Source organism: Akebia trifoliata, chromosome 12, assembly GCF_017979445.1.
Source record: "Akebia trifoliata isolate Shusen 1 chromosome 12, ASM1797944v1, whole genome shotgun sequence".
In the NCBI taxonomy this organism is placed as follows: Eukaryota; Viridiplantae; Streptophyta; class Magnoliopsida; order Ranunculales; family Lardizabalaceae; genus Akebia; species Akebia trifoliata.
Window position 1 is genome coordinate 1,289,121 of NC_141386.1, and position 143,570 is coordinate 1,432,690.

General features: G+C 35.1%; 11 protein-coding genes, 2 non-coding genes and 2 pseudogenes across 20 annotated transcripts in view; 5 read left to right on the forward strand and 10 right to left on the reverse strand.

Moving 5' to 3' along the window:
- Positions 1–2,824: 2,824 nt before the first annotated feature.
- Positions 2,825–6,733, reverse strand: LOC147388494 (disease resistance protein RPS2-like). The gene has a single exon (XM_086419837.1). The coding sequence runs from the start codon at positions 6,599–6,601 to the stop codon at positions 2,825–2,827; it is 3,777 nt and encodes a 1,258-aa protein (XP_086275963.1). The 5' UTR covers positions 6,602–6,733.
- A 3,705-nt stretch (positions 6,734–10,438) lies between these two features.
- On the reverse strand, positions 10,439–12,222 carry LOC147388495 (protein ROOT INITIATION DEFECTIVE 3-like; annotated as a pseudogene).
- A 2,193-nt stretch (positions 12,223–14,415) lies between these two features.
- On the reverse strand, positions 14,416–16,197 carry LOC147388496 (glycylpeptide N-tetradecanoyltransferase 1 pseudogene; annotated as a pseudogene).
- Positions 16,198–24,412: 8,215 nt separating this feature from the next.
- Positions 24,413–30,349, forward strand: LOC147388497 (eukaryotic initiation factor 4A-15). 4 transcript variants are annotated; one of them, XR_015170452.1, is made up of 6 exons: positions 24,413–24,574; positions 26,862–26,931; positions 27,154–27,260; positions 27,761–28,191; positions 29,281–29,968; positions 30,127–30,349. XR_015170452.1 is itself a non-coding variant. In XM_086417692.1 (6 exons), the coding sequence occupies exons 2-5, from the start codon at positions 26,864–26,866 to the stop codon at positions 29,914–29,916; spliced, it is 1,242 nt and encodes a 413-aa protein (XP_086273818.1). In that variant the 5' UTR covers positions 24,413–24,574; positions 26,862–26,863; the 3' UTR covers positions 29,917–29,964; positions 30,127–30,349. The 4 variants fall into 4 exon arrangements, 3 of the variants coding, with proteins under 3 accessions (XP_086273818.1, XP_086273817.1, XP_086273819.1); XM_086417692.1 differs by having other exon boundaries at positions 29,281–29,964; XM_086417691.1 differs by having other exon boundaries at positions 29,281–30,349.
- Positions 30,350–35,349: 5,000 nt separating this feature from the next.
- Positions 35,350–40,305, forward strand: LOC147388498 (uncharacterized). Its single transcript, XM_086419380.1, has 2 exons — positions 35,350–35,807; positions 40,032–40,305. The coding sequence occupies exon 1, from the start codon at positions 35,450–35,452 to the stop codon at positions 35,792–35,794; it is 345 nt and encodes a 114-aa protein (XP_086275506.1). The 5' UTR covers positions 35,350–35,449; the 3' UTR covers positions 35,795–35,807; positions 40,032–40,305.
- A 1,815-nt stretch (positions 40,306–42,120) lies between these two features.
- On the forward strand, positions 42,121–46,419 carry LOC147388499 (Tetratricopeptide repeat (TPR)-like superfamily protein). 3 transcript variants are annotated; one of them, XR_015170687.1, is made up of 2 exons: positions 42,121–45,102; positions 45,772–46,419. XR_015170687.1 is itself a non-coding variant. In XM_086418729.1 (2 exons), the coding sequence occupies exons 1-2, from the start codon at positions 42,142–42,144 to the stop codon at positions 44,749–44,751; spliced, it is 2,499 nt and encodes an 832-aa protein (XP_086274855.1). In that variant the 5' UTR covers positions 42,121–42,141; the 3' UTR covers positions 44,752–45,412. The 3 variants fall into 3 exon arrangements, 1 of the variants encoding a protein (XP_086274855.1); XR_015170688.1 differs by having other exon boundaries at positions 42,121–45,051; XM_086418729.1 differs by lacking the exon at positions 45,772–46,419 and having other exon boundaries at positions 42,121–42,604; positions 42,716–45,412.
- A 5,986-nt stretch (positions 46,420–52,405) lies between these two features.
- On the reverse strand, positions 52,406–54,480 carry LOC147388500 (cytokinin riboside 5'-monophosphate phosphoribohydrolase LOG8-like). Its single transcript, XM_086418192.1, has 7 exons — positions 54,301–54,480; positions 53,977–54,074; positions 53,828–53,858; positions 53,230–53,329; positions 53,060–53,130; positions 52,826–52,969; positions 52,406–52,742 (listed from the first exon to the last, which is right to left on the reverse strand). Exons 1-7 carry the CDS (start codon positions 54,415–54,417, stop codon positions 52,674–52,676), a joined length of 630 nt encoding a protein of 209 aa, XP_086274318.1. The 5' UTR covers positions 54,418–54,480; the 3' UTR covers positions 52,406–52,673.
- A 1,879-nt stretch (positions 54,481–56,359) lies between these two features.
- On the forward strand, positions 56,360–56,521 carry LOC147388501 (U1 spliceosomal RNA). The gene has a single exon (XR_015171063.1). It is a non-coding gene; the product is annotated as a U1 spliceosomal RNA (small nuclear RNA).
- A 3,336-nt stretch (positions 56,522–59,857) lies between these two features.
- LOC147388502 (casein kinase 1-like protein 2) lies at positions 59,858–71,074 on the reverse strand. Its single transcript, XM_086417501.1, has 14 exons — positions 70,580–71,074; positions 70,384–70,424; positions 65,734–65,803; positions 65,482–65,630; positions 65,293–65,388; positions 65,131–65,201; positions 64,269–64,330; positions 64,011–64,074; positions 63,838–63,922; positions 63,584–63,710; positions 63,363–63,445; positions 63,211–63,274; positions 62,511–62,653; positions 59,858–60,503 (listed from the first exon to the last, which is right to left on the reverse strand). The coding sequence occupies exons 1-14, from the start codon at positions 70,653–70,655 to the stop codon at positions 60,210–60,212; spliced, it is 1,425 nt and encodes a 474-aa protein (XP_086273627.1). The 5' UTR covers positions 70,656–71,074; the 3' UTR covers positions 59,858–60,209.
- Positions 71,075–73,772: 2,698 nt separating this feature from the next.
- LOC147388503 (casein kinase 1-like protein 1) lies at positions 73,773–79,841 on the reverse strand. 2 transcript variants are annotated; one of them, XM_086418314.1, is made up of 11 exons: positions 79,442–79,838; positions 79,320–79,360; positions 76,366–76,435; positions 75,971–76,119; positions 75,781–75,876; positions 75,617–75,687; positions 74,863–74,924; positions 74,597–74,660; positions 74,422–74,506; positions 74,218–74,344; positions 73,773–74,106 (listed from the first exon to the last, which is right to left on the reverse strand). In XM_086418314.1, exons 1-11 carry the CDS (start codon positions 79,515–79,517, stop codon positions 74,006–74,008), a joined length of 942 nt encoding a protein of 313 aa, XP_086274440.1. In that variant the 5' UTR covers positions 79,518–79,838; the 3' UTR covers positions 73,773–74,005. The 2 variants fall into 2 exon arrangements, with proteins under 2 accessions (XP_086274440.1, XP_086274439.1); XM_086418313.1 differs by having other exon boundaries at positions 74,422–74,660; positions 79,442–79,841.
- Positions 79,842–83,468: 3,627 nt separating this feature from the next.
- On the reverse strand, positions 83,469–96,594 carry LOC147388504 (putative phospholipid-transporting ATPase 4). The gene is made up of 11 exons (XM_086418362.1): positions 96,396–96,594; positions 93,983–95,916; positions 93,780–93,890; positions 92,846–93,122; positions 86,999–87,087; positions 86,778–86,865; positions 86,423–86,632; positions 86,164–86,289; positions 85,299–85,397; positions 84,975–85,166; positions 83,469–84,347 (listed from the first exon to the last, which is right to left on the reverse strand). Exons 2-11 carry the CDS (start codon positions 95,755–95,757, stop codon positions 83,676–83,678), a joined length of 3,639 nt encoding a protein of 1,212 aa, XP_086274488.1. The 5' UTR covers positions 95,758–95,916; positions 96,396–96,594; the 3' UTR covers positions 83,469–83,675.
- A 5,916-nt stretch (positions 96,595–102,510) lies between these two features.
- Positions 102,511–102,617, reverse strand: LOC147388505 (small nucleolar RNA R71). The gene has a single exon (XR_015171067.1). It is a non-coding gene; the product is annotated as a small nucleolar RNA R71 (small nucleolar RNA).
- Positions 102,618–112,006: 9,389 nt separating this feature from the next.
- Positions 112,007–116,683, reverse strand: LOC147388506 (coatomer subunit zeta-1-like). Of its 2 annotated transcripts, XM_086419279.1 has the most exons (6): positions 116,527–116,683; positions 115,346–115,505; positions 113,788–113,935; positions 113,601–113,678; positions 112,376–112,460; positions 112,007–112,235 (listed from the first exon to the last, which is right to left on the reverse strand). In XM_086419279.1, the coding sequence occupies exons 1-6, from the start codon at positions 116,548–116,550 to the stop codon at positions 112,176–112,178; spliced, it is 555 nt and encodes a 184-aa protein (XP_086275405.1). In that variant the 5' UTR covers positions 116,551–116,683; the 3' UTR covers positions 112,007–112,175. The 2 variants fall into 2 exon arrangements, with proteins under 2 accessions (XP_086275405.1, XP_086275406.1); XM_086419280.1 differs by lacking the exon at positions 115,346–115,505 and having other exon boundaries at positions 116,527–116,653.
- Positions 116,684–120,102: 3,419 nt separating this feature from the next.
- LOC147388507 (uncharacterized) lies at positions 120,103–121,606 on the reverse strand. The gene is made up of 3 exons (XM_086419089.1): positions 121,268–121,606; positions 120,950–120,993; positions 120,103–120,616 (listed from the first exon to the last, which is right to left on the reverse strand). Exons 1-3 carry the CDS (start codon positions 121,392–121,394, stop codon positions 120,395–120,397), a joined length of 393 nt encoding a protein of 130 aa, XP_086275215.1. The 5' UTR covers positions 121,395–121,606; the 3' UTR covers positions 120,103–120,394.
- A 21,018-nt stretch (positions 121,607–142,624) lies between these two features.
- LOC147388508 (IQ domain-containing protein IQM1-like) overlaps positions 142,625–143,570 on the forward strand; it is a 5,516-nt gene continuing 4,570 nt past the window's right edge. The window contains exon 1 of the mRNA XM_086419489.1: positions 142,625–143,275. The gene's annotated coding sequence lies outside the window, so the exon portion shown is untranslated. The remainder of the gene's footprint in view (positions 143,276–143,570) is intronic.

Genomic DNA, 143,570 nt, shown 5'->3' on the forward strand with positions numbered 1-143,570 from the left:
CAGTTTAATGTGTAGAGAATTATCCTACAACAAAAAGTTTAAAATACTTTAGATCCACTGAGCCAATAAATTTTCAATATATCTACAAGAAAGCATGATCTCCACTAGAAAAAATTCCATGTGGGACACTCTTTCATCTCCACTGACCATGTTAACGTTTGACCCACACTTTAGTGGACCTAGGCACAATTTCAGTTTGATTGGTAACATACACTAATAAGATTTTAATAAGAAAAACCTTGAATTCTAAGGATAGAAATCATTATATTAAAAGGCTTGAATCATATCAACTAGATCATGTGAAAATGGAGACTCTTAGAAAAAAAATATATCAAAAGACGGATTTGAGAAATATATCATATTACAGGAAAGAGTAAATTTTAATGTCATTCTCTAAACATGGAGAACCTAAAAATCTCAACCAAATTTTAAAATAAAAAAGATGAATTCAAACCTGAATAGTATTATTGGTCAAATGGTTGCAACAACAACCTTGCATTTCTTTGAGGATGAAAGGACAAGGGTGACAACAACGACAAATGCAAACAGAAGGGAAAGTGCTAGTCCTGTTAATAAGCAATGGAAGAGAGGAAAGATATCAGTTTCAAGTACATATGTAAAAAATGTAGATTTCATTTTTATGAAATTTTAAGGTAAAAGGGGGGTTTCGTGCGGCGCAAGGGGGTCAAATCCACTTGCAAGCCTGTAAAATGATCGTACACCACACACACGTAGCTAGCAAACAAGTAACGAGGCAACACGAGATAAAGCCCGAAGGCAACTTTGTTGATATAATATTGATTACACGGTGTAACGCGGTATAAAAGCAAATAGATGCGTTACAAGCAATTGATGATCCTATGACACGCGGGACCTCCACGGAGCTGGGCTTCAAGGGCTTCAACAACGTGGGTGTAGGCCGGGGATTGGGACAGCACTGACACCCTTCCTACAAAGTGTATGCTAAGTCTTTACTAGATTTCCAGAAGGGAACATCAAAAGTAGAGGCCGGTCATACTCCCTTATTACGAAAATGCCACTAAGCTAACAAGTGTGCCCTGGCACGGGGCTGACACGTACCCTAAGCTAACAGATATGCCCTGGTACGGGGGCTGACATGGCTTCATAACGAGCCTTACATAGTGTTACATAGGGGCTCCCGGGTGACTCCGGGGCGAGCTACACCTAAACTCTAGGTGTCAGAGTACATGGCCGTTACAGTCTCCCCCACCTATTCTGCAGACGTCCTCGTCGCATTGTCCCTGACAAACTCTTCAATCTTCTGCTTGAATGGTTGTAGGTTCTCTGCTCTTTCCCAGGTGGCTTCACATTCTGGCAAGTTCTTCCAAGTGACAAAGTACTCCATGTGCTGCTGCTTGCTTGAACTGCTGCTGACTTGACGCTCGGCGAGAACTTGGTCGACAACACGTTCCGGCTGGATTGTTGAACGAGAAGGTGAACGTGTTGGAATGCTGCGTGCTGGATCTGCTGGATCTGCATGGAATGGCTTGAGACAGCTGGCATGGAAGACAGGGTGGATGTTGCGTAACCAGTGCGGTAACTTCAGCTTGTAGGAGACCTTGCCGACTCGAGAGAGGATGAGCATTGGACCTTCATAACGCTGTAGTAGACCCCTGTGTGCTCGCTGTACTCGGTTGAACCTTCTCAACTGATCTGTCTTGAGTAGAACTAAGTCACCAACTTTGAAACGATCTGGTCGACGATGTTCATCAGCCCATTTCTTCATATGCTTTGACGCTTTTTCAAGGTAAGATCTGGCAATTTCATTGTTGTCCTGCCAAAACTTAGCAAACTTGTACGCCCTTGGACACTGTCCCTGATATCCTGAAACAATAGTATGAGGAGTTAAAGGTTGTTGGCCAGTAATAAGTTCAAAAGGACTCTTGTTGGAGGAAGAGCTCTTCTGAAGGTTGAAACAGAATTGTGCGACATCGAGGAGATTCGCCCAATCCTTTTGGTTGGCAGTGACAAAATGCCTAAGGTATTCCTCCAACATGGCATTAAATCTTTCAGTCTGCCCATCTGTTTGTGGATGTCCACTGGTCGAAAAGTCAAGCTGAGACCCAAGTAATCTGAACAATTCGGTCCAGAATCTCCCGGTAAATCTTGAATCTCTGTCACTGACAATGTTCTTGGGCACACCCCAATACTTGATGACATGCTTGAGGAACAAGTACGCTGTTTCTTCTGCTGAGCAATATGTCGAGGTCGGTATAAATGTAGCATATTTGGAGAAACGGTCCACAACCACAAGGATGGACCCATACTCTGCAACCTTCGGCAAACCTGTGACAAAGTCCATAGAAACACTTTCCCAAGGCCTTTGGGGGACTGGAAGCGGTTCCAGCAGCCCGATAGGTTTGTCGCGCTCGATCTTGTCTTGCTGGCAAATGAGGCAGGTCCTCACATAGTCTAACACATCATCACGGATGTTCGGCCAGTAGTATCCTCGCTCCAAGAGAGCTAATGTGCGGCGCCAGCCCGGATGGCCAGCCCATGGAGTGTCGTGACACTCCCTCATCAGTTCTCGTCTTAGCCCGTCCGCACGTGGAACAAACATGCGGCTCTTTGTGGTATATAACAACCCATCCCGAAGCCAGAAACGGCGTGCTTTCCCCTTCTGCACCATATCCACTATGGCCTTCGCTTGGGGATCACTGTTCAAACCATTCTGAATTCTCTGCTGTAAAGTGCTGGTAACTTGAGAAACTTGTCGCTGAAGTTCAGACAGATGCATCTGACTTTGCTATTGGAGGAGTGTTGTTACAGGATGGGCATCCGCTTGCTTATGAAAGTCGGAAGCTCAGATGAACCTTTCTAGGCGTGCCCTGACACTTTGGTCTTCCCAGTCAAACCATTCAACACTATCTACTTCAATCACCCTAAGTTTGGCCACACTTTGGGGATCTAGAGGGAGACGGTTCAAATTTGGACATTCCTTTACCGTTAGATCTTCCAAGGAAGGACAATCAAAAAGTAAACCCCATTGGTAGAAACTCAAGAGGCTTGGTAGTTCAGTTAACTTTAGAGTCCTCAATTGAGGGAGCACCATCTTGTCCTCTTCGCCGCCTTCTTCACCCTCCTCACCTACAATTATCTTCTCCATCCCATTACAACCTTCCACTTGCAGTACTTGAAGTAGTAACAAGCCTCGAACTACTTCAATAGGGAAGAGGTGGTTTAGTGCGTGACAACCCGAGATTTCTAGTACCTTTAGATTTGGAAAGACTGGATGTGATTGAAACAAGATAGAAACAGTAGTACAAGTTTTTGACTGCCTTAATCCATTAGTTGAAGTTGCTGAAATCTCAAGGACATCCTCTGACACAGTTTCTTCTTCTTCTTCTTCTTCCTCTAATTGTATTATTTCCATCATTTGTTCGCACCAAGTAATTGTAAGATGCTGTAATCGCCCAAGTCTTTGTACCATGGTTTGTGAAAAGAGATATCTTAATTCATTACAACTTACCACATTCATTAATTCTAGCCGCTGGAAGCTCATGACAGGGATGATTCCCTTCCATATGGTTGTTACTTTTGGCAAATCAAGCAAAGATATCTCTTTTAATCTAGGGATCACAACATGTCCTTCCCCAAGCCTCTCTGAGTGAAATACCACCTTCAACTCATCACAGTTACGTACAGACAATTTTTCTAGATTTTCCACCCTTGCCAACAAATCACATTGTAAAGCATTGATTATTTTGTGGCACTCCCATAGAGATAAGAATTTTAGTTTCTTAAGGAATCCATTTGGAAGTGGTCCATCATAAATTGCCTCCAAACTATTCATATTGTAAATGTCTAATTCCTCCAATGCACTAAATGCAGCTTCTCGATGCTTTTTTGCCACACTCATAAGATATTCCATTTCAAGACATCCTTCTATGTAAAGAAATTTCAAGTTGTTAAATCCTTCTGCGTTAAGTTGGACAATATTCGTGAGACCCTTGCAATCATAAAGATGCAGCTCTTCCGTTCTTTTCAATAGCACCTCAACCCAATTTTTAAGTGGATTTGGAGTGTATTTAAGGCTCATAACCCTTGAGCATTTAGGCTTCCTTCCCTTTCCACCACCATCAATACAGAACTTTGACAAATTTTCCGGACGTAGGACAATTTGTTCAGACAACCATTTGGCATTGCTTACATTTAATTCCAGAATAGTCAAGCGTTCCAAGGATACCAACTCGGTTAGTCTAGCCTTATTTCCATCTCTGGTCTCCCATCCATCAAAAGTTCCCATCATGTACAATTCCTCTAAGCGAGACAAGCTTGAAAATACATTTGACGGGATAGTTTTAAGACAAGAGTTTTTTGACAAATCCAACAACTTTAGATTGCTCAATCCCCCTATCTCTTCCGGCAATCTCTCTATCTTATTATCACTTAGAGAGAGCATTTCGAGTTTCTTCAATTTTCCAACTAAAGATACATCACTTAATGAAGTATGATCCAGAAGAAGTATTCGAAGGTTCTCGAGGCACAAGAGTGATAGCGGTAGTGATGAAAGAGCAGTCCTTCTTAGATCTAAAGTCACAAGGGATGTCATACACTCAAAGAAACTATATGGCAATCTCTCAAAAGAATAATTTCGTGACCACGACAAACTCAAGAGCTGTGGACATTCAGGTTGAAAAGGGAACTCACCGATTTCATTTTTCATAAGTGACATTTGCAGGCATCTCTGAAAACTTGGATCTGGCCACCGTGTCAATCCCAAGCCGGCTTTTATGTAAAACTGAGCGCTCCCTTTAGAGGCAATTGATATGGCTGCATCCCGAACAACATCATGCATCATTACTCGCCCATCCTCATTTTCTTTTAACAACAAAGATGAAGCTACAAGTTGGTCGAGCCATATCTGCAATTGAGCCCTCATATTCTCCAAACTGTAGGCACTTTCAAGCATTACATCTCCAATCACATATGGCAACAATTCATTGGTGGTAAATTTTAACTCTTCAGGGAAAAAACAGCAAAATAAGAAGCATCTTTTGATTTCTCTGCTTCCTAAGTAATCATAGCTAAGCTTAATGCTGTTGATGACACTCCGCATACCAGGGAAGACAGACATTTTTAGTTGTTGAGCTGCAACCACCCACAGAACTTTTTCACTTTCATTTCGCAATGCTCTTCCCACTGTAACAATTGCTAAGGGCAAACCTTTACATTCATTAACAACCTTGATAGCCAAGTCTCGGAAGTCGGGAGCCTCCACAATGGTACCCGTCACCTGTCGAAATAGATTCCACGAATCTTGTTCCCATAGTACATTAACTTCAATAACTGGTTGTGCATTCATGTCATAACATACATCTCGACTTCTCGTTGTGAGCATAACTTTGCAACCCTGGGGATATTGACAATATTCATAAGGGATTCCCACATCAACTAAATCCAGCTTCTGCCATAGATCATCAAAGATTAAAAGGACCCGCTTCTCGTGATTCAATCTCACCCAAGACTGTATAGCTCCCTTGGATTCATCGTCTTCTTCAAGTTTCATCCCCAATTGCACCGCTATTTCAGCTCTAATCTTTCTCAAGTTCTCATTTTGGGACACGGTCACAATCAAAACCTTATCGAAAAGCCCATCTGTTTTGACTTGTTTTTCTATTTGTTTCATCAAGGTGGTTTTGCCTATCCCTGCCATCCCATATACACCAATTACTTTGATATTCTCATCCTTTAATGCTTCGATGATTCGCTTACGAACAGGTTCTCTAGATTCAAACTCCAGAAAATCTCCAGTACTGGGAATGTATTGAGAGGTAGGAGGAAGTGCAGGAAATGATATAGTACTAGAGTGATCTCTGATGAGTACCCCTTCATTAAGAATATTTTCTACGGTGCAAATCAAATTCTCTGCTTCTTTACCCAGACGATGACGATCAAAACATTTAAACAAAGAGTTATTGATGATCGCTTCGGCCTCATCAATCAATCGTATGGAATCATCTAGAATCCTCTCCCCCTTCTCTATCCAGTTTTCAACTGATTCTTTAATCGTCTCTCCTCTTCGTACAGCTACAGCCACCAAATCTTTTACTTCATTTCTCATTGTTACCAGTTCTTCTAATTTTTTTTTAAGATTTTCAACATTTCGAACAGGTTCTCTAGATTCAAACTCCAGAAAATCTCCAGTACTGGGAATGTATTGAGAGGTAGGAGGAAGTGCAGGAAATGATATAGTACTAGAGTGATCTCTGATGAGTACCCCTTCATTAAGAATATTTTCTACGATGCAAATCAAATTCTCTGCTTCTTTACCCAGACGATGACGATCAAAACATTTAAACAAAGAGTTATTGATGATCGCTTCGGCCTCATCAATCAATCGTATGGAATCATCTAGAATCCTCTCCCCCTTCTCTATCCAGTTTTCAACTGATTCTTTAATCGTCTCTCCTCTTCGTACGGCTACAGCCACCAAATCTTTTACTTCATTTCTCATTGTTACCAGTTCTTCTATTTTTTTTTTAAGATTTTCAACATTTGTCTTGTAATGAGCAATGTAACGGATCTGACGCTCAAGAGGATCAATTAAAAGAGTACCAAGTTTTCTCACCATCTCCATTGTTGCTTCCTCTTCTCTCCTGCAGATCCAAAGAAAGGAGATGAGAGAGAGAGAGAGAGAGAGAGAGAGCTCGTAACGAAAAAAATGAAAAAGAGTACTGAGGGTTGAGGCGTAGAGATTGTTTCAGCCACAGAGTTCTACAGAACACTTTAGGGTTTTTCTCTCATAATTTAGAAATATTTAAAGTCATTAGGCTATGTTTGGTTTGAGAGAAGTGGACAGAAGAGAAGAGAAGAGAAGAGAAATTCAATTTCTTTTCACCATATTTGAATTGACTGGACAGAACTTGGGATAATTTTGAAATTTTAAAATATCTTAAAAAAGATCTAAAGATAGAATTGGAATTATAAAATATTTTAAAAGAATTTCTCTCCATTTCTCTCATCTTCTCTCTATTTTGGAGATAAAGAAAACTCATTTTTTTTCCTCTCCTCTTCTCTTCAATTATTTTCCCTTCTCTCTCTACTTATCAATCCAAATAAGAAAAATGGAGAGAAACTCATTTATTTTCTCTTGTCGGCTCTTCATTTCTCTCAATCCAAACACAACCTTAATTTATGTTTTTCAACTTTTTGTCGAATCCCTATTAGCATTTCCTAAAAATTTATAGTCTTTTTGTCTTGTAATGAGCAATGTAACGGATCTGACGCTCAAGAAGATCAATTAAAAGAGTACCAATTTTTCTCACCATCTCCATTGTTGCTTCCTCTTCTCTCCTCCAGATCCAAAGAAAGGAGATGAGAGAGAGAGAGAGAGAGAATTCGTAACGAAAAAAATGAAAAAAAGTACTGAGGGTTGAGGCCTAGAGATTGTTTCAGCCACAGAGTTCTAGAGAACACTTTAGGGTTTTTCTCTCATAATTTAGAAATATTTAAAGTCATTAGGCTATGTCTGATTTGAGAGAAGTGGAGAGAAGAGAAACTCATTAAGATAAGGGAAGAGAAGAGAAGAGAAATTCAATTTCTTTTCACCATATTTGAATTGACAAGAGAGAACTTGGGATAATTTTGAAATTTTAAAATATCTTAAAAGAGATCTAAAGATAGAATTGGAATTATAAAATATTTTAAAAGAATTTCTCTCCATTTCTCTCATCTTCTCTCTATTTTTGGAGATAAAGAAAACTCATTTTTTTCCTCTCCTCTTCTCTTCAATTATTTTCCCTTCTCTCTCTACTTATCAATCCAAATAAGAAAAATGGAGAGAAACTCATTTATTTTCTCTTGTCGGCTCTTCATTTCTCTCAATCCAAACACAACCTTAATTTATGTTTTTCAACTTTTTGTCGAATCCCTATTAGCATTTCCTAAAAATTCATAGTCTTCGCCTCCGCAAGAGGGCACTCATAAATTTGGAGAGATCTTATTGGGACACCAATGACTTTTAGGTGTTACAAGAGGTTTGGATCTATATTACTTGATTCATGGGTTCGCTTAGTTTGAATTCTTATTTGCGGTTTGTGGTTCACCACTTGATAATGAACCCGATTTGTAGGGATAGACAAATTATGAGGGCATTTGAAGGTTGAAATAATAAGTATAGTTAAAAAACAGATTGAAGATTTGAAGCTGATACCATTTTAACAAATTGGGTAATCATGGTATGGATACCACAGTTCAAATAAAAAAAGGAAAATGTTGCAACCATCAACATGATCGTTGGGATGTTAGGGATTCTCAAGAAATATGTATCATAGGAAAATGTGTATTAATGCTTAGAAGATTGAAAATGATGTCTACGAAAACTACTTTTTTCCTCCAATCCTAATGCTTTGACTTTGGGTGGAAGTTATAAAAGCCCAAGAAAAAAAATTCATCAGCTCTTGGGATTTGAAGTTATAAGGAGATAAAACACTGAGGTTGATGGTGAGGGTAAAAAAATTGTGTTCAAGAGGTTGAAAATGAGGGGATTTTAGTGAGAAAATGAAAGATTTTCAGAGATGTTGTGATCAAGAAGTTTGAAAAAACAGGAATGTATCTCCAATATTTATCAAAATATGGAGGTGTAGGTCCTTAGTGACCAAGGCGTAGAGTGGGTACGGGTACGCACGAGCGTTTAATTTCAAATGCCCTCAAGTCGGGAGCACCTCCAAATGAGTCGATAAGTTGAGAATATATATACATGCCCACCTCCACCTTTAAAATACTATTGTCAAATTCAATTAAAGAAGTTTAACTTACAGAGTAACAAAAACATGATACTTGAATTTAAATTTTCAATTCATGGAAGGATCCAAAGAAATTTAGGATTTTCATACTAGAGAAATTGTTCTAACTAATTCAAATGTTTTAAATGTTTCGATCAAGTCATTATCATTCCCCCATACATTTACACTTTACCTATTTTCCTGTTGGATTTTCCAATTAGCAATATATGTCAGAAAATTTCGATAATTAATATTCGTTGAGATACTTACCGAACAAACCTATTTGTTGCAATTTTATTACAAAAACTCCTTTACTTTATACGTTTGTTACCTACACAAACGTTATTTTATGAATCCAATTATCATGACTAACTTGATAAGATTTCGAATCTTACTTAGGGTCGTTGGATCTATATAGATTATCAAATTAGCAATCCACCAACAAAGTCTTCTAGATTTCATGGAAAAACTCATATTCAAATGAAAACTTGAAAAACAAAAATCATTTTGAACTTCATCGTAGATGTTTAAAATGGATGGCTATCAAACTCTCAAATTTAAAACTAAACTTCAACAGTGAAAATTAACTTACCCTCTCTTTTTTTTTTTCTTTTTTAATTCTTTTTTTAAAGTTCTTAGAATTGTGTCCTACATAATCTTGTGCATCAAATCATGTTTTTGGCTGCCACAAATTGATGTGGTTAGAATCCACTCTAAGTTATGTTAACAAATTAACCACATAAATTTGAAATTTTGAATATGGATCCCATTCCAAGATTTGCTAAGTAAAAAATTTGATAAAACAAGGTTGGTGGGTAATAAATTTCATAAAACGAGTTTTTGTAATAAAAGTGCAACAGTTTGGTCTGCCGAGTAATCTCACATATTCTTTCCAAAATGTACGACAATGAAAAATCAAAGATATAGTATAGAATACCACTTCGGTTGCAAAAAGAGACAGTAGAATATGCCACAGGTTAGAAATGACAAAATTCTAAAAACTTTGCAACAACAATGACAACAAAAAATGTGTAAAAAAATTTAATCTTCACCATGAATTTTAGTTTTAAATTTGAGACTTCCGTAGCCATCTATTTTTCAACACCTTCAATCAAGGTCAAAAATGGATTTTTTTTAATATTTATTTATGAATTTTAGGGTTTAGGGTTTAGTTGTATAAACATGAAATGCAATGGAGGAAATGTATCCTTAGAATAATTATTCTCAAGATCTGTGATATTGGGATATTTATAAGTATCACGCTACCCCATCACAGATCCATAGGCAAATCATTTGCCTCGGGATGCACAAGAAAAGACTAATGGCTATGCGTATCCCAGGGTAAATGATCTACGGTTCTGTGATGGAGGCATTATAAAATCATCACACATTTATAAATAAATTTTGACTGTTGTTTCGTGTTTACGGATCAGGGTCATTCTTCAGTCATCGGAAAATCTTTTTTTCCATAAATTAATCTATATATGTGGATCTTTTGCCTCTAATGTTGATCGTGTGTGTGTTTTATGTGTGAATCGATTAAAATGATCTGAGTTTTAGGGTTTGAATAGAAATTTAGTGAATAATTTGAATTTGATGTTTTAGATTTAAGATAAGATTGAAAAGAAAGAAACCGTGAGAAATTGGGCCTATTTTAAGCATCCTAGGATTATGAGGATAAAGAGCTGTAATGAAGAAAACAATGTGTAAGTAGTAAAGACCCTACGATATACAGTTACATTATCACCATTCCAAAACAGAGTTCCAAAGCAGATTGGAACCTCTATATTTACATTATAATATCTAAACAAAAATTATAGAAACCTTTTTGTTACCCTTCTTCAGCTTTGCTTTTGGTGTTATTGTTATTATTAGTACTACTTCCTCTCTTGGCTTCCTTGAGAATGAGTCCCAAAAGCCTCTCATATGTCCCAATAGCTGCTTCAAGCCTATCAATAGCTCTCCTTCTATCCTTCACAACCACAGTCAACATCTCTTCCATCTCACTCACCTCCCTCACTTCCCTACTTATCTCTCTACCACAAAACCCCAAACTCTCAACTCCATATTCACCACCACCACCCATTCTGAACCTAAACCCATTTCCATCTCTGATGCCTTTTGCCACCACAATATCACTAATACTTCCCCTCCCATTGCCAATAACCCTCACCACACTACCACTCTCCACCTCCCAAACCCAAACACTCCATCTTCCGAAGCTGATACCAAATTCCATCCTTCATTCACCATCGCCAACGCTGTCACTGCCCCATTGTGCTCCGAAGTCCATGCCACAACTTCATCATCATCACTACTACCTATCAATTTCCTCTTATTAACCTTCAACACCCCAACATATACCCTACCATCTGACCCCCCAGCGTAGAAATTCGAATCGGTGGAGTCCACCACCAATGCCCAAATCACACATGGAAAACTCAAGGTACGCATGTGGGAACCATGTGCCAAGCTCCAAAACTTACAAGTACAATCCAATGAGGAAGAAATGATAGTAGAATTGCATCCACCAATTCCAATGACAATGGCGGTAACAGGAGCCCCATGTGTATATAACCCAAATTGAGTAGAGGAATCAGAAAATGACGAAGAATCAAGAAGACGTAGTATCGGGAACACACATATGGTTCCATCATCACCACACGAAATCAAAAGAGAACCATCATCATTGATCGCAAGGCACGATACAGGCTTATTACAATGTGCGGGAAAAGAACGAATGAAATCGCCCGATGGAAGCGATAAGGCATGAATGTAGCCCGATACGCCACCACAAAAGAGGTATAAACCATCTGATGTGGCAATTATAGGGGCAACAGGTTCAGGGAGAGTAAGATTGTGAGAGGGAATTGAGGACCACCAGTTGTAGAGATGGATAGATCCAGAAGAAGTGGTTGTATCTGAGGAGGAGATGTGAGAAGCAGCAATTAGAGCTTTTCCTATAAGGGTAAGGCCTTTCCGTGGTGATCGACTACCTGTGAATTGGGCTAATATGGAACCTGTAGAAGCGTTGTAGGCTGTGATATTGGGGATATCTGGAGAGCTCATGAGGAGGATTTCTGGGGTAGATTGAGTCATTTTTTTTCAGTAAAATTTGGAAGTTTGGAGTCTTTGTTGCAGGAATCTACGATACTTCCATCAATCCATCCAAGTATCCAACCTTTGATCCAAACATGTATCTATAAAAAATAAAAATAAAAATGAGAATTCGAAACTTACATGTTGGCCTTCAATCGATTTGAGATTCGAGTGGGTTTGGGAGATTTCCACCTATCGAATCCGAAACGGGAGTTTCCTGGAGCAGAGTAACACTCTCCAGCAAAAACGGACGGTTGAGATTTCAAGAAAAATATACAGATTTCCTAACGATCTGTACTGAGTGGCAAGGACTGTGGGGGGATACATCTTTCTTTGTAAATCGCTACCATCTCAACCGTTTGTTTGTGGGACAGGCAGTGCAGATTATGTGGAAGAATGGAGATCACGCTGGCTCGTGTAAGCGCAATTACGACACGTGGTGGACATGCATGTTCGGAAACGACAAGTGTTGATATTGGGTGGAAAGTTTTAAGAGAAAATTAGTCAAGGAAGTTGACGAGTGACGACTGACAGTGACAGAGTTTCTTTCTAAATAGCCCCTAATTCTTTGAAAATATCTTCATGGTCCAATTAAAAACCTTTTCCTTTATTATCACCCAATGAACCTAACGTCGCTCTCAGACTTTGTACCAACCATTAGTCATACTTAAATCCAAAGAAAGTTTAGCCATTGAAAATTATGAGATGGCCATTAATATAATTAAAGTAAATGATTAAAACTTGAAAGACGGACAATTTTAATTTAAAATCACTAACTAGAAAATAGAACACCTACTTAGATGACATTAGATTGTTCTCTCTCTCTCTCTCTCTCTCTCTCTCTCTCTCTTGTTTCAGATAATCAAATTAAATTCTTACAAGTAAGCAAATTTCTTTGATTACTAGTTATATCTTCTTGATGAAAATGAAAAAGAGAATGGTCACGACCAAAGACTTCAATGGAGCACTAACTAACATACACAAATAACCATATTTCTTCCATAATATATCTTCAGAAAAACATTTCTAAAATATTTTTGTACAAAAGATTTTGTTGTCATTGCTCAATGGGTATGATCACATGTACATCAGCCACAAAAACACCATCAGCATCCATGTACTTGTCGTATAAATGAAGGCTAGCGTTCAATGGCCAACAGTTTGGCAAACACATTTTTCAAAACATGGGTTAGAGGCCTTGGAATGGGCTGGTTTTTGGTGAGGATGATCTCCAGAGATCATCATCACCAAAAATCAGCCCAATCCAAAACTTCTAACCCAAAAAAAAATGATTTACAAAAATGGACGGTTCACGATTTTTCAACTTGTAAACTGGGGTTAGAAGTTTTGGAATGAGCTGATTTTTGGTGAGGATGATCTCCTCACCATAGAGATCATCCTCACCAAAAATCAGCCCATTCCAAGACCTCTAACCCATGTTTTGAAAAAGTGTTTGCCAAAATATTTGCCAAACTGTTGGCCATTGAACGGGACCCATAAATGAATTATACATTAGTTATTATAGGAGGAGGATCGATCATGATCAACAATTTACATGCCTCCAAGTTTTTGAGGGACAAGAGTGTTATGTTTCAAATGGATTCATAAACTCATTTTGTGAACTCCGACCTGCAGAACTCTACATCATCTTTTGCTTAGCAAGAAACAAGGGCACATTCACAGATGAACTTCGTGTCCAAGCCGAATAGGGAAGAACAGATAAACTTTTGATTAAGAATTACATAGTGAGTCCCATCTAAGAGAAACTTGTCAATAAAAAAACACTCTAAAATTCAGAAACACCTTAAACATCTCCAACCCAAGTCTTCAAATTTGAAGATTCCAAACCACTTTAAACTCCAACAAACCCCATCTTTAAATCACTACTCAATTCTCTAAAAAATGAAAGAAAAAAAATGGTATAGAGAAAATGTTCTTTGAAAGGAGAAAGCCAAAAACAACATTTATGACAAAGGGGAGATATAATAGGCAATCTTCATTTTGAAGGCAGGTTGGAGTTCAGTTTGGAAGCCTCCATCTTTATGTTTAGAGATGTGAAAAACGGTTAGAGTTGCTCTTAGCCAAACAGAACATGGAACCCACAATATTAATTACAATCTCATGCAGCGGTAACACATTCCCTTCCAAATGCCCCCCAACAAACAACAAAAAGAAAATAGACCACAGAATCCTTTCTTTACACCTTACGGATTCAATTTTCAATCACAGGTGAGAGATAGAGAGAGAGAGTTGAGAAGTGCCACAGCATAAGGAAAATAGTAAGAGAGCCTAAATTTCCTTCCAAGAGCTACAATGGATTAAAGGATGGTTTACCAACCATAAATCACGTTCTTTTCTTCTGTTTTCCCAGGATCATGAGTCTGTTGGCTAATAAACTATAGCAACCAACTCATCTACAGACCATTACATGACGTATTATAATCTGTCAATCCAAAGATATACTATGAAATATTCCGGAGGCAATGCAGGACATATTTGAAAAACAGTCAAATAGTCAAATTAATCCAAATCAAATCAAGAAGCTAATAGAAAAGTTCATGTAATCAGGTAAACCTAACAGAAAATTATAGATATAATCCACGAGTCACCATAACTAATAACTGAAAAAAGAAAAAGAAGAAACCAAATTCCAAAAAGATTTTCCATACAACAACTTCAATTCAGTTCTAACCACGTGTGCAATCCTAACATTCCACAATTGCCCAAACATCCAGTCTTCAAAACACACAGTCCAATAATGCAACCCATAACTAGCTCAACAAATAGTTCAAATGAGACCAAACTACAAGAGTACAAGTCCAAGTTCAAATGGTTTCAGGCCATTTCGTATCCGATAATTGTACAGGTAATAGTGAAGTTGTCCATCACCCGGCCCAAATTTCAGTTCCTTCAAGAAAGATGCATTATGCATGACATCTAACGCGTTGAAAACATCATAATCCATCTGTTTGGCTACAATGAGAACATCGTTCATCAATTGAACCAATGGGGTCCGAGTGGAGACATTGTAGTAGGAATAAGCTGCCTTCAAAATCGAGTAGCTCGGGTTATCAAGGACAGAAGATGGAAGAGTGTAGAAGCTGCAAAAGTCAGTAATCTCATGAGTCTCAGGGCTCTCAACCACGTAGCTGTCCACAACATTTGGAGTCGGAAGAAGCCAATGTTGCACATCATTCTCATCAAAATCGGGGGCGACGACAAATTGGCTCAAATAATTCCTCAATAACCGAGTAACTCCAGGAACGTCACGCAACTGCATCTTCCTAAAACCCGGGGTAACAGTGGATTCTGGTAACCTATAAAGTTTAATCGTTCGGCTCATCGTCATACGTGCACCAAGCCTAGAAAACTTGACATCGATAAGTTTCTTTGGGTTCAACGATCTATGCCAATACCGGCAAGTCGACATGGGTGTCGGAAGAACTATTCCAGCTGTGTAAGCTGCTTGCCATATATTCTCCAAGTGAACCCTCCTCGTAACCTCCTTAATCATGACGGGTGCGAGTCTTCTTGACCTAAGCTTCTTATGAACACATAAGAAATTAATTTCCGCCATGGAAACAACTTCATCACGAACCCTAATCTTAGCAGGTACACCAGTAATGAAAGCACACAGTACTTTCGTTTCTTTGGAACGAACGCCAATGTGCCAATTCTTGAAGTAACCAGGGGGGCGAAGTGCCCATCGAAGAAACTCTTTTGAGTAATTGAATCTGAACATATTTTCATCATCCTCAACGTAGTGATTAGTAAGGAGTTTGTACACCTCAGCACAGGTTTCATCTGAGTCCATGTCAATAGTGGACCATTCAAACGGATGAGGGAGATTGTAAGGTTCTTGTTTAACTTCAGATATAGGTGTAGGAGGTTCGATCGACCCCTCGGGCAAGCTCATGTCGCCGAGCTCGTTAAATTGCCCAACAGGTTGAGTTTCCCAAAATTGGTGTTTCTTACCAAGAGACGAGTCTTGAACCCTTCGAGTTAGGGTTTCAAGTGAGCCATTGATCTCAACAGGTGGGTTAGCATGATTGTTAGGGTTTTCTTCAGCCATATCTATCTATAATTAGAGAAGGAAAAAAAACAGAATTTATGAACCCTAATAATCTACCCGAATCTAGAAACCTGTTTGTTATAATCGGAACTAAATTATTGTTCAGAAGCAGAGTTTTTTTGGAAACCTAAACAAGCGTAGATCAATTAAAACCTAATTCAAATTCGAATCGAACCCTAACATATAATATAAGAATTGAAAAAACAAATAAAAACGATTAAAAACCCGGAGATTTGAAAGATCAAAATCACGATTGATCAGAAAATAACCAACTTACAGATTACTCGCAATAGCTTGGTACATTGAACCTTCGAAACCCAATAATTTCGTGGTAATCCGGAATTCTTTGGAGAAATTTTGGGTTGTTTGGTAGGGTTTTATTCGAAGTCTACGAAGAACTAGGGATTGCTTTTGGAAACTAGGGGTGCTATACTTCGTGGAGAAGAAATGGAAAAAAGAAATAATTTAATTTAATTTAAAAAAGATTCGTTATATAGTACATCAAGACTCACAAGAAAATTTATAATTAAGACACGTGTCAAAAGGAGAGCATATGTATTCGAAGGATCCTTCTGTAGTGAACTTTTTCAGTTTTGCTTGGTGGACCTCACATGGCGAATCATCTTAAAGTTTTATATCGTTAGAAAGTGACACGTGTCCAAGCGAATCTGGGTTTTTTCTTCCTGCTTTCGCAATCACTTTAGAAAGTGGCCGCCTTATGCAGTGCGTGTCATCCACGCGTGGAAACGGGGCCCACCATTTAAAAAAAAAATTCTCAACTAAATAGTAGTAATTGTGGAAACATTAAATTTAGGTAAAATTTGAATGTGACAGGGTATGACTCCAAATGAGAAGATATTCAATCCCTAGAGATTCCCAAAGAAAGCCGATCTTAGAAAATTAATAATAGGGTTGCAACCTAGGCGATTTGTTAAATCCGAACTCAACTCAACCTGACCATCAGGTTAGAATTTATTAATCTAAGCTCAATCCAAGATTGAGCTTCTAAAATCAGGTTGAGTTTGTGTTAGCCCAAATTAGGTCATTTTGGACGGGTTAGACTTATTGAGCACGTCTAATTTTATTTTGATCAATACATAAATTTTATTTTACATCTTAAAAAATAAATACAATAAAAAAAAAATACTAGTAAAATAAATTTGCATACAATCTCCAAATGTATTCATTTTTATATTAAAATTTTTTTTTTTAATTTTACAACTATATTTTAGGAAGAGATAATTAATATTTTTTTTAAATAAATAAAAATATTTATATGTAAATATATAGCATTGGGTTCGAGTCGAGTTGGGTTGCTTGGAGTCTTAACCCGAATTCAATTCGGTTGAGACTTCTTAGCTCAGACTCAACTCATTTTTCATATAATCCAACCCAGGCTCGCCCATCAACAAGTTGAGCCCAAGTTGAGTTCAGGTTATCCCTTCCAAGTTGTAGTCCTAATCAATTATCCCTATTTTTCTTCCAATCTCATATCTCTGTTCAATTATTTTATTTTAGGTAAGTCTTCTTTACTATTATAATGAGAGAACGCGAGTGGAAGTGGGACGCCAAATTTTGGATCCCACAAATGCCCCCACCTTTACATCTAAAATTAATATAACAAGTGTCATTTTAGTCAAGACTAAGAAAAATCGTAGTACAGGTCTACAATCATCTTGATCAGTTTTTAAAATTACAAAAATATTCTTTTTTTACAATGTAATATTCAAAGTTCCTTTAATCAATTATTTAAATTATAGATAAGCCATTTTGATATAGAGTCTAACAAGTCTTACTAATTTTATTTATTTATTTATTATTATTTTTTTTTAAGTTAGTAAGGATTTCACCCTTACTAAGGGCCATTGGGCTCACATTTTGGCATCCAAAAGCATGATCCGCTTCAAGGTTGTAGAGGACGAAATTTTATAAACTTTGAAAATATATTCCAAAAAATGTTATTTTTCACCATTGATTTCTAATTGTAAATTTGGGAGTTATATTGAAGTTCGGTAACAGTCCATTTTCAAAATCTTGGATCAAGCTCAAAAGAAAAAAAAATTTTAATTTTTTTTTTTTTTTTCTGAATTTTTCAATGAAACTTAAAGGGTTGTGTTGTAAGATTGCTGATGTGGTAATCCATTCAAGCAAAACTATCATTAGTAAGACTTAAAATGAAAGTGCTTTGCTTTGATATACGCCACGTTCTAGTGTTTTTAATGAGATCAATAATTCAATAATGAACCTAATTGAACTAAGGTCAAGGACTCATGGCATCAACATCCATAGGCTTTACCAACTAAACTAGATTTCATTTAAAGAGGTGTCTTTGGTGCCCAATGTTGTTGGACCATAGAGAAAGTCTTTAAATTATAGATTTTTTTTTTATCACTCTTTGTTATTTTGGGGACAGCCAAAATAGCAAACCAATCGGATGGTAGGAATCTAGTGATCATTAATTACATTATGAAAATTAGATGTAAATCTCAAGGCAACCTCATCTTGGGTCATTGGCCATGTGAAATTTGAAGAGGATGGACTTCAACTTGGGTAGCACAATTCGAGCCTAAGAAGCTGGGCTTGAGGTTGAGTCTGGCTTGGTGTGATGTTTTAACTCGAGTTGGGATGTATGATACAAATATATAAGATAAATATTATGTTTATGTGTAAGAAAGAACTAGTTTACATTTCGAATAACATGTATTTATACGATTTGATATTCGAAGAGATCTTTTTTGATATAGGGATGTACAAATTACCCATTACTCGAAATCTAACTTGGAATTGAACCGAACCTGAATCAGAATATTTCGGTTCAGTTATGGGTATTGCCTTTGAGAATCAACCTGAACCCGAACCAAGGAATCAAATCGTGAACCAAATAAATAATAATATGTATATTTTTATTAGATTTAGCACAAATACTAAGTTATCTCAAGTTATTTAAAAATATTATAATCAATTTCGGGTTACCTGAACCAAAACCAAACCCGAAGTTAAACCTGGAATTATCGATTCGGTCTTGGGTATTGCATATTGATGAAAATCTAAATCCAAAGTACATTGGTTTGGTTTCAATTCTAGTGATACCATAACCCAAACCCGAAAATTCAGTTCGGGTCTATTCGATTCTGCCCGAATGTACATGCCTACCTTTATAGTTGGGGATATATCTTATATTTATTATAAAGCAATAAATAACAATAACTAATTAAATAAATATCTAGGTTGAAGGTTCTAAATGAATCAGAAGGAATAAGCCGACCTCGATTGAGGTGTTGAGATAAGATATGAAAATAATTGAATAAAGAAAGATTTCTATATAAAATATAAATGGGGGAAGATATGTACTTGGTTGACTTCATCTAATAGGGATAAGGCTTTGATGAGAATGGAAATAGTGATCAAGACGAACTTTTCCACATTTTGGTTAATATTAGGGAAACCCCATGTTTTCAAATTTATGGTATCTCCCCTTGACCAAGGTTTTGTTGTAAAATTATTGAAATTCCCTTATTTTCACTTCTAGTTAAAATCCATCACTTTTTCGTCAAAAGTTATATCCTCTTCTAAGTTGTTAGTCAAAATATTTTACTTTTTTTTTTTTCCTTCAAAAATCATCATTTTCTTACTCTTCAACTTCTATTAAAAATAATTTTTAATCTATCCATCATCGTCTTCAATCCATCATTTTCAACCTCACCTTAACCAAAGAAATTCAAGATTATTAACCTATTCATCTTCGTTTTCAATCTATTGTTTCAACCTCACATTAACCTCTTGTAGAAAACTCTTGATTTTTTTACTCATAATCAATGATCATCTTCTATTCTTGAGGTTTGTAGGTTGAAGTAAGCAAATTATTTAGGTTGAAGATGAATGTAAAAGATTTTGTCAAAGATGATTCGTTTTGAAAAAATTCGTCCTTATACATCTCCAAATATCTTATCTTGATACATAGATTTGAAGGTGGAATAAGATTAGTCAAAGAGTTTTCTGATAGAGTTTGAATATGAGGATATTTTGAGGTTGAAGATAAGGGTATTTAGGTCATTTCATTTATATTCTTAGAGAAGACGTAGGTCAAGGGGCCATATCATCATTTTGAAAATACAAAGGTATATCTACTATTAACTAAAAGCGTATAGGTGCATGTTGCCAAATCAATCTAACATTTGGGATAAAGTCGTGTTGAAGTGACCTCAAGACTGGACCTCATATCTCACATCTTGACGTAAAAGTGGATAGGAACCATAGATGCTTTTTCACTTGTATCTCAAGGAAAGCATCTATTGTTCAGATACACTTTCAGTGAGGGTGTGTGATGTGATTTCAACAGCATTATTCTAAAATATAATTTAATAGTTCAAAAACAAGGACACGTCCCCAGCTTCTTTGATGTCATTGGAAAGTCCCCCATGATTAGGCAAGGAATTTCAAACAATTTTCTCATGTGCTGTTACAGATAATGATTGTCCATTATCTTTCTTCACAATAATGAAAAACAAAGTAATCATGAATTGCCCAAGTCTCTCGTGTTGGTTTTCCACTCAATATTGTAAATGTGATTCAAATATTTTCATTTTTTTTAAAACTCTAATACATTGTTTTCAACTTTTGTATTGGATAGATCTTTCGACTTTCGCCATTATATATATAGTTGTCGAATGGACACTTGAATAAAAAAAATAAGGACTACTTAGAAATGAATTCCTCCATATTGTAGGGGTGTCAATGGGTACCCATGTAATCGAAATCGAATTAGAATCGAAACTGAAAACCCTAATTATGGTTCCTCTTCTACTGGAACAAATTAGAGTCGAGTCTAAAATGGAACCAAACCGATAGGAATCAAAATCATTAGGTTCTATCTGATGGGTACCCGAAACCGATTCATTTTGTCTTTTTTTAGACTATAAATGATGTAACGTTTTATTTCATTTCAAAATTAATGCATGTTGTATAAAGTTCTTCAATTTTTCTTATAAATCTTGGGTTGGAACTTAAAATTAGCTTTTTTGTTATAAAACTTTAGTATTTTTAAAGAAGATAATTTTTTATTTTTGATAAAAAATCATTAACTTATATCTTTAGTATAACAAATTATAACTGGATTAATAATTTTGTAAATAATATGTTAACTTTTTGTAAGGAAACATATTTTATAATGATTTAAAGTACTTTTTTTTTTCATTCGATTCTTCAGAACTGGAATTGATGGGTACCAACATTTTTTGGCGATTCCATTTATTTTGAAATCGGGATGCAAAGAAATATAAAGATTATGATTCTAAGTGTCTAAGGAACCGAACCTGAACCCAGAGGCAGATTTAGAATAGGGGCTATGGGGGTACTTGCCCCCACCAGAGTTTTCAAATTCTATGGATTAATGTTCTTTTGCAACAGATTTTAACAGTGGATAAAGAAATTTGTCACTATCACCCTCACAAAAAAAAAAAAAAAATCCACTCTTAGTTGCCTCCACAACTATTTTTTTTTACTTTTAATTGTCCCCACAATTTTTTTTTTCTACTCTTGGTTGCCCCTATATGAGCAAAATCTTGATTCTGCCCTTGCCTGAACTGACCCATTAACACCCTTATTCCATAGGGTCTACTAAGTAATTTTCCTTGATATCAAACCATGCGTATGGTATTAAAAAAGCATTGGGCACAATGAAAGATTGACCCTTGAATTGATACTTATTCATTATACCATGTCCCACTTATTAAAGTTGTGAAATGCACTTATAGAGGTATATTCTTGTATGTACCTCAAAAACTTCACTGCTAAAGTCCCGATCAAGGATCTAATGATTAGAAAATTGATTTGGTTGCTAACCTTCTCATAAGCGTTCACGACTCACCCTAATTTCTTACGTAAAAAAGACATAAAATTGTGGGTGTGGATTCAATATGGTTGATTCAATATCTATGAGGTTTTAATCAACTTGCCCTCCTCAATTATCCAACATTATTTTTTAAGTGGATTGTCTTAATGGATAAAAGTTCGTACGAAAGATAGTTTAATTAATTGTAAATGGATTAAGTTGCCTTTTATTCTATATTTAAAGCCAATACAAGCAATGTTTTAAAACTTGGACCAGTCATTGACCCGTGTGATTGATTGGGTCTATCCAAAGTTGTTTGACCGATAGGTCAAACTGATCAGACCCAAAAATGAAATATTAAGTAAGTATTTTTGGTTTCTTCCAAAATCATTTAACTTCAATTTCAAAAACGTGATCCAATGCCACATGATATAAATTGAAATATTTATAGAATTTTTACACACACAAAATTTCATCATTATATTTGAATTGAAATTTGAGGGTTGTAGTGTTATTTTTCCAATATAACAGTCTATTTGGGCTTATTAATTAAAATCTTACTAAATTTGATTATTTTCCATTAGTTTATAGCAGAAGATCTTAAGTCAAAACACAAGGGACATGAGTTTCTAATTTTGAGTTGGATGCGATGATGTGGTTGTGAGTTGAGAGAAAGGTTGAGGCTCCACACACATTGTGAGTAGGGGTGTCAATGGACAGTCGAAAATTTGAATTCAATTCAAATTCGAAAAATTGGATATTATCTGAAAATTTCGGATATCGGATTCGAATTCGGATAGTTCTATATATTCGAACCCTTATCGAATATGAATTTGGATATTAACATTTCAAATCCAATAATATCCGATTTAAAATAATATATAATATATATTATTTTATTTGAATATATATATATATATATTATTTGATTTGATTTATTTATTAAATAAATAATATAATATATAATAAACTTGTTTTAATAATGAAAAATCAGTTAGATAAGGAAAAATTATGTTTTTTTTTTTAATATTCGAATTCTAATTCTAATTAGATATTATCCGATATCTGAAAGGATAATCGAATTTGAATTATGATAGAGTTTTAGAACATCCATTGGATTCAAATTTGAATTTGGATATCATATACAAATTTCAGATTTCGATTCAGACATTACTGTATTTGAACCGATAAACATCTGTTGACAACCCTAATTATGAGAGACGCCGCATTCTCTTGTGATTGTGTGTTCATGGTGGAGTGGCACACATTCTATTATGTGTGAGAGTTGGACTCCACCTAATGTAAACTCATTAAAATTCATTAAAATTGATTTATCATATTTGAGTTCTTCAAAAATAGATTTTGGGACTGCTCTTGGCTTTCTAATTCTATCAAACTAGATTGAGAAACTCATGCCCTAATTTCCATACTTATTAAACTTGTCAAATGAAATACTTAGATAAAGAAAAATAATTCTAATAAAAGGGTTTTGCTAACGTGTGTCCTAAGGGCATAAGTTAAAGTGCAATAAATACACTTTGAAAATTGGAATAAGATATTTTGGTAAGAAATAATTTTTTTAAAAGGTATTTTCGGTATAAATTATTTATTGGAATTTAACGTGTGTCCTTAACAAAATCCCCAATAAAATGAGTAAATTAAAAATTATAATTTTGTGCATTATATTAATCTGGCGGCTCTATAATCTTTGGGCCCGGATACACATATAGACAAGGGACTGTTGTTTGCATCTATTAACGATTAAGCCCTAAATTTTAAGAAAAAAAGAAATAGTGACATACCCTCAGTCTTCTCTTAAAAACTAATTAAAATGACCTAAATAGCCTTATTAGCCTCTTCTTCCTTGAACCTTACACCACCATTGAGTCATACCTGAGTAGCAACACCAAGTTTTGGCCTAAATTGAGCAAGGGCAGCCACTTCGTGATATTGTGTCAATTTTGAACTACAATTGACTTGTTTCATAACTTTCAATGAAACAATAATAGATCCAACGTGATTGACAAATAAGTCAACATTAATATTTGATCTAATTCTAACAAGAAAAGTCATTTAATTTTATCCTTAGAACCTATATTTTCAAGCCTTTCACCAGTTCAACCTTGTCTTCTACCTAATTTTTACTCTATTGTAGAAAGAATAATATTGAAACCACTTCAATATTGTACCTCACATTGTACATCTTGATGTGAAAGTGGATATGAGTGAAAAAGAATCTATGGTTCCTATCCACTTTCACGTCCATACGTACGTGCGATATGAGGTATAATCTTGAGTTCACTCAAGCACAATTCTTGTAGAAATTCATTGATTAATCTATTATCTTTTATCTTTCCTAAAAACCTATTTTTCTTTTGAGGTTTGAAGGATAAAGAAGATAGAATCTTTAAGGTTGAAGAGTATGGTAAAAGGTTTTTTTTTTAAAGTTGTAGATGATAAGTGTTATATTCTTTTTAGAAGATGAAAATGAGGGTATTTAAGTCATTTTAGATTGGTTTGTCACAGAAGAGACAGGTCAAAGGGTACCACTTCTAAATCGGAAAATAGTAATAATATAACATCGCAGGGGTAAATTCAGGGACTTCAACACAAAAAGTTAAAGAGATGAAGCCTCGAGATTCGAGATATATATCGAAAACCCTCCTTTTTCACTCTCTCTCTTTCTACTTCAATTCCTCAACTCCACGGCGGTGATCCGAGGAGTTAGGGAAGCCCTAACCCTAAAAAGCTCGAACGCTAACGATCTCTTCTGCCCGTCAATCTTCTTCTTCTCCATCGATTATCTTCAGTTTTGATCACTAGCAGGTTGTTTTGGTAATTTAGTTCTTGTTTTTTCTCGATTTTCTGCACTCGATCTTGGATAGAATTGCTATTTATTATCCAAATCTGGTTTTTATTTTTATTTGTTATTGCTGTGTTTTGGTGTAGATTTGCTAATTATGAAATTTATTTGTCATTGAATCGTGTTTCATAGCCTGTTTTTTATGGATATTGGTGGAAATTTTACTGTTTTTGATAGATCGATCTCTGTTGAATTTTTTATGGCCATGGATGCGATCTGGGGTTGATTAAGTGGTTTTAGTTTGAAATTTTGTTTCTTTCCTTGATTATGTTTGATTTTATGTCGACTTAGGGTTAGGTTTTGATGATCGATTTGTCTGAACGAATTCATGTATGATGTTACGGTTAGGATCTGTAAAAGCTTTCCATTATAGCTTGAAGGATCTCGTATGTTCTTATAAAAATATGGAGAAGAGATGCTTCTATTAGAAATATCTCTACTTTTATAAAATTACTTGAAATTATGGACTTTTTATGAATTTATTTTTGTCTACAAACTTCTGCGATGTGTGGAAGTAAGTAAATCGCCCCAATGATCTCAGTTGCAAGCTTTTAGCATAATTTTGAAATATATTATGCTAATATGAGTCTGAACTTAATGAAAGTTTCTAGCTTTTTTTCTAAATCTGATTGTTTCTATTTAATCACCATCAAGGCTCGATTTTGTTTTTCTTTTTAAATAGTGTTCTAATATGCTCTGTATTTGTTTGCCCGTGGTATGAGTTACCACCTGCTTCGCATGGGCTTTGTTGCATTTTATGTTTATTTTTTAGCATTTTTTTGTTGATCTTGGTTTTGCTTTTATTTTTTTCTCTTATTATGTATAGAATAAGGTCGTGAAGGTGGTTTGGGTCGAGTTATGCATGGTTAGGTCATGGCTTTGATATATTCTCTTTCTATTAAACAAGAAGTGCTTTGGAGCATCTCCAATCCAAGTCTTCAATTTCGTTCTTCGAATTGGCTTCTTCTTCAAATTCGAAGACTCTAAACCACTTTGAACTCCTACTAGCCCCATCTTTAAATCACTATTCATTCTCTAAAGCTCCATTCACTCACTGAAAGAAAAAAAAGGGAATATAATAGGTAGGGGACAAAAAAGTTACTTAAAACATGTTCCATGAAAAGAGAAGTCAAAAATGGCATTTTTGAAAAAGGGATGTAATAAGTATTTAAAGAAGGTGAACAATGATAGAGAGAGGTCCTTCAAAAAATTTCTCCCCTCTATATTGATGACATGAACAGTGATATAAACAAGGTATCTTCATTTGAAGACTTGTTGGAGTTGCTCTTATTTTTATTGGAAATAAAGAAGCCTTAGCAACTGGCATGGTAGTTGAAAGTTTCTATATGATACACTACAGTTTCACATGCTTTTATGCCTATTCCTTTTATTCTTTGTTGCCGTTGACAAGAGGCTATTTTTGTGTACTAAAGTTGTCATTTGTTTTCCTTTCCCTCTGGGCATGAGCGTTAGTTTCATCTTTGACAACTTAAAAATTAAGATTTTCGTGTTTTTGCCTCTCCATCTTTGCAGGTTCTTCAGTGTGATTTCCAAAATTCATGTTCCAGACATCTGTGTTGTCTTTTCCCATTAATTCTTGCTAAGAAATTATATTCAGTATATTTACTTTCTTGGTGCTCGATTCATGCTTGGTGGATATTTTTGGAGATTTCATTTGTTGAATTGGATAACTTCTCTCTCTTTTTTATTTTTCCGGAAAAAATAAAGATTAGATATTGACAAATAGTCAAAACACAAAGGGACTATGTAAAACATGTGGAATTGTTTTGAGATGAAGTTTTGTTGCTCATAAATTAATTAACTTGTCACCTTGGATCGACTCCTAGTACTCATCCAGTTAAGACTTTTTTTTTCTCTCAATTGGTTTGATATCAATGATGGAAGTTGTGCTCAGGATATTTTCTCAACTAGACTTGGAAGAACCTTTCATCAACTAATTTCCAACAGCAAGGCTGATAGATCTTCAAAGTTAAATTCATTAATCATCTCCCTCCTTTGATTCCGAAGCTGTCTCACTCAACATTTTCATTTTAAGATTTTGATAAATTGATTTTTGGCCTTTTATTTTATTGGTTTAATTGACACGATCCATATGAAGCTTGTGCTTTAGTCTGAGTGTTTCCCTGGTTCAGTTTTCTTTATCAATTATTCAGCTCATTTCTTTTTTTACTTAAAAGAAGCTTCCTTTGCCTTACCTCTGTTGATGAACTGTTGACATATTGTTTACAGTCATGGCGGGATTGGCACCAGATGGAGCACAATTCGATGCTCGACAGTTTGATACCAAAATGAATGAATTGTAAGTTTTGCATTTAATTTTTTTTTATCCTGAATTTTTTTGTTGATGCAATGACTGTGGTGTACGCATTCCTTTTACTTTCTTTACATGCTTCATAAGGTGAAAAAATAATTTTTTTTGAATATATCATGGTTACTTTACATGATGGGTTGCTGCTTTCACTCATACTGAAATATATGCTGTTTTTAGCGATGAATAATTTTTATGAATGGATCGAAACAGGCTTTCTGCAGACGGACAAGATTTCTTTACATCGTATGATGAGGTATTTGAAAGTTTTGATGCTATGGGTCTGCAGGAGAATCTTTTGAGGGGCATCTATGCTTACGGTAGATCTTAATGTTTCCTACGTTTTGCTATATTTTGGAGTTGGAATTTCCTGGCAGACTCATTGTAAAACTTGAAGCTTCATTGTTTTCCATACATTAGGTGTATAATCACATATGGGGACCTCAATTACTTAGTTGACGGGTCCTCACAGGTGATCTAGACCCAGAACTCAGCCTGATAAAATGGTCCCAAGGATCTGATAAATGGACTTCTTTTGTTAGATTTCTAGAATAAAAGATCCATTTATGTGATTGTTGGCTGCTCATCCGATTTTGCTAAAGATCCATTTATGAGATTGTTTGGCTCATCTGGTTTGGCTGATTTATTTTTTATAACGAAAATCCAATATGCTCCTGGTTGATAATAGATTGACGAGGAAGTTTGGAGTTTCATGTGGCATAGCTTCATGAATTTTTCTCATGTTTTATCCCATTTAAGCCTTTTATCCCTTATGTTTTATGATAGACTATTGAAATTTGTTCTTTAATTAATTTTGAAGGATTTGAGAAGCCCTCTGCAATTCAACAGAGAGGAATTGTTCCCTTCTGCAAGGGACTTGATGTGATTCAACAAGCACAGTCTGGAACTGGAAAGACGGCTACTTTCTGCTCTGGAATTCTCCAGCAGCTTGATTATGGTTTGGTTGAATGCCAGGCCTTGGTTCTTGCACCTACTCGAGAGCTTGCACAACAAATTGAGAAGGTTATGCGAGCACTTGGTGATTATTTGGGTGTGAAAGTTCATGCTTGTGTAGGTGGAACAAGTGTTCGTGAGGATCAACGCATTCTTTCAAGTGGTGTTCATGTTGTTGTTGGGACCCCTGGCCGTGTGTTCGACATGTTGCGGAGACAGTCACTTCGCCCAGATTACATTAAGATGTTTGTATTGGATGAGGCTGATGAAATGCTTTCAAGAGGCTTCAAGGATCAGGTCATTTCTTTACCTTTGCATCAATCCTTTCTTGTTTTTCTTGGTAATAATTTCTGCTTTTCTACGCCAATTATATCGATTTTTGTCATTTCCTGCCTTCCTCTCTTTTTCAGAACCTTATCAAAATTTGGCGGTACTTTATTTTGCTCACTTATGTCCATTTTGTTTTATTGCCACTCCTATATAATTCACAGAATTCAATGTCTAAAATTATAGTCAAGTTGATTTGGTAACTGGTAATAATCCTTCAACTTGCTTGGATCTAACTTACCTAATTCGCTATTAAGGAACCAAACCGCGAACAGGTTCTAACCAAACCAGTTCACGGTACTGTTCGCTCTTGGTTCGTGAAATGCAGCGAACCAGACGAACTCCATTATTTTATGCAACCCCCCCTTTCCGCATATTGATAGTATTTCAGATACTCCCTAAGATTTCAAACTCATAGCATACTCCTTTGACCTTCCTCTTTATTAATTGACTGATGGCAAATGACCAAATACCCTCATCTTCAACTTGGAAAATAAAAATGTCCTACTCCTACCATCTTCAAAATCTTTTTGACTCTACTCATCACTTCAACATTCAAATATCCTCATCTCTGTCTACACTCACAAACCGGGTTTGTTCTTGATTGGCAAACCATGAACCGTGAACCCGAATTTGAACTGAGTGAACCCACGAATCAGGTAACATAGACTTGGATCACCGTCTTGCTTGGGTGCCAAGCTGAGATCAAATTACTAATATCAGTAGATATGGCTCTGTCATACACACAAAGAAGCAACCCATAGATTGCTGTTGTCATGAGCAAGAAGAAAAGAATGTCTCTCTCCCTCCATAACAAGCTCCTCACTCACACTTGCTTTTGGTTCTTGGCGAAAAAGAGAGAAGAGGTTGAGTTTTCTCTTCATAGAGAAAGAAAGTCCCGATCTCTAAACTATTTAAGTTTATACTTCAGAAGTGTATCTGCCTCATTCCATATGTATATTTTATACTTGTCTATATTGAACATGGAGTTGTTTTCTGTTAGCTTTTAATGGAATTTTCGTAAAGATCTTGTCTAATGTTCAATTTTCATGCTATCAGATCTATGATATTTTCCAGCTCCTCCCTTCAAAAGTTCAGGTTGGTGTATTCTCCGCCACAATGCCACCTGAAGCTCTTGAGATCACAAGGAAGTTCATGAACAAGCCTGTGAGGATTCTAGTGAAGCGCGATGAGCTCACTCTTGAGGGTATCAAGCAGTTTTACGTCAACGTTGACAAGGAGGAATGGAAGCTCGAGACACTTTGTGATCTTTATGAGACCCTGGCTATCACCCAAAGTGTCATCTTTGTGAATACCCGACGCAAGGTCGATTGGCTGACTGACAAGATGCGGAGCCGTGATCACACAGTTTCTGCTACCCATGGAGACATGGATCAGAACACCAGAGACATTATCATGCGTGAATTTCGATCTGGGTCATCTCGTGTTCTCATCACTACTGATCTCTTGGCTCGTGGTATCGATGTCCAACAAGTATCCCTTGTCATAAATTATGATCTCCCTACACAGCCAGAGAACTACCTCCACCGTATTGGACGTAGTGGACGTTTCGGAAGGAAAGGTGTTGCCATCAATTTTGTGACGAACGACGATGAGAGGATGCTGTCTGACATCCAAAGGTTCTATAATGTGGTTGTCGAGGAGCTGCCTTCAAATGTTGCTGATCTACTTTGATGAGATTTTTTCTTGGTGTATCGGTCGGGCTCTCTCTCTCTCTATTTAGTAAGTGCGTGCTATTTACTTCCCTTCTTTTTTATTGTCTAGCATCCTTAATTTAGCTTCTTCGAACTTTTCTGTCAATCGATATGGGTCCTGTGCATTTGCAATGTGGAATCACACATTTTCGGTGTCTGAATGTATCTATTATTGCAAATTTTGTGGCAGGTAAGGGTTTTGTATCTTACGACTTTCATAACCAAGAAGGGCTAGGTTGGATTGTTTATCTTTTTCAAGTTTGGTTTTTAATTTTTAATGCAAGAGTGGATAATTATGTAAGAACTAAAACTTGATATATTATTATTTATGTTGGAGATTGGACTCCCTCCATAACTGGTCCTTGTGTAGTTTTGGTTTGTATCTTTATTGAGGATTTTTTCCTTAACTGATATATGTTTGTTTGCTTTCTGATTTGTTGAGGTTGAGTGACTTGTTTTGATTCTCTGCTATAGCTAGGACATTAGATGGTATTTGATATTTTACATAAGGAAAATGCTGAAGTGACATCGTTTGGGACATTGCTGACATGGACATGTCTACATTACCATAGATGTTTTTCATTGAGATACGAGCGAGAAGCATCTATGGTTCTGTGCACACCAATGCGCCAAACAATGTCAATTTCAATGTTACTCCTGTATGACGACTCTTTATATAAATAGCTTGATATTGCAGCATTTGATGATGTTCTGGTCCCCTAACAAAATAATGTCAGCCATAGTACTTTCTGCAGTTGATTTGCTATTAAGATAATTTAAATAAGCTTGATATTGCATTGAATAATTTTTGACAATTTTTTTTCTTCTATCTTTTTTTTATCTTCCAATGGAATGAATGTAACAAACTGCAGAGGATTGGATACAAATTTTGGCTGTTTGACTTGTTTTCAAGGTGCAAGAATGTGCACTTATAGAAATATTTGCAGATTTCCAAACGTTCAAAAATGTGCTAAGGTCCCGTTTTTGCAACCTAAGACCCATCCAAGGATCTACCAATTTTAATGGGGTTTCAAAATTGTGGTTTGACATAGTAGAAGATTAATGCAACATATTTTGAAAACCACTTTCCTTGGTAAGATTTGAACTCTTACCAAGTGTCGTTGAGATCAAATGGATTAGCAATGTGCTAATCGGATGAAAATAAAAAAGGAGAAAATTTTGGGCTTGATCTAATGTTTTTAACATGGATGGCTATAAATCTTCCATGGAGCTCTCAACTTTAAAAATAAAATTCAATAGGGAAAAATAATGTAGTTTTGAATTTATTTATTTTAGAAGTTGATAGAACTTTTTCCATTACAATCACATGGCATCGCATCATGCTTTAGGATTCTAAAAAGATGATCAGGCGGAGTTGAATCTTAATGGGACCCAACCCTAATATTAAGCTCAATCATTTATATAGTTGCAAGATACATCAACTTGTAAGATTCTTACCAACTAACTTGGCAAATTATTACAATCAAGCAAAACAAAAAATATTCCTACTTATTGTTCCACAGCGGACTATCTTGTAAGACACTCCATTAGTTTTTTGACGGCTCTTGCCATTTATATTATAAAACACAATTGGATAGTTAAAGTTTTATGTTTTTTGTGGTGGGGAAAAACGTGTTTTCAACTACAGTTTTATGGTAGGACAAATGTCCTATCTATCTACATCACATTTTTATTATTTTTCTTTTCTACTTCTTGTAACTTTATTATATATTCTCTTTTATTCAGTTTATTGTTCATTTTTTATATCTTGATTTTAATTTTTTTTAATAATTTCTTTTCATTTTTTTTTTTTTTTTTTTTTGGGCTTATCCCCTAAAGAGGATGTGTACTAATATATGTGCTATAGGCATGGGCAAATTCTAGTGTACGTATATTTCCAATCACATTCTACCACACCTTGAATCGCATTAACAATGTAGCTAGAGTCCTCAATCAAAAGAAGTAGACAATGTTCATGCAACTTTGCAAATCTAAGTGCTTCATGCACTCAAAACCATTTCCACTTCTCGACATTGTCTTAAGTTTACTAATCCTAAAATTAGAAACTAACTCTTTTTTTTTTTTAGGTGCAATCAAGAGGTCTTAGATTGCACCAAACCAATGAGCATTGGGCGCAGTGGTTTGGATATATTTTTAAAAATGGAGAGGTCTTGAGTTCAAATTCCTTCATTGACCACCCTCATGAATTTTTTCATCTTGTTCAATATGCGTGTATTCAGAGGATTTAAACGAGATATGATGCTTTAAGAGGGTCAATTGCTTCGAGAGCTCAATCATTAAAAAAAAAGGTGCAATAAAGAGATAAAATTAAGTTTTTTTCATCAGGAATTCATTTCCCTTGAATCAAATCATGCAAACCCAAATAGGCGTACATGTATGACATGGACCTGATTATTGTCCATCTCCTATAGTTCTCTTTTTTCATTTTTTTTTTCGGAGCAACCTTTTCTCTTTTTAGATATAAGAAGGGATTTGAGTCTAAGACCTTATAACATCCTCCCAAATTCTTACCGTTTATAGTTCTTTCAAAACAGTACTTTTGCTCATTAATTCATGATTCAGGAAAGTTAAATATGAAATAAGATTCATTTTGTCAACTTCAATAATTCAAGCTAAGTTTAATAAAGAGAGAAGTTATTATCAATTCTTATATAAATCAGTAAAATAATTGCACATAATTGACGTAACGTTAGTAAAAGTTGGTGGAACAATAGTAACTCTCTTAATAAATTGATGTTTATGTTTTGATCCACAAATTCGTCAACGGAGTTTCGAAGTATGATCATGGTGCACGTAATGTGGCTGTTTATCACTCTCACCTAATATTTGGTCAACCTTTCAACCTGATCTCAAGTATCATTCCCAGTCAAACTTAGCCACCATCAGTAGGTAAAAGTCAACAAATATCAGTGGTGGATGATTTTCTTTGGCTCATTCAAAATATGTGGGTCCCATTTATATAAAAAGAAAAAAAAAAAGTATAGGGTGCATCACCTTAGATCAGTTCTATCTCACAAATTTACTTTGTTACAGATCACGAAAATGATTCAACGGTTGTGATCTCCCCATCCCTATGGCCTATCAATGTGGACTGTTAGATCATTTGATCTCCCACATTGGAGGGCCAATCAAATGCTACATCTTGTTGGTCCAATTACCTAAAATTTATTCCATTTCTTCTAATGTGCCACGTGGCATACAAAAGAGACCAGAAGTCATGTTGCAACTCAACTCCCGGGGTGTACAGTATCTTAATTATAAACAAATAAAATAGAAGGGACCTCGATTTCGTGGTAATTTTCATTAATTTATTATTAGGATAATTTAAACATACTCCCCGAGTTTAGGTGAATATTTGAGACAGTCCTATAATTTCAAACCAAACATAACTCTCTTCCTTGACTGTGATCTTTGTTGAGAGACTAATAGAAAATGATCATAATAACTGTCAAAGTGATTTGACCATGATCAAGCCCTAAATCAACGTGGTTGGACCAGTTAAATTTGTTAAAAATATCGAAGAGTCTTGTAAGAGTGATTGTGTGGGACATTGCATTAAACACTGTGCTGCCGTGGAGATGGGTACAGCCCATAGATGCTTTTCACAAGTATCTCGAGGAATGCATCTATGGTTATGTAATCACCTTCACATTAGCACAGTGTCCCGGACAGTGACTTCATCATTTTTGAATAGCTGATGCACTCATATTTATTTATTACAAAATATCTTCATTTATTTTATTTTATAAAAAGATAACATTCACAAAAATTGATAATTTACTAATTGAATGGATTTTATTATAAAATTTTGATACTAAACCATCTAATTTTTAGGAGAAAAATCAGGAACCACCACATAAATGTAAATTTTTATATTGAAGGTCGGTGAGATAATTTTTTATAAAAATAAAATATTTTTTCCTAAATGTTGGAGTAACTATTAATGAGAGAAAGCCTGACGGGGTGGCTCAAAGGCAATTTCAGATCCAATAAACGGTGAGAATTTATTGGTTGTGAGTTCGATACCAGTAGGAGCAATATTTCCTTAGGGGCCACCTACGAGAGTGCACCCTCACTTATCTAGTCTGTGTGATGTGCGGGTGTTGCACTTATTCGGGGGAGGGACCCATATGTCTTGACTTCGACCCTGGTTTTTCTAACATGATTTTTAAACTCGGTATCTTGTCTCATCTCGTTTAGCTCCAAAACCAAGTCTTCTCAAATAAGTTTTACGATATTTTTGATACGTCTCGTGAGACAAATCAAAAAATTAAACATGACTTGTAAATCTCTGTCAAAAAATAACTTTGTGAGTTGGTCTCGTTCAACTTTGATACCGAATTAACTCGGGTGATACGTCTCGGTCTCGGACGAGTTTAAAAACCATGTTTTTCGATCCCCCTAGTTGTCCGTAAGTTCAGACACCCTCGTCATAAATAAATAAAAATAATTCATAAAAGACTTCGGGGCAAGGGATTTGTATTTAGTTAAAAAACATAGGGGTATCTCAAACATTCATCAAAACTAGAAGGGTACATATCTAAATTACCCAGAACTTATTAAACTATTATTATCAAATGGTTTACGTAGAGCTCGAGACGAAATTCACATTCAGCCAAGGTCACCGATGATGTGTCATCATGAACGTGAGACCAAAAAGATCACGCAAATCAAAGTCACCCACTTTGAATGTTGAACGGTTTCCAATTCAGAAGTAAAATAAAGAGAGCTACTGTTGCCACCTTAACTTTTCCTTATTACACCCCAATTATTAAAATTGAGAGACTCTATTGCAACACCAACTTTTAACTCCCCCAATTACATGTAAATATAAATCACCAAAGAATTGTCACACATCTTTAGCAAAAGATGAGGTGGCAATAGAATATCATTTTTTTAAACAAATTTTTTTAAATTAAAAATTAAAAGATACTCTTCAAACATTAGAAAATTTTGATTCAAGTTATTAATTCAACATTACAAAATATTATATCACGTTCAAACATAAGTTGGTTACCATTGCAGAATTAGATTAGATTCATATAAAATATTAAATCTAACTCATAAAAATCAAATCAAAAGATAGTTGGAGTCGTGATGAAAGCACGTGGTAAATCATATATGGTTGATGTGATAAAGGTACATAACCATAGATCTTATTCTTCAAAACATAATAAATAAAAAATAAAAAAAGATTTACGATTCTATACCCTTGCCACATCAACCGCATACAGATCATGTATGATTTATTGCGTGCATTCGTCGCTATTCTTTTATTTATTCTCAGCTATTGACATTTTTCAGTGGGTAAATCCATTTATTTATTAATTGGAGTGTAATAAGTAAAAGTTGGGGTACCAATAGCTCTCATAATAAATATGAAAAGCCAACCAAAAAAACTAGCCTGCTCTCTTTCTCCTCTTGTCTACTTTTTCTTCCAACTTTCATCATTCTTGATTCTTGGAGCAATCTTTCAAATTTTCTGTATTTCCATGGAAGATTTCAGATCTAAGCCATATGGGAATGGAAGAGACATGCAGATACAGAGCTACAATGGAGGCAGATCCACTTCATCTGGTTCCCATAATCTTAGATATACTTCTTCTTATAGTTACTCTGTTCCACAAACCCAGATTGGTAACAACGATGTGAAGTTCAAGAAATCTAAAAGTATTGGGTCTACTTCAAAGATTTTGAGCTTTATTGATCCTGAGTTGCAGAGGAAGAAGAGGGTTGCTAGTTACAAGGTTTATACTATTGAGGGGAAGCTTAAGGGATCCTTCAGGAAGAGCTTTAGGTGGATCAAGGACAGATATACTCAAGTTATTTATGGTTGATGGTGACTTCTTGGTATTTTTTTTTATAAATGTTTTTGTCCCTTAATTCCATCTGTTTGGGTCTATTTAAGTTCTGGATCAATGTATGTTAGAAATACTTGAATTTGATACAATTAAAATATACTGGATTTATGAGTATTTAGTGAATTTGTGACATGGGTTGTTTGTTAAGGACATTCTTTATTTTGTGGTTCTTTTGGTAGCTTTATTTCATGGGCTTTGTGGTTTTTTGTTTTTTGTTTTTTTGTGACCATTGAAGGTGATCACATAAAAAACTCTTTTTTTTCAGAAGGTTTCCTGTTATTGGGTGGATGGTTTTGTGGATCTGTTTGTGTCTATTTAAGTTCTATATCACTGTATGTTAGAAATACTTCAATTCAATATAATTAAAATAATTGATTTATGGGTGTTTATTGACTTTGTGATGTGGGTTGTTTGTTAATGGATTTCTTTACTTCAGGGGCTTTTTATTTTATTTTTATTTTTTATGTGGGGGGTAGTATCCTTGACACTATTGAAGCTGGTCTGATAAAATCTGTTCTTTCTGAAAGTTTCCTGATATTGGGATGGTTGGTTTAGTGGATTCTTTAAGTCTGTGAATTTGCTTATTTGAAAGTGTGTGAATTTGGGGTGTTTCTTATTTTGGGGTAGTTGAGAGCGTAGCAATGAGAAATATTTTTGTTTTTATAGTTTTATTGTCTCCTAGGCAGGGTTGATGCGATCAAGTTTGATTGAACAAAGGAGATTCCAAAGTTTGTTCTTATTAATTTTGAATGTTGAGCTTCCTCTTTGAGGATTTTAACTTGGACAGCCTCTATTTCACCGTCTTTTCATGTTAACTTGTTTTGGTTCATAAGTTCAATCACATGTTTTAGATTGTCTCGGAATATTTCTATATGTTTCAGAATGTTTTGGTGAATAATGTTTCGGTTTTTCTCTTGACTGAAACATTGCCTTGAAACGAGATTTTAAAACTTGTTTGTAGCTACACAAGCACAACCCAAAAGAGAATAATAGAAGAAGATAGTCTCCTTAGTCTTGTACATAAAAAACTAAGAAAACTCACACTGGGTTGCTTTACACACATATAAATGAAAAACTAAACCTAAAGAAAAAAAAAAACCCGAGCTTTATCCTAAAGCAACTAAACTAAACTCAATCTCTTGAAATAAACAAATGAACTAATAGAAATCCTAGTAATTAATTTCTTATTAAGAGATATAAGGTTCTCTCAACTTAGCACAGAGGCTGGTCCATACTTCTAATTTAACGTAAGAGAAAGCAATGAAATGTGGAAATTGTTTTCGTGACTCAATCCAATTGCAAATCCACACAATAGAAGAGCTTTCTTTTGAATTTTCTCAAGGGGCCAAGGAATGACTAGTTAGAATGCATGAGGTCACCACCTTGATGAAGAATGAAATGTGGAAATTGGTTTTGTTCCCTTAGGAGTGGTGCCAATGAATTATAAGTGGGTTACCACGAGGTGAAAAGATGACTGCTGTAGACTGTTTTAATGTGTGGATTTAGTCATGTAGGTGATGCAATTAGGCCAACACCTGGACATCATGCCAGGGCATAGTGCCAAAATGCCAGAAATGCATCAGTTACTTGCCATGGGACATTGCTTTATTACAAGCTAAGTGCCAAGTGCGCTATCAACGGGGCACTAACCCTCGCCACACAATGCACATGAGTGGGATTTGATTAGAGACAAAGGTTTAGAAGTCACGAGAAGGAAAACCTCTAACATGGTGCCTTCCTATAAAAAAACCAAGAAACAAGGGAGGCACCATAATCAACAAATTGACCAAGTTGCTAGAGTACAACCTGACACCCACAACTAGATTTGGTTATGGGTACTTCTTTCGATTTCATGCATGTCTATAAATGGACGGTTTTATAATTTGATGAGAACATCACCTATCCCCTCCCTTTCTCTCATGTTCCCATAATAGTCCCTTCCCTCTCCTCTCCCCCTTGCTCCATCACCTTCTCTTCCCCCTTGACACAATGATGACCCAACTACCACTAACTTGTTTTCAGTGGAAGTTGGAACCATTTTACTCTACTTAAACCTGACTCACCTCAACATGCCATCAAGTTGTTATTTTTGCTCATACACAATGCTATCTGATCATTCTGATTGGTATCTTAGCTCATTCAAACATTTGAATATATTGTGGAGCAGTTTTTAAAACATAGTAGAACATAGCTTGTCGAAAGGGAAATTTTTTTTTTTTTGAAAAGTATAATATATTGAGCAAAAGAAGGAGAACTACAAAGAGAGAGGCCGAGAGAGCCTCAAGAACAAACAACAAGCAAAAAACAGCAAATCAAAGAAAAACAAAAAACAAAAACAACATCACTGATTACATAAAGAGTCCCATTAAAACAAAATCGTCGAAGGTAGTCCCCGCGACTCTATATTCTGCTTCGACCAAATGTATAATAGACCCAAAATTTCCAAGAATCTTGCACGAGTGGTACTGCTCTTGTTGTTGAACACTCTGTTGTTTCTCTCGTTCCAGACTCCCCAAGCAATAGCCGAGGGAAGCATAGCCCATAGGATCCTTTTTCTGATGTGGAAAGCGTTATTGGCCATTCAACTAACACCGAAGAAAACTTACGAGGAGGACCCAGTTCATACCGAACATACCAAGGAAGATTGACCAAATATTATAAGAAAAAGAACAATGGACTAAAGTATGATCAACAGATTCTCCATCAAGTTGTTAGAACCATTTTACTCTACTTAAACCTGACTCACCTCAACATGCCATCAAGTTGTTATTTTTGCTCATACACAATGCTATCTGATCATTCTGATTGGTATCTTAGCTCATTCAAACATTTGAATATATTGTGGAGCAGTTTTTAAAACATAGTAGAACATAGCTTGTCGAAAGGGAAATTTCAGCGAACAGTTTCTTAAAAAGCCCGAGATACATATTCCTGGTTGTTGTTCCTTGTAAACATGCACTTTCGGATCTTGGAGATTACGCACACACAACAAAAAGATTTCTCTCACAACTTTCTCTAACATTATAACCAAACATAGGGATAATATAAACAGATAATAGCTAGACCATGATCAGATGGTTATGAGTTTGGTATTTAGAATTTATCTATTTCTAAATGTTGTTTTGTTTATACCGTTCTTACTGAGAACATAAACAATAAGTTATTTGGACTAGGATTCAACACAATTCATTTTACATTTAGAACTGAGGATTCTTGTGCCACTTTGGAGTCTGCACTATGATAGATTTTAATGAACATTTTGTGTTCCTGCTCAATACAAAAATTCTCCACATTTGAACTCTTGCAGTTAATGTGGGTTGTTTGCATCTGATCAGGGTCAGGCTTTTGAATACTCTACTGTTAAATTAGGAGGATTTATTCTGAATTTCATCAAAGAAGTAAAAATTTATATTCATGTTTCGTCAGTGCTTGCAACCCAAAGCCTCTTCGCATGGTTATGCTCTGACATGGGATGTTAAAAAAGATGTAACGCCCTTTTGAGCCTCAACATCTAAACCATATGCCTCTTAAGAGTTAATTCATTGCTTTACCTTTTCTCAAAACACTGCTATGATGTTATTATATACTAAGAAATATAGTCATAAATAATTTGGTATGGAAACATGGACTTCTAGATATATAGTAGCCATCCTTTATAGGTTGTTGCTATCATTTACGAAAACAGTCGAGCAAGATATTTGATTTACATTCTCCATGAATCTGGCTTTTGACATGATATGGAAGAAAAACTTGGATCTCATATAATGGGATGACATGTATAGGCCTGGTCCAAGACATACTCGAGTTTTCTTTGAGCTCTAAGCAGTTTTAGTGATGTTTTTTTAATGATTTTTAATAATTTATAGTTGGAAAAGATAGAAAACCCGCAAATTTGACGGGAAGCTCTAATCTCATGTTTAAATGGACACCCTTCTCTGTATCATTGCATTTTTAGGTTGAAAGTAATGCTTAAGTACCATTTCTCGTCATTTTAAAAGTCTTTCAAGTTACTTTTCATAAAAAAAAAAAGTCTTTCAAGTTCCATTGTAATTACTGTGGTTGGTGATCTTGTATTCTTTGTTGGATAGCATATTCCAACTACTTTGGCTGAATTTTTTTTTTGTGGAAAATCATTCTTGCAAGACACTTCTGTCTGAGATGAGTAGAACCGTTTATCATTCCAGAGGTACTGACGAGTCTTTTGTTCTTGTAGCTCAGCAAAATTGGTACCAAATTGTATCAGTCACACCAAAACCCCGCTTCGTATCATGCGTCCATCAACTTTGGATAATTTCTCTTTTTTGTTATTTTAGTCTTTTTGATGAATAGAATCGTTTATTGTTCTAGACGTACTGACAAGTCTTTTGTTCTTGCAACTTAGCAAGATTGGTTCAAAATTGTATAAATTTCAGTGTTGTATCATTTCCACACCAAAACCCAGCTTTGTATCATGTTCCACTAGCTTGGGATGATTTCTCTTTTTTGTTATTTTGATTTTTGTCAATCTCATTATGTTAGTTTTGCAAAATCTTTTCAATAGATGCTTTTCAGAGGTACTGAAAAGTCTTTTTTGCATGCAACTTGTAAAGTGGTTATCAAATTGTTTAAGTCTCAATGTTGCATGAGTTTCACAACAAAACCCACTATGAGGCTCCCTCTCATACATTTTCTTTCTCAAAATAATCTAATCCAATCCACAACGGGCACGAATGTTTTTTTTTTTTTTGAAAGGTAAAATATAATTGTTATCGGGCACGAATGTTTGAACGGAGGACTAATAAACTTGATGATTATTAAGAAAACAGATGCAATCGAATCAAAAGACAAACACAAAACAAGATTCAACCATATAAAAAAACACAAAGATTTTACTTGGTTCCCTCAAGATTGAGGTACGTCAACAAATCTCATCGATTTCATTATGAAGAGAAAACTTACAGTTACAGATTACAACTTTTCACCAAAAAATGATAAATATAAATACCCTAGTTGACCAGTGCTATCAGGCTCCACAAACCACAACAATGATTCGTAATGAAAATAAGTAAAGATGAAAATATACTATCGACGCTATACAATTCGATAAAAAAAAATCCCTAAATGATGAACTCTATAAGGAAGACGAGTTGAACTGATCGAACAAGTATTGTTTCTCTTAATATGATTACCAAATGTAGATTCTCTTTGAATTTCTTTATCTTTTTGTTAAAAAAAATATATATGTAATGGAATTTTAGTAATTTAAGCCTTGGGAGAGCATTTCAAATTGAATAAAATCAAAATTTCTCTATTAGTTCTTCCTCAGCCACAGATGTTAATTACAACTTGCATTTTTGGGGTTATCACTAATATCGCCCATTTTGTGGAGTTAAACTAAAATTTCCTAAATTATAATATTATTTATTTGTTTAAATATATGAAGTTGTTTTATATGGTCTATGTATAAAATTAAATTTAATCAGATCCACAATCGGATAACATTTGGATCCTATTACTAAGATCCGATAAAAAAAAAAACCCAATCTAACAAGGGTTTGATCCAATTCTCATTGGGGAAATTCTGAATCCGATTCATTCCTTATTGGATCTAGACCCAATCCATTAACAGCCCTACCATGGAGCGGTTCTGAATCTGATCGAGATCTAAACCACTGGCAGCCATACCATTGATACCACTAAATATAGTTAGTTGCAAAATTCTCCGAAGTTTTATAAAAAAAACCCGTAAAATTCTTTGAATAAGGGACTAGTCAATTAAATCAACAAATTGACGGATTAATTTACAATATATCAATTAATAATATAATAATATTTTTTATTTTCTTCAATATTCTAATATCAAGATCAAGATTGATACGTAATCCAATAATATGAATGATGATAAAATGACACACTAAAACGTATGTGGTTGATGTGGCAAATGCACAGAATCATAGATCTTTTTTTTTTTTCGAGATACACAAAGAAAAATTTACGATTTTGTGTACTTGCCAAGTCAACCATCTAAGTTTAACGTGTCATTTTATCATTAGTTAACATATAATTTATATTTTCCAAAATTTCCCGACATTTTACAAAACTTTCTCGAATTTATCCGAATTGAAGCCCTACCGGATTTAATCCAAACTTTGTTCTTTAGATCCAAAACCAAATATTAACCGGGTCCTAAAAGATCATCCAAAACCAGAATTGTCGGGTACTGGGTCACAGGTAATCGGGTAATTAGTATCCATGCTGATACCCTTACCCACATGTATATGGTCAATTGGTTATACGTTATGAGAGAACCACAGTCCACAGGTGTTCCCATCCTCTCCCTGTGTATGCTATCTTCCCAAAATCAAGAAAACCAAACACCTCTCTCTCTCTCTCTTTGTGCTCTAATGGAAGGAAATCTGTTCCCAAACAAACCAGTTTTCCCAGGCCCAACAGCAGTACCAGCAACACAAGCAACCCCTCTTTTGAAATTCAATCCAACATCACTTCCTCTACCTCCTCCTCCTCCTCCGTCACCCTCCACTTCTCCATCCTTCCCTATTGACTCTCTCCTCCAACATCTCTCTTCTTCTTCTTCTTCTTCTTCTACCAATAACACTTCAACACCTCAAAAACCAACCAAAATACTCAACCGTCCTCAAACCCGTTTCCCTTCTCTTTATTTATCTTCAAATTCTCTCCAACAAAACCAAAAACAGAAACCCATTTCAATTTTTATCTCCCAATTCGAAAAAAAACATGATTTGATCGAAGCAGATGATGGTTCGCTGGAATTTCTCTCCGTTAAGGGTAAGTCCATACTCAATTCCATTATCAAACTCCCTTTAAACAATTTAAACACTTTCTTTTATTCTTCAAAGTCTGAATTGCTCGAGGTTGATCTCATTGGCCTCTTAAAAGGGTTGGAAATTTCGGGTAATTGGAAAAAAGCTCTCATTTTGTTTGAATGGGTTCTATCGATCTCTAACAATGGAAAGAGTAAACTAGATGACCAGATGATTGAAGAAATGGTTCGGATTCTTGGAAGAGAATCCCAACATTCTATCGCGTCTAAACTGTTTGAGGAAATTCCCATTGAAGACTACTCCCTTGATGTCAGAGCCTACACTACTATACTCCATGCCTATGCTCGTTCCGGTAAGTACGAACGAGCGATCTTGCTGTTCGAGTTGATTAAGGAGAAGGGTCTCTCTCCAACTTTGGTAACTTACAATGTCATGCTCGATGTGTATGGGAAGATGGGTCGTTCCTGGAATAAGGTTTTAGGCCTTTTGGATGAGATGAGAAGCAGAGGACTTGAATTCGATGAGTTTACTTCTAGCACCGTTATATCCGCTTGTGGGAGAGAAGGGTTGTTGGAGGAGGCTTCAAAGTTCTTCAATGAATTGAAGTCCACTGGTTATGTCCCAGGAACCGTTACTTACAATGCTTTACTTCATGTGTATGGGAAAGTTGGGATGTATTCTGAGGCTTTGAGCATTTTGAAAGAAATGGAGGAGAACAACTGTCCTGCCGACTCTACTACGTACAACGAACTTGTTGCGGCATGTGTGAGGGCGGGATTCTATGATGAAGGGGCAGCTGTCATAGACACTATGACTAGTAGGGGTGTTATGCCAAATGCTGTAACATACACCACGATGATAGATGCATATGGCAAAGCTGGAAAGGAGGACAAGGGTTTGATTTTGTTCGATCAAATGAAGAAATCGGGTTGTGTTCCTAATGTGTGTACGTATAATGCCATCCTCGGGATGCTCGGGAAGAAATCAAGAGCTGAAGAGATGGTGGAGATACTATGTGATATGAAGTCAAGTGGGTGCATCCCGAATCGAGTTACGTGGAACACAATGCTTGCCGTGTGTGGTAAAAAGGGTACACAGAAGTATGTGAATCAGGTGTTAAGAGAGATGAAGAATTGCGGGTTTGAACCGGACCGAGATACATTCAATACATTGATTAGTGCGTATGGTCGGTGTGGCTCTGGAATCGACACGTCAAAGATGTACAATGAGATGATCGGTGCGGGGTTTAGTCCATCTGTTACTACTTACAATGCGATGTTGAATGCAGTGGCTCGGAGAGGTGATTGGAAAGCAGCAGAGTTGATCATTCTAGAAATGAAGAGCAAGGGCTTCAAGCCTAATGAGACCTCATACTCCTTGATGCTTCATTGTTATGCAAAAGGAGGACATGTCGAGGGGATAAAAGCAATCGAGGTAGAAATATACGACGGGCGAATCTTCCCAAGTTGGATGCTTTTGAGAACCCTTGTGCTCGCAAACTTCAAATGTAGAGCGTTGACGGGTATGGAGAGAGCTTTCAAGGAATTGCAAACAAAGGGTTACAAACTCGATATAGTTCTTTTCAATTCTATGCTTTCGATCTATGCCAAGAACAAGTTGTATGATCCAGCTCATGAGATGCTTCACTTGATCCATGAAAGTGGGTTACAACCGGATATTGTCACGTACAACAGCTTGATGGACATGTATGCAAGAGGTGGAGATTGTTGGAAAGCAGAAGAGATTCTGAAGGGACTTCATAGAAGTGGAGGAAAACCTGATTTAGTGTCTTACAACACTGTGATCAAAGGCTTTTGTAGACAAGGATTTATGCAGGAAGCAATGAAGACTATGTCGGAAATGACGATTAGGGGAATTCGGCCTTGCATTGTTACTTATAATACTTTTGTGGCGGGATATGCTGGAAAGGGTATGTTTGAGGATGTAAATGATGTGATCAGTTATATGATGCAGAATGATTGCAGACCCAATGAGCTAACCTATAATACTGTGGTCGATGGTTATTGTAAAGCAAGCAAATATAAAGAAGCCATGGATTTTATATTAAAAATTAAGGAGACAGATCCTTCCATTGATGACCAATTAGTGCAAAGGCTGGCTGCTCGGGTCCAGGAAAATGTGGATTATTAGCCTTTTACATGGATTTAATTTAATGTACAAATTCATTGGCCATTTTCTTCAGCTATGTCACCTGGCAACCTGACTGAATGAGGTCAAGAATCTGAACTGTAAATCAAAGGATAAGTTACAGATGCACTTTCTTAAAGGGCACCATGGTTTCTACATGGATGTATGTTTGTATAGGGTTGGGTTATATTGGGTGAGGGAAACAAGATCCTGGCACGTTCCATTGTGATTTCTGCCAAAGAATGTCCCAACATCAAAACACCATCCTGACACGTGCTTTTTTGAGATGCATGTGTAAAGATGGTATGGTCTTTTGTGTGTCAAAGATGGTGTCAACAGACCTTCATCATAGATGTATGCTCTAAAAAAAGCTTGGATTATAGCATTTGTTATGGATATATTTGCAGTGCTTTACATGTTGATGGCTATATCGCAAGTTGTGTTGAGTTCATCCAATATCAAAAGCTATTGTGTTTCTTTTGTCTTTTACATCATGGTTGCTTTGTCCTGGTGACCCCAACAGTGTGCACATCTCAGTTATCTGTTATACAACCAATCTTACTGGACTTTCTACACTTTTTACCTTTTTATTTAAAGGAGATCATGAATGCTATTGAATGGTAATAGAGTTTCATTAAGGAAATAACAGTGTTGTGTTTATACAGTTGTTTGAGAAAGGGTCCAAGACCTACCTAGTTTTTGTTTGGGGTGGAGGGTATTTTTGTTGAAGCTTTTTTTTTTGTACTTGGGGTTTTGTTGAAGCTTTTTAGAAGTCATCATTGATGTAGCTGGTGATAGTGGTGCATCTTTTGTTTTCTATGGGTTGTTTTCCATTATTTTTAGGCTTATTGTTGTCTTTGAAAGCTTTTCATCTTCAATTCCTGAAGTTGGTGGTTATCCTTATTCCTATAGGAGTTGTTAGCAAAGTTGATGTTATGTTATTTGAATTTGATACATTAGTTTTTGTTTAGTTACTGTGGTTTTTTAGCTGAGAATTACTAAAACATTCAAATGTGACTGTAGGATGGCATCTATAATATCCAAGATGGGGTTTTTTAAATCTTAGAGCAAGGCTTCTCCAAGATGTTCGTTCCCCATGTGTATTTCAAATTCAATCAATACATGCTCTCGCACCATTAGTTACGTTTATCAGGTACTTTGAGGACTTAATATCGCATAACCTTGTCATGTTGGTCTACTTTTATGTACTGCAATCCTTTTTGACTGAGTACTAATTTTTTTTATACAAGTGGGATCCTTCAAGGGAAATTGCAAGAGGGGAGGGGATGGGAAATAGCTGCTTCATCAGTTGTAGTTCTTTTTTGTTCAGTTTTTATGTTTGGGTGTTTTTAACTTCAAAGGTGGAACTTCAATATCTTTTCTATTAGAAGACGACGCCTTTGGGTGATCCTTCCTTTTGCCGTCGCTTGGGGTCTTTGGAAGGAGAGGAACAACAGGATTTTCCAGAGCAGGGAAAGTGTGTAACCAAGCACCAGTAAAATTGTGTAATCATCTTAGCTTTGCTTGTTTTGCTTTTCTCTTTTTCACTCTCTTGTATGGGGGTTATCTCAGCCTCCTTTCTTGTTTCTCTTTTTTAATGAAATTATTACACCTGGGCTTTCAATATTATAACCCAACAAAGATCAGTAAAGAGTAGAACCACTTCTCTCCTATTACGAGCTATGCTTTCAAAGTGAAAACTTGTGTGCTTCAATTGGTGGTTGATACTTCTGTCTCTTCCTCCAAAATGATTTTTAACCATTTATTTAGAGGGATTATCCAGTCGATTCCGACCCTTTCTTAGAAATCCAAAATGCTGGCTTCTCATCATCATTGTTTGTGTCATTCTGCTTCTTGAGTTTTCAACATGTCTATGTGACAACATGTTGAAAATTGTGTTTAATAAGTAGCAGTGCAGATCAACAAGAAGTATGAAAACATCGGCAAGCAAGATTACATAAACATCTGAATCAGTTTTGACTCCTCCCGAATATCAACATAGTTCAACAATCCTCTCTTCCCTTTCCAAAACAAGAGAAAACGCGGGGATAAATAGACTTTATCCTGCTTTTTGCATTTTAAATTCGCCCACCTTAGCGAGCCTTTCTTGTCGTCCTTCTTAAGTTTTGTTCCGTTCTGTCGGGGAATAATCAGTAAGAGTGGATCCCTGCCAAACGGGTGTTTGTGGGCATTTAGAAAGATTGAAGGGGCAACTATCTATTGAATGTCATGAATCTAGATCAAGTCAAAAACATCGACGACCATAAACAACTGAATTTTGATGCCATGGAGAATTGAATAACTTCTAGCATTTATTTTATTTTTTAAAGTCAAATTGTTTGATCAAACGGTGGGTGTTGATGTAGCTCTTCATGGATCTGTGCCACGTGGAAGTCAAAGACTTCACATGGACCCATAAAATTTTGAACCATCTTTTGATCCATACGTAATGGGTAGCAGAGACTCAGTCCAAGAAGGTTGAGCCTTCTATCCCCACTGAGTAAAAGGCTCAACAAGATAAATCAAGCCCAACTTACGCACAAGGGACTCGAACCCCGTGGACGTAGAGGAACTCAACCAAGGAACTCGAGCCCTCTACCCGCAATTAGCAGACGACTCAACCTGAATGCCTCTCAGCCATGTAATCAAAGAGATTAGTGCCCGGCCCAGGCCAAATTCTTAGTTCAACTCCAATTTGATTTAAGGCTGTGTTTGGTAACACCTCTAAAGGCTGAAGTCTGGAATGTTTTCTGTTTTTCGATTTCTGGTTGAGAACTTCTGGATTCATCCAGTGTCCCCCATCGTTGGTTCATAGCTTCTGAAATTTGGTTATGAAATCTAGAATCCAGACCAAAATAAACAAGATTAAGGCTCCATTTAGACTCAAAAAGTGTTACCAAACACACACTAAGTTAATAAAATGTAACTCCCAAGAGAGCCAAATCCGAGTTTTTGGCAAATGGGTAACATGACCCTGTCCTCGTTTCATCAATCAAGCTCAATAACTATATTATCACGTGGAATTTAAGAAAGTCGTGACAAATTCAATGGCAGATAATGAGTATAGGTACATGCCACATGGGATGTTAGTGGGTCAAGTAGTTATGATTTAGGGATTAATGGCTCTCATTTGTAATTGTCTACTAAGGAACCCTTTGAGTTTTAAAATGGGAGATGTGAACTCCCTATAAACTCAAATTTACTATTTTGCTCAGTAAGTCTATCTTCTAGCTTCATCGTCGGAGTCCCTTTGATAGACATCACGTCAATGTCCCAACTAAAATAACCTATCTATGAAACAATTGGAAAAATCATAATTCGTCAAAGAAGATTGGAAATTGGCCATCTCTTGACAAACAAAAAGAATTTTTTTTTTTTTTTTTTTTTTTTTTTTTGGGGGGGGGCGGGATTTTTATGGATAAATTGGACTTGAACACACCACCTCAAAGTTGCTTGGAAGTTGGCTTGCCATGGGTTCATAAGAAGACATTTATTATAATATGTATTTCGAGGAGTGTGGCCTTAAATACTAACCACGAGAGGTATTGGAGTGGGAAAGTAATTTTTTTTAGTCGTGCTAGAGTGACTTTAAAATTCACACTTTGTTTACGTGAAGGTGTGCATGGAACTATAGATGCTTTTCACTCGTATCTCAATGAAAAGCATCTATGGTTCTATACAAACATTCACATCAGCAAAGTGTGAATTGATGTGAATTTTAAAGTTACTCCATTATTTTCCAATTTCTTTCTTATCATAGTGAACAGCTCTCTTGTCTAAAGTGGATATTAGGCAGTATCAAACCACCATAAATCATTTTGTACTTTGTACATTAATTTCATTTTATCTTCAATTATTATCATGATTTGATCAAGGATTTCGTAAGCAAAAAACCCAAATTAAGTAAAAACTAGGAATATAAACGATTGAACAAGCCCGACAACCATTATCAAACCTCAGCCTAAAATTCATGGAGTATTTTCAATGCTGGTAGGATCCATTTAACATTAGAGGGAAATTGAACCCATAATGAAGAGAACTACAGCTCTCTCCACCTTTAATTGTCCATAAAATTTGAGACCAAAAAGGCCCACTGTACCTTGAACATGAACAATACTGACAGATCAGTTTTGTACTCTATATTTATTAGGACTCCTCACAAGAGACTCATCTCTTAAAACCACCATGTGATTGGCAGTTGGTACCTTCAGATAAGTCAAGTTCGACTTAACAAAGCAAAGAACATGTAACTGAAATATCCAAAAGTAATATATCAGTTATCAACTTATGATCCTGAGATTTTGGACCACATCAGGTGTCAAGTAGTACTATTTCAAACCCAAAAACCATTCAAAAACAAGCACAAATGGTTTGTTTACAAAAGTGTTCTTCTTAGCCTCTTGCCTTCGGCAAATCCAAAACCATCTAGTCTTGGATTCTTATAAAAACAAATTGCTCGACTTGTGCTGGAGTGACCTCAAGATTGTACTTCATATTGCACATCCTGACGTGAAAGTGTATAGGAACCATCAGGGGCGGAGCCAGGATTTTACTCATGTGGGGGCAACGTAAAAGTAGAAATTTTTTTGAGGGCAACAAAAATTGTAATTGTTTTGTGTGGGGGCAATATAACAATGAAAACTTTTTTGTGGGGGCAACTAAGTGTGTAAAACAAATTATGAGAGCAAGAGCAGCAGATTTTTTTATTTGCCATTATTATCTTTCACAATAGTTCATTACTCCACAAAAGGTTTGAAAATTCTTTTGGGGGCAAGTGCCCCCATTGCCCCCACACTAAATCCGCCCCTGGGAACCATAGATGCTTTTTTGCTCGTATCTCGATGAATAGCATTTATGGTTCCTATACACTTTCACGTCAGGATGTGCAATGTGAGGTATAATCTTGAGGTCACTTCAGCATTATTCAAATTATACAATTTATCGTCCAAGTAACAGTTTTGAATCAGTTGAGGCCTAGAGTCTCGAATGCCCATGAAATTGACTCTAGAATCTGATGTTATATTGGTCCAAATTATAAAAGCAATTCTAGAAAAGAAAGGGACTGAGTAGTTGCACATCACCTAGAAGCGAATGAACTCCAATCTTAAATAATAAAAAATTGCTTATTTTTTCCTAAATAAAAATTGATCCCATCCTACTAGTTACATTCTACAAATATATATATATATATCCATCATTAACAGGAGTTTCTGTAGATTTTTATTATACTTGTTGTTGATGTATGTGGCTCATATTGAGTGTAACACGTATATAAAGAATACAGGCAGATGCCGGAGTGGAGAAAGGAGAGTTTTGCATTCTGAGCGTTTTTGTGGAGAGAGGACAGTTTCTCGTTTTTGTGGATGTAGGCACATAAAAATTCATGGAGCGAACAACGGCATCTGCCTGTATTCTTTATATACGTGGTCCACTCAATATGAGCCACATACATCAACAACAAATATAATAAAAATCTATAGAAACTCCTGCTAATGATGGATGATTTTTTTTTCTTTATATACGGATACAAAAACGAGAGAGGACACTTATTAACAAAAATGTACTCATCGTTCCTATTTTATAGCCAATTTCTTTTGGGACCAACCAGTTGCACTCCATCACTTTGAAAAATTCACTTGAACGAGTATAATAAAACTCTCCTCTCTTCATATAGTGAAAATTCAGTTTCTTGTTTTTGTGATTGTAGGCACATCGCCAAACCACGTTAAATATGTGTGTTTATTTTTATTTTTATTTCTTTCCTGTTTTTCTCTTTCGTATTATTCATCAAAATTGCCGCACGTAGCACAACACTTGTAGATCATGAAGCTTTGAAAATTGACTTTATAGTTTATGAAGCTTTGATGTTGTGGTCACTCTATGATTTTTCAAGATGAATAAAAATAGTGCAACATTTGGTTTTTAGAGTGCAAGCCTATTAATATAGTTCAAGTGACTTTTTCAAAGTGATGGAGTGCAACTGGTTGGACCCAAAAGAAATTGGCTATAAAATAGGGAATGATGAGTACATTTGTAATAAGTGTCGTAAGTGTATGTGATCCAATCCATGACCCGATCCAAAAACCCAACCCAACTAATAGGGGTGTTTTGCATATTTCTTGTATATGGTGGGTGGTTAAGGTTTTTCTTTATGGTGAGGCGACTAACGAACTCTAGGTCTGTAAACTTCTTTAGAATATAGTGATTTGATTTGGATCTCATTCATAGAATAAGCACAAAGTCGAATGTGTTATGCTTTGTGGAGTCTGATGGTACTGATTAGTAAGGAGTATTGTTCACCATTCTACAATTCGGCTTAAATTTTTCTTAGGGTATTTTTGTACTTTCACTTATATTATGTAAAATACTAGCTGTATTTCCCAAGGGGGTAGATATGTTTTTGTGTATGTTTTTGAGTCAAACATATCGGATGAGATTTAAGACCATGCTTCATTTTTCTCATTGTTAAACGAGACGACTCAAACATATCAGACAACTCAGGCCCATTCATGGACAGACGAGACAAGATGTCAAAATGAGTTTTAAAACCACGTTCTTGTCTGTGATTGCATCCCTCTTTATGTAAAACAGAGAGAATAATTCTCTAAAGAAACTGAAATTTTATTGAAGAAAGTTTTGAATAACAAAAAGAGAAAAAATAAAATAAAATAAAATAAAAAAAGTCCATTAAAATGGTTTAAATAGTCTCCAAGACTTCTAATTTGACTTGGAATTCCTCCTCCCATCACTCTTACACAAAATTGTAAAATTTAGCCAAAATAATTATCTTTCCTAAAATAGTAAAATAATTCTTACTCAACCCAAACTCTTATATTAATCTTAGAATATTAAAAAACAACTTTCTAATCAAATTAAGAATCTAAATACCCTAAGGCCTTACTTGGTATCCCACAAAAGACAGGAAAACGCAGAACTTTGCATTTCTTGTCTTTCACAGTTGTTAACGATTGCAGTGCTTGGTAGACTCATTTTTCTGACATCTCGAAACAACTGTTTATTGGCATAAGCAAATTTCCACAGTATACTGCTTTACGAGATGAATACATTGATATATAATAAGCAAATTTCGACAATCAAGTAAAAAATTATGGCCATTTGAGGCTAAGGTGTGCATTTAGCCCTTTAGTGCATCTTCTTTTGATCAAGTTACTCCATATACTCCTCCATGACTCGTCCTACATCACCCAATCACCTAAATTCTCTTTTTTTAGGGATGCTATTGCCACACCAAATTTTACTGATGCCACACCAATTCCTATGTAAATCACCAAAAGAATTGAACACAGTTGGTGTGGCAATAGTAACTCTCTTTTTTCTTCGTTGCTTTTGTGTTGTTTTTTTTTTTTTTGTGTGCTTCCAATGCCATTTCTTGAGGTTTTTCAAAATCTATTTTTGCGTTTAGTTATGTATTATGTTGTATTAGAATTGTAAAAACAGAGTCAGTTGGATACAGAAATCAGTTTCCATAATCTGATTCCGACAATCCAAAATCAGAATCTGAATTAAGAATCTAACATTCTGAACTAAATCACACCTCAAATAAAAAAAGTTGAGTTCTACAACAAGAAATTAAGCCTAGACAGAGACCAAAAGTTGAAAATTAAATCCAAGGCAAAGCAGAACTTTTTTTCGGGTAACTTCTCATTTTCAAGAATCTTTGTCCTTATTTTCGAGTAAATACAAATAGCATCCAATGGTGCATCAATGATACAATTAACAATCCAATAATAAAGCTACAAAGTCGATTTTAATATAATATTTGATTCGCAAAAGAAAGCTAAACTCAGATGATAATGGACCGTGGTAACCCCATTTGCCTGGCTTCTCACACACAAATTGCACGAGAAAGAATTGTCTAAGATTAAGAACATGAGTAGAAGAAAAACCCAAATCCGAAAAGAATGTCAGAGTCCATTTGGTGACCCTTCCCAGCTATTATGAAGAGCGGCTTGTTCCTGGGAGGGACTGAATTGCTGCAATTTAAAAAAAAAAAGACTTTTAGATTCATACATTTGTGTACTACTATGAAAGAAATATGGATTAGTTTGGTTCTTACCTCCATATTTTCTAACAATTCTTTTGCTGTTGGAGCGGAGATGACTATACGTCGAGCGGTTGGTTTGATGAAACCTTCCTTAACACCATCGTCGAACAATGCAAGCAAAGAATTGTAGTACCCATCTACATTTAAAAGACCAACCTGTGCACATATACACACCAAGTTAGAATAAGAACACCATTGAATTTCACTTAGATTTGAATCTTCTTAGTAGAAGCATCGATGGATTACGGGTTTGTTATGGATTCCAAGCTGTGACCAAGTAATCATCTCAAGTAGCTCTTCCATTGTTCCATATCCACCTAAAATAATTCAAACTCTCAAACAAGAATCAGTGACACCCACATTGACGTACCATTGAACCATAACTTTATTTCCATGTTTAAAGAGTGAAAATTTACCAGGAAGAGCGATGAAGGCATCAGACTGTCGGGCCATTTCTGCTTTTCTCTTGTGCATGTCTGAAACTGTCTTCACTTCTCCCACAGTTGAGCCAGATATCTGTGAATATCATTCAAAGTTCCCAAATTAGCTAATTTATGTAGCAATTTTGCTCCTCAGGGACTCTCGAATCGACATGAACACCCAGTAGCCATACTTTTAAATATAAATTGAAATCTACTTTGATTTCAAAATTTGATCCCTTTTTGAAAACGGGTTTTGTGTCAAGTGGAGAGACCTGTAGAGCTAAGTTGTATTAAAGATTGAATCCTACCTTAGGAGAACACCAACCTTGATAAGTTTTCTATGTTTTGAGATTTTTAAAATAATAGAAAAAACCAAGTTTCCTAAAATATAAAATGATCATGAATAAGAGAATTGTAATAGCTTTTATAAGCACCACATCAAAAACATACGAAATCGTAGAAATTAGTAATTAAACACAAGTTTTACAATAAGAGTTCTTCCACCAAATGACCAAAATACAAATCCAAGGTGACCTTCTATATCTATGAATAGATGTATCAAACCATAGTTCAAGAGATGAAGAAAACATACCTCAATAGGCAAAAGAGCTGTTGGAATGACCCTGCATACAAGAGATCAAACAAAACCAAAGGAAACAAAAAAAAAAAAAAATTAATGAGATACAGAAGCTCATATATGGCTTGCTTTCATTATTAAATTTATTGAAATTTCTTAGTTACCCAAGAACATGACAACCACCATCATAAACTCTTTGAGAGATCAAACCCATCAACCCAATACTTCCACCACCATAAACCAAATTAATTTTCCTCTTCACCTGTAACAATTCAACACCCATTAAACTAGAAGAAAGAACCCGTAAATTATCTGGAAAAAAAAGTACTTAAGCAATCTATCACTTAAAAACTCAAAATCATTCTCAATATGAAAAAAGAAGAGAACCCAATTCAAAACAACAAATGACCATTTCTCAGGAAACTTTAAATCGATCAAAAATGAAAAAATTATAAACATATTGATAATTTATAGACTAGAAAGCAAACCAGTTCATTTCCCAAATCAAGAGCAGCATCACTGAAGACTTTTCTATTGCCAGAGCTACTCCCACAATACACACATATTGTCTTGAATTTGCTGCTTTGGGTGTTGTTTCCTTCCATTACAGGTTTCAAAAGCAAACGAAGGAAAGACAGAGAGAGCGAGAGAGAGAGAGAGAGAGAGAGAGAAGCAAGGCTTAGTAGCCCCCCCTAGTCTACTTTATACTTTAGAGAGACAAAATGGGGTTTTCTTGGTTTTAGCAATTAAATATTAGAAACCACACTCAACATTCCCTTTCTAGTTTCTAATACATTTCTCTGGCGGCCTAAATAGTAGGAAAAGAAAGATTTATGATTTTTTCCTTTTTGGATTTTTATAGGGAAAATTCCTAATGTAAGAAAAAATACATAAGTCTGGAATGGAGCAACTCCTTTCTTTATTACTTTTTGGGTTATCTAGTTGTGCTCTCCTTTTTGGTAAATGTTTGAGATACCCTTAAAGTTTGACCATGGTGTTTTTGACTAATAATAAAATGACTGAAGTACCCTCATCTTCAACCTCAAGTCAAAACCCCTTAATTCCCCAACCCACTCAAAACACTTCAACCTTGGATTTTAGCAACAAGATCACTAATAAAACTCTATTCCATCGGATTCATTAATTGATTTTCTTTACTATTTTATCTTCTAAATCGATGATAAAATAAGTTAACCTTAGATGACTTTACAATAAATGGAGGTTTGAAAATAATGGATTTTTCTTCTAGGGTGAGTGATGAGTCTCAAACATCACCAAATAGATGAATACCTTTCTCCTCAAAATTGAAGTGGTTACTAACACATTTTTTTGTGTGCTTGTCGTGGGTATTTTTACCCTTCGAATGAGACTAATCTCATGGTTACCTGTATCGCCCTCTTGAAAAGTCTTATGTGCAACTGGTTGAGTCGAGAGTCAGCTGGTCCTAGAGGGTGGCCGTAGGGAATTCATTGCTTCATGGGGTTTTGAGCAATTGATAATGTTGAAGAGAAAGAAAAAAAAATCTAGGTTTTTCTTACGAGATTGAAATGAGGGTATTTTGACAATTCTTTGATCATCACTCATAGAAGACCATGGTCAAGGGTATTTTTCTCATTTTAAAATAGAATATCTCAAATACTCAATTAAAACGTGGAGCCCATGTCTTAATCAACTTTTATTTATTTATTAAAATTGTCCTTATCCCAAGCTTACACTATCAAGCTCGGTGGGAAGTGCATGACACGGTACCTAGTCAAAAGACAAAGTTACCCTTTTAAGAACAAAGTTGTTCTTGTAAAACAATTCATTTACGATGGTCATATCTGTCTTTCAATAGGATGGTGCCCTCTTTGTCAAAAGGATGACATCACTTTCCAAAGATGAACAGAGGCTTGGGCTTGCTTTTAAAAAAAAAAACTCAAAAGCTTGAAAGGGTCCTACAAAGCCCACTTTGGATTGGGCTCACAGAGCATGTCCAGGCCCATTTTAGGGGCTATGGGTGTTTGGATACAAGGATACTTTTATCAACTGGACCCACGCCCATAAATCTTCATGATGACAAGTAAAAATGTACATATTAGACACAGTCCCATTTGGATCTATCATTTTCAAGTTCGGACATGATCCGACATGACATCTGTTGTTTCGGGTACAATCCAACCCAATTCAATAAAAGCAAATGTAAAATATAAATAAATAAATAAAATATTATTTATATATTTTAAACACATTATCTTATTAGATCCCTATCTAATTGTACGATGGTTGATCCAAAACTCATCCGATAAGTTATTAGATTGGATCCTTATTGAAACCCAAATCCTTGATTTAGTTAGATCCATAGTTATTGGATTGGATTTCGGGTCAGATTAACCCATTGACAGCCCTAAATCAATCAATCCGTGAGAATGAGATCACATTGATTATGATGAGATGAAAGAAATCAAAAGAAGTGGAAGTAAATAATTTAGTCCCACATCGGAGAGAGATTATTATAGTAAAGTAGATAGTACGGTATATATAGAGATGGGTGGGCACATGTAGAACATACTTACCTGGGCGGGGTCAATGGGTGCTCAAGAAGGCCTATGGCCTAGGTCAGCAACTTCCATTGCACGTGGGAGGGGTGCTTTGCCTAAGATCTACTCATAGTGGTGGAATCTACGTCATAATTTGTGACAGAGGGGGTACGCGTTCGCGCGGCCCCTACCAATATTGTAATTTAAAAAGTAGTCCTTTGATCATTTGTGAATGTTTTGTGGCCCTCAAAAGTTTGCAAATTAAATTTATGACTGAATTAATATATATCATATATTATTTCGAATCATATATAAAACTATCGACTTTCCATTGACACCCTTAATCTTGAGCCCCTAACCAATTGTTATCTTAGTAAGAAAGTTGTGATTCATAAATTTTTCGGTGGGATTTCAATTTGGTTAATTCGGCTAAATTCAGAAAAAAAATTTGGAGATTGTACAAAATATTTATTGGATTTCTTACTAAAACTTATCATCTTCAATCTTTCAATAAATCTTGTCGTTGAAAAAATTAAATTTTTTGGAGGTGAAGGGTAAAAATGTTATCGTAATCCTTGTTAGTAATCTCCTGTTTAATTCTTGAAAAATTCACAAATTTTTTGTGTTTTTTTAATAAAAGTATTACTCTTCGGATTATTGAGTTATTCTAAATAATTCACGGATTTTAAGTTTAAAAAGAATAAAATGTGATTTTTACAATTTTTTATAAAACTCAGTGAAAAAAAAAATGCTAATATAACTTATTGTATGTTGCAAAGTATAAACTTGTAAGTTGTGACGTATAACACAAGTCGACTTTGTAGTGGCTATGCTTTAAAATTTTGGAGGAATCTACATTTTTATTTGACAAATGTACCTTTTTTTTTTTTTTTAAAAAGAATAAAGACATGAGTCTCTACATTTATTTGAGATGACACTTTAATTTTTCAAATTGATGATTTATCCCTTGACTTTAATCTTCTTTTAAAAATCAATGAAATAATAACCTCAATATCCTCATTATTACCATCGCCATTAACATCACTAATTTCATTAGCACCATCATTATCATATGGCCAAATTTTTTATTTCTTAATTTCTGAAATGAAACGGATAATACAAGTATGAAGCATATGCCGTATATTTTTCATTTATCAAAATTTTGACCGAATTTTAGACTGAATTTTTGCAATCCAAAATCAAATAGAACTCAAAATTTTCAAGAATCGATTTTTTGTTGTATTCCGAATTACTAGCAATGTTCCATAATGGATTAACAAGATTAATCGGTTAACCCTAATTTGGAGAATTCTATGATTTTTAAAAATAAAAAAAATTCAAATAATTTTGTGAGTATGATTGTTATAAACTTTTAGAAAAATGCATTATTTTATTTATTTTTTGTGAAACCTAAATATTAAACCAAGCTGGACCGAGCCTATTAGGGTTAGGGTTGGGCTTGGGCTTAGGCTTAGTCAAATTAGGCCATGGGCATGGGGACCTCCGGATAAATGACCATGAATAATAAATTGGAGGAAGGAACCCCACCCCAGTGGTCACCCCTTAACCAACTTGTTTAAGGTGTCCCAACTAGTACAACAGCCATCCACATTCCCCTATTGGTGGGTGAACAATCTAACACTCTTGGGGAAAAAAAAACAACATCGCTATTAAACCTCTTGTTTCAAATTCCAAAAATCTAAAGGATTAATAGGCCATGATTTTACAGTTTGTGTTTGTTGAGCTCGTCTTAGGACACCTGCATAATTGAATTAGAATTTGATTAGTCTAATTTCATGAAATTTATTTATTTAGAAATGGAGTTAAATTGAACACTTAAAAAAAAATAATGGAGTAACAAGATTCATTATTTCTGTTTCACCAAATGTCCTATATCTTCTGTCTCTAAATCCCCAATCCCCACACCCACGCCCAACAAAAAAAAAAGGCACTTTTTAAACACTGTCAACAAACAGTCAATTTTGCACTCAATATTCTTATAGAAGTGATTGAAAGAGAAGTGCTTCTGTAGAAGCACTTTTCCCGAATGCACCCTTCCTTACTGAGAAAGGTAAGGGTTGTTAGGCATGCAAGGAATATGAATGATTGGATGATCATCAACAGAATTATCAAAAACTCGGTTCGGCTAACTATCTTCCATCCTGAATGTTAAGATTGATCTTATTTCTGATTAATCAAAGCCATAAAAATTTAAAATCTCATTTCGGGACAATGTTTCGAACATGAGAAAAATCGAGACAGTGTATCGACTGAGACTTTCTTAGTCAAGTTGAAATATAATTCTGAAACATTCAGGCTGTGTTTGAAGTTACATTACCTACTTAGGTGCGTTTGAAAGACTCAACTAGCGTGGATCACCAACTTATCCAACTCTCAATCAAGCTAAAAGTAAGAGGTTTCAACTTTCACCCTACGAGGTGAAAGTTGGGAACTCTGTGTCTCTCGCCCCTATTTTTGAGATTCTTAATCCAAAATCAGGGATTTCTGATCCAAAATCAAGACTCCTCTCTCTCTCTCTCTCTCCTTTTCTTTTTACTGGTTGGAGGAGCATAACCATTCTCTTCATCCCCTTTAGCACAAACCCCTTACCACCCTGGTTCTTGAAGAAAAAGCCCTATATCTTGTTTTCTTGTCCATGGAGCTGACGGTTGATTGCTAGCCGACTCCCTGTTTGAACTACAATGAAGGGTTAAATCTTCATTTGAGCAAGATGTCCCTTAAAAAATATGGCATGGTATAAGGTATGAACTCTTAGATGATGATTGATTCCAGGGTATGAACTCTTACTTTCAGGTTGGGTGAATTTTCAGCAACCAAGCACTAAAGTTGTTTTTAACTCTCAAGATCAATTTTCAGAAGTTGAACTTCTAAGGGTTGAACTCTTGAAAGCTCAACTCTCACACTCAACCTCTATTTATCAAACACACCCTCAATGTTTCAGAATTATATTTTCTCAGTCACAATCAAAATAATCCACAGAAAAATTCTAAAAATGATCAGAACTTTGAACCAGTCAAGTTCATGAATATTATTTACATCTAAGCCTCATGACAAACATTCCAGTCCACGTTACCTGTACCTACATGGTCACAAATTCGTAAAGCATTAATTCAAAACACGAAAAGTACTAACCCAGCTATTAAGGAGAAAACGAAGATCAGCCACAGAACCACTGCAGAGCACGATCTCTTTGTCAAAAAATAAAAACAGATACCACATTTAGGTATATTTCTTCTTTTTTCTTTTTTGAGTCAGTTATGACCTGATATCTCAATCATGGTCATCATATCTCTTAGCTTCAAAGGTAAACTCAAACCTGAATACGAATAAGAAATGAAACATTTAAAAGTTGAACGAGAATTGGGCATCTCGAAATTCTTCAGGACCTACATGTCCTCTTCCTTTGCATCCCCAATAAATGTATAACATAGGTGCAGCACAACACAATCTCCCCATTCAAGGGTTTTGTAGTATTCATGTTCAAAAGTAGTGTGAAAACCAAACAAGAATCAAATACAAATTAACAATTGATGGTGAAAAAAGTGTTGGACATACTGTGTCTAGACAAACATAGCTTAAGACGTAGATGAAATCAACTTACGAATGATGAGATAAGGGAAGCCATGACAAAGATAGAGCTATATGTCGAAACAATCGGTTGAGTTCAGTTCATCATATTTGTTGAGTTCTGAATGTAGTTCCCAACCATCACTACTTTATATTTCAAACACAGTTTCCCTCAGAAACAACTCAAAGAAACAACATTACCACTCCAACTGTAATGGCGGTAGACCACTTTACGAATACAGGAGAGCGGTACAGAGAGAGATTGAATTGATCATCAGTTCAGCAGGCAGTTAATACTGCAACCTCTCCTCCTCGAAATTCAGTCCCTCCATGCCCTTGAGAGTAGACTCGAAGTTCTTTATATTAGATATGTTCCTACCAGAAGACGTGCGCTTGGGTTCTAAAGTGCCAACAGGTGAACTTCTCTGCCCACTTGTAACCTTGCGGAACGCACTCGGGCTTGCCTCTGTGGTTCGAGGACGAGATGGATCAGACTCACTCCCAACCATAGCATCACGGCTGCTAGAGACAGCAGCTCGCCTTGATGATCCATTAGAACGTCCCAAAAAGGTGGAACTAGATAACTGCATGAGTTCCAGATATTGTATGGTTTAAAGTTGCAGATGCCAGAAACAAAATTTGCAAGATATCAGGCAAGAATGGCAATCACAAGCAAATCTAAGATTTAAAGTGACATATAAACCCTTCAGACAAGTATTTATGCATCACATAGATATAAATATTAATCTACCATAGAGGTGTCAATGGGTCAGTTCCAGTTTGTTTCCTATACGAATCAGAACTGTAAAATTTTCTCAGTTCCGGTTCTCAAATCAATGGAACCAGAATCAGAACCATAAAAAAATTCTCTTTAAACTGTTCTGCTCTAGGGTTTTTTTTTTTTTTTTTTTTCCGTTTCCATCTGTTTCGGTTCTCAACTGGTTTGGTTCAAAGAGATCCAACTCAATCAGTACCAATAAAAAGGGACCCAGAACCATCTAATTGGTTCTGATCTTAGTTTGGTTCCGGTTAAATAGGTACACCAATTGACACCCCTAGTCCACCATATATTCATATGAGCAGATATGCAGGGGAGTAAGCACAGAAAGAATGGGAAGGGATGGCAGGAGAACAGAATAAATAATTCAAGGCCTGGACTAAAGCACCAATGAATCAAAAGATAAAATCAGGGTCTAAAGAGGTTGTGATAATCTCTTGACAATGATAGGTATTCTACACTTGATATGTTAGAAAAAACAAGGCACTATGGTTGTCTAATGACTATTACTTTTCTTTTCTTCAACTTATAAGATGAACAGTTAAAGTAGCTTAGTATGACAATTAAAATTGCTGAGGAAACATGAGGTGGTGTCACTAAATATTGTCAAGTGACCGGCTCTTGGGACCCACTCACTGCATTAACGTTTCTCCTTGGTGGACCCATACACCAACAATCAGCCTGATAGGTGATTCAGAGCCACTGACCAAAGTAAAAGAAATTAGGTACCAATCTCAAGAAGAAAAATATGCCCAAAGTCAATGAACATGGAATCTCCTATCAAGCTGATTTTCTGATTGTAAATTCACCAAGGGTAGGTCATATGGTAATATTTGGCATGACCAACAAGTGGTCCCTCTTTGCTTAATGTCCATATATATTTTACAATAATAAAAATAAATGTCGGCAATAAAATCAAATGTGTTGAGAAGAGTGATTTCCACAAAATAGCAGCAGTTAACACCGTAACAATACTTATAATAATGAAACATATATCATGTACATTATTCTGTATGAATAAAAATAAATAAACATTTATGTCTAAAATATGTGAAACAATGTTATAACACTTGTTACATGTGAAAATAGAAGGTTATATATTGTTAAATAAAAAGTAATAACTATTCGTTTGCTAGCCAAGCAAGTTAGTGGCTACTAATTAGAAGGCGAAGGCGGGTTTTGAACCCAGGCCACATCAACACTCAAGAGGCTTTAACCAACTTAGCAAGCTGGCACCTTTTACAAAGAAATACTCATGAATATTCACAACTATTTCAGAAAAATGGGCGTTTTATAATTGTTACATTACATATGACATAACAGTGTGCAATCCGTTGACACTATTACAACCTGAGACAGATATATTAAGTTTAAACCATGGATAAAACATTAATAATGTGGGAACACTTCAAAGAAACCATGCTTGACAAGACCTTGCTTGACTCACTATTTTCAAACAAATTAGTAAATCGTCAATGTAGGATCAGAGGGCTGAAATTTGTTGCAAATAATTATAGCAAGTAGTTATGGGCAGTCAGTTTCCACATGATTGCGTTGTTTCACTCTCTTTGCTTTTCAGATGCATGAGTGGAGGCTACCAGTATATCTCCCAAAATTCATGCAGAGAACAAATGCACTCAATCTACTAATAATCCTAAAAATAGAAGGTCCATGCAACTATCAGACACCTTTAAATCAAACACAACACAACTTTGTTGGCCAACATAAATCAAGCCACAGTCAATAAGCCATTGTGCATCATATATTCTGTATCAACCTCAAATGAACTATGGCTAAAACAAAATGGACTTACCATGGAATCTTTAGGCACAGCTGAATCAATTGCAACTGGACCCTTTTGCTTAGATAAGCTTCCTGAATTTATGATTGGCCCAGGGACTCTCCTCCGAGAGGGATCCATTGAAGACCAACCAGGTGGTCTCCCTTCTTCACCGCCTGGGACAAAGTTAAAGAACCAACCAGGTTTAAAATCTCAAAAAACAAAAAAAAAATATAAGGAATTCGTTTGTGCATTGTCAGGCAGAATAAGATAAAAAAGTGCATTAAGAACTATGAATGGCACCACAAGGGAAAAATGAGTATGCCAAGTAGGTTGAATGGAAGTCAGGTCCATATGAGAGACATTTTCTACCCCGTTTACAACAAAAAAGATTAAGAAAGAAATTTACACACATAGAGCATGAGGGGAAAATGAGTGTGCCAAAAAAAGAAATAGATTGAATGTAAGGAAACCAAAGGAAGGAAATTTACATCTGAGGAGAATGATTTTTTTTTCTTTGCTAATCATTCATGGAGAATGATCGACACAGATATGTCAAGAAAGAACTAGTGTGTATCAGATCAGATTACCAAAAAGGAGAAACTTGACATCCATATAAAAGGACTAGAGGTTATGTCCAATGATTGATATAAACTCTATGATGCATGCATCATAATGGGATGCAAAATGGTGAATACAGGACAAGAAAGAAGCTATAATGCTTATAAAGTACCCGTCTGTCTGTCAGCATTGGCAATAGCAGGGGCCATCCCAGAGCTTGGTCCAGCAGGAGGGCCCTAAAATAAGTAATTAGTCATGATTCAGATTCAAACATTTGTGTGGGACCAAAATAGGGAAAACCATTTGTTATACAACATCACTTACGAGAGCACGTGCAGGAGGAGTGGCAATCTGCGATTGTTGGTACTTCAAAATGGTCCAGTCAAACACATAATCAAACTGAAAGCCTGCAAGAACAAAAGAACAAAAAGATGGAATCACATTGATGCAATGGGACTGCTTAAAACTTCAAAAATTAGCACTAATTTGTAGTGTTTCCATATGCAGATTCTCATACCACAAGTACAGGGACAAAAAAGTCAAACCTTCACGAATAAAAAGGTCGCGGAATATTCTTTTTAGATAAGCATAATCTGGCTTATCATCAAACCGTAGTGAACGGCAGTAATGGAAGTAAGATGCAAATTCCGTAGGATAACCCCGACATAAGGCCTGAAAGTGAACTTTTTAGTTATACTTTCATTGTAAATTTGTAATACAAATCTATCCAAAAAGAAAAAAATTGTAATACACAAAAAAAGGAGGGTAAGCATATAACCTTCAATTTAAATTATATTACCTCAATAGATGTGGAAACCTTCTTTTCGCTGATTTTCTCGTACTTTTGTTTTTTAGTCCCTGCTTTCAATCCCTGCCAGGGAAGACTACAAAAAAGAAAAGGAGCAACTAAAAAAATGATGGAACGTCGATGGAAATGAAACACAATTAAAAAGGTTGACAGGAAATTCGCACCTTCCCCTTAGGAAATACATAAGAACATATCCAAGAGATTCCAAATCGTCCCTCCGGCTTTGTTCTATGCAGTCCAAGAACAGTCAGAAATGCACAAATAACAACAATGGTAAAGAGAGGGCCAATTATTCCAGACATAAGTAGCAACAAAAAAATGATTAAAAAAGTTAATCAATAATACAAATGTTAAATAGAACAATGTTTGTTTAAGAAGCCTTAGAACCAAATCAGACATATCCCAAAATGTATATTGCATACCAATGCCAAGGTGAGTGTTCATGCTTGCATATCGTGCAGTACCAGTCAAGTTCTTATTTTCTCTGCAGTTTTTGTACACCCATGTTAGGTCCACCAAAAAAATTAAAAAAAGAGGGGGGTGCAACATTTCAGCCTGAAACTAAGGACTGTAATAAACATCAAAACAAGATAAAAATATGAATGGAAAAAAATCACCAAATTTTTCTCAGAATCAAAACAGGCAATTTTACAGTGACTCAAATGTAGTGCAATAAAGTTAAATGGATGATGGGTCAGACTCATCAAAATTAACAGATATTGCTTCGCATGCAAGGTTAGACGGGAAACCCACCAAAGAAACAGAATATTGCAAGGTAGCACACACAAGTTCAAAATCACCACAAATTAATGAGGTTATAACAAACCCAAGAACAGGCTGGTTAGTGTTCCGCAATGTCGAAGAGAGCAAAAATGGGATGTTACTAGCAATTGTCATGGTGTTGAACCAATTGGATGTTTAATAATTTCATATGCTTTCCGGCAAGAATCAAATGATTAGAGACTGGTCCTAGTACAGTTATCATGATGATCATCCTTTTTTTTATCGGTGTCATGATGATCATCCTCAAACCTTATCCTAAGTATCTAGAACATATTTTCTTTTACATTTCATATATTTGTTTTACAAGTATTTCTTCTAATTTAAATATAATTAAATATTAAATACTATAGTACAATACACGTCTAGAGACTTGTCAGAATCAGCATTTTCAAGCAGTCATGTCAGACACAGAAAAATATGTATATGTCATTGTTACAAAAACTAGAACCTTCAATACTAACAATAATAACTAGCTAACATGATTAACCTTAACTATTTTACCTATATGGGATATGTTGGTGGGTTGAAGTATCCCTGTACTTCTTAGCCAGACCAAAATCAATGACATATACCTGCATGCAAGTGCAAAATCTCAAAGTAAATTAAAATGTTTCCAGATAAACTTCTACCAATTGAAATATGAAAGTTAAATTCAAAACAAACCTGATTAGCACGCCTCCCCAAGCCCATGAGAAAATTGTCTGGTTTGATATCTCGATGTAGAAAAGATTTGGTATGAACAAATTCGACTCGATTAATCTGATAAGAATTTTTAACAACAACAGAAAATAAAGCAAGTGATAAGATATATAAAATTGTAGAATTTTATGCAAAACAGATCAAAAGTTCTACCATTTGATCCGCAAGCATAAGAACAGTCTTCAGAGATAGTTTCCTGCTGCAAAAGTTAAAGAGATCTTCAAGACTAGGGCCAAGAAGATCCATTACAAGAACATTATAATCCCCTTCAACACCAAACCATCTCACGTTTGGAATTCCAGCTGCCAAAGTCACAAAAAGTTGCAGACAGAAGAACACATTAGACAAGAATGAATAAGGAAACTCCCAACAGATCAATTTACAAGAAAAAGAGATTTTGATTACTTCCTCCTTGGAGGATTCTGTACAACTTTGATTCGTATAGCAATTGGGGATGCTTTGTTTTGACATTTTCCTGAGGAAAAAAAAATTGGGTAAGTCTTTCAAGAAGGAAATATATAATACCGCAGACAAAATGAATAGTTAGGGGAGGAACTAACGCAATGCCTACCAAAAAGGATTGACAAATATCATAAAATTCAAGAATGGCGTTGAAAAAATTGTATCAAAGAACACAGAAGTTATAAACAGATGCATTCTGGCCCATAAGTGATTACAGTGGGGTACTGTGCAATTATGTGCCAATTATTATTTGACAATAGCTACTTACAAGTTATCTCACAACGTTTAATTGTTGTAGATTATTTCCATTTAAGAGTTGTTAAGACGTAGTTGTGGTTTGCAAATTTCATGATATTTGTTTCACAGTGGCTTCATCGGAACAACTATAATATTTTTTTTGATATATGTGTTGTCCATGAGTTCATACTATCCAGAAGAAGTAGTCAACACTTAGTCGCCTCTTTGTCTGGCTCCAGACCCCTAGCAGTCAAGCATGACTCATACAGGCCCTAGTTAAATTTAACTCATTTGTTTTTTAACTTATAGTTTATATAGTAATTTTCAGTAACATAATGCATCATTAATACAAGTAAACTAAGGTGTTAGTCACAAATACATCCTGGTCCTACCAAATATTTCCACTTGGCATGATCCTTCAGCAGACTAACCACATGAACTTATTGGACCCACCACTTGGTGAACCTTCACACCAAAAATCAACCTCACAGATAATTTCTAGCCATTGGATATGAGCATTTTTCACTATGGACCAGAATTGTAGGCAAAAACACTAGGGCTTGCAGCACTGAGTGAAAATCACTCAAATATGATAGCTAATCATTGATCAAAAACCATTTTCCATCATGATTTTTGGTGGGCTTTCACATAAAAAATCAAGCCATTGGATATGAGCATTTTTCATCATGAACCAGAGCTTTGGGTGAAAAACACTAGGGCTTCCAGCACTAAATGAAAATCACTCAAATCCGATGGCTAATCATCAACCAGGCTATTTTTTAGAGTAAAAAGGTCCATCGAGGAGTGAGCCAAATGTTCATAGGGTCAATGGGTCAAAAGAGTATATCAAATTATTGTTTACAATATATACTATAAAGATAGTTCAAAGGGATTTTCCTTTCTTTTTATATTGAACTAGGGAAGGGATACGTGCTATGCAAGTGCTGCTAGGGTAAAGACCTCAAACTGTGGGTTTTTGCCACTGCAAACTTTGTTATTCAAGGATATGTGCATTTGCACAAGAATTACAAAAGTTAGTATTTACAAGTTAGAATTGTCTTTATAAAAGTTAAGACTGTTTTAGAAATTTCAAATAGGAAGTCTAGCTTTATAATGTATTGTTTCATGTAATGTAATGCCAGGGTATTTTTATAATTGAAAAATATTTAATTACTGTGGATTTTCACATCATAATACTCACACTTCTATCATTGTAATATTAAAGAAATAGTACCCCCTTCTCTATGTCATTCTCTCCTCTCTCCTTCCTCAAGAGACAGCTCGCAAGAGGCAAGAGCTCTGTTTAGGCTGAATCAACATGATAAAAATATCAAAAATATTTTCTTCTTTCTTGCGATAGGATTGGCTCAAAGGTTGCTTCTCTATGAATGAACAGACTTTTTTGCATGCAGAGCAGACCCAAGATTTTCTAGTAGGGGGGCAAACTATATCTAATGGTAAGGTTGACTAGCATGAAGATGACTTATTATGGGGAGAAAATTCATCAGGAATTTATGTTTGGTGGCTGAAAATTGGGTATTTAGGTCATTTCTCATTCATCTATGAGAAAAGACCAAGTCAAGAGGCCCTTTGGCCTCAGTCTTCTTCAATCGACTAACATAAATGACCTCGTTACCCTAGTTTTCAAATTGAAACCAAAAAGCATTTGGTTCGTACTCCCAAAACAAGTCATCTTCAATGGGTAAAACTTTTACCCTAGTTATCGACCTTATGATAAATCTACTTTAACCTTCAAATCTAAAGAACAAGATATGATTTTTGAAGTAGAAGGTGATGAGATTGTTTTATATAAAGTTTTAGGCTAGGGATTAAGGTGAAGTTCAAAATGATAGATTTAAGTTGGAATAATAGAATAAATTTATTTCTAGCGGTTGAAGAGCTTGAATATAACTAGTTTTAGAAAGAAAAGCCTGAAATTAGTAGCTAAAACGAAGGAAACATATCACTCCTACACCCCAAAGTAGTAGCTAAAACTGGAAAACCCTACACCTCACCAACACCAAACAACTTGCTTTTCTGCAGATTGACGTGTAAACCTGAAATTGCTTCAAAGCAACATAATAAAACCCGAAGAACTCTCACTTGTTCTCTAGAAGGATCTAAGAATACTAAGGTGTCATCTGCGAATGTAGTGTGTGGAGAGGTATTATGAAGGTTGCTGAGAAGTTTGAAAGGGAAATCAGATACAAAATTGGGATTGGGGACAAGGTCAGATTTTGGGAGGATTTATGGTGCAGAACTTCAACTCTGTCTACTCAATTGCCATCCTTGTACGCTTGCTCGTTGAAATAAAAATAATTCAATAAGGCAATGTCTGATTCGAGACGGGAACACGAACTCTTGGGATCTGGGATTTAGGAGGAACTTCAACGATTGGGAATTGACAAATGTTACATCTCTTCTGGATCTCCTTAATTCGATTCAATTAAGAGAGAACGAGCCAGATAGAAGGGAATGGTTCAAGGCTAAGGATAAGAAATTCTATATTAAGTCATTCTATTATTGCTTGATGCCGGCGGGTGAGGTCTCCTTCTCTCCATCCATTGTTTGGTCTGCTCCTGTTCCTTCAAAGGTATTTTTCTTTCTATAGCTTGCCTCTTTGGGAAGAATCATCACCTTGGATAATTTGATCTATCGAGGGTGGATTACTCCAAATTTTTGCTTTCTTTGTTCTAGGGATGAGTAGTCTATTAACCACATTCTTATTCATTGTCCTTTTACTCGAGGTATTTTGATGTTTTTCTAATCCCGTTTCCAGGTGGATTGGGTAATTCCTTCATCTTTTTTGGCGCTTTTAGAGGGTTGGAGTTTAAATATCTTCGATTCTAGAAAGAGGCTTTTGTGGGCTATCCTACCGTACGCAATTACTTGGGGTCTATGGAAAGATCGCAATAACAGGATATTTCATAGCAAGGGGAGTTCGTCTCACACTGTGACTTTAAAGATCTTGGGTTTGCTCTTCCTTTGGTCAAAGTTGAGTAATAACTTTGAGGGAGTGTGTTTTCAAGACTTTGTTGTTAATTGGGATAACATTTGTGACTCGTAGTCCCACGTAGGGCATGTATTTTTGCTTTCTTTCTCCTCTTCTTGTTGTTTTGCTTATCTTGTTGTTTGGGGCCTACCTCAGCCTCCCTTTTGTCTCTTAATTTATATAATTTATATTTATCAAAAAAAAAAAAAGCCAAGGTAGTTTCAGTTTTAAAATGAAGGTATTCAAGTTAATTTTTGTAATCTAGAAAAGAAGAATAAGGTAAACCGAGGCATGTTACCGGTTTGAAGGGTCTCCCAGAAATTCACCAATTTGATATAGGAGTGTCTAAATCACCCAAAACATTGGAAACATAGGTGGCGGTATGTGAAATATTAACCAGAGTAGAGGGATCACTAAATCAGCCAAAACATTGTGTGTGTGAAAAATCAGGTATCTTAAATAATCACCAAAGTATGGAGAGGAATATGTGAATCACAAAAAATTGAGGGCGAGCAACTGAACCCCTGGCCCCATCTTGGCTTCGCCCATGTTTGCATGCAAACAAAGGAGCAATAAGATTGTTGAAGACAACCACCAGATTCTTCTTTGCTAGGATACTATTAATTAACAAACACAATATTAATATCATGAATTAAGGAAAATAGTAAAATCTCTTTGTAACCAGTCGTTGAACCATCTAGATAACCAACTATCACTCGACCAATGCCCAGTACTTTTGACCAACTGGGATCACTAAACACTTAAACAACAATTGTATAGGCATTCTTTGTCCACTTGATTGATATGCACTTTCTTCATTCATTTTTAAAAGGTGTTGCACCTATTTTTTCCTATTCTTATGGAGCTTGGTTTTAATAATAAGCTTATATCCAAGGAGGTAAGAACTATGTTAATATATAACCAAAAGATTAAGAAGGCCTGAGGATGCAAGTACAACACCAACTACGACTGCAAATCAATCCTAGACCTAGAGACCAAACAGAAAAATTCATGACCATAATATTAAACACGACATAGCTACTATGAGAGTTCTCGTATCAAAATCAAATGATCAATCTTTTTGCAGAAAATAAGCACATGACTCATATAACAAATCTTGACCACAATGAATTATGACATTTGTCGATCACACAGCTAGAATGATAAACTCATTTCTAACACCTTCTGAATAAAATATCCCAAAAAGGAGATGAATTTTCCATTAAAGTAAAGACCTTTAAGACAATCCAGTCTAATGGAAAATTCATAATTCCCTTGAATCAAACAATCTCCACAATTTCAAGTACAAGTTCAGTTTTTTAAAGAAAATTTGGACAAATAAAAGAGGAGGAAAAAATTCTTACAAGCTTAATAGCGACCTCTTCATTACTCTGAATATTAGTACCTGAAAAACAAGAACATTCACACATTACAAATCCCCACCCACCAAAATAAAAAATTAAAAAAAATTAAATAAATTAAATTAAAAAAAAAACCCAAAATAAAAAGTATACAAGCGAAGAACGCCAAATAAAAAATTAAAATTAAAAATCAACGAACCAAGATAGATCTCCCCAAAGGACCCACTGCCGATTTTACGACCGAGCCGAAACTTATTCGCCACACGAGGCTCCATCTAAGAAAAAGCTCAAACCACAATCACAACCGAACCCCAAATTCCGAATTCAAACCCTAATTCCAGAAATAATTACACCAAGAATCAAAAAGCACCACAAAACCCTTTCAGAAACTCATCCTCTACGATTATCCAAAATTTAACAAAAATCGAGCATCGAAACCATTACAAATCCAATCCAGGTCCATCGCTTAGACGAACGAACATTCGAACACTTGATGAAATTGGCTCAGAGAGAAAGCTTAATCGATTAAAGAAACGAGGAGAGATCAATGGATAGGAAGATTGGGGGATCTAGGGTTTTCGTTTTGGGAGAGAGAAGAAGGAAGGAAGAAGAGAGAGCAAGCGAGAAGACCTCGTGATATATAACCTCTCATCTCACGCTTTGATCCAATCCAACCGGACTTTGAAGAAGGGCAATCCATTGGGTCTCTCTCTCTCTTTAAAGTCTAGAAATTGGTGGGCCTGGACAAAAATAGGCCCCACTTTGTACAAGTAGGCCCTTCATGGTCCCTAAACTCCAACTGAAAATTTTCCTGTTGGAAGATCTCAGCCATCCAATTTAACCCCAAAATAATACCCACAAATTAAGTGTTTGTAAATAATTAAGATATTTTCGGAAAAAAATGGCATCGATAAATCAAGTGGCAGATTGTGAATTCTCTAATTGGGACCCATCAAATGGGTGGTCTTGATCCTTATGCTCTTGAAAAGTCTTAATAATAGGGCTTAAAATGAGTTTGATTTTATCTAAAATCCGAGTGATCCAAATCTAATTTTAGCAGGCTTGGTTTCTTCAAATATATCCGAATTAAAATATGGGGTGATGTCCCTTGATCCGAGTTGGATACAAATCCATCACCATATCCGTCTAAATTTGACTGATATATTATTTTGTATGTTATATTTTTATATTTTTCAAGTTATTTTTCGTCAACCAATAAGTGTTGTTTGTGATGGTCAAGGTTTTCTCCCCAAAAAAGATAGAAGTTTTGAGTTCAAGTCACCTTTTAATTACATTTTTAACAATTTCTTTAAATAATTTGAAATTATCATAATCAAATCAATTAAATCGATCGAATCAAATCCAAATATAGGTTTAATGAAAGTAAAAAAAAAAATATTCGAATATGGTTTGAGTTAGTAGGATCCAAGTCAGATGTGGATCTGGACTTGGATAAAATAAAATAAAATCAAATCAAATATGGATACACGCATATACAAAACCCAACCCATTTTAAGCCCTACTCAATAATATGTTTGTCAATTTCAAGTTTGATGCGTCAACGTTATATTACAATCCTTAGGTTAAGACTTAAACTTTTCACTCCATTAACGCCTAGGTATTTTTGGAGGATTGGTTTGGGTCTTAACATTTAGTATCAAAGTCAACCCCTTGTCTAGGGTTCGAGTTATGGAGGAAAAAAAAAATGCTCATTTGTAGTATGAGATTGGAAGGGGTTCTAAAAATAAAAAGGAAAAGGAAAAATGGATTCTTCTATAGAATGAGATATGGAAGGGGCTCCAAAAATAAGGGACTCGTCATAGTATGGGATATGGAAGGGTCCGCCATAATAGGCCATTGTGATTAGTCTGGGAAGAGGGCAACTTATGAAAAAAGTGAAAGGGGGTACCTGGTACTTGGAAAGGTCAAGGGGTTACGAGCTCGCCATAAAGTGGGCCAATGTGGGTGTTAGCCATGAAGCGTGTGTAGAAATACACTTGTATTCATGTTTTTTTTTTTTTTTAAATCAATAAGTCTATTTTTAATGAAATCAATAGCTTGATGATCACAGGAATTCAATCTAGGTCTATGTACCATCACCCATAGATTTTGCCAACTAAGATAGCAAGCATCCTTGTTTGTCGTAGTATTTGGAATTCACCATTCCCTTACACGCAAGAGTTTTTATCATACTCTACATTGCCATACGAAATTTTTATTTTTCCACAAATTTATAAGCCAATCTTTTAGTTTAATTATTTTTTATACTCAAATTTAATGTTAATTGGTCCAATTGATCACCTTTCTAAGTCAGATAAAGTTTTTGCATTAATGCCATGACCTAGATTCAAAATCCGCATTCATCTATTGAAAATTGACCACTTGTTTTGAAGGAGAAAGAAAATAAAATTGGAGAGGGGTAATAATGGAAAGCAAAACACTACAGTCTTCTAAATTTCATCGAAAAACTCATATTCAAAAAATAAAAAAATAAAAAAATAATTTCTTTTGAGCTTGATTCAAGATTTTGAAAATGGATGACTACCTAACTTCCAACCAACTCTCAATACATATATATATAATTTTTTTAATCATGTTTTGGGATGCCACGAGGTGGCCCCAAGGACCCTTATTAAGATGAACTCCTTACTAACTTAGTTAGGCTAGCCGACTCTATCAAAAAAGGGGGATAGAAGAAGATAATAAAGTTAAGGGTATTTTTTGGATTGAAGAAAAGAAAAGACAAAGATATCCTTGATATACAATGTTTGGGGAATAATCTTGAAACAAAGAGAGTAGGATCTACCATTGTATTTTATAACATGGATGTCCCGTAATATAGATCGAAAGTGTTATAATATAGATTGAAAATGTTGAACGAATTGGGTAAGAGGTTCCTCCAAAGATTTCATGTTAATTGAAACAACTAATTTGCATTGGGTGATGTGATATGTTGGATTTTGTTGACCTAATAATTTGCTTTAGGCCCTAAAGGAGGGTTTGGTGAGGAATCTTCCCCAATGCCAATCCCAACCACCACACTTTTAAGATAATTTGCATAAAACAAAATGAATTAAATTTTCTATATAGTTTATTGCATAAAGAATAAGTCCATTTTTTAAGGTCAAATACTGTGAAAAAGTATTTCACAATTTAAAATGGCTAATAAATTAAAAAATATAGTAAAATAAATAAATACAAATAAAAGAAATTACACATTTTAAAGAATTTGATAACATTAAACGTAGGAACAAGATTTATTCAATCGACCACAAATCTTTGGGAAGGCACTTCAATGATGATGAAATTAATAAGAATTGTTTTGTCGAACGAACAATTCTTATATAATAGTTTAAAAGAGACGTTATAACACACATTTAAGCTACACAAAATTTCAACATAATCAAGAATATGTACTTTCAAATTTGTCAAGAGTTATTATAAATATTAATCATCTCTGTAACGTGCAAATTCATCAAACCTTTAAACAATTTAAAGCTAACAATGTCAAATGCTCTTGACATAATGGGAGCTGAAGGTCGTGAACCAAACCGCATGAACAAGCAGGAGAAAAAGGCCGATAAAGATGGAAATATTCTTATGGGACCAAAATCAGGAAAACCCTTCATGATAGAACATCACTTACGGGAGCACGTGCAGGAGTGGCAATCTGTGATTGTTGATACTTCAAAATCGTCCAATCAAATACATGATCAAGCTGAAAGCCTGCAAGAACAAAAGCATAAAGAGAAGATAGAATCATATTGATGCAATGAGATTTGCTTAATACAATCTCATACCACAAGTATACAAAGACCAAAAAAAAAATGGTCAAACCTTCACGAATAAAAAGGTCGTGGAATAGTCTTTTCAGATAAGCATAATCTGGCTTATCATCAAACCTTAGTGAACGGCAGTAATGGAAGTAAGATGCAAATTCCGTGGGATAACCCCGACATAATGCCTGAGAGTGAACTTTTTAGTTATAATTTCATTGTAAATTTGTAATACACAAAAAAAAGAAGGGTAAGCATACATTACCTCAATAGATGTGGAAACCTTCTTTTCACCGATTTTCTCATACTTCTGGTTTTTAGTACCTGCTTTCAGTCCCTGCCAGGGAAGACTACAAAGAAGAAAAAAAGCAACTAAACAAATGATCGAACAATGATAGTGATGAAACACAATACAAAAAAGGTTGGCAGGAAATATGCACCTTCCTCTTAGGAAATACATAAGAACATATCCAAGAGATTCCAAATCGTCCCTCCGGCTTTGTTCTATGTAGTCCAAGAACAGTCAGAAACACACAAAGAATAACAATATTAGAGAGATGACTAAACATTCCAGACAAATATGTATCAACAATTTTTATTTATTTATTAAGAAAGTTAATCAATAATACAAACGTTCAATGGAACGACATTTGTTCAAGAAGCATTTAGAACAATTGACATTTATCCCAAAATGTATATTACATACCAATGCCAACGTGGGTGTTCATGCTGGCGTAACGTGCAGTACCAGTCAAGTTCTTTTTTTCTCTGCAGTATTTACACCCACGTTAAGTCCAAAAAAAAATGAGGGGGTTAAGGAATATTTGTTATGATTAACAACATATTTCAGCCTGAAACTAAGGACTATAATAATAAACATCAAAACAAGAGAAAAAAGATGTTGCTTTGCATGGCAGGTTAGACAGGAAATCCACCAAAGCAATAGAATAATATTTCAAAGGTAGTAAACAGAAGTTAAAACTTGCCACAAATTAATAAGGTTATAACGAACCCAAGAAACTTCCACAATGTAAAAGAGGGAAAAAATGGGATGTTACTAGCAATTGTTCTAGTGATGATTAATGGTTTCACGTGTTCTAAGGCAAGAAGCAAATGATTAGAGACTAGTCCTAGTACATGCCATCATGATTATCTTCAAACCTTTATCCCAAGTATCTAGCATATGTTTTCTTTTACATTTCATATATTTGTTATTATATGTATTCATATATTTACTCCTACTTAAGTAAACTTCTAACTTAATTATAACTAAATGCTACATTACAATACATGCGAGTGACTTGTCTGCAGATTAGGCTTTTCAAGCGGTCATGTCGAACAATGAAAAACATGCACATGTCAGTCTTACAAAGACTATAACCTTCAGGGCTAATGTATATCCACCTCTTCAACTATAACCAGCTAGCAAGATTTGACTTAAATGATTAAAACTACTTTACCTATATGCGATGTGTTGATGGGTTGAAGTTCCTCTGTACTTCTTAGCCAGACCAAAATCAATAATGTAAACCTACGTTCAAGTGCAATATCTCATAAGTTAATTAAAATATCTTCAAATAAAATTCTAGCAATTGAAATAATGAACGTTAAATTAAAAGCAAACCAGATCAGTGCGCTTCCCCAAGCCCATGAGGAAATTGTCTGGTTTGATATCTCGATGTAGCAAAGAATTGGTATGAAGATATTTGACTCGACTAATCTAATAAGAATATTGGAACGACAAAAAATGCGGTAAGTGACAAAGGTATATAAAATTGTAGAACTTTATATAAAAAAAATAGATGAAAACCTACCATTTGATCTGCAAGCATAAGAACAGTCTTCAGAGACAGTTTCCGCCCACAAAAGTTAAAGAGATCTTCAAGACTAGGTCCAAGCAGATCCATTACAATAACATTATAATCCCCTTCAACACCACACCATCTCATGTTTGGAATTCCAGCTGTCAAAGTTATAAAATTAAAAAGTTGCAGACAGAAGAATACATCAGACAAGAACAAATAAAGAAGAGAGCTTCTATTGCCACACCAATTTTTGCTAATGCCACCCCAAGATGTGTGCTAATTCTTTGGTGATTTACATATGAATTGGGGTGGCGTTAGCAAAAGTTGGTGTGGCAATAGAAGCTCCCATAAAAAAAAAACTTCCGACAGATAAATTGACAAGAAGAGAGAGAGATTTTCATTACTTCCTCCTACAAGGAGTCTGTACATCTTTGATTCATATAGCAGTTGGGGATTCTTTGTTTTGACATTTTCCTGAGGAAAATAATTGGGGTAAGTCTTTCAAGCAGAAAAAATATCTTTAATACCACAAATAAAAGAATATTTAAGGCAAGCATGGGAACTGAAGCAATGCCTACAAAAAAGAATCGACAAATATCATAAAATTCAAGAATGGCATAGAAAAGATGTAGCAAAGAAAACAGCAGTTATAAACAGATGTACTCTGCCCCAAAAATGATTAAAGTGTATATTATAGAATTATGTGCCTATTATTATTCAATGTGCCTTCCCCATTGAACAAAATGTGATGAAAGGGTATTTCTTTAATTTTAAAAATATTTAATTAATGTGAATTTTTGCATCACAATACTAATCTTCTCTCATTGTAGTATTAAAGAAATGGTGATCCCTTCTCTCTCCTTCATTTAGAAGGCAAAGCTGACAAGAGCCAAGAGCTCTATTTTAGGCTGAAACAACATGATACAATTGTCAAAAATATTTTCTTCTTGCTTGTGATAGGAGTGGATTAAGGATTGCTTCTCTACGAGTAAGCAAGAGTTCTTGTGCATGAGAAAAAAATGTGGAACAAGATTGTTGAAGACACCCATTAGAGTCTTCTATGCTAGAATGTCTTTTTTTTTTTTTTTATGGATTAAAAAAAAAAAATTTATTGAAGAGGGGACGGTCAAGATGATCAATCCAAAAAGAGGAAGACAAAAAAAAAAAAAGAAGCATAACTCAAGTACTGCTTAATCGGTTACTAAACCAATCCCAACTAACCAAACAGTCCTCAAAGAAAAGCCTTCTAGCTTCAATAAAAACAAAATTCCAGTAGAATAATAAGAGACCCATAACATCAACGATGATCTCATGCTCGAAAACCTTTGCTAGGAAATTATTATTTAAAGAACACAATATTAATCTCAAGAATTAAGGAAAAGAATGACATTTTGTGTGTAACCGGTTGCTCAAGCATCTAGATAACCCCTTTCGCTCAACCAATGCCTACCACCTAGGGGTGTCAATGGGTACCCATTTAACCAAAACCGAATACCTGGTTCCGGATCCCTTTTTATTGGTACCGATTAGAACTGGGTCTAAAATGGAACCGAACCGATAGGAACTGGAACCATTAGGTTCTATCCAATGGGTACTCGAAACTGATTTATTTTGTCATTTCTTTCCATATTATAGATGATTTACGGTATTTTTTTATTTAAAAAATAAATGCATGTTATATAAAATTCTTCAATTTTTCATATAAATTATCGATTGAAACTTAAAATGAATTACTCTTCTAAAAAATTATTACTTTTAGCAAAGATAGATTTTTATTTTTGAAAAAAATAATTATTTAAATCTTAAGTATAACAAATTATAACTAAGTTAACAATTTTGTTGTTAATATGTTAATTTTTTGAAAGAATTTTTTTTTATATAATGATTTGAAAAACTTTTTATGTCATTTGATAGTTGAGAACGGAACCGATGGGTACCCGTGATTTTTGGCGGTTCCAGTTCCGGTTCCATTTATTTTGGACTGGACCCAGAACTGACAAGAACCGGAACCAAACTAATATAATGGTTATGGTTCTAGCTTCCTTAGGAACCGAACCGGAACCGACCCATTGACACCCCGACTACCACCTTTGAAAAATTGGAATCAATAAAATTTTAAACAATAATGGTATCAGCTATTCTTTGTCCACTTGATATGCACCTCTCTTTTTTTCTCTTTTTCCAGAGTTTCACTTCTTTGCCCTATTTTTAAGGAACTTGGTGTTGATACTAAGAAAGGGCCCATATATGTAAGAATTAATTTCTTATACATCCAAAAAATTAAGATGGAAGACCTAAGGATGCAAGTACAACCCAGCTACTAAGTATTTTTTTCCTATAACTACGAAGTCTCTACAACATGGTTTTAAATCTCACCTGAGACCGAGATGACTCGCCTGAGTCATCTTGATATTGTCAATGAACCAGATGGATAGATGGTACGTCTCAAATATGCAAAATCTCGCGAGACAAACAAGATGAGTGTGACAATGTTTTGAAAATCTCGGCCGAGTCAACTGGGTTTTTGTGTATTTTAATATTTAATGATTTATTATCTATTATCTAAATAAAATATGAGTTTATGATTTAATCTAACCTTATTTTATGAATAAATAATTAAAAACCAAGTTAAATAATTTATCTCATCTAAGACAACTCGGTCTCGTCCATAAACGAGACAAGCTCTACAATACTACTATGACGGTTCCCAAATGAAAAATCAAGTGGTCAATCTTTTCACAAAAAATAAAAACATGACTCTAATAACAAATATTGGCCACAATGAATCAGAACATGCCTCAAACATACGAGGTGAATTGTATTCCACACCAAACAGAGAAAATGAAACCCCGAGGGGGACCGATAAGCAGTTAATGCCCGTACGTCGTGAGTTCGATACCCAGTATGAGCATTAATTCCTCAAGGGCCACCCGCGACAGTGCACCCTCACTCACCTGGTGAGTTCAATATGCGGGCTTTGCACGTGCCCGAGACTAGTCCTTGGACAAGACCATGGTATATGGAATGGGCAAAGCCCGGATACAGGCCTGGTCCACTGTCTACAGGGATACTCGGTTGTATAAAAAATAAATAAAAAAATTTTAAACAAAAAACAGAATAAAAAAAAAAAAAAAAACACCAAAGAAAATGATGAAGAAACTCATTAATAAAACCTTTTGGATAAAAGCTCAAAAAAATTAGTTGAATTTTCAATCAAAGTAAACTCCTTTAAAATAATAGATTATAATAAACAAATAAATAAATAGTTCCCTCGAATCAAACAATCCACAATTTCAAGTGCAAGTTCAGTTTTTTATAGTAAAATTGAACAAATAAAAGATGAAATTAAAATGCTTACAAGCTTAATTGCGACCTCTTCATTAGTCTGAATATTAGTACCTACAAAACAAGAACAATCACACATTTAAAAAACAAACGTAGAACATCAAATAAAAAACCAAAAAAATAAAATTAACGAACCAAGATAGATCTCTCCAAAGGATCCGCCACCGATTTTACGACCGAGACGGAACTTTTTTCCCACACGAGGTTCCATTAAAAAAGCTCAAACCACAATCACAACGAAAACCCAAAGTCTGAATTCAAACCCTAACTACAGAAACAATTAAACCAAAAATCAAAAGCACTAAGAAAAACCCTTTCAGCAATTCATCGTCTCCAATTATCTAAATTTAACAATCATTCGCCTGGTTGATGAAACTGAGAGACTTATAGTTGAAGAAACGCGGAGAGATCAATGGGATTGTACGATTGGGGGATCTATGGTTTTTGTCGAGAGAGAGAGAAACTATGATATATATCTTCTCATCTCACGCTTTGATCCAATCGAAAATTCGAAATCGAACCGGGCTCTTCGAAGAGGAGACAACTTTGAAGTAGTGCAAGCTAGTGCGTCGCTTTCGTCTTTGAGTTAATCTAGCCTGACTAACTTAGTAAGATTTAAAATCCAACTAAGGGACGTGAGCTCTCCTCTTGGCAAGTTGGCATCCAATAACATAAGCTGGAAACGGATCGGTTCAATTCCGGATCAGTGTCACTGCAATACCGATTGGATTTTTTTAATGATGTACCCGATCCAAATGGATTAATGAATATGTGAATCCTTAATCCAAAACCGATCCAGTCTGCTCAACTCACGTGCCTTATTTTCAAATTATCAATGTTTAAAAAATTTTAAAAATATAAAATTTTAATAAATTTACTTTCCTACTACAAATATAGAAGGAAATAAAAAAAAGACTAAAACGTTTTATCTATATATATTTATATGAAATTAAGAATAAAAAAAATTATTGAAATATATTCGGATAGGATTTTTTTAAATCAGACTGGGGTACATTCGATTTGAAATTATTTTGAATCTAAGATTTCAATTCGAATTTGATTTTTCATGTTTTTTCGGATTAGTTCGATTTAGAAATCGGATATATTTCGAATCATTGCCAATCCAACTAAAATATGATCGAACTCTACAAGTTCATAGTAGACGAGAAATTCTAAGAACTTTGAAAAAAAAATTATTTTTCAATACTTTGGATCAAGTTTAAAAAATATGTTTTCCATGAAATCTAGAAGGTTATTGTGTTTAATTGCAAATTTGGTAATCCATGTGGGCCTAACCAAGGTTTAAAATCTCGTATCGTTTCGAATTATCGATTTCGTAAAATATCAATACGATACGCATGATACATTCAACATCAACTTTTTTAGAGGAGACGTAGGTGGGGGTAGAGCTGTCAACGGATGCTTATCAATTCGGATACAACAATATCTGAATCTGAATCCAATTTTTTTAATCTAATATCCGAATTTGAATTCAAATCCGATTATCCTATCGGATATCGAATAATATCCGATTAGAATTTGAATAATCGATATATTAAAAAAAACATAATTTTTCCTTATCCAAATGATTTTTTATTATTTAAAAAACCTATTATATATTATACTATGTATATAATAAATAAAATAAAATAAAATAAAATAATATATATTATATATTATTTCGGATCTGATATTATCGAATTCGAAATGTTAATATTCAAATCCGTATTTGTTAAGGACTCGAATATATAAAACTATCTAAATTCGAATCCGATATCCAAAAATCTTGGATAATATCCAATTATTTGGATTCGAATTTTCGAGTATCCATTGACACCCTTAGGTGGGGGGACATATTACAATTTAAAAATTCGGGTATTTCTCATATATTTATAAAAATATGTATGGGTCTTAGCCCATCCCAACTTAACTTAGTAAGATTTGAAATCTTAATCACTGAAGAAAGAGGTGGGCCCAAAAACAAAATAATAGATCCGACTTAGTACCAGTTGGCCCAAACGTATCCTAAACTCCAACTAAAAGTTTTCTTGTAAGAAGATCTCATCCATCCAATTACTATCATCATAAACAAAGTATTATTTTGAAGATTTGGGGTTGGTTAAATAAATCATGTTCGTCCGTTTCACTTTGTCTAGAGCCAAAGCTCACTTTCACTTTAAGCATCAAACTCTAATTTGTTATGAACGACAACCATTTAACTTATATGGTCTAGCAAAAATCAAGTCACTAGTCCAATCAAATGCCAATAAAATAAGTAATTGTGCATGTTGAGATTTTTAATTTTTTAAAAATGACAGATTTCTTTGATGGAATTGGAACCATAACCAAAACAACTCTGAGAAATCGAGTTTTTCGTACTGAGTTCATATATATATATATATATTTTATTCGATAAAAATATTTTTAACAAAATCTATAACTCAGCGATGGTGGGAATTAAACCCAGATGTATGATATCATCACCCATAAATTTTACCAACTAAACTAAATGGTACTTGTTCTTTTCCTAATATCTTCAATTTGCTATCCCCCTAAATGCATGAGTTTGATGTTATACTCTACAATGCCATGTGAAGTTTATATTTTTCGAGGAATTTGCAAACAAAACTTTTACTTTAATGTGGAGCCCATTTTTGTCACACTCTAACATAAGGGCACACGTCCTTTTTTATTCAATGGGGTCTGTCTAATTATCATATATTAACTAACACATTCGACATTAACTAACGAGATACAAAGATTGTCATGAGTTGAGTGGTATAGTTTCAACTGAGCAAACTATTATATTCAAAGAGCCACACAGCTAGCCCAGAAATCAAATCATCAAAGCTGGAGCAAAGAAGAGATAGAGTTTGGAGGTCAATAGGTCCAAGCATCCAAGAGAATGTTTCAGAATGAAATTTTGTTAGCTCAGGTAGGTAAACCTTGAGCTTAATAAGATAGAATTTATGACAATCAGAACTCGATCATGTGTCAAGTCTTCGCATTAAATGTAATATCCATAAATACTTATCAGAACAATGTTGACAGTGACATTCTTTTACTCACTCATCCCCCAAATAATAAAATTAAATCAACTCAACAATTAATCCGTTAAAACACTTAAAATCCAACTCGAGTATTAGCATTAATGAGATGTGGGTGCAAAATCTGAAGATAGAGTTAGCAATTCATAACCAGCTCACAATCCTATTTAGAAATACACCTCGACTAATTGTGTGATGACACTTGTCCCAAATTTAAGACTATTAAACCCCCTCTCAATGATTGAGAGAGGGTTCAAAAAATCATTTCTCACACACGAAAAATAGAAAACCACTCTACAACACACTATTCATCATCTCCCACATCCCAAACCTTCTTCCTTTACTCTACCTTTTATAATTTTTATTGACTTAATTTTCGGAGGACTTTTGGTAGGTACCATACTAAGGCCTTATCCTTCTTCCTTCAACCTTCAAGGTATCAGAAGCCTACCTCGTCAACGATGTCCAAGGAGAAAGGTCTGGAGATTAAGGGTTCAAAGAGCAAGGTCTAAAGATCATAGATTAATTGATTTCTTCAAAGATCTCACACATCTCAAGGAGTGGAAGCCCTAAAAAGCATCCACATTTCATAATAATATTTTTTTATACTCAAAATCTAATGCTCATATCTGTTTATAAGCCGAATGTGCCAACTTTCTAGGTTTGATGAAGTCTTAGAATTGATGCCATAATGTGTGAGACTTTTGCATCAAATTCCCTTTCCTCATTTTTTTTTAATGTATAATTTGCTTTAATCCCTTAAGCAAGGTTTGCTGAGGAATCATGTCTCATGTCAATCCTAACAACCACACTTCTAAAATTCCAATAAATACTGTGCTGAAAAAGGTATTTCATAATTTAAAATGCTAATAAATTTAGAAAAATAAGATAAATTACATTTAAAAGAATTTGATTGAACACGAGATTCTAGAAAAAATTAAATGAAGGAACATGATTTGTTCAATTAGCCCCAAATCTTTGGGATAGCACTTTGATGATGATGACGATGACGATGACGATGACATTTATAAGAATTGTTTAGTAGAACGAACAATTCTTATATAATCATCAAAGAGACATTATAACACAAATCTCAAGTACACAAAATCTTCGACCTATCAAGAATATTTTCAAATTTTCTATGTAATAAATATTGACCATTTTCTTAAGTTGCAAATTCAGCAAACCTTTATAAATATTTTACAGATAACAACATCAAATGCTCTGACATAATGTGAACCAACCCACGTAAACAAATGGCGCGAAGAGCCGAGAAATAATAAAATTCAAGAAGAGTTGGGAAGGAAAAGATCCAGCCACTGCTATGAAACAGGTTTTACATTTTGCAAACCCAATGTTGAGCACTTCTTATGCAACCTCCCTCTCAAGTGTCTGATCTTCGCATCCACTCTCGCTGTCAATCCTATCTTAGTCTCCTGCCTTGCTTTCGACCGCTCCCTTGTCCACATGTGCTGATCCTCAACGTCTTTCTTGTAGTGTTTGATCTCTTGGATTACGTGATGGTCCATGGGGTTGAATGATCTTTGGAAGGATAAGTATGCCAAGTAGGGGAGATTACACGCGGCAGTTACTAAGACAGTGATGGACCAATAAATGGGTGCGGGGGCAAGAGCTTCGACGAGGATTCCGTAGGCATTCCCAGAGATGATCGGTGAGACCATGCCATAGAATAGGAGAAAGAGGTACCAAGTGACAATGCTGCCCCAGACGAAGACATGTTGGATCCAAGTGAAATGGCTCATTATAAGGACAATCTGACAGTTGACGGCCCAAATGATGCAAGTGAACATGGTGGTTCCTACGGAAGCCATGTCCGCTGTCTGGCCTCCTACGCGGAAAGCCTGATAATAGACAATGCCTATGTTGAGAAAGAAGATGATGAGGGATGAATAGAGACCGTTCACCATCCATCCGAATATCCTAGACCAATCAAAGAACAAGTTTCTCGGTCCTTGCTGATATAGTGCTGGGAACTGCAAAAAGGTACATTATATAAATAGCTATTAATACAACCATGGTTTAGAGTTTCTTAACAGTAGGGCTTCAATGGGTCGAATTCGGGCCGGATCTGAGTATATCCGTATCCAAATTTCTTTATATGGACCCAAATCCAAATCCGACTTGAATCCTACTAGATAAACCATATCCGAATCATTTTGATTTCACTTTTCAAACAATATATCATTCGGATCTAGGTGGATATATGGATGGTTCTGTATCCGGACCGAATCTGACTCGGATCATGGGACATTAATCCATATCCGACCCATTTTTATTCAGATCTACTCCAAGGGAGCCAAATCTGCTAAATTTGGATTTCAGATAAAATCCGGTCCATTTTATGCCCTACTTAACAGCTCGGAATGTTTTTTGGCTGGGACATTCTGGTTTCGGCCGAAACAGGAAAAAGAAAAATTGACACTGGAACATTCAATGTTTTGGTTTCTCCGAATGCTTCATAGTGTATAGGTCAAGGCGTCTTGGTTTTCTCCTAACCGAGACATTGCCTCTAGATGAGATTTGAAGTCTCAAAAATAACTATATTGATGATGGATGAAATAATGAAATACTGATTTAAAGGACCATAATGGGAAACTAACCTGTAAGCAGACTTCAGAAGAAACATCTTGCTCGAAAACTCCAAGTGAAATGACGGGCAAGGAAGTGAGAATGACATTGAATAGTATCATGTACCAGTCATCGTAGACTGATTGCCCAGAAAAGCCAGTGTAGGCCTCAAAGTAGAAGAGAGTGAGGCCAAAGGCTATATTCTTGTAGAAAAAATAACAGACCTGAATGCAATGCCATGTAGTTCAAAAGAATTGGCATTAGTTTTAGGTCGCACATACACATATCTATGTAAAATGCATTAGTTTTGTATTTAAATCGTAAGTACGACATGAAGGGGAACTCTTTGATCTTACCATTTGGGCAATCCTCTTATAGCACCAGTGACCATGGACAACCAGAAGTCTCTCCAGAAACCGAAACTGGGAAATAGAGAAGTCACTAGCCATTACAGCCTGCAAAAAGCTGAAGATTTGTGAGCATGACGATACCTTCAAGAAGCAATACATACCTTAATGAAAGCAAAACTGTGAAACACTTCTAACTTGCCACCATAGATAAAAGAGAGCTTCTATTGCCACACCAACTTTTACTAATGGCACCCCAAGATATGTGCTAATTCTTTGGTGATTTACATTTGGTGTGGCAATAGAATCTCTCTAGATAAAACATTAACCATGAGGAGTTACTTGCAATCACAAATGGTGGATAACATTACCTTTCAGAGGTGGGGAGGGGGTGAGAGGTTAAGGTGGCATTGTATTTTTTAAGATTTTTACTGGACATATTATTTCCAAAAGGTCTCAAATTTCAGATTATTTCTAAGTCATAGCATAGTGGGTGTCCAAACAACTACACAATAATCAAAAGTTAATCACATGAACATTTCCTTCCTCTGGAGATCAACTGACAGATGGTAAATGCCAAGGAAACAGCAGCTCAAGCACATAAGATCCAATCAGAATGCAAATCAAAACTATGAATTTCCATGAAACTTCAGCATCATAACCATGGCTTAAAATATCTGAATGTATTTGCTCGATACATATCAGTATCGGACGAGATCGATACGAAACATCAACCCCAAAACATTCAATGTTCGGGAATGTATCAAGTATGCATAGAAATGAATCGGTTTGTGTCAAATGTATCGACCGATACCGTATCAGTTTTTTCATTAACCAAAACATTCAATAAATTGCCTGCTTGTATGTTACAAACCTGCATCCCTTCTACCCCACTGATACCAACGCCAATGTCTGCCTCTTGAATCATACCAACATCATTTGCACCATCACCGATGGCTAAAGTTATTTTTCCCGATCCTTCTTTTACCAATCTTGTCACCTAATGCCAAACCCCAATGGAAAAAAGCCACATTACGATCTCCCTTAAAATGAATATCATTTACAAAACATTATTCAAATCTTATCCCTACTATAAATGGCAACTCCATCAATTGAAGGCAGAAATATCCTACCAGTGCTTTCTGCTTTGGAGAGACACGACAGCATATGACAGATGCACAATCAACAGCTAATCTCAAGAAATGATGCTTCATATCATCCTCTAGAGCATAAGATAGAGTTTTCCCATCGATAATTAAAGCGAAAGCAGCATGAGGGTCCTTTTCAAGCTTGATCATGTCAGAGGCATTGGTGATTTGCAACAAAATGTTCTCTTTCACAGCCTGATCGGTAATCAAACAATCAGCAAAAACCTAACATCAAAATACAATGGCATGCACTCTTGGTTTCCATTTCTCTCTTTGTGTGAGTGCTTGTGTTTTCTAAAGACATGTAAAACTGTCCTAAGGAAATGGAAAAACCCATTACCATGTTGGCATCATGTGTTGCCGAATCTGTGTTCATTACAGTTAAACAGATCTGCTTCATGCCTTGCCGAAGTAAACTGCATGCAAATCTGAATCACATAAAAAAAAAATCATTTTAGTGATATGTAGTAGCGTCCTACAATGTGAAGAGGTTTCCGAAGTGCTTTTCTGTAAAAAAAGTTTAAGATTGGAGAGTGTTTTTGCAATGTGGAAGAGACAAACCCTATGTTGATTGCAGTTTCCATCTTGTCCCCAGTCAACACCCAGATCTTGAGACCAGCTTGTGCTAGTTTGTCTATACATTGAGGAACCTATTGAGAAGGAAAAAAAGAGAAGTTAAAAAGAACCAAAAGAATGTGACGCAGGACAGCACGGTTTTGATTGATTAACCCAAAATAATGAAGCAAACTGTAGATGAGAAACAAAATGAAGTGGAAATATCTTAAACCCCACATCAATCAATCATTTTTTCTTATAAGCAAAGACAATTTTATTTATTTAAAAAAGGAAAAAAAGGGAGGTCGAGGTGACCGTCCTTACAACAAAGCAAACCCAAACCAAAGCACAACAACTCCAAAAACACAAGCTAATCCTCACTAAGATTACAGATCCTATCCCATCTTACAAGAAAATCCTCAAAAAATATTCCCCAATATTCCTTAAAGACTTTAGACCAATCAATCATAGAAGCAAATGAATCACATATTCAAAAGAAATCAGTCCTTAAAATGGGATATTCCACCTTACAAACGAGAAAAAACATTTCCAGTAGCCTAACTCATGAACCTATGAGAATATGGGTATTTGGAGGTGCTGAATGGAAACCTCGAAGATTCTACTAATAGTAATCAAATTTGAAATAGAAAATTCCTACGGCCAATACAAACTAATAAAATATAAAATAGTAAGTCCTAAATTAATATTTAGCTACTAAACTAACATTTTGTTGCATGAACCTTCTATCACAGGTGTGACTCATACTCCTGCTGCGATACCTTGCTTTTACTTCTGCACCCTAAAATAAGTTGATTAGAACTTATTTGTAACAGCCCCCCTTTGAGGCAAATCAAGATTGCAACTCATCGCCCGAGATATTGTTAGGAAGCCTGAGATAACAAAATGGCTTGCTCATGCAACATATTATGATCCTCAAGTGCGTATAATCAATTTGATGAAATACCATTTTGAACATGAGGCTTCAATCATGAACTGTACACAACTGCTAGCACTTATCCACCTTCAAACCCCTGCACGTGTTGAAAAATCATAGAGCTTTTTGATACAATCTTTCACAAACATTTTACCTACTTGTAATTTTCAGAGTTAAACATTTGTGTGGTATTTGTAATCGAAAGGAAAAAGGTTAATTTATAATTGCTTATTCATCTCACAGGTTGTCACTTTTCTGTGTCCTACTCTCATGCTCAATTTGCTTATGCACCAAAGCAAAGCTAAACCTTCCATCTTAGCGACTACATATTGAATTTTTTTTACTGTATTGGTCATTCCATTCCAATTGAAGAAGTTCCTAAGGTTTGATTTCCAATCGCCCCCGCCTCCTAGTGGTATCTTTGTGGCCTATATGATCGTTATTTTGTTTGAACAATAGTAGCATTGTCTTGAATAGTAACCCCAGTTATGCAAGGTTGATGGACTTATTTTTGTTAAGACATAGTAAAGGGATAACCTATTTTCATTATCAAATACCTTGCTTTGTTATGTGATCATAGCCAACATATCTGCAAGGAATTCCTATGGAAGACTAATTGTATTATTCGTGTCATATACACGTTTACTTCATATTTGAATGAAATGAAAGTTGTCGGAGTGATTATCATTCATTATTTGATATTATTTTTCCAATCAAAGGAGGGTAGTTCGTTGCAATTTTGTGGACATGACTTGCAGTGAAGGAGGACCTGCAGTAATGCTTTTGAGTATTGTACATAGCATTTCTACTGTCCTACCAAGTAGAATCAGACAATCAGGAACTGAGTCAAGATGAATCAAAATTTAGACACAGATCGAGACAGTACAAAGTCAAAGCCAAGGCAGGCTGATCTAGACTGACATTTTTGTTTTAAATCAACCCGTCACAATTCTAAGTTGATTCAAATGAGCCAACTTGATATTGTCTCAAACTTAAAACCCTGTCCATAGTGTAAACCAATGGACAGTGACACCTACCTACCTGCAATATAATGTGTTCCTGCAGCCAGGAGTCCCTGATTAAACAAGTGGCTCAAGGTAACCTAGTGACAAGTAGATGAACTGGATTCATAAATTGATGGATCAAATTTCAAGTCCCAAGGATTCTATTGCATCTGAAAATCCGAAAGATTTGAACAATGTGGACAACTCCTTTTACTCAAACGTTCCAGGAGAAAACTTGCTCTAATACTAAACATTGATGTAAGGCACAAGTCTTTTAATTGATCAAGTAAAAAAATATATGGTAGCTGCTCAAAAATAGTAACAAGGAGTACAAGGAAAAAAGAGAAACAAGGGATGCAATAAAAGAATCTTATGTTAGCTTCCGATTCTTACGGATATATCTAAAAACCCAAAACCCCTCTCTTTCGGAGTTATTTAGTAGCCCACAGTGTCTTCAACCATCACGTTTCCTGACGTTAAGAAACGTGACCCACGAATCTATCACGCTGTGGCAACCAACCGAGATGTGGACGAGTATTTGATGGAAGCCTCAATCAAATCTGGTTATTTAAACTCCGTTTGATCCCCAAAACTCACTCACTCTTTCAATCTCTCCTTCATTTTACACCATCGATTAAGAGTGAATCAGATTTTGGAAGTGCCAAATCAAGACCGAAAGATCCGCAGCGTAAGAGTGTGAAAATCAATGGCTGGAGGTATGTATTTTATACAGTTTTTGGGCATTTTCAGATTCAATTCTCTATTATTAAGTTCTTATTTCTGCATTTTTTGAGAATCGACGTTGAGATCAACATCTTACCCTTCAAGAGAGACCCTAAAATTTGACGGATTCACAACATTGAAGGAGAATCACTCAAATTGGGAAATACCCTCAACAATCAGCGAAGTTACCAACAATCACACTCTTCAAACTATTCAACTATGAGTAAGCAGGAATGGGTATTTATGGAGGTGACGAAAAACATCCTTTATTATTCTCGTAGTACTGCTCAAATTCAAGGAAAAAAAAAACCTTCTACAGCAAACATAAAACTGAAAAAAACATACGAAACAATAACTCCTAAAGTACGATTTTAAAATAAACTAATGAGACTCCTTCCGGAGTCTACTCACAAGTAGAACAAGTTGGGCAAAGCCATTAATGGGTTTCATTTGGGCCTTTCTTAATGGACAGGGTACATAAAGATAAGACCTGTTAAGGGTCCACCCATTTGTTACCTGCTTCGCTCAATTTGAATTCAGGTTTGCAATTTGTCACTCTCAAACAAACCCAGGTCGCAGGGGCGGGAAGAGATAATTTGTTTCTTAGTTCACTGGTTGGCTAATATTTGTTGAATATTTTAAAATAAAATAAGGTTTATTGGTTTGTTTTTTCTTAGGTTTGTTTTGAGGTTTTTGTGTATATATAAGGTTTAGTCCTACATCGCTCACAAGTAAGAAAGTGGTGTACCTTATAAGTAATGGCCAACATAGTTAGTTGTATTTGTATCACACCTTTAGGCTTTGATCCAGTGCTTTGAGGTGGTGCGAAGCACCAAGGCAATTGGGTGTTTAGGGCGCACTTTGCACGTACGCATCGTGGCGAGGAGCTGGGGAGTCTTAAAGTTTTCGGGATACGAAACCATCCAACGGTTGTGGTTGATCCATCACGTGTGATGGATCGGGTGCGATCAGCACCGCGTGATCAAGTTAGTATCCGATCGGAAACCGATCGGATACGATGGATCGAAATAATACCGGATCGAGAACGATCCGATGCGTTCGATCAAGGTAGTACCTGATCAGAATGATCAGGTGCGATGGATCGATATAGTACCTGATCAGAAACAATCATATGCGTTGATTCATAATTGTACCTAATCAGAATCGATCAGGTGTGTTAATTCATGTTTGGTATCCGATCAGGAACGATCGGATCCGTTAGATCAAATGGCAACTGATCGAACGCATTCAGAGCCACTAGATCAAACAGATTCAACTAAAAGTATTAGTTAAAAGACATGAGACACATTTTTTTGATAGGATGCAATCTGGATCGTTAGATCTCAAATAAGGCACAATCTAACGGCTATTAGACCAAGAGACATTAAATCATGACTCTTGGTCAACAGACACAGAAATGGTTATATAAAGCCAACCAGAATTCAGATTTCTACACTAAGGGTATGTTTGATTGCATGGAAAGTCACTTTCCATGGAATTTGAAATCCATGGAAAATTAGTTGTGGAAAATAGGTAGGGTTGGAAAATCAAATTCCATTGTTTGATTTCACTTGGATAAAATCATGAAAAAAATATGAGAAAAAATAAGAAGAGGAGAAGGAGGATGTGGCGACGACGAGGGCGACGGTGGCGGCGACGACGGCGGCGGTGGCTGCTATGACGACGATGTTGGAGGCGGTGGCGACGACGACGGTGACGGTGGCGACGACGACGATGGTGGCGGCGGCGACGATGAAGGTAAGTGAGGAAAATGGGGGGAGAACTTGGTGGTGGTGGTGGTGGTGGCGGAGGAGGTGAGGGATGGAGAAGAAGAAAAATAAGAAAAGAGAGAGAGAAGGTGGTCGGAGACGGAACTGACGGCGACGACGATGGTGACGACGGCGGCAAGGTTAGTGTAATGGTGGTGGTGGTGGTACGGAATAATTGATGATGGAAAACATGGGTGGATTTCATTTTCCCACCCATATGGGTGGGAAAGTGAAATCCATGATTTAGTGGACTTTTTGAATGGGGTGGAAAATGAATTCCATTTCCATGTGCAATCAAACACTTGAAAAATGTCATTTTCCATGGAAATTGATTTTCCACCTTATTTTTCATGTGCAATCAAACATACCCTAAAAAATTTTGTATTCTCCTCTCTCTAAGCTTAAGATCTAGGCATAATCAGTTTCTTATTTTTCCGAGTGTTCTAGGCTAAATCAAATCGTACATAATCTGATTTAGTATATTAAGTGTAAGGCTTCTTTGTATCCTGAAGGCATTTGTTCATTGATCCCTTGTGTACTTTGGTTCAACCAGTAGGGGAGAATATTTGTCTAAAAGAGATCGAATCTTTTCGAGTCTAGAAGTTAATTTTCTTCCTCCATCATAATTTTTCCAACAAATTTGATTTGTTTATATATATCAAGCATGTAAGTAAGCTACAAATACAACCATAATGTTAATAATTCCTACTTATAGAGAAGTAAAATGAAAATAATAATCCAAAATCTAAAAATTTGATAAATAAGCAATCATTAATAAAAATAATATATATTGCATATTAAAATAACAAACTAAACACACATACACACATCCCAAAGATTATCACGCCTGAAAACCATCGTGATATTAAGTTCAAGTGTCATACTAATCAAACTATAACCATCAAGTATTCATGTTCCAAAAGCATGCAAAAAAGTATTGAAGGATTTGATGATGGAGCCTCAATGATAACTCTTATGCTAAAGAGAAGCTAAAGTTTATATTGAAAATATCTAAGGGAAGCATAAAAGAGATAACACATTTATATATATGAGAAGGGAGACGAAGAGATGTACTAGAATTTCTCAAGCAAATGCATAGTATTTTCACAGCTCGATTCACGCAAATTTTATTCTCTGAACCCAACATGAGAAGTAAACAAACAACAATGATTGGGATAGAAATTATGCTGGTATCTGGTTCACTACACTACATGAACCGAGACAGAATCATAGCATGAATTGCTTTTCTTTATACCAGATTGCAATTCATAGAGGAGGGGCGAACAACTGTGGTCCACCCAAGCCCCAGGACTAGGGTGACTTCAGACTTCATCCCATGGTTTGACATCCTTAGAATGTATGTTGATTAAGGCACTGAATTGAAAATAATTTGCCCCTTTTATCTATCAAAAACATGACTCACCCCTTTTTGTAGTTTGTCCTCGACAGCAGTCGCACCAATGAGAATCAAATCCCTTTCCATCATATCTGATGCACGCTCAAGCATAGCTTCTCTATTAGCCCCAATAGTAGTCTTTGCTTTTTGAAACTCACTACTCCAAGCAAGATACTCAGGCTCTTCAAGCCTCCTATATGCAAGTGCTAAAGTCCGCAAACCTGCTTCTCCATATTCATTCAAATTCTTTCTTGTGTCCTCCTCATATTGTCTTCCATTTGTTGATAACCGGTCAAGTATGATGCTGCATTGTTTCAGCAAAGGAATTATGTAATTAGCAAGAAAAGAAAACATAATCATATCTCAGTAAAACAAGGAATATATATCAATTATGAACATAAGGACTCGTTTATTTTTGGATCACCATTACAAGTCATAGAGGTCTTAGACATCTCCGAATTTTTTTATGTGCTAGATGGTGTAGCTATTAGTGATTATCTAAGAGAAGATTATATTATTGATACGGAGAAAATCCGGATAGAAAATGTTTTGATTGGAGAATTTTAAATTTTGTTTTAGAAAAAAATCGACAGTGAGGACTGGACCAATATGGATACCAGAGACAGCATCAATAAAAACACTCAGACTGAGACTAATGATCATCAAATAATTGATAAAATTGATAAGAAAGATCTTTTTTATCTGGAGATTCATGAACAAATCAACTCATTCAATCAAACAAAGACATCTTTTGACTGGATGGGAATGAATGATTTGAGATAATAAAGATAAATTAAAGGAATTCAACTAGTTTAACGTGGTTTTTTTTATACCACCACCACACTTTAGAAGCTATTCATAATATCACTATATATATACATATAATAGAGAGAGAGAGAGAACATCCACTTCCTTCATTGTGCACACAGATACACAACAGAATGGGTATGGTGAATCAGACCTGTCGGCACCTTTGCACAAAAGAAGAATGTTCCCATCAACATCCTGCACAATTACAGACATTCGCTTTCGTTTGCTACTGAATTCCATTAGATTCAGAACTTTGAACTCCCTGAAAATGTTCCAGTCGACAGATAAGAGAACCAAAAATGAGCAACAAACACCAACCTAGGCTGAAATAAGTAAAGATGTTCAAATCCCAACCTTTCAGTTGGCTGTCCATTAGAAGGATATCTTTCACGGATAAAAACACTTGTTTGCGTTCTTCTACAGAACTCAAAACCAAACTCCCTCGCTGCAACCAAAAAAGCTCCTTCATCGGGTGATTCTGCTTCATAGTTGAAACTGCCGGTTTCCTCATTAATCTCAGGAATTGCAGTATGACAAAGTGCCAATATCCGAAAGAATAACAAAATGGCATCCGCATTCGCATCTTTTAACCAATTTCCACCCATCAGTCGGCTGTCCTCAAAGCTGAACCCTTTAATCACAGGTTTGATCTCCTTTACATCCTTAGAAGTAATGACCGTCTCCAGCTCAATTTCTGACGCATTGCTAGAAATCTCTGAATCCTTCCCACTAAGATCAAAGGCCATCTGCTTCTCTGCGGCAAGTTCAACTTCACTAGAACTCAAACCATAAGAAACACCAGCAATAGAACATTTCAGAAAATCCATCTGATTGCATGTCAAAGTGCCCGTCTTATCAGATAGTATTGTGTCAACCTGACCAAGTTCTTCATTCAAATTTGATGTCCGTGCGAACGCGGGTGTTCCTGTTTCTTCGTCGTACATGTGCAAGTCTTGGTTAATGAACGATGCTTGCAAGACCTTAACAACCTCGATTGAAACATAGAGCGAAATGGGTATCAAATATCCATATAGGATAAGAGCGGTAACCAGATGGAAAATGCCCGACAAGGCAGGCTTTGATGGATTGAACAAATTCGTGCTATCTTGCGGTTGCATGTACCACCAATCTGGCATCCCAAACTTTATATTTACAGCAAAGCCACTTGAGCTGATTACTGAGATCAAAACAAGAAGGGTAAAAAGGAAATATATGATGTAGTCCATTTTCTTTTCAATTGTGCTCCTTTTAGAGGGAGATTTTGTTGAGTTCTGCATGACTTTGCTATCATGGCCTGTGAATATTACCACTCCATACACATAAGTCGTGTTTCTAAGCTTTGAATCTCTTAGAAGAATCTGACTAGGGTCAAGAGCATAGACTTGGCGATCATATTCAAGATTACCCACAAAAGTGTAGAGGTTAGGATTTGGGTCTTCACATCTAATCATTCCCCTAAAATCCTTGAAAGCTTCATTATCATCTAAGGGCAAAGTTACCTCCAAAGATCTCTTAACCTTAAGATTTGTCTCACCATCCAAATTCATCGTTTCCACGTAACAAATCCCATCATCATAACTTGATGACAACAAAAGCAAGTCTGCGGGAAAAAACATATCTTTCTCCACTTTCACCACATCTCCCACTCGAATCTTCTGCCATGTTTTTAAATCAAATACACCATTTCCTTTGTGTATACTAACCTTTCGGCTATTAACCTTCATATCCTGTATAAATCTACGCCAATCTTCTAAAGCTTCCTTCGCCATACTAAGCCCGACAACAAAGGCAAGAGGGGCAATCATACTCATGGCAGAGAATGGAGCTACGGGTGTGAGTGACAAACATGCAGCCATAAGAAAGTACATGTTGGCGACTCGCCGAAATTGCTCAAAGATTGCCTTGGGAAGGAAAGTGAGGACATTGTATTTCGTTGTCGATATATAATTCGACGGGTAGTTAAGAGGTACACGGTTGAAACGTGGTTGATTACAGTGGACGACACGTGAGAAACCCGGGCCTTGGAGAGAATATGGTCCCTCTAATTCATGTAGGTGTGGATGAATACAAGAGAAAGTGTAGAGTTTGCTCCATCGGAGCTTCTCCTTAATTCGGCCGCCCAATGGCATCCTTTAAGCTTTAATTAACTCAGTCAATTAAATTTGACTAGAATCCATCATAAAAATTAAAGCTTTCTGCATAAACCAGAAGCTCTGCACAAGTCCTCCCATCAAGATTGATTCAATAACTTGCATTGTAGAGGATAGTGCATTGTAGTGAAGAATAATCTGAAATTTTCAACCCCGAAATACAAATAAAAAATAAAAAATTATACATCCAAATTTTAGGAGTTAATTAGCATTCAGAGACGATAAATTAAAATTTCACAAGGCTAATGCAAGTATGCAACCACAAATTTGAGAATTTTGGAACCCAAATTTCTCTATTAAAAATAGAAGTAAATAACTGTCAAGACTCACAATTACCAAATTCTTTACAGATCTAAATATTATAATACAATTTAAAAGAAAAACGAATAGGGTATCTAGATTTGAAGAACAAAACCAAAACCCATATTTCATATCTGAACTAAAGCTTTAAATTTTACGAATCAAAATATAAAATCCAAGAAAACTATAAGATGTACTAAACAATCTCCATGTTAAACCTAACAAACGATCTCCAAACACGAAGAATTAAAAAAATAAAAAATGAAAACTAAAGAAAATAACAAATCGATCCATTTAAGAATCAATAGAGAATGTACCTCGAATCATGAAGAAAAACGAAGAGATCAAAACCTCCTCATCAATCTTCAAGATATAATATCTGTAAATGATTCATCAACATTAAAGCTCCTCGCATCAGATCACAAGCTCTGATTTCGGGTGGAGAGAGAGAGAGCGAGTTTTGGCGGTAATTCTTCCGTTCTTCGCTCTCTTCGTTCGAACCACATTGCAGGTTTCCCGGTCTGTCATTAGTTTTAAACTTTTCGAAACTTTTTTTATTCTATTTATAAGTCATTAATTTTTGAATTTTTAATCATGATCTTGTACTTCACGATTTTGTAACTATCCAACTTCTGGTTTGTTTTTGCCCCCACGTGGACTACGCTACCTGTTTCGTGGGTTCGGTCGATTTATATTTAGGTTCACGGTTCATGGTTCACCACTTTAGAATGAATTCAGTCTATTCCGTAGTTCGGTTAAGTTAGTTGGTTCGTTCGATTTGATTGTACATATATATAATTCAAGCATATAAGTTATAAATATAATTCTAATTTTATAAATTTATTGTATTTTTCTTATCGGGTTCGTTGAATTCGTTGCTTACCAACTTACGATTTAATCGATAGGTGAAACCTGATTTGCCAACTTAGGGTGGAACCCAATTCGAATCACAATTTTGTGATGCCCTTGACCTATATTAGATAATGTTCGTTCTGGATTTTATCTTGCACGATTTTAAAGTATGTTGCCTTAGATATGGTCAAATTTGCTTTTATAGTCCAAGTTCTGAATGTCTACTCAATCGATGTGGGACTAAAATCACAATTCTTCAATATCATTCCATCCAACACATAGAACGACTCTACTTCAACCTCTCGATCTCAACAATCATTTTCCTAACCTAATTAGACACACTAGGAGGAGTAACTGTGACAAACTTGAATATATATACACAAAAGATTACTTGATTTGTTTTCTCAATCCATTAAATCCTTGTATTCCTAATGAGATTTTTCAATATTCAAATCCAATGTCTTTTAATAGCTAATTAGTTTAATTAAAAAAATAAAAAACTAAGCAGCCTAGTTTTCGGTGTAAAGGTCTACTCTAGTCATTTTGTAGGATTGTGCCACGTGGGTGTATATCAGACCTGGAGTCTGATAGCTATCCAACTCCCTGATGTAAAACCTTTTTATTTGTTAAATTGTCTTTTTTGGCCGAAATGCCACGTGTAAAGCAATGGCCTGAGAAACAGTTTCTTGACGAAAGGTGGGTCCTATAAAATCATAACGGTATTTTACCTTTATTAGGAGCCACTAATAACGCCATTGTAAACTTATTAGAATAATAAATGTTAATTTAGTAACACCCTGAGAAATTAGTGATATTAGGTTTTCCCCAACAAAATGCAATATTATGTTTACCCCTTGACTAAAGTCAACGTTGCTTTATAATCATGATTTATCTCTGAAATTTTATTTTATTTAGTAATTTGAATTTTTGAAGGATATTTTGGGAAAAAAAAATCAAAATTTCAACGTTAATAATCAAATCTTACATTTGTTAGGGGGAAGGGGTAAACCTAATATCACCAATTTTGGGGGGAGTATTACTAAATTACCCAAATAACAAAGCGTAATGATTTTTTTTACAGCCCCTGTGCCTCCATCATAGTACTGTAGATCATTTGTCTCGTGATACATATAATCATAAATCTTTTCTTGTGTATCTCGAGGATACCGGTTCTATGATGGGAGTGTTGGGGGGACATGTGTCAAGGGGGGGGGTGTCATATTATCACAACTCAATAATAAATAGATTATCGATGGGTGCCTTATTTGTCTTAGAGAGCTTCTATTGCCACACCAACTTTTTTTCTTTTTTTCTTTTTGAAGACGAGCTCCAGATTGTAGGTCCAATTAGCAGGGGCAAGGGAGTTGGCCACTTAGAGCACCATATCTCGCCCAAATCCCACGGGTACATGCAATAGCCCTACAAATCACACACACCAACATTTACTAAGAGCATCCCAACATTTGTGTTAATTCTTTGGTAATGTCATATGAATTGGGGTCCTCTTAGAAGAAGTTGGTGTGGCATTAAAATCTCTTGTTTTAATGCACCACTCTAGTCTTTGATCAAGAGCGGATGAATCTGTGGACCATCTCCTTTCAAACAATGTAACCCATTAACTAAATCTAAAAAAGTCCAGCTAAGTTTTTTCAGATGGCCTTATTTTGGGCTTGTTTCTCCACTCCTAATATGGATGACCCACCAATTGAAACATACAAGAGACTTGAATCAATTAAGAGGACCAGACCTAATTATACTTTATATTTTATTTAAATATTTGAAGTTTACTTATATATCAAATCGGACTTGATCTGATTTGGACATGATCCGACTGATTAGAGCGGATATGGATCCTAATATGTGTTGTGTATGTGAACACCTTTGTGAAGCCCACTTAGTAATTTTATCAAATAATTATTGGGTATTTCCCGGAACACCTTGTATGCCATACCTTAGAAGACCTTGTTGGATCCTAATATGTGTTGTGTATGTGAACACCTTTGTGAAGCCCACTTAGTAATTTGATCAAATAATTATTGGATATTTTCCCAAACACCTTGTATGCCATACTTTCAAAGACCTTGTTTGATAATGGAAATGAAGAATAAACCCAACTAATAGTAATAAATGCAAAGAAGATAAACAATCACAAAAAGAAAATAGTAAAAACACAATACCCACAACATGAGATCTTATGTGGTTCACCTGAAAGTTACCTCCACGGAAATATGAGCATTGAAATTCGATTTTACTATAAAGAAAATGGGATAAATTGATACAAGGAATCACCTCTATCACTTAGCTTCACATTCTTCTAGATTTCAATTTTATCAAACCTTTCAACCTCTCATCTCTTGAATTTCTTTCTTTCTTTACTATACTTTCTTTAGAAAAGACTTAGACTTGAAGATAGGTTTACAACAAAAGAAAACAAAATTCCTTTTAAAAGTACTACATAAGTTAATCACTTATATAAGTTACAAGCCCAATCCAAATTACCTTGGACCAATCCAAAAACACACACATACTTTGATCGGTCCTAATTGTTTTTGAGTTATACTTCAACAATACTGATGTCCAATAGAAAACCCGATTCAACAAAGGCATGATTAGATCAACTTTGAGCCTGGCTTGATATGATCCTTATTGGATTGGTCTCAAATTTATCCCAATCCAATCTGAAATAATCTATTAAAAATGGGTCACGATCGGTTGACTACTAAGAATGACTCATGAAATAAACAGATGATCCCAGCCTTTTAAATGCAAAATCCAATGATTGAGATTTATGAATATCTTATTTCAAAAATGAATCTTAATCATTGGATTTTGCATTTAAAGGATCGGTATCATATGCTTTTTTTATGATTCATTCTTAGGAGTCAACGGATCCCAACCCATTAAAACTAGCCACGGAGAAATATTTCCTTTGCAAAAGACAAAATGAACCTTCTTAAGCCAACGGTTCCATATCTCTCCTATTAAAATGTTAACATTCAGATGAGATGAGGGGATATTGCCAAAAGAAACCCTTTCCTTACTATGATTGCGAGGGAAAAGGCATTACTAAACCTCATCCATGGTCAAAAACACCTCGAGATGCATAAAACAAGACGTCGAGAAGGCCTTTTTACCTTACTATCATAATAAGGCCAGTCGGACTCTATTGCCAATGCATCCTTACTCCTATTTGGATCATTAAACAGCTATTAAATCCCTTTTTAGCAATACTTTTATGCCCATATTCTGCAATTTTTTGCTGCTTTATTCTTTTTAAATTTGGTATCACATATGGCTTTGAGATGGTTTAGTAAAATGTATTACACAGACATTTCAATTTCGATTGTGATTAGAACAAAACATTGAATGTTTCAAGAATATTTTGAATTGTTTCAATATATTGTAAAAGAGTCGTGCTGGGGTGACACATAAGGGACACATCTGACATGGTGGCGTACACATAACTGTAGATGTTTTTCCACGAGATACGAGTAAAGCATCTACAGTTATGTGTGCACCACCACATCAAATGTGTCCCCCCTTGTGTCACTCTTGCACTAGTCATTTTAAAATGCCTAGGTTGAAAAGAGTCATGCTAGAGTGACCTCGGTGTGGGACACACAGATGATGAGTAGGTTTTATACCTACGAATTAACCACTTTTAAATATAATATTTTGTTAATTTTAGAGTCTTTTAGTTATTTTTATTTAAGTTTAGTTAGTTTTATACTTTTTATGTGTTTATATGTTTTTATTTGATTTTTATGCTTATTTTACAGATTAGGAACAATATGGAACATTGGGATAGGTGCATACGTTTAGGAGAAATTCTGACTCCAAATTGGTTCACTCTCGGAAGAAGGAAGCTAAGCATACAAGCTAAAAAGTCTTCAAGCCGCAGCTTGATAGAAAACGAGGCCGCGACGGGAATTCAAGAATGGCATAACAGAAATATAAAAATACAAGTCGCGACATGATATATTGGGAGGCCATGGCCTGCTTACGTTTTCAGCTTTACACGTTAATTTGTGGTGACCGAATTAGAGACGGATTTTGGGACTCTTAAACCCTAATGACTCCATATCTATAAATAGGAAAGTTTAACCCTTATTTGGGGACAGAAGTTTTGGGGTTTTTCTTGGAGGCACAAGATCGAGAAGGAGGACGAGAGCTGGAGATTCGACTTTTGAGTTTTATCTTTCTAAACTTTATCTCTTCTCTTGATATTTGTAATCTCTAAGAATGGCTGAATACTTTTGTGATTTTGTTTTCTTTTCAATGATGAACTAATTTCTATTCTAGGGTTATAATGGAACCCATTCATGATATTTGATTAGTTTTATTTTTCTTTCTTCTCTGATTCCACATGTGATTGTTTATTCTATCCTATGTTTAATGCGATTTAATTAACTGGCCATTGATTGAATTGATTCGGTGAACCTTAATAATATCGACAGAGTTATTTTGTGTTCATGACCTAGATAGAGTAACATATGCTAATTTGAGATAGACATATACTCAAGTTGCATGTGCATCCCTTATGAGAGCTTATTCTTAATGAATTCTTCTTGATTTAATTCTCATAGACATATAGGGAGTTAGTTTAGAAGGATATTTTTACATGACCATCGACAGAGGCTTGTAGAGAATTTAGTGTTCTTGGGTGACAATTGTAGTGGATTAATTTATCATAGAAGGAAAGGTAATCTAATTAAGTGGATTGTTTGGGGGAAATTATAAACCTAGATTTTATCACTCATTGATTTTAATTTACAAATTCATTTTCTCCGTTACTTTTCTTGTTTAGTCTTAAATCCTATTTTTACTTTTGTTTGGATAAAATTAGATTGAGATAAATTGGTAATTAATAATAGATTGGTATTTAGTCTCCGTGGGAACGATACTTTCTTATCACTTTATTACTTGTTTCGATACGTATACTTGCGTGCGTAAATTTAGACAACAAGTTTTTGGCGCCGCTGCCGGGGACTAATTTATTAATCTTTTTGTTAATATTAATTCAATCATATTTGATTTTAGACCAAACTTTTATTTATTTTGTAGGTGTTTGACTAGTGTATGCGTAGTATAGGAAATTCAGAGCTTGTTCCTTTTGATTTTGAGATCGAGAAAACTTGTCGAAAAAATAGAAAGAATAAGCGAGAAGCTTCTCAACACCATACAATGGCCGACCAAACTAATGGTAATGAAGGTCCTAAGTCTATGCGGGACTATGCTGTTCCATTAATGGATGGGATTCACACTAGTATTCGTCGTCCAACGATACAAGCCAACAATTTTGAACTCAAGCCGGCTACTATTCAGATGATACAAGCATTTCAGTTTGGGGGTTCACATGTTGAAGATCCCAATGCACATTTAGCTAATTTTCTAGAGATATGTGCTACTTTCAAGTATAACGGTGTTGATGATGATGCCATCCGGTTGCGACTATTTCCATTCTCATTGAGGGACATGGCGAAGAATTGGTTGAACTCATTGCCAAGGGAATCTATTATCACTTGGGATGACTTGGCGAAAAAGTTCCTTGCTAAATATTTTCCACCGTCAAAAACTGCAAAGTTGAGGAATGATATTACTACTTTCGTGCAGTTGGACAGTGAATCTCTTTATGAAGCTTGGGAGAGGTACAAAGATTTACTTCGGAGATGTCCTCATCATGCTTTACCGGAATGGTTGATCATCCAAATTTTCTACAATGGGTTGGTTGGATCTATTAGAACGATTGTTGATGCTGCAGCAGGTGGATCTCTTATGGCGAAGACATTTGAGGATGGGTATAATTTATTGGAGGAGATGGCCTCTAACAACTTCCAGTACCATACAGAGAGGATGAATCCAAGAAGAACAGCAGGAGTGCATGAATTAGATACTTTTACTGCTTTGACTGCTCAAGTGGCCTCTTTATCTAAGAAGTTGGATTCATTTGGAGTTCATATCATTCAAACTCCTACCGTTACATGCGAGATTTGTGGAGACAATCATTCGAGAGATATGTGCCCTAATAATCCAGAATCTCTCAATTTTGTTGGTAGTAGGCAGAATAACCCATACTCTAACTATTACAATCCGGGCTGGAAAAATCATCCGAATTTCTCATGGAGTAATAATAATCAAGTTGAGGCCTCTTCATCTGCGAAGCCCATGTTTCAACCGAATTATCATCCTCAAGCTCTCCTTAGAGAAAAGAAGCCTTCTTTGGAAGATCTAGTACATCAGATGGGAACAAGCACTAATCAATTCATGACAGAGACTAGAACTCAATTCCAAAGCCAAGCAGCTTCTATTCGGAATATAGAAATTCAGTTGGGTCAACTTGCTTCAACAATTAATAGCCGTCCTCAAGGAACCTTGCCTAGCAATACAGAGACTAATCCAAAAAGAGATGGTAAGGAGCACTGCAATGCTATCACATTGAAGAGTGGAAAAGAGTTGAATGATGTTGTCAAGGAACCAAAGGAACCGGATGTTTTAGTGGCAGATGAAACAATTTCTAAAGAGAAGGGTGAGCAAGAGAAAGAAACTATAAACCAGGAGCATAACACGCCGGGCTTAGAAAATATTACTCCTTACAACCCACCCCCACCATTTCCTCAACGTTTTAAGAAACAAAAACATGACGAGCAGTTTGCAAAATTTCTAAATGTCTTCAAGAAGTTGCATATTAATATCCCATTCGCTGAAGCTTTAGAGCAAATGCCAAGTTATGCCAAGTTTTTGAAAGATATCTTGACTAAAAAGAGGCGATTGAGTGAATTTGAAACAGTGGGTTTGACTGAAGAGTGCAGTGCTATCATTCAAAGGAAACTTCCAGCAAAGCTTAAGGATCCAGGGAGCTTCACTATACCATGCACAATAGGTAACCACTTCTCTGGTAGGGCTTTGTGTGATTTGGGAGCTAGTATTAATCTAATGCCACTGTCTATATTTCAAAAATTGGGATTGGGAGAAGCCAGGCCTACTACTGTAACACTCCAATTAGCAGATAGATCATTGAAGTATCCAAGGGGGGTAATAGAAGATGTGCTTGTTAAGGTTGACAAATTTATATTCCCTGTGGACTTTATTGTTCTTGATATGGAGGAGGATAAGGATGTTCCAATCATTCTTGGCAGACCATTCTTAGCCACAGGTAGAACTCTTATTGATGTGCAAAAGGGAGAGCTTACTATGAGAGTTCAAGATCAAGAGGTGAAGTTTAATGTTTTCAAAGCTATGAAGTTCCCAACTGAAGAGCCTGAAGATTGCTATAGAATTGATGTAGTGGACACATGTGTTCAGCATAATCATGAAGAAACATCCCCATTTGATCAGCTTGAATTAGCAATAATTAATGCATACAATGAGGATAGTTTAGAGTTGGTGAATTACTTGGAGGCTACGCCAAAATTCACTCGTTCTAAGCCAAAGTTTGAATTGTTAGACATGCCATCATTGGGTTCTCATTCGAAGCCTTCAATTCAAGAACCGCCATCATTAGAGCTCAAGCCTCTTCCTAATCATTTGAGGTATGCTTTCCTTGGTGAATCATCCTCTTTGCCGGTTATTATTTCTGCTTCTCTTGAGTCTGAACAAGAAGATAAGTTATTAAGGGTGTTGCGAGAGTACAAGAAAGCGTTGGGATGGTCCATAGCGGATATAAAAGGGATTAGTCCTTCTATTTGCATGCACAAAATCCTTATGGAGGATGATCATAAGCCCTCTATTGAGCACCAACGTCGACTTAACCCAATTATGAAGGAAGTGGTGAAAAAGGAGATTCTCAAGTGGCTTGATGCAGGCATAATTTATCCTATTTCTGATAGCTCATGGGTGAGTCCGGTGCAATGTGTACCGAAAAAGGGAGGAATGACTGTTGTGACGAACGATAGTAATGAGCTTATCCCAACAAGGACAGTAACTGGGTGGCGTGTTTGTATGGATTATCGGAAGTTAAATAAAGCTACTCGGAAAGATCATTTTCCCTTGCCATTCATTGATCAGATGCTTGATAGACTAGCGGGACACTCCTATTATTGTTTCCTGGATGGATATTCAGGATATAATCAGATTGCTATAGCACCAGAAGATCAGGAGAAGACAACGTTCACCTGTCCTTACGGAACTTTTGCATTTCGAAGGATGCCTTTCGGACTGTGCAACGCACCGGCAACATTTCAAAGGTGTATGATGGCAATTTTTTCTGATATGGTAGAGCACTTTATAGAGGTATTCATGGATGACTTCTCGGTATTTGGTGATTCTTTCGATATTTGCTTGGAGAACTTGGCATTAGTTCTCAAAAGATGTGAAGAAACGAATCTTGTGTTGAATTGGGAGAAATGCCATTTCATGGTACAAGAAGGAATTGTCCTCGGCCATCGAATATCAAGTAAGGGAATCGAGGTGGATAGAGCAAAAATTGAGACTATTGAAAAACTACCACCGCCATCTTCCGTCAAGGGTGTTCGAAGCTTTCTTGGACACGCTGGATTCTATCGGCGTTTTATTAAGGACTTCTCGAAGATCTCTAAACCGCTTTGTAGTTTGTTGGAAAAAGAAATGGTCTTCAAATTTGATGAAAAGTGTCTTGAGGCATTTCAGATCTTGAAAGCAAGATTAGTGTCAGCACCCATCATTGTTGCACCAGATTGGAATCTCCCGTTTGAGCTTATGTGTGATGCTAGCGATTTTGCTGTTGGCGCGGTTCTAGGCCAACGAAAAAATCAAATTTTTCATACTATATATTATGCTAGCAAGACATTAAATGATGCACAGTTGAATTATGCCACCACTGAGAAGGAGTTGCTAGCAGTTGTGTTTGCATTTGATAAGTTCCGTGCATATCTCATCGGGACAAAGGTAATTGTTTTTACTGATCATGCAGCTATCAAATATTTAATTGCCAAGAAAGATGCAAAACCTCGACTTATCCGGTGGGTGCTCTTGTTACAAGAGTTTGACTTAGAGATTCGGGACAAAAAGGGGACTGAAAACCAAGTGGCGGACCATCTCTCAAGGCTAGATAATGGGGGGAAAGTTAATGATGAGACTATTATAAATGAGTCATTCCCAGATGAACAACTATTTGCTTGTAATCAAAAGAACTTGCCTTGGTATGCAGATTATGTGAACTTCATCGTTAGCAGAGTGTTCCCTCCTGAGATAAGCTCTCAACAAAAGAAAAAATTCTTGCATGATGTCAAGTATTATGTTTGGGATGAACCTTTCTTGTTCAAGCAATGTGCAGATCAGATTATAAGAAGGTGTATTCCTAAAGAAGAAATTGAAGACATACTTCGACATTGTCATTCATCTGAATATGGAGGCCATTTTGGGGGAGAGAGAACCGCAGCCAAGGTGCTACAATCAGGGTTCTATTGGCCTACATTATTCAAAGATGCGCATTTCTTTGTCTCAAGGTGTGATCGATGCCAAAGGGTTGGTAATATTTCAAAGAGACATGAGATGCCACTCAATAACATTCTAGAGGTGGAGATTTTTGATGTGTGGGGAATTGATTTTATGGGACCCTTCATCTCTTCTTATAATAATCTCTACATTCTAGTGGCAGTCGATTATGTCTCAAAATGGGTGGAAGCGGCTGCATTGCCCACGAATGATGCTAAGGTGGTGCTGAATTTTTTAAGGAAGAACATCTTTACCCGTTATGGCACTCCTCGAGCAATAATCAGCGATGAAGGCACTCATTTCTGCAATAAATATTTTGACGCTCTTCTAACTAGATATGGGGTAACTCATAAGATCGCTACGGCCTACCATCCGCAAACTAGTGGTCAAGTAGAGATTTCGAATAGGGAAATTAAGCGGATTCTGGAGAAGACTGTGAATCCATCTCGCAAGGATTGGTCCAAACGCTTAGACGATGCATTATGGGCTTATCGGACCGCCTACAAAACACCAATTGGAATGTCACCTTACCGATTGGTTTTTGGCAAGACGTGTCATCTCCCGGTCGAACTAGAACACAAGGCATTTTGGGCAATAAAGAACTTAAATTTTGATTTAAGAGCCGCAGGTGAAAAACGTCTTCTACAACTCAATGAAATGGATGAGTTCCGTTTCCACGCCTACGAGAATGCCAAGTTGTATAAAGAGCAAACCAAAAGATGGCATGACAAGAAGATATTAGAAAGACATTTTGAGCCAGGACAACGAGTCCTCTTATTCAATTCTCGTTTGAAACTTTTTCCGGGAAAGCTCAAATCAAGATGGTCAGGGCCATTTATTGTGATTCAAGCATACCCACATGGAGCTGTTGAGGTCCAAGATGAAATCACGAAGGATATCTTCAAGGTAAATGGGCAACGTCTCAAGCATTATTGGGGTGGTGAGATTGATCGTCAGAAATCCACCATCACTCTAGCAGACCCGGTGTGACTTCAGAGAAAGTCAAGCTGAAGACTTTAAAACAAGCGCTTCTTGGGAGGCAACCCAAGTGCTCTAAACTTTCTCTTCGTTTATGTTGATTTTCATTATTCTTAGTTATTTTTTTCAAAAATTTAAAACAAAAAAAAAAAAAAAAAAAAGTTATTTAGTTTGCTTTTATTAAAATATTTAGAATTCTTCTTAATTTTAGTATGTTGTGTTGAAACATGTTGGGAGTATCTAAGCAAATCAACTACATTAGCAACATGGCACAAGTCATTGGCAGCACATATTTTAATAGCAGAAGCCTTTCTTCAATCCCAATTGCTACATCTCAAACAGACAGCAGTTCTGATCTTACAGTTCGAAGATGCCATGGCTTAACTCTTCTCAAGCCAAGGCATTAATCCGTGGCAGAACTGATCAGAAATGTTACAAAGGAGGCCATGGCTTAACTCTTCTCAGGCCAAGGCATTAGTTCGTGACAGAACTGATCAGCAACATAAAAAGGCGGGCCATGGCATGATATTCTAATAGGCCTCGGCCCGAACTCGTACCCACATAGAAAAGGGGGTGGCTAAACAGAGATCAAATCCATGAGTACGACTTCACCAAATTTGAACGGATCTTCCAACTACTCTCTTTGCCAATTTGACCAAATCGAGTGAAGCACCATCAGGTTTTGTCTGTAAGTCTTACATTCAATTAACCTATGTTGCATATTGTGAATAAATATTTGATTATTTGGATTGAAAAATTTGAGTTTTACTTACACTTGTGGTTGTTTGAAAGTGTTTGATGGATTTGATTGGTGGAGTGATTGATGTTGGAATGGGTGTGTGGATTGTTTGATTGGTGGAGTACTATGTGCTGCAATATGTACGGTCCTTTGTGACAGTAGCTGGTATTACTAAATTTTGGGGAGATCATTAAATTTTTGTGCACACCAAGTGTTTGTGAAAAGTTCAATGATAATGAGAGAGGTTGGGAAGGTTAAGCTGTTGCAAATTTTGGGGGTTGTTTGATATACATGGTGCTTGTTGGATATAATTAAGTAACACAAGCTTCATCATTTCATCACTACCACCAGGACTGAATGATAATAACAATGAAGATGGCGCAGATGATGCTGATGACTCCTGACCGCCAATAAATATTTCAGGGAAGTTCTTTCACCTACCTTTGATTCTAATTGATTACATTGGGGACAATGCAATAACTAAGTTTGGGGGTGGGAGTAGTATTTTTTCTGAAATTTTCTTTGATTTGCTGGTTTGTTTTCATGTGTTTAAGTTTAGGTTTGGCATGTTTACGTTAGTTTTAATTTCTATTCTAAAAAAAAAAAAAAATTTGTGATGACTTTTGCTTGATAATCTACAGCCAATGATAATGATTTTGATTGAATACATACATGATTCTTAGAAAATGATGGAGGTTGAACTTGTCTGTGTGCTTAACTCTGATGAAATTCATCCTTATTTTGAACTCTTTTACATTGAGTTTATAATCTTGATGCACTTAGTTGTTTGATACACTTGGAGAATGTTTATGCTTTTGAGTGTGATCCATGATCTCAATGAACTCTAGAACTTATTTGATTGTTACTCGAGGCGAAATCCTAGGTTGCACTTGATTAGGGACATGATTTAGGCCATTCTTGGATCGATTGAGCCTTTTAAGCTTACCTATGTTGATTTTATCACTAGTCTTCCCCATTGAGCCTTGTTTCCAATTTTCTTTGGCACCCACAACTCTAACCAAGCCTTTTTGTCTAATTTTTCCAAGATTTGACCCATCACTTCTTAGGCATATTGATTGCTACTGGATAATTTTGAGCTATGCAAATAAGGGTTGAAGGTGAAGTTTCGGGAATGTGGAAGGCAAAGTTTCAAGAATATTTAGTTGAGGGTTCGGAAATACTTATGTTGAAAAAAAAAAAATAAATAAATAAAATTTCTTATTACTACATCCCTTCTTGTAAAAGAATGCATTGAATCAGATAAGTTTGGGGGTGCAGTGGGCTTAAAAAAAAAAAAAAAAAATAGTGAATAAAAAGTTGTCAAGGGAATGAAGTGAGAATGAAGTGAAACAAGATTGAGAATGCGGAGTGACTTGATGTTGAAATGTAAGTTTGCGCTCTGTGAGAATCCTAAGAGATTGATGTGTCTAAGGGGTGATCTGAGCCACAAAATTTCCTTTTATCCTACCTTTAACCCAGCCACACATTACAAGCTGAATAAAAGTCCTATTGATTCTTGATTGAGTGACAACCTACATTAGTGGAGAATAGCATGAAAAGTAAGCCTATGGAGTTCATCAATTTCAATATCTAGAGATCATCTGTGTTTACTCTTGATTGCATAAACTGATTTGAGTTGAAAACTGATTAAGTGAAAAGGGGTTGTTTGCACATATGTGGATGGTTCAAGGTGAGGTTGAATGACATTTGGGTTGAAAATCTAGATTGTTTCAATTTCTAAAATTTTCTTTGAATTGTGAAAGTTGCACAATCTTTGAGGCAAGTGTGGAGAATCAAGCTAGTATCATCACTTGTGTTTTCTTTATTTTAGATTTCTTTCCCTTAGTTAGGTTTTTCTTTGTTTTTGTTTTGCTCGAGGACTAGCAAAATGTTAAGTTTGGGGGTATTTGATGAGTAGGTTTTATACCTACGAATTAACCACTTTTAAATATAATATTTTGTTAATTTTAGAGTCTTTTAGTTTTTTTTAAGTTTATTTAGTTTTTTTATACTTTTTATGTGTTTATATGTTTTTATTTGATTTTTATGCTTATTTTACAGATTAGGAACAATATGGAACATTGGGATAGGTGCATACGTTTAGGAGAAATTCTGACTCCAAATTGGTTCACTCTCGGAAGAAGGAAGCTAAGCATACAAGCTAAAAAGTCTTCAAGCCGCAGCTTGATAGAAAACGAGGCCGCGGCGGGAATTCAAGAATGGCATAACAGAAATATAGAAATACAAGCCGCGGCATGATATATTGGGAGGCCATGGCCTGCTTACGTTTTCAGCTTTACACGTTAATTTGTGGTGACCGAATTAGAGACGGATTTTGGGACTCTTAAACCCTAATGACTCCATATCTATAAATAGGAAAGTTTAACCCTTATTTGGGGACAGAAGTTTTGGGATTTTTCTTGGAGGCACAAGATCGAGAAGGAGGACGAGAGCTGGAGATTCGACTTTTGAGTTTTATCTTTCTAAACTTTATCTCTTCTCTTGATATTTGTAATCTCTAAGAATGGCTGAATACTTTTTGATTTTGTTTTCTTTTCAATGATGAACTAATTTCTATTCTAGGGTATATAATGGAACCCATTCATGATATTTGATTAGTTTTATTTCTTTCTTCTCTGATTCCACATGTGATTGTTTATTCTATCCTATGTTTAATGCGATTTAATTAACTGGCCATTGATTGAATTGATTCGGTGAACCTTAATAATATCGACAGAGTTATTTTGTGTTCATGACCTAGATAGAGTAACATATGCTAATTTGAGATAGACATATACTCAAGTTGCATGTGCATCCCTTATGAGAGCTTATTCTTAATGAATTCTTCTTGATTTAATTCTCATAGACATATAGGGAGTTAGTTTAGAAGGATATTTTTACATGACCATCGACAGAGGCTTGTAGAGAATTTAGTGTTCTTGGGTGACAATTGTAGTGGATTAATTTATCATAGAAGGAAAGGTAATCTAATTAAGTGGATTGTTTGGGGGAAATTATAAACCTAGATTTTATCACTCATTGATTTTAATTTACAAATTCATTTTCTCCGTTACTTTTTTGTTTAGTCTTAAATCCTATTTTTACTTTTGTTTGGATAAAATTAGATTGAGATAAATTGGTAATTAATAATAGATTGGTATTTAGTCTCCGTGGGAACGATACTTTCTTATCACTTTATTACTTGTTTCGATACGTATACTTGCGTGCGTAAATTTAGACAACAACAGACGTGGAGCTGTGTACAAGTCCATAAATGCATTTTACTCACATCTCAGAGAAAAGCGTCTACAGGTATATGCGCGCCATCACGTCAAGATGTCCCCCACTGAAGTCACTCCAGCATTAACTAGCTGAGAAATTTTCAATTTTTTTCTAGAGTGCCGATTTTGTAACTCAACCTGAGCACCTGACAGGATAACTCAAAAAGTCACTGACGTGACAGGTGCAATAACAGTAGATTTTTCCTTCGGGATACAGAATTGCAGATGTTTTATGGGAGATGTGCAGTTGTGTATCCCGAGTGGAAAAAATCTACGATTCTTGCAGGGAATATTTCAGTTGAGTTTTTGAGTTACCCTAACAGGTTGAGTTACAAAATCATTACACATTTTTCTATTGACCAAGACATTGCCCCAAAATGAGATTTTAAAACTTGATCCGAATGATTAAAGGGTCACAGACACAATGCTCCTTTATCCAGGTTTGGTGTTCGCTAGTGCCATATACTTCAAGAACCTTGACCATCACACCCAACTCATAATCTTAGTCACCTTATTCCCAAGGTTAACCCTTTCAAGCACGATAGATAATAATGATACAAGAAGTACCACCAGCCCGGTCTATCAAACCAACAACAATAACAACAAAAATCATTTTCTATCAATTTCACCCCTCCTTAGAGAAGGGGGTTTCATTTGAGAAAACAAATAAAAAAAACTGACTCGTGTAAATTGTCTGCAGTATATTAGATGAATACATTACACTCCAAATGAGATCCCCATCCATTAGAATCAATAAAAACAAGTAATGATCAAGGAAAAAAACAGGATTATTAAATAAATAAAAAACCTCTTATTTTTTTGTGTAGCTTCGTGGATTACGTGAGCAGTGATCTTGTTAAATGTTCACGTGCGGTGGCGAGGGCCTGAGTTATAGTCTGCAAGAAAATAAATAAATAAAAGAAATGCTAGGATTCAAATAGAACCAAAAAGGAGGGAGAGAAAATAAATTCATCTTTTTTCTTCTTCTTTTTTTCCATTTTAGGGAGGAGAGTAGAAAGAAGGAATGTTACATCACCTGCTCAGACAAAGGTGCTGCAGAATTTAAATCATGGGTTGCGACTTTTCCTGCAATAACACTTGCATCGGTTTCAAGAATCATCCTGTAAAGAAATACAACAACTTCAAGTCTCATAACTTCCTGAATGAACCAAACACGATTATAGATATTTCAATTGCAAGAAAAAAAATCTATTTGCATCATTGAAGCCGTATCCCAAAGATTTCTGGTCAGCTAAACTAAATGAATCTTGTTCCCTCATTAAATTTTGTCCAAGGCCACGTCTTCTATTGTTGAAAGTATGTTTCTTTCCATATCTACTATCTCAATCAACATTCTTTTGAACAATTTGAAGTTTGAACATACCATTGCAATTGTCTTTTTCTTAATTTATCACCTATTGGAGCTACTCCTACATTTTCTCAAACACGTTCATTTCTAATTTATTTTTCCTACTATTACATCCTTTTCCTAGTTACCTTTGCTCCATTTTGGCCGAGCGCTCTTCGAAGATAACCATGATCTATCCCTCTATCACCTCAACATAATCTATATATTATCTACCACCAACAATAAAGCATGTGAGTCACAACTTAATCAAGTTATGGCTGTCTAACCAGTATGTGTCCTTTAGCAAAAGTGCTTGAGAAAGGAAGTTGGGTGAATTACCATTTTGTGAGCTGAAAATGACTTATTTACTATTTCGGCTAACTGTTCATTTTAATTACCAAAACATGAATGATCACGTTTTCGTAAAAAAATAAAATCAGAACGATAATGAATTCAGCGGTTTGAAAGTGACTATTTCCAATTAGTCACTTTAAAACCTCCGAATTTGTGATCGTTCACGTTTTGGTCATTAAAATGAACAGTGAGCCGGAATCATAAGTTCATCAAAAGTTGATTACTTTTTCGTAAATATCCCAAGGATGTTTCCAAGTGTGTTGACCTATTTATATCTGTATTTCTTTGTATATGGGCACTCTGTGCTGGTCGATGATAGTGTGGTGTACTTAGAACTTAGTAGGAATATATGTGTTACTCTTTGATTTAGTATCAATAAAATGATCTCTGTAAGACTGGTTATTCTTACAAAATTTGATCCTCACATGCATATCTTTTAAAATCTAAAAGAAAAAGAACAGAGGAATTCTAGAAAACCGTACATGTAAATGAATTCTATGATGAAATCAACAAAGGTCTAGATAAAAAAATAAGTAATGACGAAGCATATTGCCCATACCCTCCATCAATACTCTCATCAAGACATAAAAGGATAAGATCCAAGTTCTCAAGTGCCTCAGTTTTGTCCATATTTCCCCTGGAATTCGGATCTACTAGATTAGATAGCATAGATGCATAAATAGAAAAACTATCATCACGCAAATAAAAATAATTGGCCTAAGAAGCACAGGTATTACTGGCCACACCTGAGGAGAAGAGCAACTGCATCACAGAATCCCTGAAGAACTGTGGTTAAGATGATCTCATTTTCGTCATCACCCGCAGTAACAAAAAAGTGCAGGTCTTGGATGAATTTATAGACAACAATATTGTTCTCAAACATTGCTATCTCCGCTGTTAATGATGTAATATCAAAACATTAAGCAACATGGCCCTCTGAATTGAATATAGACAGTTGTTCTTCAAACTCAAGAATTTACATGTACTCATGTTGAAAATTCTTGATGGTTATTAGTTCTACCCAGTACCCACATCTCGATGAATATTACACAAATAGTGTCGTTCTATTTGCACACACCGTTTACACTAAGTGCACCCACTTGAACACATTTTTGAGGTTGGGTGCACTAGGCGAAAAATGGAGGGTGCAAATAGAACATCCCATACCAATATTACCCTTACAGTTTCCAGCGATATGAAGAGCACATTATGCTGCTCTGCTGGACATAACAAGCAAGAAGCCAACATGACAACAGAAAATTTGAACAGGACACATTTTGCATGCAATTATGTAGCATTGAGATGAGTAAGGGTGTTGGAGTCTGACATGGACACCGAATGTTGGATTTGGAAAACACCCAATATAGGATTGACGTACTCAATGTTATATCTTAGCAAAAGTTATTATTTTCATATAATAGTCGGGTAATTATGGATAATGTTATAGGATATGTTATCTTGAGCATCATATTCCTAAAGACGAGCATGCATATATCAACTCACCAACTCTATTAAACAAGAATCGGGATCACGTAAGGTGTCCCATCCTATAGAATAGGAACGGTGTCTACTTAGCACATTTTGTAGGCGTTTAAAACACAACGATCTCGTGATCAAGTCATTTTCTACATGGCACGCAGCCTGATGTGTTTAATCTCCAACCAAAATTGCCACGTAGACACTGTATGTTGTTATAGGAATGGGATACTGCTCTGGATCGCGACTCATTTAATAATGTTCACCAATACATTTTGGGAATCCATGTGTTTGGGTTGGGCACCTTGTATTTTATAATTCATGCCACCTGGAAATAAAATGTCCAAAAACAACATTTGGGCAATTTAGCAAATAGTTGCTCCTCAATTTGCATCTGTACTTTTCCATTCTAGCACCATTCAAAAGGCCCCTTAATTTCTAATCCAGACTTCCACAAGGAGCCAATATAAAGGATTTTGGTCACAAGTTCTTTCGTCACTAGTATAGCTGTCCAGCCTGAATCATGTGCCCACCAAAATATCAAACAAATTATATGTCTACTTTTACTTCTTTCAGGGAATTTCTTGAAGTTTTCTTTCTTTTCTCAATGAAGTTAAGAGACAGTATGAAATCCTCGGAGTTGAATCGGTACTTAAACTGCTACTTAAAACCTTGATTAATACATCTAAATGCCAATTAACACGAATATCATAACTAAAAGAAAAGTGAATGCCTTCAACAATGTCAAGAGTTTTCACAAAACACATTAAAATGCTTACACCATAAAAATGGGAAAAAATATATGTGTAATATTTATATGTATGTTACCTTCTGTCCGGGCATTTATTTTTTGAGTTTTAGTAAACAAAGACTTCTCAAAATCTAACTTTGCGCTTAACGATGGCCAGTCATCCGAATAATACTTGACAGCTACGCGTTTCCCTTCAGAATCTAAAAGAAGAATGTTTTTTATGGAAGGGACTGACACCTACATAGCACAAGAATTTCTCATAGAATCAGGAGATACCTAAGTACATAAAATGGGGGGTAGGGAAGGGGGGGTAGAAATGTGAAAACTTGAAAATTTTCGATTGCTCTTGGAACCATTTTTGTAGACTACAATTATATATTGTTCAAATATTTACTGAAATATTAACATTCTACCAAAACATATCTCCAACTTTAAACCATATGTAAACAAAAATGTGAAAAAGTTGAAATTTCACATGGAATCATTTTCAAAGACTGCCAACATAAATTCATAAACTAGGGGGAGAGGGTATTGTAGAAATGTGAAGACTTGAAATTTTTCGATTGCTCATGGAATCACTTTCGAAGATTCCTATCATATTTGTTCAAATATTTAAATATTAAAATTCTAACTAAACATATCTCCAAATTAAAACATATGGGAAAAAAAACTGAAATTTTGAAAATTTTCAATTGCACATGGAATCATTTTCAAAGATTGCAAACATAAATTGTTCAAATATTTACCAAAATGTTAGCATTCTAGCTAAAAAGATCTTATTTCCCTTAGATCTGGTCCCAAATTTATTGAAATTGCGACCTCAGCGGCTGGAAGCCCTGATCAACAAAAATTTCCTAGATTTGAAGTCATAAAACAGAAATCTTTACTGATTTTATGCAAATCGAATCGACTTCTTGAATCCAATCGGAATTACATTAAAAGAAAAAGTAGATCTAAATTAATTATATAAACGTAAAGTTTCGGATCTAAATGAAGAAGAATGAGTTACAGAATTCTAATGGAGCATCGAAAAATATTGAGAATGTAAACTAAATCGATCGAAGAGAAAATGTAAATTTCACCAAACAATGATCTATGAATCTGAACCTTCTCTTGTAGATCGAAATGTAAATTGGAAAAGCAATTAAAGTATGCTTGTGTAATAGATCAGATGAAATCGAACTCTAACAAAACAGAAACTTAGAATCTAATTGATCAAATATAGGAAAATCAGAGAGATAGAGAGAGTAATTCTTACTTGATACGCAGAAAAGTTCGCCATTGTTGAAATGGTGAAACGGAGGATAGTTGCAGAGACGTAGTAATGAGTTCGAGTTGACTATATACGTTTGGTGTTGGGGTTCAACCATTCAAGGTGGCAACTCGGTAACTTTAAGCTAGTTGCCTCGTTCGAGTAATTTCGTGTCGGATAATTATAAAAGCACCCCACGATTTAATAAGCGCAACTTGCAACTTAGCCGAATTATTTTGTCTTATATGAGTTAAAAGTTGTGGAATGTGCTGATTTTTGTGTATTCTTTAACTTCCAACCCTATTAAAATAAATTCAGAAAGCGTAAATAGTTCATTTTTTTAAAAATCAAATCATAAAGATCATCTTCACCAAAAATCAGTTCATTCCAAAACTTTTAACTTATATGAGACAAAAAAATTAATTGTAGTGTGGGTTGCCCTTATTATTTCGTGGGGTGCTTTTATAATTACTCTTTTGTGTCGGACTAAGACAAATCATCTCAAACGAGTTTTAATTTTCAAATTAGGGTTGGCAATGAGTCGTGTCGTATTGAAATAAAGATATTATGAAATTTTATTAAATCCAACCCATTTAATAATCATGTCAAAAATTTAAACCCAACCTATTTATAAATAAGTATAACTGATTGAACCCATATATCTAATCTCCTGTTTACTGATTCTTTCAAAAAGAAAGCCGTCAACACAACGACCACCATACCAGTAAAACGAAGCGCAGTCTTTATATATATTTGAGACTAGCGTTTCGCCTCGACTAGTATTCGGACCTGACGTCCAAGCGGGTCTCCAATCAGAACCACCAAATATCATCGGCTTACGATCGAAGCCGGGAGCTCGATTCTCTAGGACTTCATACGACCAAGTCTGAAGCCAGAGACAGAGTTCAGTCACAAGAGGATGAATGATCTCCCTTATTTAATAAAATTCTTATCTTTATTGAAAAAAAAAATTTATTTCCACCACAAAAAAAAAAAAAAAATTACCATTACTAAAAATAATGTCACACAATCTTAAACCAAGTTCAATGGTGAAAAAAATAATTTTCTTTTTAATTTTTATTTGAAAGTTCATAGAATCTGTTATTTATAATCTGTGGCATCAAATCATGTTTTTGGATGCCATAAGATGATGTGGTCAAAAAACTTTCCTTACATAGTAAGGAAAGTATTTTTAAATATTATTTTTATTATTAATGTTATTATTGGCTAAGGAGAGTATATTTCATTATCACATGAGACATATTAACCTTATTAAGTAAGATCTTAAATCTTTTTGATGGTCGTGGGCAAAATTATAAATATAAATAAATAATTTAGTAAGAAAAGTATTTTTTATTTCCTAAACTAAAGTTTAACTATTTATTATTTTAAAAATATCTTAAAGCACTCTATATATTTTTTAAAATTTGAAAAAATATATACATATCTATTATGAAAAAGTTCTAAAAAATTCTAGAAAAAATGAGTAATTTAAAAAATTCTTAAAAAATTATTGATATATTTAAAATTACATGTTAATAACAAAATAAATAAACGTGTCAAAACGAGTTAAGCAGGTTGACACTTAGAACCCATACCTGACCCATTTAACAATCATGTTAGACGGGTTGACACTATTATGACCCCAACCGACTACCTTCATGTTATTTTCAAGTTGTGTCTGCGGGTCGTGTTGAGATTGCCACCCCTATTTAAAATAAATTTTAAAGAGAATTGTCATTGGAACCAAATTTTTACTTAGTACACCTCAAAAAAAATTTAAAAAAAAAAGACGAATCTCTATTTCTTGCATTGAATATGATGAAATTTCGAGTTCGGTACACTATTCATTTTAACCTGGACTGCAACTTAGGGGGGTTGAATCCGACCTGGGTCAAGTTTAGGCATAGTTAGCTTGGGTTTGATCTCGAGTTTAAACAAAAAAAAAAATGCCCAACTCAAATAGAATTAAGTATGGGCATAGGTAACAGTCAACTTGATTTACCCAAACCCAAACTTAATATGATTATAATTTAAAAATATTTCTTACTTCTTGATTTCTTTCGCACTTTCTATTCATATATCAATGTGCACACTCTTTATCATGTTGGTTTAATCGATGCAAATGTGATATTTATTATAAAAATTAATCTAATCCGTTTTTAACAAGATTCAAGAGGTATAGCCTATAAGACTAGAATTATTTTTTTTTCATCTTATCTTATATTGAGCTCATTGCGAAGTTGGTGCTTGTAATTTGAACTCTTCTTCATTTTTTATTTATAAATTTCATTATAGGTGGATAATGATGATGAATCTAATTCTCTCACAATTTTGAGAAACAAAGTTTAGGGTATGTTTTTGCTGGTAAACTTCATAGGAAATCAGTTTCCTAGGGAAACAAGATTCCCCAAGTTTATAAGAAAATAAAATAGTGGGAAAAATGTAATTTGTTGGTGCTCACACACACACAAAATCCCTATATTATTGACCACAGCTGAATTCCAATCAATTTTTTTTACTGGAATTCAATTTCCCATGTGCAATGAATCAGCCAAGAGTTTACTACGATTTTCCCAGAAAAAAATCCCAATGATATGTATGATTGCACTGCAAAATAGGAAGGAAAAGAAGTATTCCAAAGAAAAGTGATTTGCAAGTGCATGATTACGCATTTTTTGTGCAACCCATTCCTGTGAGAAGATTAATTTTCCTTACTGAAAAGAAAACCATTTTCCAGCAAAATTGAAAGATTATTTTTTCAAAAATGAATTTTGAGGAAATCGCTTCTTCAAGGAAAAAAAGAAGATTTTCTTGCAAAATTAGCAAGCAATCGTATGCAAATTGCATTTTCCATTAAAAGCCATTCTCCTACACCTTCATAGAGACCCAGAAAGATTGCAGAGAAAACGTTTTCAAGAGGAAATCAATTCATATGTTTTGCTCCATAATCGTGAGGATAATTCATAATCGTTCGAAAATAAATTAAAGAAATTAAAAAATCATTTTACTTGGGTTTGGGTGGGTAAATAATTTCCCAAAAAGAAGAGAAGAGGATTTGACCAATAAAATGATTAATCAAACACCCCTACAAATCACATTTCCAGGAAAACCATTTCCCCTAGAGACCCTTGAAGGTGAACCTAGCACCATTTATTTGGTGAAAAGGTGCACCATATGGGTGTGTAATCATGCAAACTTAATCAATTTATAAATGGGTAATTATAAAAGCACCTCACGAATTAATAACGGCAACTCACACATAGCCGAATTGTTTTTTCTTACATGGGTTAAAAATTTGGGAAAGGGCTGAAGAGATCATCCTCACCAAAAATCAGTTCATTCTGAAACTTCTTATCCCATCAAAGCATGTTCAAGAATCGTAAATCCCTCTTTTTTTTTGTTAAAACAAGCTTTCACGAGTAGATCATCCTCCCAAAAATCAGCTCATTCTGAAACTTTTAACCCATATAAGACAACAATTCGATTATGGTGTGGGTTAACCTTATTAATTTGTGGCATGCTTTTATAATTACCCTTTAGAAATAGTTGCCATGGTCCATGTTCCAAACTACAGTCCCTCATTTGTTAAATATATGGCAACATAATACTAAAGAACAACATTTCGACAAAAACATTATCTAATACAAAACCTCAACAAAAAGCAAAATTTGTTGAACAGCCCATTTATGGTCAAAGATTATAGAAACAGAAACAAGTAGGGGACTCTCCGAATTTTATGAAAGTTCATGAAATTACAGCTTAAAGATCCAATCAAACCAAAACTCCCCCATAAGTCTAGAAAGCTAATGAATGTGGGTTTGTACATAAAGACATAGAGAAGAGCATTGGTGGCTCTGTCTGTTTTTATGTCTTATGGATTGAAGAAAGAAGCACCACATTTGCATTTCCATCCTTCTGGTTCATAGTTTGCATATTGGACACCTAAATGATCAGTTGTTGTTGGCACTTGTATGGCTTCACATGGAATGCATCCTCCACACTTGTGCTCACAATTAGGTGGCCTTGATCCAAGTGTGCTTAGTCCTTTATATTCTTCTTCATTCACTTCTACTCTTTCCCTGCTTTCTAGACCCTTTAAAAGAATCATAATCAAATACATCAACAAATTAAATCCATTTTCAGAGAGAGAGAGAGAGAGAGTCCATAAACAAATTCAACCATTTACTACTATTTCCATGCTCATTAAACCCTGCAAAAGAAATAAAATCAAACACAAACAAATTCAACCCAGTATGTGTGTGTGTGTGTGTTGTGTGTGAGAAAAAGAGTGGGTTCAAGAAACAAATTGAACCCATTAACCACTACATTCCTTGCTTTTTAAAGCCTTCAAAAAGAAACAAAATCAAACACAATCAAACAAATTCAACCCATTTTGAGAGAGAGAGAGAGAGAGAGTAAAGGATACCTGTTTTGAGTTCAAAGCAGATGGCAAGGACTGTGGGCTTTGGCCTAGTTTGATGAAGCATAGAAATTAGTATATTAAAAATAAAAGCTGTAATTCTGAATTCAAAGAAAAGAAAAAATGATTCCAATTTCCAAGTGAAAGGTTAGATGAACAATATAGAAACTTTGAATGGGGAGTTTTGAAGGAACATGTTAAAAGAAAACTTTTTTCCATTTTTACTGAAAAAGGTTCATAAGCTTCTCCAAAGCAAAAGTGGGGATCAAAGAAAAAGGTTTGCTATGAAAAAAAAAATAGAACTTAGTGAGCTAAGAAGATAACCTTTTTGATGAGCATCATCATGAGTTGCAAAAGGCCTACTTGTTGTAGCAACCCAATTCATTAGTTGGAAAAGAATTAGAGCCAAAAAACAAATTCTTCTTCTCTTCTGTTCCTTGGCAGCCCACATGATGATAGTGATGATAATGAGAGAGAGAGGTTTGAAACTTTAAATCACTCAAACTACTTCAAAGGGGGACAAATATTTTGGTATATAAGATGGATGAAATGATTTACAAGTACCAATAAAAAGCTAGAGAAACCCCATCTGTCTCTACTCTCTACTCTCTACTCTCTACTATCTTCAATCTACTGTCTCTCTATCCTGTCCTTGGTAGAGAGAGAGAGAGAGAGCTCTTCACCAGGAACTGAAACTTCTTTCTTGTCACAGATTCTTGAAACACCCAAAGCCCAAAATCCTTCTCTTTTTTGACTACTCACTTGAAAATACCTTATGATTAATCTGTTTTCTCTGTCTGTTTTACCTTTAAAACTTACATCCCCCAAAAGCAGGCAAGATAGCCTCTCTCTCTCTCTCTCTCTCGTCCTTGACCTTCAGCTCTGAAACCGCCTTTTGGGTCTCTAAAAGCAAACAAAACCCAATGCAGAAAATGAAGAATTTAGGTGAAATCTTAGGCTTGCTTAGACTGCAGAGCCATTTTTGTTTTACAGTTCATCCTACAAAAGGCAAGAGTGCAACAGAACAAGAAAAGCCAGGAAATAATACCCATTTGAAAAAACATAGAGAGTTACTAGTGGCACCCCAACTTTTACTTATTACACTCTAATTAAAAAGAAAACAAGTATACGATCGAAAATAAGTAAAAGTAAGTGCCAATAGAAACCCCCTCTTTTTTTTCCATGTTTGAAATTTTTTTTTTATAGATTTTATATGAATCTAATCATAACAATTGCAAACAAATGCTGAAATTTGTTTGTCCTTTGTAACGTTTGAAGAGTGTTTTTAAATCTTCAATTGAGTTGTAATAAATAATTTAAGAAGTTGGGGTGCCAATATGAGCACTCCAAACATATTATTTTCTTTCTTATGGAGTGGGGAGTAGGTATAGTAGACTGACTCTTAGATCAGAACCATCCAACAACCCCCAAAAACATTGGGTAATGACCTCTAAGTGGTGTGGTCAAATCAAAAATGGCTTTGATTGATGATTCACTGACATGTTTGCTGTCCCAATGCCTCCCCTTCACCAACTATTAATAGACTTTAAATCATACTTGTTAATTAGCTATCACATGATGGTAAAAGAAGTAACTGAGAAGGTTGACTTTCATTAAAATGGTCAAAAATCAAAGGACTAAAAACATTTGTCAAACTTGGAGATAGCTGTTGAAGTATATGCTAACCACCAAACCTTTCATAGATATGGTAATTGAAGTAACTAAGGAAATTTGGCAATAATTTTAGTTGGGTTTTATAGTATAGCAATAATAACATGTATTTCTTTTGAAAATAAATTGGAAAATGTACATGGTCCAAAATGAGTCATAAGGGTATTTAAGTTGATTTAAATAATCTAAATACAAAAGACTAAAGTCAAGGGGGATTTTCATCGATTAGAAAACACATAAGTATCTCATAAGGGCATTTTAAGTCATCTTAATTAATTTATAACAAAGGACTAAAGTCAAGGGATTTTGGAGGATCCCTAAAGGGGGGACGGTTCTTGCTGGCTCATCTTCTTCTCTCATGGGACCTCCCCTTTTCCTTTACTTACAATCATCGTCTAAGACCTTATTCACCGCTTAGACCACCTACAGAAGGTAAGTATATCATCATCATCATCATCAAGATCTTGATCTCATTCTGCAAAATTCTTAAAATTCGACAATCTCATTGATTTTTCGAATTGACTCTTTATTATCTATCTTTTAATATTTTATCTATCATAATTATATATCAAACGGTGAATTGTAATAGTGAAAGTAGTAGAATGCATAAGTAAAGTGTCTTGGAAATAAGAAAGACTTTTAAAACCCATCTAGACTAGAGCGACTCAATTCCAAGAGATCGAATTCACCTTCTGCCTTAGGAAAAGTAATCAAGTTGTGGACTTTTTAGCCACCTACCTAAATTCCTTGGGTAATATTATTTTGAATCCCTTGGACCTCCTGAACAATTTAGCAAATATTTTATGTCAGGATGCTTGTAGGCATGTCTATGAAAAGTTTAAGCTTCATTTTTCTTGTTGGGGGTCTGCCTAACACTCCCCTACCCCTTTAGTCTCCAAAAAAAAAAAAAAAAAGATAGTGCAAGTAATTATTATTCTTATAATTAAATTGAAAATCTTGAAAAGGCGACTAGAATATCCAAAATTTTGAGATAAAACTTTATCATTATTATTTACTTTATATTGCAAGTGCATTTATATCCGCTTTCATGACATTATTTCTCATTCTTTTGAAATTTCTTCTTTAAAACATTTAGAGTTGCGTTAGAGTAACATCAAAATTGAAATCGATTCACACATCATTGACGTGGAGGTGAGCACATAACCATAGATGTTTTCACTCGTATCTCGACAAAAATCATCAATGACTCCTTATATACATCCACATCAGCAGTGTGTGAATTGATGTCAATTTCAATGTCACTTCAGCATTTTTCAAACATTTAACTTGTCCATTTATGTGGACTTTTTAGCCTCCTACCTAAATTCCTTAGGTAATATTATTTTGAATCCCTTGGACCTCCCTAACGATTCAGCAAATATTTTATGTAAGGATGCTTGTAGGCATGTCTATGAAAAGTTGAAGTTTCATTTTTCTTGTTGGGGGTCTGCCTAACACTCCCCTACCCCTTTAGTCTTCAAAAAAAATAAACAGATGGTGAAAGTAATTATCATTCTTATAATTAAATTGAAAATCTTGAAAAGGCAACTAGAGTACCCAAAATTTTGAGATAAAACTTTATCATTATTATTTACTTTATATTGCAAGTGCATTTAAATCCGCTTTCATGACATTATTTCTCATTCTTTTGAAATTCTTCTTTAAAACATTTAGAGTTGCGTTAGAGTAACATTAAAATTGAAATCGATTCACACATCATTGACGTGGAGGTGAGCACATAACCATAGATGTTTTCACTCGTATCTCGACAAAAATCATCAATGGCTCCTTACATACGTCCACATCAGCAGTGTGTGAATTGATGTCAATTTCAATGTCACTTCAGCATTTGCAAACATTTAACTTGTCCATTTATGTAATAAAACATAATTGTAGAGCCCACTTTGTTATATTTTTGTAAGGATAAATATCCCATCCAGGTACAATTTTCTAAGGTCTACTATTATTTTTTTCTTTTGACCCCTTCAATTTTTTAGTAGCATCACTCCAATTTTATTATCTCTCATTTTTTACCTCTTTTTCAATGATATCCTTCTAACTTTACCATCTTTCCTATTTTACCCCTTTAACCCATTTTATTGTCTTACCTCATCTCCCTCTTTTTTAGTGATATTTCTCTAATTTTATTAATTTCTATTTTTTACCTCTCTTAACCATAAAGAGGATGCGCATGCCTTAGGCACAGTCAAACTCTATAATTTTTAGGAAGATAAATATCTTATCTAGCTATTAACTTTATTGAATTTCTTTTTCACCCCTTCAGTGTTATTGTCGTTCCTTTATTCATCCCTCCATTTTTTTTTAATAATATCTCTTTAATTTTACTATTTCCTTTTTCTTTTCTATCCCTTTTTCAATAAGGGTCTTGTTAAGGGCAGGCGTTAAAGTGCAATAAATACACTTTGGGAATTGGATTTTGTATTGAAAATGACCTTGAAAAAATTATTTTTTATCAAAATATCCTTAGATTCCAATTTCCAAAGTGCATAATTTTATTATTTGTCCTCTTCTACCCCTTTAATCACTTTATTATTTTTCCTCATCCCCAATACCTCTTAAACTTTATTATTTTTCCTCTTTTACCCTTTAACCTCAATTTTTTTAATAATACCCGTCCAACTTTGTTATTTTTCCGTTTTTACCTCCCTTAACCTTAAAAAGGATTCATATATAACAAAACAAATTGGTGGGTTAAGCCACAATTTTGTGGGAGATAAATGTCATGTCTACTTACAGTAGAGTGCGATCCATATTATGACATTTGATTGTATTTTCTCTTCACCTTTTTCAACTTTATTATCTTTCCCTCCTCCCTTCGTATTTTTTCCATAATATCCCTTCAATTTTAGTATATTTATTCTTTCACCTCCTTTTTTAATAATAATACCCCACTAACTTTACCATATCTCTTATTTTACACGTTTTACTCCAAATATTTATTAATAATACCCCTCTAACTTTATTATTTTCCTCTTTTATCCCCTAACTTCAAAGAAGATGCCAGTGCAGTATGCATGGGTGAACTCTGATTTTTCTAATGGATTATGATTTACCCATACATGTTTTATCCAAATGTTGGATTTTGTATTTTTTATTTTGATGCTGGGATTTCTTACATCTTTCTAATAGGTTGTGATTTGTAAACTCGTGAAAAAATACTTATAGAAAAATATGAAATATAATGATTGAGATTTATTGTAAGATTATACAAATTTTCACCAGATACTTATTTTATCTCAAATGTTAGATTTTATCTTCAATTGTAATGATTTTATTTGTCTTTTTAAACTTTTTTCACGAGTACCAATGAATCTATGGATTATGTTTTAAAGATTCTTAAAAAATAATCTTTGAAGGTGGTTAATCTTAAGTGCTTTATAATATATAAAAAAAAGTGAAAGAATAGAGGGTTGTTATTGGCACCCCAATTTCGCTGAACAAAATACCGATCTCGAAATTTCACGAATGCTCATGTACTTTAGGATTAAAAATGATGAACTCGCAAGTTCATAGGTTATAAAAATGCCGAAGACATATTTTAAAAATTAAAATGAACAATATACCAATCTCAAAATTTTATCATATTCAACGTAGGAAATGATGATTCACCAAAATTAAGTCAATAGTTGATAATAAGTAAAAGTTTAGAGCCAATATAAATTCTCTTACTTTATTATTTATTTAGATTTTTATTTGTTAGAATTAAGATTTTATGTAGGACTGTCAACAGATAGTGTTATATCCGAATTCGAATTCGAATTCGATCGGATATCCCTAACAAACATTCAAATTCGAATTCGAAAAATATATCGGATATCCGATAGTATCCGATTCGATAAAAAATCCTACAAATACCATCATCCTCAATCGGAGTTCGCACAGTCGAAAAAAGAAACCTACAGATTTGTCCGAAAAATCACTTCGACCGATTTAAATCGAAGAAGAGAGTGAGTATGTACCTGCATGCTTGCTGGTGGGAGAAGACGTGTTGTAGTTCGCATAGTTGAAACGACGAAACCCACAGATTTGTCTGAAAAATCATCTGACCGATTCAGATCGGATTGGAGAGAGAGAGAGAGAATACGTACCTGATGCTCGCTGACTGGAGAAGATAGTGGTCGAAGTTCGATCGAAACCCGCCATTACGTCGTCTGGTTCTTTACGACTTTAGCCATTAATGTCAGTTAGAGAAGACGAAACTTTAAAAATAAATTTTCTTTGTATGAAATGAATACATAACACATATATACACATATATAAAAGTTTTGTCGTAAAATATAAATACATGATGTATGTATTGTTATCGAAGTGGATATTATTGAATCAGATATCATAATATCCGAATTCGTATCCAAAACTCATTTGAATGTTAAAATGGCATCCAAATCTGATATTCAAAATTTTTGGATAATATCTGATTTTTTGAATTTGAATTCGGATTTCGACTATCCATTGATACCCTAATTTTATGTCAACCTAATCCTAATTGTAAACAACTGCTGATTTATGGGTGCCAATAGCAAATTAAAAAAAAGAAATAATCAATTTGTGTCATCGTACATGGATGATTGTACGGATATACAGTATTCGGCATGAGTCATCAAAGAAAAATATATTTTTTTGGGAAAAAATTATTCCTGCAAAACTGTAACAATAAAACAGATCCTCACACAAAACCAAGTCTCCACTTACAATCCATAGATTTCAGACACACAGACACAGAACAAATCAATCCAGAAAAAGTAAGTGAAGAAATGCTTTGATAGGTACTGTGCTTTTAATTAGCCATTAAATGCTTATTGTTAATCTCTCTCTCTCTCTCTCTCTGATGGCTTCACTTGTACAAATTTCCCTCTCTACTGTTGTTGGGTATGGGCTTATGGTACAGATTCTGACATAGACCTGTCAATTGGATCAGATCAAATTCGAAATCCGATCCGAAAATTTTGGATTTACATTGATTTTGAAAATCTAGTGGATCCATTTTAGAAATATAATAAATTATCCAATGCTTTCAATACAGATATCTGCTATTGCCACACAAATTTTTTACTAATGCCACACCAAATCATATGTAAATTAAAGAGATTTTATCCCCACACCAACTTTTACGAGTGTCACCCATCCAAAATAAAAAATAAAAAATAAATCTTAAGGAATCGTAGCTCGCCTCCACCTCCTTCTCAATCTTTTGATTCCGATGCTTCCAGCAAGCAGCTGACAGCGAGTGAGCCTTCACCCTTATCAACTGAGATAATAAAATTGCTCCATATCCATTCTCGGGCGGAGAGAGACCAACTAATCCCATTCTAGGTGCTCTGCTGGCGATCAGAGACTGAAGAAGGATGACTAATATCGAGGTCTGATAAAAACCATTTAGATAAATGTTCGATCCAATTATTACTAGATTGATTCTAAGTTTGATTTGATTCATATTGAATTGATCTTTTATAGTCTTGGTCCATTGATTACCCTAATCCGATAAATAGTCTAAATTAATAATTTAAAAATCGATTGAACAAGTGGTTCAATTGAATTTTGTATAATTTTAAAATTTTGATAAATATGTTGAGCCAATCGAATTGAAATGAGGCCTCATCAATTTACGAATATTCGATCCAATAATTAGTTCAGATTTCCAAATATTGGTATAAATGACCAAGAAAAATAAAAAGGCAAATTACCAGCCCGGCCCAACAACACTTCTTAAATATGAATAAAGACTCCTATATCATATTTGGTATTTATTTATGACTAACGATTAAACGATGCACTGACACATATGCGGGTTTGTATTCGGCTGGCATGGCAAGGGAACAAAATCGTAGTTTTTTTTCCTCGTGTATCTCGAAAAAAATGATCTATGGTTCTGTGCCTTTGCCATATCAGTCATGTACAGATCGCACATGATTTAGTGCAGATGTTTATCACGACTCTTTATTTATCAGACACCTTTCTTAAATAGAGCTACTATTAACATGCCATTTTTTTTTTTGTTTTTTTTTTCTTATAACACATCAAACCTTATGCAAGTAGCCATTTAATTTCAAAGGCATTGATATGTTGCAAGTAAAATGTCATGCCCCCTCTAAGGACACAACCTGACACGTCACATCTCAGTCAATTCTACTAAAGAAATGGCACGTAACCCGTTTATCGAGGAATTTAAATTTTGTAATAGATGAAACAATCCACTAAGGATATCCATAAACATCAGTATATATGTATATATCATTATTTACAATAAAAAATTGTCGAGTTCTGTAATTTACAACAACTCAAAAATACCTAGAGCCTAGTACCCCTCACGATCACCTATACATGTTTATTTACATAAACTACCAACTCCCTTACAGCAACTCCAATGCAATACCCTCCCCCTATACCCATGAGCTCCCAATTGTCGAAATGGGTAATGGACAATTCGATGCCAAAAATTGGTACTCCCCTCAACTTACCCATTTTTTGGAGAGAAAAATTGTCTTATCGTTGCCTAGGTAGGTTGTGGAACATTGGTGTAAGAAGAGTAGGCTTCCGACCATTGAGTCCATTTTTCTTTAAATTAAAACTCTAAAATTAAGAAATCTCCATTGTTATTCTCCATTGAGCTCCAACGTGCTGATCAGAATCATGGATTCAGATTCTTAGGTCTCTCTCTCTCTCTCTCTTGATTGGTTTTGTGTTTCCTTGGTGAAGAAGACGAAGATGGGTTAAAAACCATTGGATTTTTCCATTGATACCCCAACTTTTACTTATTTGCGTTCGAAATTAGTGGGGCTGTTGGCACATCAAATTTTACTTATTTACACCTTAAATTAAAAAATATATTTAAAAATTTATAGGTAGGACTTATGGGTAGCATGGTCGGGGTTACCACCCCATAAATACCCATAATTGCAACCCATTGTTCCCGAAAAGCTGATTTATGAGTATGGGTATTGGGTGTTTCGTTGGGAGTTGCTCTTAGGCTTCTACTATGATCTACAAACTTGGCTGTCATGTCCATCGTCCCATCGTCTTGTGCTTTCAAAGATATCCAACTCACAAAACCTACAACAATTTCATCATAAAAAAAACGTCTCCGCATAAAATCTTCCAAGATATCGATCCTAGCATTTTGATCTTACTTTGGGTTTGAAACAAAAACCTCAAATCCTGCAATTGAGGGGTTTAGAATAGGTGAGTAACAAATATGACAATGATTGTACGATGAACGGTTAAGCATACTAAAATCATATCATATAGGCTCGATATCAATATAGGTTTGTATGTAATTAAGGAAACATCATCACAACTTAGTGTGGTTTATTAGTAAAAACAACGGATAATCATACTTAATCATAATTACTTACTTAAAAAGTAAGACATGTTATATTTACAATGGAATATTACTTCAGCCATCAGCATACAATGAATGAGATAATTACTACAAACATGTTGGATTGCCATTGTAGTATTGGGCCCGATGACCCTCAGTAAGTTTTGGAATCTTACTAAGTAAGTCAGGTTAGATAATAATGATAATAATAATAATAATAAAGAATTTTTCAAGGTTGGTGTGCAACTAGTCGGTCCAAAAACTTGTTGCTCCAAAATAACCAACTCTCCTTAAACACTGCTAAAAATAACTAATTAATATATTTAGAAGTAAAAAAGGGCTAATTTAGTATAAATTTACCTCAACAACTGATAAGAAAAAAAAAATTGCCGTTCAAAGACTTCAAAGGTGTCTAGAACTAAAAGTGTTTGACTGTTCTAATGGAAACAAAATCCAAGTGAGAGACATGGAGAGTGGGAGACAGATTTCCTTTTATGCTCTTTCATGGAAGTTCAAGAAAGCTTGCTGACCCTTTGAAATTTATACTCTAAACCCTCTTTTTTTGACCATAAGTCTCTTATAAGGTCCTTAAAAACAAAATACATCTTTGATTAAAAAACCTAAGTGTTTGATCCTTTGAATCCTTCAATCATAATTTGACCTCATTTTTTCAAAGAGCATGGCTGGAGATGCTCTTATAATGTTTTCTAATGTTGATGTGATAACTTGAACCAAACTTTTGGAATGTTCGAATGGTGTGTAATAAGTAAAGTTGGGGTGCTCTCTCTATATATAGATAATAGTTTTAGGCCTACCATGCGGGCTCAGACGAGGTTGATTGAGCCCTAAAGAGTCCAATTCTATGCCTCTATCAGGTCTAAGTCGGCAAAGTTGAGTCTTGTTGATTTTTGATTAAATTGGTCTATCTTTCAAAGTCATTAGATGTTATTTTTAATCACAAATTGGGTTCGGGCAACTAGAAAAAAAATGTCCAACTCAAATCGGGTTTGGTACAGGTATAGGATATAGAATCTTACTAAGTTCTTAGAGAAAAAGAGAGCACCCCAACTTTACTTATTACACTTCAATTTTTATCACACCATAATTATATATTAGAACACATCATTCGAACATTCCAAAAGTTTGGTTCAAATTATCACATCAATATTAGAAAACATTATAAGAGCATCTCTAGCAATGCTCTTTGAAAAAATGAGCATATTTTGACAAAAACTAACAAATATTATTTAAGCTAGTTTAAAATTTGTTGAGTGCTTCAATAGATTCAATAAATCTTTCATTTGTTGAAAATTGACTCAAATCTTACTAAGAGTCGCGACCTCAAATCTTGGAATTAAAAAACATGATCATATGCCACAAACTTCTAGAAAAGGAAATTCTAAGAACTTTGAAGAAAAAAAAATCATTATTTTTCACCGTTGGATATTAATTTTAAGTTTTTGGAGTTCGATAACCGCCCATTTTCAACACTTTGGATCAAACTCAAATTTTTTTTTATAATTTTATGAAAATGAATTTTTCCATGAAAACTAGAAGGATGTTGTGCTGCATTGTCAATGTGATAATCCATGTAGGCCCAACAACCCTTAGTTAGATTTGAAATCTTACTAAATTAGTAAGGAAAATATTTTTTTTAGGATTTTATATTAATAACAAGCCAAAGAACCATCGCTACAAGTGGCTGGTTTTGGTCTCGATTATTGTGTTTGCTACTTTAACACGGGGATGTGGAGAGTCTGTTGGCCTTGATTTTTATGGTTTGATTTCTTTATAATAAAGAGCATGTTAGGATTAAAGAGCTTGTTAGAGTTGCTATAACACATTCAAACAACTTCAACAACTGTTTAAAATTAGGGCTAGCTCATATAAAATCCTAATTTTGCAAATAGAAATCTATGGCCGTCCCATCTTTTGCTTATTCTCAACTTTTTTTTTTTTTTGTTAAGATTTTTTCAAAAGTGGTGTGATTTGTGGGGAAATTTCGATTCCAATATATTATTCAATTTAATTTCCAAAACATGTTTTCAATGGAGTTCACTTGCAATCTCGCTGGTAAAAGTGACGATCTTGTTGGTAAAAACATCTTTTCAAAATTAAAATGAATAGTCTATCGAATTCGAAATTTTGTTATATTCAACACACGAAATCATAATTTGCCCTTATTTGTATAAAGAGCTACTATGTACCCCAACTTTTAATTATTACAACCCAATTATAGATTTCAACACACTATTCAACCATTACAAATGTTTGGCTCAAATCCTTATCTCGACGACACAACACTTGTTCAACAATTTTATTCGAGTTATGATTAGGCTCATGTAAAATTCTATACAGAAAAATAAAATGAGGGAGCTTCTATTGGCACCCTAACTTTTACTTATTCTCACCATATACTTATTTTCTTGGGTGAATCTTCATTTCGTATACTGAATATGACGAAATTCGAAGTTCAATGCACTGTTTATTTTAATTCCCAAAATATGCATTCGTCATTTTTATAACCTATAAACTCGTGAGTTCGTCACTTTAATACTTATGAATTCATAGATAAAAGTGACTACTTGGCTCGAAATGCATGTTTTTGGAATTAAAATGAAAGTGTACCAAAACTAGAATTTGGACATAAGTTGGATACGTTTTGGGGAAAATCCCTATTTGTAATTGGGGTGTAACAAGTAAAAGTTGGGCTGCCAATAACAGCTCTCATCTTTATTTTAATTGGGGTGGAACACGTAAAAGTTGGTGTGTGAATAACAGATCTAACTGGTATTAATGATTGATGGATGTGATTATGTACTTATATTTCCTTTCGTTTTTCTGACTAGCATTGGAAATTTTCAAGCAGTTGTTTCAACGGTCTCTTCACCCAATTGAATCTTCTCTTTGCCGTTCCAATTGTTTCAGTGGATCTGACGTCTATCAATCATAATCTACACTGAATTCCTTCACCGTACACCTGTCTCATCAACTCTGTAATATTGGAGACAACTCTCTATTGTCTTGTGTGGTCAGCCTAAAGTCAAACCAAATCAATCTCTAGGTGGAGCTGATCAAATTATCATGATTTATTAGAAGGCACATAGGGGTTAGGGTTCATCAAGTCTGATGTACTTCACAGGCCCATATATTAATTTGTTTTGTTAAATTGTGCCGTTACATTAGGGCACACGTTAAAGTGTAATAAATGCACATTGAAGATTGGACTTCGAGGGTATTATCGTAAAAATAAAATTTCAAGGGCATTTTCGATAATAATTTATTACGACAAATATAACAGCTCGATGCTCTTGTAATCAGATTTAGATAAGATTTGAATTTTGTGTGTGTGTGTGTGTGCGCGCGTCTAATCAAGTGTTGAAAACGGTTAGATGTAACCCATCTTGTTGATATGACATACCCACAACCGTTTAAAATTGCTACAGAGAACTATAAAAAAAAAAATGTGTTAATAGAGGACTGCTATAAGGTAAAGAACATCAGCCAAACATTGCCAACAAATAATAATTGCGAAAGAGTATTACTTGTCGTGACTCGATGAGGCACCAACATTGATCCAAGAGCAAAACTAAGAGATATATAATAATTATTATCCGTATTATCAAATCACTTCTAAAAGGAGAGTAATGAAGGTTCGTGTAACGCAATTCCCTCTTACCTAAGTCAAAACTCTATAAAATGAAAACTTGACTTTGGTGCTAAAATGAGAGTTACAAGCACCCAAACTGAAGTGAAAAAGGTAATTTGAGAAGAATATATTAAGCAATTCATTTCTTGTATTACATATCTTAAGCATTTGAGAAGATTTTTACTTCTGCGATCCTGATCACTGTAACAAAATCTACATTTGCATAAAATATGTATTTATCTTTAGATGAATCGAATCTATTGGTTTATGAAAAAAGTCGGGATTTTATGACGCCCCTTTTGACATATGCCTCTTGACATGGTATGGGATAGAATTACAAACCCTTTCCTTGAGATACACAATTGCGCATCCTCATAAATATGTGTAGTTGTGTGTAGCTACGTGGTTTTCGTCGTCATGACGACCACAACTACTAAATATTGGAGTCGCCACCATTCAGATTGGAAATGGGTGTGAATGGTCACCCGGTGTGTGCCTTGTCGAAAAATTACCATTTTTGACGTTAGTGACTCGCAACGGATAGGGTTGATCAAACCTAGAGGTTCGGGTAAGCGGCTCCGTTGGCGAAAAGGGAAGGTGTTAGGCACCCCTTTCTCCCCGCCACATGGCGGTAACCTCAAATAACTCGGTCATTTTGATTTTTTAAAAGAAAGTGGAAGGTGTGTCCCATGGGTATATTTGTTCCCTAAGTAGGATTTAATTTTGGCTTGATCATAGGATCATCTCATCAATGGAGATGATCCTTGTAGATCCAAGCCTTGAGGTCCATTCATGCTCAACTCATTTAAAGTGAAATGAAAAGAGGGGGAAGATAGAAGAGGGAAGAAGAGAGGGTAGAGAAAGGAAAAAAAAAAAGGGGGGGGGTGTTGATTGCTCCCACCTTGTACTCTTGGATTCCTTCTTCTTCTTTTTCTTCTTCTTCTTCTTCTTTGAATTCTCTTTAGTCTTTGGTGAGTTGAGTGAAGTTATTTCTCTTAGAGTGTGTTATAAGAGAGTAGTGAGGAGGAGTAGATAGAGTAGATTTTTTTTCTTCTCGAAACTTGGTGTGTGTGTGTACGCCTTTTTAGGGTGAGAGGGGGGGTATATATAGGTGTTTGGAGGGGGTTTGGGGGTATAATGGGGTTGAAATGTGAGAGAAGGGGTAATGGTATAGGATTTAGGAGTGAGGGATGTGAAATTTAAGGTGAAATGGAGGGTAAATGTGTAATGAATGAAAATGGGTGAGGTTTAGACCTAAATGGGTTGGATTCTACCCAAACCCATTTGGGTAGAGTGTTTGATGGGTTGATATGAGTGATGGTTGGTGGTGGAGTGGGGGTGTAAGAGAGTGGTTTAGAGAATGAGTGTTAGGTTGGTTGATGAGGTGAGGTGTGTAGATTTAGGAGAATGGGTTGTGTAAGAGGTTGTTAAGTTAGTTTTTGGGAGGAGAAAGGAGATGATGCCATATGGCAATCATGATGAGGGGGTGAGGTGATGAGATTGGTTGATTGGTTGATGGGGGTTGTTTGATTAGAGAGAGAGAAATGAGTTAGTTGATTGATGATGAAGGAAGTATGGGTTGAGTTGATTTTATTGGAGTGTTTTAAGGAAGATGATGGGTAGAGGTATGGGTGATGATGTGGGTGGTTGATGATGTTAGATAATGGTGATGGGTTAGGGTATGGGTGAAGGATGGTTGGTTATTGATGTTAGAGGATGGGGGTAGGTTAGGTTAGGGTAGGGTATGGGTTGAGGTGATTTTAGATGGGTTGTTTAGAGCATGGTGATGGGAGTGGGTGATTGGATGAGGGAGGTGAAGGATGGTGATGACAAGTGTCATCTTTTGATGTTGAGGGGTTGATTGGTTGATGTGGGTAAGGGTTGATGGGTTGGGTGGTGGGTTGGATAGTGAATGGGGTATGGATAGTGGTTTATGGGCTTTTAATGTATTGGGCTTGGGTTTAGAAGGGTTGTGGGTTGTTTTGGATTGGATATCGGATTTGGAGATGGAACGGTGAAGGTTGGATGAAGGGGTAGGCATCCCAAGTCTCATATTATTTTTCTTTTGATTTTTTTGATTTTTTTGATTTTGAAATCATTGATTTAATTAAAATGCCACGTGTTGGCGAATCGGGCTTTTGGGCTCGTTATCGGTTTTTGCACGTGAGTGCGGAGCGACGACGTTGAACAACTGTAGGATGGGTCACCACCCTTTTTGCGAGTCCTCGAGACCCTGGGGTGGTCTTAAGAACATTGATTTGACCGAAGTCACCACCTTTGATGTTTTTGGGCCTTAGGGGCCCGTTGGCCCCTTTTGTTGGAAAATCGATATTTTGCATGGAGCGGGGTGGATGGGAGTGTGCCGAGCCCTTTTGGTGGACCTACTAACCCATTGAAAGGTGTTAGTGGCTTGGGTTTCGGCGAAAGTATCATTTTTCGATGATTCGGGCCATTGAGGCCCGTTGGTCGAACTTATTGAAACCCTACTATTTTTGGGCCCTTTCAAGTGAGGGCCCGTTCAAATCGAGGTGTCTACATTGTGTATCTCGAGAAAAAAGATCTTTGGTTCTAGCACATGTCACATTAGAGGGTGTATGTCTGAGAAGGCGTAAGAAAATATCTACTCTTAAGAAATACATGAAACCTTGATCTTTAAAACATTAAATTCAACTATCAGGATTTCGTATCTTATCGGGCACAAAGTCCTAAACAACTAATTATTTAACGATGATTGTTATGAAAAAAATACCCATGAAACGTACAAAAACACTTTTGATCAATACACCACATTACAAATGAAGTTTGGCTCAATATCTTATGTCATTTTAGAATTGATAGGACAAAAATAAAGATGAAACTCAAATCCATCTATGAATCATACATCTAAGTACACATAATATGATGTATAAATATCTATTTAATAAAATAAAATTAAAGGGCACACTTGTGGAGGACAAACGTCTCATCCAGCTGCAGTGACCCAAATTATTACTTTCCTTCCTACCGCTTCAATTTTATTGTCTTTACTCTCCTCTTCTCCCACTCATTCTCTTTCTCAATAATGCCCTTTTAACTTTACTATCTTTCCTTTTTTACCCTTCAACCCCAAATATTTTTTTTAATAATACCCCTCTAATTTTTTCTTCTTTTACCCCCAAAGAGAATGTCTGTGCCGTAGGCACAACAAACTCTAATTTATCTAATAAAACATAACGGTGGGGCCCGCTTTAGTTACATTTATCCCACTTTATTGACTTCATTCCCCCCCTTCAATATTATGGTATTTCCTCTCATTCTCTCCCAACCTATTTTCCTTTTCAATAATGCTCTTCTAGCTTTACAAGTTTTTCTCTTTTATCCCTTTAACTCCCAAACTCCAAAGAGGATACTTTAGATGTAGGCACGAGTGAACTCTAGTACATGTATAAAATATAATGAGAAATGGGTCGAGTTGGATTGTAAACCCGACCTAGATTTATTAGGCTAAAATATTTGAGCCCCCAACCCATTTTGCAGCTCAAGATCAAAATCCTAAATCTTAATTGTTGGATAAGGCCTTGAAAATTAGCAAAAATTATTTATAAGTATGCTACCAATTTTTTTTTTCCTAAAAATTGATTAAGACTTTTCAACTAGTGTATGAATTCTTTTATCCACACCTAACGACCTAATATGTAGATTTCTTTGGGGTGATATAGACATATTCTTTCAAGAGTTATTCTTGTTTTCAAACCAATGACATACGCCTTTGACCATGGTACTTGTAGGCTAACACAAAAGTATCAAAACACCCTCATATTTAATCTCATGGAAAATTTTCTTATTTCTTACTCTAAAATTTCACCTTCAATCTTTATAATAAAAACTTCAATTTATTTAAAAATCTTTGATTTTTTATCAAATATTAAATTGTATAGAGAAGAAAATGGCAAAACTCAAGGGTATTAAGAGAATCTTCAACCTAAATTTTCAATTTTTTTTTTTAATTTGAAGATTCTAGTCTAGTCCAATCTTTAAATCATTATTCATGATCTAAAACATTGTTTACTCACTTGAAATGAATGCAAATGATAATATAATAAGTTGAGAGAAAAAAATGATATTTAAAACATCTTCAATGAAAACGGTAGGTCCAAAATGTCATTTACATATATTAAAAAAAAAAAAAAAAAAAGTGAACAATAATAGAAATAGGCCTCTCAAAATTCTCTCCCTATGTTTAAAGATGCAATATAGAAATGAAATCTTCATTTTGGAGACCAATTAGAGTTTGATTCAAAAGCCACATATCCAAATATAAAGATATGAAAATCCATTGGAGTTGCTCTAAAGATAGGGTTTTTTGTTAGAGATCGAAGAAAAGGGTATTTTGATAATTATAATTGTCTCTCATAGAAGACCATGGTTAAAATGAGGCATAAACAGAGAAAGTGGGACCAAACGTGGTCTCAGACCGGGTCCCACAATCCTAGCTTCAATGGTCAAGATTGGGGCCACTAAGATAGATACATCAACATATAACAACTGTATTAAATGGACCGCGTCGGTGTGGAATCATTTGAAAGAAAAAGAGATCTTTCGTCTTCGCCGTTGAAAACGACTTTGAATGAAGTTTGTGACATAAAAAGTGCGAATTTGCTGTATCTTCAATATAAAAGTTTGATGTCCTCACATTGAGAGGACGTCTAGTGGCACATAACCATATTCAAATTCTCTCTCTTTTTAAGAGAGCTACTATTGATACCCCCAACTTCTACTTATTACACCCCTAATTTCTTAAAAGAAAATGCTTTACCTTTTCATGCATCCAACACTAAGTTTACCTGACAATGCATAAAGAATCGTTGATTTTTTAACTTGTATCTCGAGAAAATAAATCTTTGATTATTTGTACAACACTGGCAGTGTAGCAAGACTCTTTCTTAAATTACATACCACACCTTAATTAAGAATTATAAACATTTGATTCAAGAATTCAAGTTATTACTTCAACATTATGAATAATAATAGAAAGAAAGAGAGAGAGAGAGAGAGGGAGAGTTTCTATTGGCACCCCAATTTTTTCTTATTCTCATTCATTAAACTTTTTGTTCTAACTAGGATATAACAAGAAAAATTTGGGGTGCGAATAGCTTTACTTTTTAATCTATAAAAAATAGTTTGATCATAGACTCATAGAGATTGCATTAATCGAGTATTCATTTGGATTAATCAATCATAAAATAATCGAATTTAATATAAGCCATCGATCAATTTGGATTTTTGTGTACAGGTCCATCAAAGGATCCAACCGATAATGTTAGTGGTAAGGCTATTAATGGACCTTATAAAATCCAAAATTCGACAACTTTGAATATGAATAAAAGATTTGGATTCGGTAAGAATTTGATTTGGTAAGGTTCTGAACCAATTTACCCAATCAGATCAGATTTGGATCAATTAAGTCATGATCTGATAGGGGTTCGAGAAAGTATATAAATTTTATATATTAAATTGGATTTACTCTGATCCAAAAACATTGGATTTGGATCCAAATATAAGGATCCAATAAAAAAGATAATCTGATGAGAGTCTGATCTGATGCGTATTGGATTGATCCGAAATTAGTGGGTCCAAAATGTATTCGAAAAGATCAAGACGTCAAACCTTTGATATTAAGGAGGACAACAAATTTGGGCCCATAAATGTAAAGGGCCAAGCTTTTTTAGATGGTCAATGCGTGCGTCGAAGTACCCTTGTGTAGTTAGGTGAAAAGGACAAAGGTGCCACGTACGTTGACCCTACTATAATAAAGTTTTAGGAAAATAACGAAATTGCCCTTTTCATTGAATAACACCATGTATAAAAGTAATTGGTATGAAATACTTAATTATTTTTTGGTTTAAAATAGACAAAATTTAAGAAAACTGATAATATATTTTTTTAAATGAATAATTTTATTTATTTTTGTTTAAAATAGATAAAATCTAATGGTACTATTAAATGATGAAATTACCCTTTTCATTGGTAACACCATTTTCAAAAGTAGTTGTCAAGGAATACGTCGAAAATTAGAAGGAAAAATAATTATTTTTTGATTTAAAATAGATAAAATTGAAAAAAATGCATAAATTTAATTTATAATTTGGTTGCATTTCCTCTCATTAACACCAAAGCTGTTATTATATTTTATGAATCAAGGATTTTCTTGTATGTTGAAGAACTTGAGATGACTGGTTTTGAGGATTCAGGTTTTTTTTTTTTGTTAGAGGTTGAATAAAAGGGTATTGAGGTCATTTTTAGATTAGTCTATGATAGAAAACCTATGTCAAGGGAAAATATCATCAATTTAAAGACATAGAACAGCTATTGGCAGCCCAATTTTTACTTATCACACTCTAATTTCTTAAATTATTTCACATCCCAATTAAAGATTAAAACACACTCTTCCAACGTTATGAAGGTTTGGCTCAAATTATAATCTTAAAATTAAAAATCATTATAACATTATTTTCATACTTGCTTACAATCATGATTAGGCTCCTATAAAATCTTATACTTAAAAAAAAAAAAATCTAACAAAAAAAAAAATAATAATAATAAGAGAGCTTCTATTGGCACCTTAACTTTTACTTATTCTCAGTTATTCATTTAATTTCTTTATTTTTTATTGGGGTGTAATAACTAAAAGTGAGAGTGTTGATAGTATCTATCAAAACATAAGACTTCATGAACTAAAATATTGACCAAAATGCCTACTTTCCTTCACGAACTTGATCTTCTCTAAAAGCCAGCAAACTGACTTCAATAACCTTGCTTTCAATCTAAAACAAAAAACCTCTGATTTCTCTTATCAAAATCAATTATTTACAACTTCTTAGATAAATATTTTTACCATGGTCATAAATCTTAAGATTAATCTTCTTTAACCCTAAAACTTAAAGAATTAAAAAGGATTTTTGAAGTAGAAGATAAGAGCTTTGAAAATAAAAATAAAACTTTCTGAAAAAGGATCAATTAAAAACAATTGATTGAAATGAAGTTAAATCGAGTAAAATTAACCTACATCATGGGATTAATTCTTCACCCACTTTACCAACCAAGCTAGCTAGCACCTTCAATATGGATCCTTTAAGGGGACAGTTTGATGTTACTAGAATTTGGTAGCTAATGTACAACCCAATAAATGAATAATGATAAGGTCTGACCTACCCACCAGGGATTAGTTGAGATGATAAGAAGCATTTGGGTGTACCCCCTAGATTGTGACTTTGAGTATCTATATGCCCCTCCACCCCCCCACCCCACACACACTAAAAAAAAGGCTGTACCAAACTTTTTTAGATGATTATGAACAAAAATGTTCAATAACAAATAAACTTAAATCATGTCTACACGAGAAATCTTTTAACTTTAGAAGCCTATTTTTTAGTAGTCATGATTTTCTGACTCCCCCACTCTGACATATTCCCTCATAGTCTTTTGATGTGGCATGTGCTAGAACCATGAATTTTTCGTCGGGATACACAACTACACATCCCCATAAATATGTGTGGTTGTGTATCTTGAGGAAATCTATGATTCTTGCACATGCCACGACAGAAGAGTATGGGGGAGAATGTTAGACGGGGGCGTCAGAAAATCATTAGTCATTTTTTAAAAGTGGGATTCCATTCTTTAGCTCACTATAATTGAACTAAACCATCCAAGCAATTGGTCCACCTTATCATCTTTTCATCTACAAATTTTAAATGGTCATCATATATGTGGGATTCATTTATTAAATTGACCCTACAAATAAAAATTTTCACATGTATCCCTAATTCCTCTCTACATCATATAACATTGATGGATCCCCAATAAAACAGAGGCAAACACTTGTTGGAAAAGTCCTAATCAATGAATATCAACCCTCTTTAAGGTGTTTATGACAATGAAGCTTGACGTATCAAGAGCACTTATCTCTTTGCAGCATAGTTTATAAGGTATCAAAAGTATTTTTGAAATTCAAATTAATGTTGTTAAAGAATTTCTTTTGGGTATTAGATTTCCCCACACCCTCTTTTGGATTGGACTAGTCCCTACGGTCTCAAGTCCTATCCGACCATATCGAAATTTCCCAATGTTCAATAGGGTAAGTTAGAAGACTGGCCAGTTTCGAATACACGATTAGAGGATGTTGCGGTAATGCTCCCACAAAAATAGGCAATAGCAAGAAGTTGGTCTAAACCCATTCCCTACTTCCAAGATTTGCAGGATTTTTGTAAAATTTAAATTTACATATTTTTTGAGATTCAAGAGTATATCTAAGGTGTGAAACTAATGACCAAAAAAATCAATTATAATTCATTTAAAAAATGTTATTTTCCCAAAAAACACTTCTACAACTCTCTTACCAAATAAGTAATAAAAAAAAAATCTTAAATTTTCAATGTAATATTTCTAAAAAATTAGGGACCAACTAGTTGCACACCACCCATTACCAATTGCACTCTATCACTTAAAAATTCTCCTTTGCACTTCATTTGAATGATTTTTTTGTTGATGTCATGGGTATCCCCACCCTTCGGGTGAGATTAATCTCACGGTCACACACATTGCCATCTCGAAAAATCCTATATGCAATAGGTTGAGTCAAGAGTCCAAAACACGATCAAAGTAGAGCACGGGCAAAGAATTCAAAACTACAAGTTAAAATAAAGCTTAAACCCTAAAAAGTTAGGTATTGGAGTGTAAGCAGTTGGTTAAGATAAATATTATAAAACTAAAAAAAAAAATAATAATAATAATAAAGAATTTTTTAAGGTTCGTGTGCAACTAGTCGGTCTAAAAACTTACTGCTCCAAGGTAACCAATTCTCCTTAAACACTACTAAAAATAACTAATTAATAAATTTAGAAGTAAAAAAAGGGCTAATTTAGTAATTTACCTCAACAACTGATAAGAAAAAAAAAACAAAAAGAGAGAAAAAAAAATAAAAATAAAAATTGCGGTTCAAAGGTGGCTAGAACTAAAGTGTTTGACTGTTCTAATGGAAACAAAATCCAAGTGAGAGACATGGAGAGTGGGAGACAGATTTCCTTTTATGCTCTTTCATGGAAGTTCAAGAAAGCTTGCTGACCCTTTGAAATTTATACTCTAAACCCTCTTTTTTTGACCATAAGTCTATAAGGTCCTTAAAAACAAAATACATCTTTGATTAGAGACATGGAGAGTGGGAGACAGATTTCCTTTCATGCTCTTTCATGGAAGTTCAAGAAAGCTTGCTGACCCTTTGAAATTTATACTCTAAACCCTCTTTTTTTGACCATAAGTCTATAAGGTCCTTAAAAACAAAATACATCTTTGATTAAAAAACCCAAGAGTTTGATTTGAACCTTTGAATCCTTCAAACCATCGTGAACTTTACCCAGGAAAACTAGCCGTTGAAGACCCATTTTTTTCCATTCAAAAATATCCTAACTTCACTTGTAAAAGATTTCAAAGATTTCTTGTCTTCAATTGTTTTATGGTCTTGGTTTGACACGTACTTGAAGGTTTCAATGAAATTTACATTTTGTTGTCTTATTTATTTTCATTATTTTAGTTGGGTATATAAAGGAGATAAGTTGGTAAGAGATTTGGTATACTAGAGAGTCAGCTGGAAATTGTTTGGGAAGGAGAAAGCTTGTGAAATCTGGTTTTGGATTTGAAGGTAACATACCCTTTTTGTTTTATTTTTAATATTTTTCTTTCAATTTTCTCTTTATTAATGTTTTGACAAGTAGAATAAAAATTTCATTGTTTGATTGTATATGTTGCTTTCATTTGTGGGTTTTTTGTTAGAGTTTTGATTTCAATACAGATTTTGGTGTTTGGATTATAAATGTTAGATAGCTGTGATTGTGGGTTTGTAAAGATTTTTTTAATTTATTTTTTTTAATCAGTTTTGATATTTTGATTTGTTAGATTTTATTTTTCTTGATCAATAATTTGAAATGGATTGGTGA

What these genes read in the sequence shown, in the direction of transcription:
- LOC147388494 (XM_086419837.1), bottom strand. Translation starts at nt 6,601, where the DNA reads ATGGAGATGGTGAGAAAACTTGGTACTCTTTTAATTGATCCTCTTGAG.
- LOC147388497 (XM_086417691.1), top strand. Translation starts at nt 26,864, where the DNA reads ATGGCGGGATTGGCACCAGATGGAGCACAATTCGATGCTCGACAGTTT. An exon ending in GAGGGGCATCTATGCTTACG is followed by an intron (nt 27,261 to 27,760) that starts GTAGATCTTAAT and finishes TTAATTTTGAAG; the next exon opens with GATTTGAGAAGCCCTCTGCA. An exon ending in CAAGAGGCTTCAAGGATCAG is followed by an intron (nt 28,192 to 29,280) that starts GTCATTTCTTTA and finishes TCATGCTATCAG; the next exon opens with ATCTATGATATTTTCCAGCT.
- LOC147388498 (XM_086419380.1), top strand. Translation starts at nt 35,450, where the DNA reads ATGGAAGATTTCAGATCTAAGCCATATGGGAATGGAAGAGACATGCAG.
- LOC147388499 (XM_086418729.1), top strand. Translation starts at nt 42,142, where the DNA reads ATGCTATCTTCCCAAAATCAAGAAAACCAAACACCTCTCTCTCTCTCT. An exon ending in GGAATTTCTCTCCGTTAAGG is followed by an intron (nt 42,605 to 42,715) that starts GTAAGTCCATAC and finishes GCCTCTTAAAAG; the next exon opens with GGTTGGAAATTTCGGGTAAT.
- LOC147388500 (XM_086418192.1), bottom strand. Translation starts at nt 54,417, where the DNA reads ATGGAAGGAAACAACACCCAAAGCAGCAAATTCAAGACAATATGTGTG. An exon ending in TTGATTTGGGAAATGAACTG is followed by an intron (nt 54,075 to 54,300) that starts GTTTGCTTTCTA and finishes GAATTGTTACAG; the next exon opens with GTGAAGAGGAAAATTAATTT. An exon ending in AATTGTTAGAAAATATGGAG is followed by an intron (nt 52,743 to 52,825) that starts GTAAGAACCAAA and finishes TTTAAATTGCAG; the next exon opens with CAATTCAGTCCCTCCCAGGA.
- LOC147388502 (XM_086417501.1), bottom strand. Translation starts at nt 70,655, where the DNA reads ATGGAGCCTCGTGTGGCGAATAAGTTTCGGCTCGGTCGTAAAATCGGC. An exon ending in TTATGCTTGCGGATCAAATG is followed by an intron (nt 65,389 to 65,481) that starts GTAGAACTTTTG and finishes AATTCTTATCAG; the next exon opens with ATTAATCGAGTCGAATTTGT. An exon ending in GAACACTCACCTTGGCATTG is followed by an intron (nt 64,075 to 64,268) that starts GTATGCAATATA and finishes TGGACTGCATAG; the next exon opens with AACAAAGCCGGAGGGACGAT.
- LOC147388503 (XM_086418313.1), bottom strand. Translation starts at nt 79,517, where the DNA reads ATGGAACCTCGTGTGGGAAAAAAGTTCCGTCTCGGTCGTAAAATCGGT. An exon ending in CATCAACACATCGCATATAG is followed by an intron (nt 74,925 to 75,616) that starts GTAAAGTAGTTT and finishes TAAATACTGCAG; the next exon opens with AGAAAAAAAGAACTTGACTG. An exon ending in GAACACCCACGTTGGCATTG is followed by an intron (nt 74,661 to 74,862) that starts GTATGTAATATA and finishes TGGACTACATAG; the next exon opens with AACAAAGCCGGAGGGACGAT.
- LOC147388504 (XM_086418362.1), bottom strand. Translation starts at nt 95,757, where the DNA reads ATGCCATTGGGCGGCCGAATTAAGGAGAAGCTCCGATGGAGCAAACTC. An exon ending in TTGTGCAAAGGTGCCGACAG is followed by an intron (nt 93,123 to 93,779) that starts GTCTGATTCACC and finishes GAAACAATGCAG; the next exon opens with CATCATACTTGACCGGTTAT. An exon ending in CTTCTGAAGTCTGCTTACAG is followed by an intron (nt 84,348 to 84,974) that starts GTTAGTTTCCCA and finishes ACCTTTTTGCAG; the next exon opens with TTCCCAGCACTATATCAGCA.
- LOC147388506 (XM_086419279.1), bottom strand. Translation starts at nt 116,550, where the DNA reads ATGGCGAACTTTTCTGCGTATCAA. An exon ending in CGAACTTTTCTGCGTATCAA is followed by an intron (nt 115,506 to 116,526) that starts GTAAGAATTACT and finishes TGTGCTATGTAG; the next exon opens with GTGTCAGTCCCTTCCATAAA. An exon ending in GATGAGAGTATTGATGGAGG is followed by an intron (nt 112,461 to 113,600) that starts GTATGGGCAATA and finishes ATTTCTTTACAG; the next exon opens with GATGATTCTTGAAACCGATG.
- LOC147388507 (XM_086419089.1), bottom strand. Translation starts at nt 121,394, where the DNA reads ATGTGGGCTGCCAAGGAACAGAAGAGAAGAAGAATTTGTTTTTTGGCT. An exon ending in TGATGATGCTCATCAAAAAG is followed by an intron (nt 120,994 to 121,267) that starts GTTATCTTCTTA and finishes TCATCAAACTAG; the next exon opens with GCCAAAGCCCACAGTCCTTG. An exon ending in CTGCTTTGAACTCAAAACAG is followed by an intron (nt 120,617 to 120,949) that starts GTATCCTTTACT and finishes ATTCTTTTAAAG; the next exon opens with GGTCTAGAAAGCAGGGAAAG.